We start from the raw sequence: 113,547 nt of genomic DNA, 5'->3' as shown, positions 1-113,547 counted from the left end.
GGGCGATATGTTTGTTAAACTTAAAAGAAAATAGAATAAATAGCTTGCCTTGCCTTTTGAAAGAACAGCTGTTAGGTGTAAATATACTTCAGACAAGTTTTCTCTATGTGCAACTATCGTTGTTCTAAATGGCTAAAGAAATACTTTTATTACATAAGCTTGACAAAAAGATAAAATAACTTTAAGATTCTAAAAAAGGTCATTATAATACAGCTTCAATAACTGTAACTAACTACATTTCAAGTAGGGTATAATAAGAACCACATTTGCTTAGCATTATTACATATCGGCATTATAATCGTGAACATTGTAACTTCCCTTTTGAAAAAGCCAACACTAACATTTTAAGTAATTTAATAAATTAAATAAATAAGTAACATTTTATATTTTAACTCATGCTGAGATATTCAAGGTAACAAAAAAACAAAATATTTTAAACAATTACTAAGAAATTATAAGGACATGAAGCAATACTTCTATTTTATTTAATGTAGTACATTATTTTTTTAATGTCTACATCAGCATAATTTAGTATTATATGTTGATAGTAAATACATATTTGTAATAAGTAATTGAGTGTTTTGCATTGTAATTACATACTGTGCACGGCGTATTAAACAAAAAATCAACATTGAATAAGTAAAGCAAGGCCTTCGGTAATAACAAATAGCATTCCGCTTCGCCATGACTGGACGCCATTCTTGTACAACTATCTCACATAATTATCATAAAGTTAACCCACTTTGTACACCGACAACTATAATTTTGTGGTTTATTAATGCTACCGTCTGACACTCGATAGGATAAGACGTCATAATATATACCTACGTACTCATTTAGGTATTCTTATAATATGTAATCAACTAATCATTGTCGAGTACGCATTACTTTTAGGAAGGCACACCCACAATCGTCTCGACACAAATCCCTCATAACAGATGTTTATGTCGCAGTTGGCATCGGTTCTGGGAACTAATTCAATGGCTTTTTGACGTTATCGACGACTAATGAAGTATTATATGGTTATTACCTAATAATGATAATGGATGTTGCCATTATTATCATCGCTACGTAACAGTCTGCAAACTCTCGCCGCAAACTTGGCGTGTTATTGGTTCAATGCCAACAATTACAAAATCAAGTAACTACGCGAGGCCTCCGTAGACCACACGTACAGTCGTACAGACATACACACACAATCTTCCTTTGCGTATCGTTTACAAGACGACTTTCAGATATAAACCCGAGATATAGTAAATTAGATTCTAATAATAGACTTAGAATTTCGCTGAAATGGCATTGTGGAATTATTCGTCCACAAATCATTGAGTTGTGACAACGTGAATTGTAAAGTTTAAGCTCTGGACTCGTAGTGCGGGGGTAGGCCAGTTTATGTTTAGCTTATACCGACTTACTATCTGTGTATCGTGGATCGCCTTGATCTAGTAATGCTGGTTGCCAACAAACGACAGCGTTCATGCCCATAAAAATGTCAAGAAATAATACAGTCAGTTTACGCGGAATTCGTATCTTTCAATCGGGAAGCGTGCACACAATATCAATACTTTTGTTATTATTTAAGAATGGTATCACGTTTCTTGTTGAAAGGAGCTATAAACTTGAATTCTATGAAACATGCGCGGCAAAAAATAAGGAAATGTGTAACTACTTTGTGTAACGTAACTATACGCGTTTAATAAAAACAATAACCTGTTTTGTTTGTTTTTATAATGTCTGCCCTGTAATATGTCATGCTATTTATACTGGCTACCTATACAGACTACTTATAAAGGCTACTTACATAGGCTACTTACATAGGCTACATATGTAGCCTACGTATAAAGGCTACCAAAAGAATCTGTATCTCCGTAAAAGATCTCACGTATGCGAAGTAGTTTGCAGCGAATGTGACAAAGTTAGATGTTTAGTCGACATTAGTCCTAAAAAGTCTCTTTGTCTTAATTGCTATTGCCTATACCAGAACTATAATAACTACCCAAGATCTAATCTATAAAACTATATCTATAATCATTGCCTATTGTAGTCTCTGGGCTTTATTCATGAGCCAGGTGTTGCCGAGTGTTGGTCTATTTAAAGAACAAGTGAGATGTCGTGACGTCGGCAACCACGTCACGTCCTTACACGACTCTTTGTGTTAGGTGCTTCCTTTTAGGAAGTTTCACAACCGTCCGCTTGCGACACCGCCGCGTAATAAATACAGTAAATATTTTGCTAACTTACTTTGTGTATTTCGAAAACGAAGAACCAAAATTGCAAGTTTTTTTCGAGAATTGCTTATCGAGTGCAAGACCGAAGGATCTTAAAGATATTTTTTAACGATTTCAAGTACAGATCAAAATATTTACTACGTATTGTTTAATAGCCACAAAGAGGAACAAAAAGAGCTTTAAACAAAAGCACATCCAAATATATGTTTTGACTACTCGAAATATGGTGACCATTTAATTTTATTAACATCAAAAAATCTTATCTTATGCATTCGTATCAATACATTTTATACATCAGTGAGATGTTTACCATAAACGGTAGAGTGCTTTATGATACAGTTCGGTGTAACAGCAGGAAGGCTTTATGCAAACACGAACAGTATAATGTATTGTTCGAATGAAAATGGCAACTCGTAGACAGGCTTATCAGATCGCTCCAGTTTACCACAAAGGTACATTGTGCACGCCTCTGCGACACCGTCATAAGCTTCTATTCACTCGACATTAGCTAGAACAATAAGATTTAATGTTATACGATAACACTTATTTTAGTAACACCAATGTTACAGGGGGTATTTTTTAAATTGAGAAATTTAAGTTTATTCGCCGTGAGGAAACGCCCTAGAAAAACATAACAAAGGTCATATCGGTGATTTCTTGCCAAAAGGTCAGGTGCGTAGTACTCGTAACCGGCGGTCGTGTATGACAAGATGGATTTCAATGAGACTAGGGAAGTTTGTTAAGATCGTTCCATATTGCATTCTTTGGTCCCTGCCTATCCCTAAAAAAAAATTCATATTACGTATGTATGTATTTAAGTTTAATCGGGCACGACGACAATCATTGCAAGACAAGTTTACGTGATGCGTATCATTTACAAACGATCTGTTTGTATGCATACGTAGGAAGAAAAAAGAAATACGATATTCCATAAAAACACTAATATAATAACTACATCGTCGAGTAAGACAAATGGAAAGGTCATACAGTTCCTTTATTGCTCAGTTATAATATACTTGCAACTGTTTCCTACAATATTGTTGAATACAATATCAACATTCCGACGACTATCTACGAATAATAAGTATGTCTATTTTAAGCCTAAACCGGCATTCCACAGAAAGATCAGCATCCTGCTGGTACAAAAACCTTTCATCTTAATGCCGGCAGAATGAAAATTCATGGAACATATTTTTCTATGACATAATCAAGAGATCTATTTATAGAAGTATATGATTAACCCTAACGTAATAAAGGAGACGTATGTACCTACTTAAATCTCGTGTGTGTGGCAATCATGCATAACAGAAAGAAATTGGAGACCGTTATTATGTTATTACCTATATTTACTATATTATATTACGTATGTGAAGGTACTAATGTAAAGGCGCTATCTATACTTCTATACTAATATTATAAAGCTGAAGAGTTAGTTTGTTTGATTGATTGATTGTTTGTTCGTTTGAACGCGCTAATCTCAGGAATTACTGGTCTGATTTGGAAGATTCTTTCAGTGTTAGATAGTCTATTTATTGAGGAAGGCTATTTAACATCATGCAACGGCCATAAGGAGCGGAGTAGCAACGAAAAATGTTACAAAAACGGGGAAAATTATAACATTCTCTCGGCGATGCAAGCGAAGTTGCGCGCGTCAGCTAGTGTATAAATAAAGGCATTTAGATTTCTTATATTTAAATTATTATCTCCTAATAAAGTAGTATACTTATGAGCAACACAAAGTGATTTGTAAGCAAAGCATATTTTTCTACATTACTATAAAAAAAGTTGCACTTTCAAAATTACATTAAAAAACTAAGTACATAATAATACGCAAGGCAGCCTTTAATATGCAGACAATGATTAATGTGGTTTAAAGTAGGTATTTTGGATGCCAACCGTCGGTCGGTCCGGCCTGCAACAACGGCTGACATTCAGAGCAAGAACTTCGCTGATATTATTATCATTTGTCGTCATTATCATACCGACATACACATATAAGGCACAATCTATACTTATTTGTATTGTTTGTTTGTTTGTTTGTTTGAACGCGCTAATCTCAGGAACTACTGGTCCGATTTGAAAAATTCTTTCAGTATTAGATAGCCCATTTATCGAGGAAGGCTATAGGTTATATATCATCACGCTACGACGAATAGGAGCAGAGTACGAGTGAAAAATGTTACAAAAACGGGGGAAAACTCTCTTATGTGACGCAAGCGAAGTTGCGCGGGTCAGCTAGTATATATTATATATATTATTATAAAGCTGAAGAGTTTGTTTGTTTATTTGTTTGAACGCGCTTATCTCAGGAACTGCTGGTCCGATTTGAAAAATTCTTTCACTGTTAGATAGCCCATTTATCGAGGAAAGCTATAGGCTATATATCATCACGCTACGACCAACAGGAGCAGAGTACCAGTAAAAAATGATACGAAAACGGGGAAAATTTTAACCACTCTTTCTTATGTGACGCAAGCGAAGTTGCGCGGGTCAGCTAGTATAATATATTTCACAACACGTCGGTTGAAGTTTTCAAGTTTTTGTTCTGTTGGCATTTATTAAGACACTGTTTTTTACAGATGGCTATTTTCAATTCGTTATTTATCGGCATATTTACACCAACAACTTTTCCATTCACATATACCTAAAATCGTTTTATGCCCGGTTTCTGTGTACATTTAGCGGTAGTTTATTTATTCCATAGCGTTTTTTTATGTGAGGTTAAACGCTATTGAATAGATAAACTGCCGCTATCGTATCCCCATAAAGATCTATGTGTACTGCATCATGGATATCATACATATTCAAATATTTTCAGGTTCAACAGCCTCTGTTTTCCTGTTAGTTATGACGACTGAATAATTTCTATTCTGAGAGATCCTTTACCGTAGGCGTTTGATGTATTATTTAGAGACATCTTTAGCTCTAAGAGAGGCTTGCATTGTAGGGACACATTGCTACAATGGAATCACGCAAACTAAGTATACTTAGGACAGAAATAGCTATTTGTATGAATAAAAGTACGATGTTTTCTTATTCAAACCACACAAGAATACAAAACACTTTATCATGTCTAGTCTAAAGATAGATTTTTGTAGAATGTAAGCATTTTTTTCCACAAACAGCATCACAACAAAGTTCCTTAAGCAAATACGTGAAGCAATCTAATTTAATTACTACAACTTTTAAACTTATCTGAGACGCAAAAGTAATTAAACGCACAGCTGATAAGCGATCGATTCAATTTAAGTTCCATTTGTTGCTTAAAGTCAAATGACGAAATATATTTCTAACTTGCATCAGGAGAATAACTGACACTGTAAGAAGTACCTATAACAATCTATATTTATTACTTTGCGGCTTGACACATACCATAAATGGCTCTACCCTCTACCTTAGCAATATTGCCAATGAAACTTATTTGTAAGTAGAAATATTGCAACGCGCTTGAGCGTTGGGGTAGATATAGATTCGTCTATGCGTATTTTGTGTGTGTCCTTATAATATTAATGTAAACCAACTGTACCACAATTCTCTACAGTCTGTCCTGTCGAGAATCGAGAGTTTGACATGTAAAATGTACTGCAAAAGTAGTTCCTACAGAGCCCACTAGAGGCGCTGATCTGATTTTCAAGCAAAATTTCTCGATAGCTAGCTGGTTGTCGGTTGTCGACAATGGTAGAGAATCGAGCTACTGTAGCACAACTCTCTAAAGTTCTTTGCTGTCGAGTATCGAGAGTTCGCCATTTAAAATGTACTGCCAAAATAGTAAACAGATTTTCGTGTAAAACTTCTTTTGATATTTCAAGCTGTAAATAAAACTTGGTAATTTAAGAACGTAGCAATTTTTGAAAACGCATTGACAACATGAATATGGGAAAAATGTAAGCATTTGAACGTCACAGTTATGTACCTGTATGAATTCAAGTGAGGTATATTTTATATTATGAAGTAACACAATAAGATCACGTAGGTTCCATTAACGACGTTTACGAGGGAGATAACAGTTGAACTTTTATAAAAAGGCCATATAAGGTACGTGCTATTACGATCACGTTTGTCTTGAGTCACGGCGAATATATCCTAATCCGTACTGTCCTTTCTCTGTCGTATACGCGATTTATAAGTCCTGTTTATGTCGTGCTATGATTTATCGTAGCCACGGCAATCTTCCGATCTGTATACCAGTAAAGCTTAAACCACTTAAAGTGAGCTATGTTTTAACCGTGGCTGTGCTTTCATGAAGATTAAAGGTATCTGTTCGAAAAATAGTAAGCAATTTAATTTCCCAAATATTAACTATAATATGATATTAGCCAAGGTTAATATTCATCAGGAGTAAGAAACTGTTACCTATAAAAATACTGCAACTTTTAAAGACTAACTTTTGTTCGCAACTTTTTTTCCCATCCACGAAATATGAACCATAATGCTGATTTTCATTTCTCCATAAAATAGATAGACAGACAAACCGGCCGAGTATTTTTGCATTAATAATTTTAATACAGATAGCATTTTTATGATAATGTAATAATAGTTTATAGAAAAAATAAATCAGTTTTATAAGACATCAAGTTCGAACGGTAATTAACTTGTCAGTTGAATATCAAGGCGCCATTTTTATGCAACAGTATGCATTATGTATGTTTGTTTTGTGCATACAGTATAATTAGGATATGAAATGCTATTAAAGTCTACATATGTTGGTGCTGCAAGACTTGACCATCAAAATTATGATAGGTTACGAAATGACTTAATCTTGGAGCGAATAATATCATTACATACGTGTGTATGTGTACTTTAAAGATACGGCCAGGAAGGAAAACTATCGCTGGGTCATTCACCCCTGGATAAATTTTGTTCAAATATATTTTCACAAAGCTGTCATGAAATAGTGTAGTACTGTATTTGTTCTCTCATTTCAAAAGTAGTACATAAGTGCTCGAGTTAATTAGTTATTATCCTTCGTATTGAGAACAGCGCCACCTATAACATCCAGCTTGAATTACTAGCCAAACAGTCAGGCGACAAACTAGACTTTGATAAATAAAGCCTACTTTACCGTACCTAGGTACTAACTTACTGCGGCCATTCTAAAAATAAATACGTATTCTTGCTGCATTTTAACTTTGAAATAGTGCCAATACTTTACTCCTTCATCAAAATTTTACTCACTAGTGCCTACATACGAAACAACTGACACAGATAGGTATTTTAAAGTAGATTGCACGTGTAGAGCATTGATAAAATAGTCACCTTGCTTTCTGCGTGTGCCGGGTACGAATCCCAGACGAGACAACACTTTTGATTTTCGACTCTTATTGAAATGCATGCCTGACATTTTTTATGTTTATGGAGTCTCTGGCAACTAGTGTTATACAAATTATACATGGTGCAAGCGAGAGTTTGTCGTCTTGATTGTAGAGATATAAGTCATCACGTGTATCGAAGGCCTCCTATTGTTTCAGAAACAGGAAAACTAAATTTCAGGCACAAACTAGAAACCTCTCAAGTGCATCAGATGCTCCATGTTATAACATGATTACTCAAAAACAATGCAATTATCTCCCCGGATAAAGATAAGAGAGGAAAAAAGTAAATAAATCGTTAATAACTAAACAAAACCGGACAAAATAATTACCTATATCACTCTAAAAATCAAAAGTGGTTTATTAATACGAGTGCAACCGGTATAAAGTGCAAACTACAATAATTTAATGTATTCAGAGCGGAACTGGCAACTTATTTAAAGCTTGTCAACGTTTATTTATGGATTCGATTCGTTTGTAGCTTAATGCCCTTTCGAAATATGAATTATCAGTTTAGAGCTGTTGCCTTTATAACAATCTTTTAACAGGGTTCGACCGCATCAAAATCAAGCATATATAAAAGTTTCCTATGTCTGGCTATCACGTATCTCAGTTGACAACTATTTGGAGGTCACTGTGCTGTACATTGTTTTCTCCCTTAGATTAAAGTGACTAACACGTTACGTCAAAGCAGCATTGTACCGAATAGTCGTCATCCATTTGACGTACACTAGTTGTTAGTTGAAATACGTGATAAGCTCGCAGGGGTATCTAAAATCAATCGGTATATAGCTGAAATTTTAACTCAGGGACAGGAACTCAGTACATAGCAGCATAAAGGTGTTATTTTATTTCCAAAATATCCCACTGCTCGGCAAGGTCTCCTCTGTAACGGGGAAGGCGGCAAGGTCCACGGAATGGCAGCATTTTGATATCTCATAAAAAATTCTAACTCCTAAACTAAAAAAATGTCGACGATATAAAAAGTTACATTTCTTTGTGGCCTTCACATTGATACTTACGTGTCATTGTATGCAATGACTAAAATCAACCCTCATTTTTAACTAGCCTGCAAAAAACTGCATTCAGAAATCAATTACCTTCTAACAAAGGCGTTCGCGATTCTACTAGAAACTAAAGAAATGTATTTTTAACTTGTTCCAACTGATTTATAAATAGTTGTGTTTTTAGACATTCGCAAAAACAAGGCTCTAAATAAAAAAGATTTGCTTAAGCCTAAAGATTGATGTTTTGAGTGAACTATTTGTGGGTTCATGGTTAACATTTTTTATGAAGCTTGGCTAAATTTATTTCGCTATATTTATTTCAACATGCAATACTAAAATTTAGATGAAATTTCTAAACTGACTTATTCAAAGTTTAACTCTCATATGGAAATGTATTATCAGACACGGAACGACACCATTTAAGATAAGATATTATAAAGAGTTTTGACAAAGAATACAACATATAAATGTTGTGTTCAATATTTGATAAATTTATAAACCGATTATGTTGTCCCTTCCCTTTCATCAAGAATTTAATATGAAAACAAACCTTTGCATTCCTTGTAATCACAAAACATTTTGGATGATAAGAAAACTTCATCTTCGAGGAAACTTTTATGGAAGCTATTATCACGGCGCGGTTTTCGAGAAACGACAAACAATATTAACGCTTACTCGTAACTGTCGATTATACGTAAATTCCCGGTTCACTCGAATTTCCTTATTATCCGTTACTGTTAAAGGGAAATGTCAAAGCATAGATCGCACCCTATTTCTGAAAAATTGTAATTTAATCGTTTAATAATTGAAACCACTCCGATAAACAAGGTACTATTTGCTCTATGAGTCACGGATTTGATCTCGACAATGATAAAAGAATGTAATCACAACTGAGATCTGAATTAGCATTAACATTTACGATTTAGCGTTCGTAATATACGACTACTGATTACGGGATCTATGATTTATACTTCTGGGTCTACTTATGCAGCTATCTAAATGTGTTTCTTTTAGTAAAGTCAAATTAAATTAATTAATTAATTTAGGTCAAATGTTGACGCATACGACTGTCGTTACAATTACTGAATCTACCACCAGCTCAAAAAGAGATGGAGCCTTATGAAAAGACCAAGTAATTCACGGCCGCAAGTCACTGCTATTTCAAACATGACACATTATACTACAACTAAAATCTAATTATAGAATATCTCCTTCTAAGTTAGCTTAGGTTTTAACCGTTTATTCTATAAGATACAATTAAATTCTCTTCATCTAAATATGACTAAATAAGGGCATTGAATACGACCTACAATATTAATCGGAATCATTTTAACGGAAGGAGTGGGTCCGTTGTAATGTCAATGACCCGAAGGTACGGCGCGATCGCAATAATGGCCCAAGCCTCGGTGTTAAGTTAGATTACTTAGAGTGCTTAGTTTGATCCATTTAATTCTGTACCGGGCATTCATTCATAGGACTATGAAATTACTTTCGAAATAATATTGGACATTTAAAGTAACGGACTAGTTCGTTATTTAGTTAAGATTATGACTATAAAGTAAGACATCAAAAGGATAACTATTATCATTAAGTAATTTATAACTAAGTTCAATTTTCATACAAAAGCGAGAACTACATATATGTGAAGCTGTCAATTTGATAAGAGCAAAAATGTTGCTTTGTTTAAACAGCCGACAGTAAGACTATAGCACTTTCACTACTTAATAAAGTAGCTACATATTAATTATATTTCGTAAATAGACTATACAAGACAGTTGCGAAGACATGATCACCGTATTTACGATCACGAGTGATCTACGGCTATCTATCAAAACATTGTTATGTAAACAATAAAGCAACGCAACTTCGACGTCCTTGCTTTACATCACTCAGCTGATACAATCAACATCACGAGATTGTTTCATATTTCATTGAATTTATAAAACAGTGAGCCTTTGCCCACGACCCCGTCCGACGAAATCTGTCCCAGCTTACTTATTACTACTTATTTCTTACTAGAACAAATATTATGTAAATCAATTTAAACGTTTAGTATTAAAAATGTCACAGACGGACAGTTTTATTTTTGATCTCATCATATCAATGGAAGGATAACAGACATATAACATCTTTCATTTACGTTTCCACATTGCAAAGTACCTATAGTAGATGAAATCTTTATCGTGAAGTAATTTCGACAGTGCTTGGCCAGAAAAAAGTGATCATCACTCATAATCTGTTATTGAAGTAAAAAATATTGATTATTAAAAAACTATGCGTAGGCGCGCTAAGTTAAAATCAATTTTCAATACAATCGTACGATTCACGGTCCGCCTCAAGGCTTACTTTGTTCTAATGGTAATAATGTGTATATTATTTTTATATTTTATTAAATCGCCTTAATACAATGGACTGCTAATAATCATAGTGTACGGGTGCAAAAACAGGTCTGTATGCTATATTTTTTTTAACAGACCCTTATTTAACCGAAGTAACGTATTTTAATGGGAAGGATTAGCCTTTGCTTTAGTCAAAATAAAGATACATAAAATACTTCTCACTAATTTATTATACATTCGTAAGAACAATCAAATTATGTCATATTATAAGCATTTAAAGGCATTTTACAGCAAAATAGTGAAAATAACTGTTTACATAATCAACCATTAAAATAAATAATATAATAATCATACATAGCAATTCTATATACTCGTAGTATGTCCATAAGCCACGTTACTTCCGTAAGTGTTTCAATAATAAGCTAATAAAAAATACTGACGCAATGTGATTTAGAATTAATAATTAGAATAGGTTCATATCCTTTATCGAATGTATGAAGTAAGTAACAGAAGGTGCAATACTCGTACTACCGATTAAAGTGCGGTCTTTTGATACAAGACTTTTTGGCGCTATGGTAGAAATATCCGACCTTTTTGAGGTAGTTTTAGGTTCGATTTCCTGGCGGAACCAGTATTTGTAATTAAAACTGTAAATTGCTATACTTTGTGGATACGTTATATGTTTCGTAGTACAGGCAATGAGTTCAATGGCGATATATTTTGCAAGGACTTGAGAGGAGCAAACCTCGATAATATCTTATCTATCTATTTAATTACTAGTACTGTTTGTGAGTAATTAATTAATATTTGTGTAAGGGTCAACAAACATTACTGAAAGTATAAAACTGAAAAAAATCCGGTAATTAATGGAGAAAGTCTATAACTATAACATAATATATTTAAAATCCTCTTTTAGACGTTGTTAACAGCAATATCGTCGTTTGCGGTTTAGAGAAGATTTTATCGCAATACAAGAATTGAAAGGAGTCTCAATTATTGATCGAACATATCATAAAGCCAACAACACGGAACTAAAATGTATTAGTAATCGAGTAATTCCTCGTGTTCTTGGACACCACTCCGCTTGACTGGGCGCGAATGCCTTTCATTGTCCGCCGGCTGAACCGCGTGCGCGCCGACTAAGCTTCGACACACTGCCAGCCTATTATCATCTCAGACTCAATAACAATACGGACTATTTTATCGCTAAATAACTGCACATTGTTATTACATTTTTCAATAATGCATCGATTGAAACAGCTTTTGTAATCATAGTACCAGCATATAACTTTGAAATCTTTTAGGTCAACCAAAAGCTAAGTATTAATAGATTAGTACATACTTAATTATACTCAAGGCACTTTTCTATTGCTGCAACACAAAAAGCGTCATTGGATGATTGAGTAATTCACAATTTTTATATTAATTAAAATATAATAGAGAGCTATATGCGTTCCTTACATGTGTATGTAGAGCATCGTATATTTCGCTGTCATCGTTGCGCACTACATACTCTGGCCACGAAATTCTTTCGCTATGTTATGTTATGACCGTCATATACGCACCGAGGTCATATTATTGACAACTGACATTGTTCTATCTAGCAACGAATAGTATTACGTCTAAAAATTACCTTACCTTTTAATTATGTCCGGTCAGTATAAATATGATTGAATGCGAGTCGAATTTATCAGTCGACCGTCTACGGTTTGAAGTGATCTAGTTCGTCAGAAATAAACACAGACCACGTTCAACATGAAACCGATGGTGGTGTTCTTCGCTCTGTGCGCCGTGGCGTGCGCCTCCTACGTGCCGGCTCAGCCCGCGCACCACCCCGCGCTGGTGCTGGACCCGCACGGCCGCCCCCTCGACACCGCCGAGGTGATCAACGCGCGCGCCCTGCACCTGCAGGCTAAGGCTCTGGATGGACACTACGGACACGCTGCTGTCGTCGCTCCCCTCGCCCACTCCGTCGTCGCCCCCGTCGCCCACTCCGTGCACTCCGTGGCCGTCGCTCCCGCCGTGGTTGCCGCTCCCGCCGCCGTGTCCCACCAGTCCCGTGTGGATGTGCGTCACAGCCCCGCTGTCGTGAGCCACGCCATCGCCGCTCCCGTCTACGCCCATGCTGCTCCCGTGATCGCCCACTCCGCTCCCCTGATCGCTCACTCCGGTCTCGGCTACGCCGCCCACGGTCACTACCTGCACAAGCGCTCCCTGGGTCACTACGCCTACGCCGCTCCCGCCGTGCACGTTGCTGCACCCTCCGCCGTGTCCCACCAGTCCCGTGTGGATGTCATCTCCAGCCCCGCCGTAGTATCTCACGCCGTGGCCGCACCCGTGCTCGCTCACGCCGCTCCCGTGGTCGCCGTGGCGCCCGCCGCCGTGTCCCACCAGTCCCGCGTTGATGTGCACTCCAGCCCCGCTGTGGTCGCTCACTCCGTGGTGGCGCCCATCGCCCACGCCGCCGTAGTGCCCGTCGCGCACCACGCTCCCCTCGCCCACCACGCTCCCCTCGCTCACATCAACCACGCCGCCGTTGCTCCCATCGGCCACGCCGCTCCTCTGTACTCTGCTCACCACGGATACGCCCACGCCTGGTGAACAGCGAAGCTGACGAACAACCTAAGACTATCAACCTAAGATGATGTAAAAATGTAAAAAAAAAATATTTATGAAATACAAAACACGATAAATACAAATATCTTATTTTATTTTCATTGATATAGTTCTAGGTTTTTGCAAAGCCTTGTTTGAAATTACTGCAACACATATTTGGTTCCACTTGCGTAATGTTTTGCTGATTATAGCAAGTAGAAGAAAACAATGTAATTATCAGCTTTTAGGCCAAGAGTCATTAAATCGCCTGGAGCCTGGATCAGGAATGCAACGATAATTTTAGGATGTCTCAAACATCATTCTGATAAATAGCGAATTATAACAAAAGATCTTTCTAGTTGCATTAATTTAAATGAGCACAAATTGAACCATACCTCTATATTAGTAATTAAGAACACAGATAATAGGTTAAGGAATAGGCAGTGCTTTACTGTGTAAGCTTTTTAAATGCAATAACTAATATCATCAGCCTTTCTTCCAAAAGCCTTTCAAATATGTTGGAGTTGACTCACCTGCCAGCCTCACCGGTTGCCGCTGAATTAAAACAATGATTTGACAGGATACCCGATATTCGATATGACTGGTTGTAGTGGTTGTCGACTTTCGAGCTTCTGATTGGTGACAAAGATCTTTAAAAATAATAGCCGAGACCTGCAATTTGTGTGCGCCTTCCGAAACATGGAGGAACTCGGTATGTGTAATAGAGTCACCCACCCACAGAGCAACCTCGGCAAGCGTAGCTTGACCTGAAAGATCGATACGAGCTGTTGTTACTAAGCCCCGTAGTAGGCTAATATAAATGTATTAAGTAACTCCAAAACATTAGGCTACACCTAGTGTTTATGTCAAACATTTTTACAAAACAAATAAGAGGACAATTTGAATTTGATAAAATTTTACATGTATGATGATGATAGTTTGAAAACATTTATTCTCTCAATCGTAAGAGAAAGAAGTATTGGGTATATTGACACAAAAAAGAAAGATTTTTTTTAGAGGAGTTAAACGACAGTTCCTTATATACACTTAAACAGTATGAATAGTAATTTCTAGTACTTTGACTTTTGCGCACACATAGCCTAGTCTCAGCTAAAACTGTTGGCGTCTCTTACACATGTTTTAGGAACCGTAAAATTATCACAAATTTATGTTATATCGTTTCCCACCCACGTGGAATCTTCACAGAGCAATCATTGCTAATATATTTCTCGGTAATATGATGAAATGATCTTCTCTATTTAAGTATTTTGTAACTTCCGTAACTTAATGATATTTCAGCTGAAAAATAATGATTTTGATTCTAATATTAGGAATGCAAAATTTTGAGTGTTTGATGCTAAATCACACCAAAACTACTAATCGAATTTTGGTTGATAAAAACACAATATGTAGTTCATAATCTGGATTTAACAAAACACACTTTTTAAGTCCGTATTTTATTTTCACTCGGCTGGAGTCGCAAACAGACGGACACTTTCCATCTGGGGGCACGGCATTCTGTAACATTCCTGTACCATCCTTCTTGGAACCATCCGCGTTTTAGGCCCCTATTTGAGAAAGTCTGGATGGGACTGGTACACACTAACGTGTAAAAAATTAACCCTTTTTTAAGCAAAATATCGGATTTTCCACAGTTCAGATATTGTAAGGCTTGCGGAATGTAGAAACAGCAACGAGTATTTTAATTATAAAATTATTGGTAACGATGATCGAAGGCTCTAAAAGGTGTATTGTGATAACTGAAATGATGATTCTTTAGATTTCCTTTGAGAAAGATTAGAACACAACTAAATAGCTACCTAAACGCCCATTTACGATACTACCTCAGCGTCGTTGTTTAGCTAAGCCGTTCCCGCGGCGAATTCATTATCGCACTCATCAAAGACAGTTCAATGTTGCAACAAACTTTACTGTCGTCGTAATGTATAGACAGTGAGCTTTGAATACAGCCGAATGGATCTATTAATAGTAAATATAACTGCACAAAAACTGGTTAGGTATATCATCTACGAGTGTCGGTTCGTGTTTTATTATTATAAATCTACAATTTCACGGCATTTGGCGTACCGCGTAGTAACTAATTGTATCTTAACCTCATACTGACCAGTGACCAGTAAAAATAGATATTTATGTACATGAATAAAAATTCTTCTCAAAATAGGTACGTTACACTCAAACTTTAAAAAAAGCCTAAATAGTATTTTTATCCCAATGTCCTTGAATAAGTGTTTTGTTTAAGAAGCTCCTTGCATAAGTTTTTATATGGACTCGACCGCACTTGTGCGGATGTTTTCTGAAGGACAAAAACCATGTAATTCGCCATAACACAAAAAACCTAAAATGAAATGAAATGTTATTACTATATAGGAACTCAATAGAGAAACATTATGAATGTCCTACGATCTATATAGTATATGCGTATGAAAAACTAACTATAAAGTACTTACATGAATAATAACTGATAAAATCAGATTAACTTATTCCGGCATATAGTCAATGGTCGATGAGGGATATTAAACCAATCGTAAAAGTAGTTCGAAAAAGTCATTGACACTACAGCATACACACTACATCATTGTTCTATCTAGTAACGCCTAAAATTGCCTTACCTTGTAATAATTATATCCGGTCAGTATAAATACAACAGCGTGCGCCTCTAATTTATCAGTCGACCGTCTACGGTTTGAAGTGAATTAGTTCGTCAGAAATAAACACAGACCACGTTCAACATGAAACCGATGGTGGTGTTCTTCGCTCTGTGCGCCGTGGCGTGCGCCTCCTACGTGCCGGCTCAGCCCGCGCACCACCCCGCGCTGGTGCTGGACCCGCACGGCCGCCCCCTCGACACCGCCGAGGTGATCAACGCGCGCGCCCTGCACCTGCAGGCTAAGGCTCTGGATGGACACTACGGACACGCTGCTGTCGTCGCTCCCCTCGCCCACTCCGTCGTCGCCCCCGTCGCCCACTCCGTGCACTCCGTGGCCGTCGCTCCCGCCGTGGTTGCCGCTCCCGCCGCCGTGTCCCACCAGTCCCGTGTGGATGTGCGTCACAGCCCCGCTGTCGTGAGCCACGCCATCGCCGCTCCCGTCTACGCCCATGCTGCTCCCGTGCTCGCCCACTCCGCTCCCCTGATCGCTCACGCCGGTCTCGGCTACGCCGGACACGGTCACTACCTGCACAAGCGTTCCCTGGGCTACCACGCGTACGCCGCTCCCGCCGTGATCGCTCACGCCGCCCCCGTGGTCGCCGTGGCGCCCGCCGCCGTGTCTCACCAGTCCCGCGTTGATGTGCACTCCAGCCCCGCTGTGGTCGCTCACTCCGTGGTGGCGCCCATCGCCCACCACGCTCCCCTCGCCTACCACGCTCCCCTCGCTCACATCAACCACGCCGCCGTTGCTCCCATCGGCCACGCCGCTCCTCTGTACTCTGCTCACCACGGATACGCCCACGCCTGGTGAACAGCGAAGCTGACGAACAACCTAAGACTATCAACCTAAGATGATGTAAAAATGTAAAAAAAAATATTTATGAAATACAAAAAACAAAAATCATACTTATTCTTTCACTTTTGATTTTGACCATCCCTACTTAGATTTTACCTCTCATTCTTAAAGATTCGGGATGTTATTAATTCTGGATCTTTCCTGCTGTATATCTTAACTAACTAACTAATCGTTCACAAGTATGTTAAGCATGTAAAATTCTAACTACATATGATTATATTCTTGTTAGTTTAACCAAAGAGCCTGCAAGAAGCTTCGCTGAAAACACAATAGAAACCGGATTAGTACCACAGGATCTATTGACCTATCTCAGAAACTAAAGCTCTCCTGACTTATTCTTCCTTAACAAATTAGTAAATAAATAAACATGAAATCATTAAGACAATTTATGGAGCCGCCAAGACACGGTTACTATATTTTAGGTGAATTATTAGTATGAAAGTTGAATGCTGCAAAATCTAAAGTTAATAAGCTTTCGTTGTGAATGCCTTTACTAATAGAAGTGCTTTTTTTTATTAACTTCAAACTATGAGGCATTATTCCAATCACAAATATTTGTGTTTATACCATTATGCCGCGTCCGCACGCTTGCCAAACCTCAACAAGCGCACACAAATTCAAACGTGTGGAGAGAGTGCTTGCCATGGTTTGTGAAGGTTTGCAAGCATTTGTAGCCGTTCCGATCGAGTGTCGGTTTTTTGACACAAATCAAAGGAAATTTGCCGCAAGCGCTTGCGACGCATCCACATGTTGGCGCGCGCTCAGTTTGGTTTGTGTACTGGAGGCCAGCAGACTTAATTCTCTTTCTATATTGAGCCAATCTTCCGACGCCGAGGGCTTTTGAAATGATCGCATATTATAGAATATTGATCGTTAGTAGTTTATTTTCATTTCTTTTTAATAAAATTAACTTAAATCAAATGTTATGGCTGATATAACCTCAATATCCATCACGTCCGTTATGCTTGCCACTTCAGAACATACTAACTCACTCGCAAGCGTGTGGATAGCGATGTTTGATTCCCTAAATCAAGCCAAACGTTTGTAGAGGTTTGGAGTTTGCAGCAAGTGCCAAACGTGCGGACGCGGCATAAGAATCAATATTAACAATAATATAAAAACCTAATGATTAAAGAATACTTTCATAACGATGTATAGTTAAGGTATTTTATAGAAAATACATATAAAAACGTACGAAGGTTGTGTTGAAAAAAACTGAACTGTCTTTTATGCATTTAGTTGAATCTTTTTCTTATCTTTATCTTCTCGTTTTAATCTTAGCAATTAACAAATAGATGTCTAATCAGAACATTCGATTTCGGATCTTATTTGATTGTGAGATTCGATATTTGGCACATTCTATTAGATTCGATTAGGTTTGGTTCCACATTATAAAAGACAAACGCAATACCATATGAGACACCTTATTTAACTTGAAGCTTCAGCCGGACTGCTATCTGGGATCCAAAGCGAACCGGAAAAACCTAATAGCTCTACTACGTTCAACGAAAACGAATATTCGAAGAAATTTTGTTCGTTTTGTATGACGATTCTATACGCTATAGATATCGGTGGAACTATGGTACATCTATTTAAGGCATGCTTATACGATACCACCTATTCCGTCTCAAAATAAAGAAAGTCATAACGCGCATTTTCAATATTTGACGAATTTTTTTTTCGAGTATACGTCAGTTACCTACACTTGAACCAATTATAAAGGCCTATCCAGGATCTCTACTCGCGGCAACATGGACCGCATGGACCACAGAGATAGTCTTTAGTCTACATATAATCATATGTTATAGATATATTGGTGTCTGAGTAGTTTCAATTGCTCTTTTAAGGATACAATTAATTATAATAACCCGACGAATGCTTTTAAGTGGCCATGGTCGCGGGGAAAGGTGTGACGTACTTGCGACTTGAAATGTGTGCTATTACGAAGTAATTGTTTCTTCATTGAATAGGTTCCTGTCTATTCGAAACGTACTCCGTATAGTATGATTAAATGAAATAAATAATATCTATCTTTATAATAATAAGAATGTGAAAGAAATTAAATATATTTGTTTCTCTTCATCGCTAAATCACCAAACCGATTTGCCTAAAATTCTGTACAAAAATAGTTTGAGATACGAAAAAAGACATAAGCTCTCATAATTATAATTAGGAACTTTATAGGTACTACCCATAGTCAGAGTCAGAAAATATAATAAAGAACTTATAAAAAAATAATCGTATCTGGACAACTCACAAACAGTCATATGATTCCAAACTAAGCACAGTTGAAGTATGGGATCCTTTCCACTGAAAAGATCAGCAAATCTGCGCAGATTAGCAACTTCACAAAGTTGCTACTCTGCTGCTTTTCACAGTAGGTTACTTGACCGTATATGATATAGAGATGACCTTAAAACAATATCAGGCTACTAAGCGAGTTACTGTAAACATAGTTTTTTGAAAATTTACCAACAGCAACAGCAGCAGCTACGAAATTGCATATCAAATGCACGCTGTCTTAACTGTTTAAGGAGAGATAATAAACTATGGGAAATAATCAAATCTCTATGAAATAACATCTACCCAGGCTTAGACTTATCACAGAATATCAAGTAACGCCTTTTACGTACCATCAATTTAATCGTTTAGTATGAAACCATTATTAATTGTCAGGCGGTTGCATACTAAACTGTAACCGCGCGGTTAGCCGGTCCCGCGGTTAACCGCTAGTGCGTAAGGGGGTTTAAAGGTAGTGTATTAGTTCCAACATCATTTTCCCTTATGGTGTCGAGCATTACTTTAAGCTTCATTTCGTAAAGGTAGATTATTTTACTGTTAGAAAAAAACGAAGGTTAAAAAGCTTAACTTAACTTTCGTCTTATCTTGGATATTTGGTTATCATATTTGCGTCATTATAAGATCTACTGGAGAATTAATTACGAATCATGTCAATTAAAATTATCACAATTTAATATTAACCAGCACAGATTTTTCATACATTTTACAAAACAACAACTACAACTGACTACAACTACTGACATATTAAGAACTTTCTTAAGAGCGAATTTTTTTAACAAATCAGAACTTGGTTAAAACGTTTGTTTGGATACTGTGTTTGTTTATTGTTTTTAAATGTATGTTTTAGAAAATACTGAACCCTCATTGCACAATTGCATTCACAAGCTTGTATCAACCTCTATGGAATGCCCATTTGATAAATCAATCAGGAATGCACTTTGAAGCCGTTTGCGCTCCGGTCATATGTTATGACCGTCATAAGCATCGAGGTCACATTATTGATATCTAACATTGTTCTATCTAGTAACGCCTAAAATTGCCTTACCTTGTAATTATATCCGGTCAGTATAAATACAACAGCGTGCGCCTCTAATTTATCAGTCGACCGTCTACGGTTTGAAGTGAATTAGTTCGTCAGAAATAAACACAGACCACGTTCAACATGAAACCGATGGTGGTGTTCTTCGCTCTGTGCGCCGTGGCGTGCGCCTCCTACGTGCCGGCTCAGCCCGCGCACCACCCCGCGCTGGTGCTGGACCCGCACGGCCGCCCCCTCGACACCGCCGAGGTGATCAACGCGCGCGCCCTGCACCTGCAGGCTAAGGCTCTGGATGGACACTACGGACACGCTGCTGTCGTCGCTCCCCTCGCCCACTCCGTCGTCGCCCCCGTCGCCCACTCCGTGCACTCCGTGGCCGTCGCTCCCGCCGTGGTTGCCGCTCCCGCCGCCGTGTCCCACCAGTCCCGTGTGGATGTGCGTCACAGCCCCGCTGTCGTGAGCCACGCCATCGCCGCTCCCGTCTACGCCCATGCTGCTCCCGTGCTCGCCCACTCTGCTCCGCTGATCGCTCACGCCGGTCTCGGCTACGCTGGACACGGTCACTACCTGCACAAGCGTTCCCTGGGCTACCACGCGTACGCCGCTCCCGCCGTGATCGCTCACGCCGCCCCCGTGGTCGCCGTGGCGCCCTCCGCCGTGTCCCACCAGTCCCGCGTTGATGTGCACTCCAGCCCCGCTGTGGTCGCTCACTCCGTGGTGGCGCCCATCGCCCACGCCGCCGTAGTGCCCGTCGCCCACCACGCTCCCCTCGCCCACCACGCTCCCCTCGCTCACATCAACCACGCCGCCGTTGCTCCCATCGGCCACGCCGCTCCTCTGTACTCTGCTCACCACGGATACGCCCACGCCTGGTGAACAGCGAAGCTGACGAACAACCTAAGACTATCAACCTAAGATGATGTAAAAATGTAAAAAAAATATATTTATAAATACAAGAAAAACATAAATTTCATTTTTATTATTTAACACTTCTGTGCAAAGTATTGTCGGTAAGGTTCTACTAATATAGACACAAATGTTACTCCTTTATTCTGGAGTAGAAAAAAAATTGCAGCATGCCAACGTTCAGTTAAATTAAATTTAATGAACTCGTTGCAAAAATACATTATCATTACAAAGCAACGCCTTTAACTAAATAATAAATCGAATGAATCAGCAGTTGTACTCGTAACTGTGATTGTAATATGCGAAATGGTCTACATATAAGATAATAGTCATTTGTTTAACTGGCAACCTTGTAAAATAGGCAATTAAAGTAGTGCGCCGTCCTTGCATACATTTGTCATTTTAATAACCGCATAAAATGGAACTTAATTATTTGCTAAAATAGCTCAAGAGCGAACTCAAGTGACGAAAGGTAACATACTTAAGTCCTAATTCGTGGGATTTTATTGTTACGAAGGTCCACGTAATCGCAAGCAATATAAGCTTACAGAAGCCATGGTTCTTGCTTCATAAGAGGATTAGCTAATTTCATAAATTACACACCAAGTGCGCTATTTAATTTAAAAAAAAAAACGTTTTAATTTAAGAGGTTATGTTTCCTTAAACCTGTTACTTTTGTATAAAGACAATATTTTCAACACAAACACTGGCACCTAAAGAACTTATACCAACTATATGTACCTACCGTAAACGGAAAGTGAAAACAACTATAGTATGAGTAGATGTTTGTAAATAAACCGTTTTAAACTGGTTCTTCTTAGTTGGGCAATGGGCCAACAGCCTGTCATTATTTTATTTAACTATTTCCTTGCCTATCCAAACACCTTGGCTAACATAATAGTTCATTTGAGTGTAATTTTACCATCGAAATTACTCTAAGTGCTAAACAATTTGTTGAGTATGTTTGGATTTACTAACATTATTCAGTAAAAGTTCGTACTTAGTATTGATATATAATGTAATTGTTCACGGTCCAAACTACATTAGGAATAGACTAACATCTTCACCAGGGTTTGGTTCGTTTACACATAAAGCCAATGTCCATCTGCCACAAAGCGCTTTTAAAATAGTTAAGGATCTTTCAATGTTTTGGAGATTAGTACTACTTACTAATTGTGCATTTACACAAACTAGTAAGTAGTACTAATGATTGAATTTAGCGTGTGATATAGATAAGTATGTCTATTTGTTTATAAAAATAAAGTTTTTTCCTAAAGAAGTGGTTTTACTTGTTCATGACTCCTACAAACATCGAATATAAATATATCATACAGTGATGTTAAATCCTTGTATTTACATGACCTATTAGAGATTGTTTTATCTTGGGGAAAAAAGCAATAGCGGACTCAAGCCCGTTACTAATAAATGTAATTCAAAGCTGAGACAAATATTAAGACATAGACTAAACAAACATTTCTAGTCATGCTATAAATCTTATCAGAACGATTGTCATGACATAGAATGTCAGTCCTCAAATAATCCCTCTTGTAAGCGTCGTGACTGCCTTCACAGTGTTGGTCCATCGTGGTAGAACAGGTCTCTAAATGTTGTCCCTTCAGTTGACCTTGCGCTACTTTGTAAGTTTCTATCTGTAAGAAGTCCCATACCAAACAGACGAATATTTTCTGATGTTATTAGAAAAACTAGATTATTGATTAAAATTCTCATTTTCATAGGCATGAAAAATGAGATGACCCTCATTTTTAATTAGTAATTACTGTTTACAATAAATATTGACTAAAATGTTTGCATACTCTATTATGTGACTCTACGACTTACGGTCTAGATTATCCAGGGAGCAACGTTATCTAAACAACGCTGTTTGTGTTAATAATATAAAACTACAACCTTGTATATAAATATTATTTTATTGCTTGTCTATTCATTTCAATACTAAAATATTAAAACGAAAACTACGTATAAACTCGTCGAATCTCATTTTCGCTTCACCAGTGGGCAGCCTTGAGGTGGAAAGGAGAGGTCCAGATGGCAGAGTGAGCGATGGGGGCGATGTGGGACACGGCAGGGGCGGCGTACAGAGCAGGCGCGGAGTACACAGCGGGGGCGATGTGCGTAGCCACCACGGCGGGCTTGGAGATCACATCAACGCGGGACTGGTGGGACACAGCGGCGGGCACAGTGTGGACGACGGGAGCCACGAAGTGAGCCAGGGATCGCTTCTTCAACAGATGAGAGTAAGCACCGTGAGCGTACGCATGAGCACCATACACGGGAGCTACCAACGCAGAGTGGGCGGAGTAGGCAGCGGGCACAACAGCGGCGTGGGCGATGGGAGCCACCACGGAGTGAGCGACCACAGCGGGGCTGGTGCGCACATCAACGCGGGACTGGTGGGACACGGCGGCGGGCGCCACGGCGACCACGGGAGCGGCGTGAGCGATGACGGGCGCGGCCACGGCGTGGGATACTACGGCGGGGCTGGAGATGACGTCTACACGGGACTGGTGAGACACGGCGGCGGGCGCAGCGATCACAGCGGGTGCGGCGTAGGTGTAGTGACCCAGAGAGCGCTTGTGCAGGTAGTGACCGTGGGCAGCATATCCAAGACTGGAGAACACGGGAGCAGAGTGGGCGAGCACTGGAGCAGCGATGGCATGGCTCACAACAGCTGGGCTGCTAATCACATCCACACGGGACTGGTGGGACACAGCGGCGGGAGCGGCAACCACGGCGGGAGCAACGGCCACGGAGTGGGCGACGGGGGCGACGACGGAGTGGGCGAGGGGAGCGACGACAGCAGCGTGTCCGTAGTGTCCATCCAGAGCCTTAGCCTGCAGGTGCAGGGCGCGCGCGTTGATCACCTCGGCGGTGTCGAGGGGGCGGCCGTGCGGGTCCAGCACCAGCGCGGGGTAGTGCGCGGGCTGCGCCAGCGGCACCAGAGAGCCGCACGCCACGGAGGCAAGAGCGAAGAACACCACCAACGTATTCATTATAAACGTGGTCTGTGTTGAGAGATTCGACGAAACACAAGATCACTTCAAACCGTGTAACGGCTGACTGATACTTTTCACTCGCAATTGAACTCTTTTATACTCTCCGCGGTCAAAATATAAGCCGCGTACACACACAGTTCATAATTTCACAGATTTTAAATTATAATATTAGGTGGCGAACAGCAATGTCAAGTGTCATTATGAAAGTAATCAGCCTTGCACTAAAGCAGCTTTTGCGTAGTAGTTAATCATGCTTCCGACACGGCATACGCGTATCTCAGTTATCTCAAGATGAGAAAGGTTATACCTAATCATAATCTTCTGCGATATTTTTTTATTATGGACTAGCTGACCCGCGCAACTTCGCTTGCGTCACTTAAGAGAATCATAATTTTCCCCGTTTTTGTAACATTTGTCACTGGTACTCTGCTCCTATTGGTCGTAGCGTGATGATATATAGCCTATAGCCTTCCTCGATAAATGGGCTATCTAACACTGAAATAATTTTTCAAATCGGACCAGTAGTTCCCGAGATTAGCGCGTTCAAACAAACAAACAAACAAACTCTTCAGCTTTATAATATTAGTATAGATTTAAATAATTACTTCTAATATGTAAATAAAATTTGTTAGGATACACAAAATACATAATCCATCACTTTCCCCAATTATTATACTGTATACAATTATTTATATCAGATAGCAAATCGTAGTACAAATTAAACAACATTGCCGTTTGATAAGTATAAAACACAGCTCTACGTGAAAGGCCTAAAGAAAAAAATGGTCATAAAATACACGACATCATAAACTAAGTGATGTCTGCTTCCGATAGGAGAAAACGTGATCCTAGTAAATGCTATTCCCTATTTTAAAAAACATTGTACTATATCGCTATTTTAAAAGGAAGGAAAGACTTATAATAAATACTTTTAAATGGGGTTTAACCCAATTTTTTATTACTTTCATTATCCTTTACATACACGGATATTCGCTTTACAAGGTAAGTTCATAAACTATACGCAAACAATGCTGGCTATTTAGTTTATTAATTAAAGGCCTACCACGATATTCCCTATTTGTAATACCAACATTATTAAAATTCTAATGACTAAGTTAATATCAAAGGTGGCGCTAACGAAAATTACGTAAACAAAATTGGCTCGAGGCAAACCCTATTGTGACTTCCGTAAATGTACAAAGAAGCATGGTATAGGTACCTAAATAATAATATTTGAGTGCATATAACTTATCATCAAGCTTGTTGTATCGAATTGCAGCTATTCATTATATTCTGACATTGACAGTCGCATATTTAGGAAATAAGGGAATGTTCAAATTCGAAGATTGTTAGTTATGATTTTCATTCCTATACCACATGTTTTTCAAAAAGCAGGATCTGAGCATAGCTAAGTAGGAAGGATAAATAATCGTTTAACCTTCAACAGATACCATAGGGCTTTTACAATCTGCAAATAAAGTAACTGCAATAAGTCATGTTCACTTTCAATATTGTTAACTACCTATGGTTTATCCAAGTTACCCCCGGTTTCTGTATACATTTAGCGGTAGTTTATCTTTTCAATTGCGTTTTTATAAGAGTTTAAACACTATTGAATAGATAGACTACCGCTAAATGACCCTTAGAAACCGGGGGTTAGAATGGTGTACAGAAAATGCTCCTTATAAAAGTTAGGATATTCTCAACCAAAAGATCAGAATTCTGTTAATGTAATCGGAAGTTTGCGAAATAGCTTCCTAGTACCGTACATAGGCGTATAACTAAGTTATGAATGACAAATTACGCCCCAGGGCGACTAGTTGTAATAGAATAAAAACAATATCGTATTGATTATTACCAAAATACTCGCTTGTGTAATAACAAGTTCTCATGCACGCATTTCAAGTTCATGTGAGATCACGAACGCTGTACGATTTGATGAGCTTTTCGATATGCCTTGAATTAAGTCGAGGTTCATTCATTCACATGTTTCTTAGCACGTGAGCAAATATGTACAACTGTACTAACTTGAATCTATAGTCTTACAATTTAGTAGAAAGCCTTAGTATTTTCGATTTATCTAGATTGTCACTAATTAGTCGAGGGTTTTCTGGAATAAAGTAGCTGCATCAAACATGCTATCGTCAGATCCATAACATTACGGTTCATGTAGTTCTTAATTCTACCTTTTGTGTACCTCCGCCAGCCGCGAACCTTGCGTGCATCGCTCTCTACTACGTTATCGGACTATAGTTTACGAATATAAATAGATGAAGGGATCCTAAAAATTTCGATTTTCATTTTATATGGTTTTGAATATTATCAAAAACTCATATAATTCTAACTATCAAAACTCTTGTAATGCATATCGAACTCTTGAAATTATTTTGTAGTTACAAACGTTATATGAGCTGGTCAGTTAATATATAAATAATATATTCAAGATATTATTTACCCTTATGAGTATCTACGCCGATCAACACAGATACACGATCACGCTGAGACGCAACACAGAGACGCTGATAAATGCGTATGCGAATTCATTAGAATTCGCATACGCATTTATGGAAGGTCTTTATTCTTTCTTGAACTGGGATAATTCCCAGTTCAAGAAAGAATAAACATTGGGTTAAGTTAAAAAAAATCTCCCAGTGGCTTGAATATATTTGATCTTAATGTCAAAAGGTGCAAAACTATCATCCTTACAAAGTCGGTAACAATAAAATAACGAATTCTTTACATAGTAGGTAAAGTGTTCTCACAAGATTTATTCATGAAATTATTCTTATAGTGAAATTGAGCAAAATCTACTTAAGACAATTCTTATTACGGGAATATAAAAATACTCCAGTGTTTTAAAACAAGTAGAGCATATTCTCATTATATGGAAAGGAGTAGCCGACTAGCTATGCATAATTTAAGGGAGATTTTCGTAACAGTTCGTGACGTGCGTGTGGCGTAATGTCTCTGCCAGTGCACCGAATGTCGTAGGTTCGTTTTCCACACAGAAGAATTATCTGTAAGATCTACTTATTGACAGTTTGAGTCCGTTTTTTTGTGACTGTGATCTATGTATATGTTTGTCTCTCTACAGCACAAGTTTGTTTTTTTTATATTCGGTCGGGGTTTTCCCCGTCTTGTCTTTTCGCATTATAGTATGTATGGACTTGTAATAAAATATTTTCTCTACACATAAAAGCTCGATACTTGGGTACCTCACGAGGTCACTGAAAGAAACCTAATGAACCGTGTACTCATTTGTGATTCTTGAAACCAAAGAGATTTTATTACAAGTTCATGCATACTACAATGCGAAAAGACTTTTTCCCCGACCTAATCGAATAAGGTACTCATGCAAAAAAGATTTACGAATCTATTAACTACACGTTCGGCGCAGTGTCTACTGTGGTCACCTCGCCGCAATAGCAGCGCCGCGTGTAGTGGGTTCGAATCCTACCCTGGATAAATTTTTGTGTGATGAGCACGAGTATTTTTTCTGAGCTTCGACGTAACATATATAAGTATGTATTTACAACTATATAAGTAGGTATGTTTTTCAGTGGTTTGGTTTCTATAGAACAAGCTCTGCTTAGTTTCGAATCACATATCCGTGTGTGAGCTGTCTAAATACATTAATTTAAAACTTAAATTACGAAAAGTAACTAATTGCATTTAATATCAATGACGCCCGTTACTTTGTAATCAATATGGTTCCTAAACTTAAAGTTTGAAAGTAAAATTGAGTAATAAAATTCGAGACGGAAGTGTAATATACTACCACAAACGGTTGATATTATATGACGTATAATACCTATTCATTTTATTTTTATTGATCGGCTGTACCTGGCTAAAAGTAATTTCAGATAGGAAAGGGAAATAATTCAGGTGGTAGTTTAAATACATGCACGTTTACTAAGTATTGATCGTAAACCTCGGACCAATAAAATGGTTTTGTAAAATTAATGAGGAATTACTATTTTATAGAACGAGATATTTATGATTTCACGAAATAACTACCGAAACAAGTACAAGCTCGACTTTTGTAACTCAATTAAGGATCTAACCCGAACTCCGGAATGTAGAACTTCCACTAATGAACCATTTGTATTTATTTATACTAGTTGTTCCACGTAGTCTCGCTTCTGTGTATAAAAAGTTGCTTACGTTGCGTCTCAAACTATCTCCATGTTACATTTCATCAAAATCGGTTCTGCGATGTATTCAGTAAATTGCGGGCGGACAAACTTTCGCATTTATAATTTTAGTATACATTAAATCTTAAAAATGTAATTCTAAATTTAACGATTAGGCTTAACGCCAGTTTTCGGTCTAGACTTGATTTCATACATTTATGTATGACATGGTTCCTTGGTGCGTACGAATTATAAATAACATACTTATAAGTTTAAAAATCGGATCACGGATTACACAAACCTAACGATCGTGTACGTAGCACAAATTCACAGTTCTCATCAGAATATAGGCAAATATACTTGAAAATATGAAAATATGGTATAACTGGTCCCGTCGCCTGACGGATTTCCTTGGCGGTTACCGTCAGGACGATCTGTCAAATATTAGAGATAGATTGCTATTTTATATTATTACGTTAATATGACCTTTCATTACTGATTTCGGTAGGGCTTGTCTAGCTATAAATGGGTAATAGAAATTAGATAAACAGTAGATAGATAAAATGATTCAGTGAAATCAACAAATTTCAGGTACGTTTTCTGATTTTTCGTCAATATATCTCATATACAAGATACAATATCTGCAGATGTTTTTAATTACCAAGGAACCACAAATACTATTATTCGCTGTAGAAAATGAATAAATGAATAAATTGTAGTCAAATCAGGAACTAACTCACATGCAGTACTGTAGCGTGTGGGTGCAAACAATAAGTTTTACATAGCGTGTGTTGAATTTGAAATGCTTATAACGTCCGGGTAGAAACATACTAGTACCAATAAAAGTAACAAATGGAAAAATAAAAACGTTTAATCGAAAAAATATATAAATACATCCATGTACATATAACTGTGACTTATAATCTAACATATATTCATCGTATCCTAATCACTCTTATCGTTTACCAGACGGTGTAGGTTGGCGCCAGAACCTGATGGGAGACCACGGCAGGTGAGGAGTGCACGTCGACGCGAGATTGGTGAGACACTGAAGCACCACCGTGGTAGGCGGTAGCAACAGGAGCGGCGTACAGGGAGCGAGCCTCAACTACAGCGGGGGCGGCGACTACATGCTCGGCCACCACGGGTACGCTGGCGACCACGGCGGGTGAACTGTGCACATCCACACGGGACTGGTGAGACACGGCGGACGCTCCAGTGTATACGGCAGGGGCGACGACAGTGCGCGCGGCGACAACGGGCTCAGCGACGACGGTGGCTACTGGTGCAGCTACCACCGCGGGAGACGAGTGTACGTCCACACGAGACTGATGGGACACGGCGGAGCCACCGCTGTAGACGGCAGGTCCGACCACGGCGCGAGCAGCTACCACAGGTTCGGCAACCACTGAGGCGACAGGAACTGTAGATACTACTGCAGGAGACGAGTGCACATCAACACGGGATTGATGAGACACCGCTGCGGGCACTGAGTAAGCGACCAGGTGAGGAGCGGCTGCGGCCGCGGCGACAAGAGCGAACAACACCACCAACGATTTCATTTTGAACGAGGTCTGTGTCGGGATTCGAATGAGGACGATCACTTCGTACCGTGCTCGGTAGACTGATGACCGACTTAGAATCGTCCCGCTATTTATACGTATGATAATAATCTATGTATGAGTGTATCTCACTGTGTTATTTGGGCGTTAAGGAATACTAAAGTGGCCGTCCTTGTCGTTGTCGCCGAAATCAGCTGCTGTTCATAAAAGGTCGCACTTGCTGCTACAGTTACGCCTAATGTAGGCCTGCGACGGGAGATTGTGGACAATGGATGTTTGACATTTAGGGATGGTGATATGGCGGCGACAACGCGCGACCATATTGCAAAAAAAATACATTACAAACTAGTTGCGATCTAGAAATACTTATTACGTCAAGGGCAAATGATATCCGTTTTATATCCGCAATTAAGAGGTATTGGTAGGTGGACATGTGTCAAGTAGTTTAATCCTAAGATATGTTTATTGGAATTATTGCGGAGTCAAATAAATCATGAATCGATGTTGTGTGGAACATCTTTTATGAACTATAAATTAGTTAAAGGTATTATTTTAAAATGTTGACAGCATAAAAATCACGTTGGGACGATAGAATTATTTACATTTTTTTTTATTAAACGGAAAATAAAAAGTTCACTTCGTTTAACTGAATGCAAAGCTAAAATAATTATATTTCTAATTACAGAATATAATTATTTTATGATTCGTTTGCGCGTTTGTGGTGACGTACTATGACATAAAGAGAATTTCAATCACTCAAATAACCGAAAATTGTCGTTAATGAAATCAAGAGGAGAGTTCGAGGGTGAAAGCTTTGTTTCACGATTCACCAATGTCAGCCCAATCACAGCAACCCAGCCTTTGTTCCAACTATGCTGGAGTTGGCTCCAAGTCTCACCCCATGATTTTCGTATTTTGATTTTTTTCATAAATATTATCCATCAAAGACGTCAAATAATCCCTTAAAAGTAAGTCCGCTAAACAACAAACGTCACCATCACGCTACACAAAGAAACCATTGCATAAATTACAAACGGCGTAAAACGTTGTCGTATCAATGACGTCACTATAACATTTCGATGGTATTTGACGTATTTATTTGTGCTATGTGTACTAGAGGCCGCCCGCAACTTCGCCCGCGTGGAAACCCCTCATAACCATTCTCGTTATTTCCGTGTAAATGTGGATCCCTCAGCAACTCCGGGATAAAAGGCCTATGTATTATTCTGGCTCTTGCTGCTACCTAAATACCTAATTGCATCGTAAACGGTTCAGAAGTATTTGCGTAAAAGAGTAACAAACATCCATACATACTCACAAACTTTCGCATCTATACTAATATTATAAAGCTGAAGAGTTTGTTTGTTTGAACGCGCTAATCTCAGGAACTACTGGTCCGATTTGAAAAATTCTTTCAGTGTTAGATAGCCCATTTATCAAGGAAGGCTATAGGCTATATAACATCACGCTACGGTCATTAGGAGCGGAGTAGCAACGAAAAATGTTGCAAAAACGGGGAAATTTTTGACCTATTCTCTTAGGTGACGCAAGCGAAGTTGCGCGGGTCAGCTAGTTTATAATATTAGTGGTATAATCCGGTCACAATAAGTAGCCATCATAAATATAGCTAGTTGCGTCGTTTATTTATTACCAGTTTACTAACAAAGTAGACGCGGAACTAACAAAACTTAATAAAAAAATAGATAACCACGTTAAAACAAGATAAAATTTAATTAATTAATTAATTTGTATATGCATAAATGTTGAAGAAACCTGCTGTGTAATGGCGTCCGTATGTTATTTGGTCCAGTTTATGGCTGATTTATTTTTGTGTTGTACAAACAAATAAATGCCTCAAATGTTAAATACGCAAAGCTATTTTGTTAAAAACTTTATTTAAAGAGCTTCTCATATTTAAAGCGTGTAACAGATTAAGAAGGAAAATCGCTAAAACTATTATCGTCACTACATAACATAAAATAAAGTTCTGTCTTTCTCTATGCCTTTTCACAAACTGAAAATCTGCTAAACGCATTTTCATACGGTTTTACCCAACAGATAGAGCAATTCTCTTGGATCGTTTTAGGAATTTTGGGCTAGTAAATTATAAAAAGTCAAGATTAATTTTGAATTTATTTGTATCTATCATCATTACAGTTTATCTTGTATCACTCATATGACAAACACGACGCTACGCGGAACAATCTATCCTAATATGTTTAAAAGTACTTATTCATTTGATATCATTTCTGCTTACCAAATACTTTATAGTCTGGACGTTGACAAACAGAGCGTAAAAATTGTAAAACAAAAATATTAATTACCTTATTTATGGATACTACGATACAAAATAAAAATTACGAATATTTCTGTTCTAGTTTAGTTGGCTGCCCTTGTGGTCTAGGCGGTACAATGCAAGTGCTGATTCCTGGGTCAGGCAGGGCTATAAGTCTTTTCTAGTTAATATTAGAATATTTTCGATAGTAGTCCAAAGTTTGGTAATGAGCCCGATAGATGGCAATAAGTTTGCCCCTATCCCCTACAAGGGAATAACCTTGTTGTTATGGCTGAATGCATGTATTTTTCGTACACCTCTGCCTACATCTTTGGGTGTAACAAGCGTGATCTATGTATGCATAGATGTTATAAAAGTTATTTTCTAGTAATGTTCTATTAACACCCGAAGCCTAATAAGTTGAACAGATAGGAAAGCAACTTCAAACACATAAGGTCGGACGTTGTGACTTTATCCTACAAGTCCTAAGACAAGTTCTTGGTCCACGTGTGTTCATGATTTCAACGGCAATGTGTCATAGCTTAATAAATGCAACGAACTTGACATTCAGTCTTAACATACCGGAGAGAAAGGCTGACCGATACAAAAAAGGAAGTAGTAAGCACACACGTGATCAACTTACATGAATATTTTTTTATAAATATATATAATAAAAATATGTATAATAATAACTTTTAAAGTAGTCACTTTTACAGTTATTGAAGTTTATGGGACAGGTGCTTGTTGGGTCATGTAACAGTAGATACGGAAGAATAACAACAATAGTATGATATATGTATATTATATGTATCCTTACTTTTGGTGATTTAAGAGACAAAAAAGAAATAGAAGTTCTAATAACATATAATATGACATATCTGTGAAACAAAAATACTGAATGTATGAGAATCGAACCCACAACCTCAAGGTGCAACAGTAGCGTTATTGTTTCAATCGCCTATAGATAAAGCACAGTGCCAAGGACTCGGGTAATCTTAACGCTATTTTAATATCAAGTACAACGTAATTACATATACAACTACAACTTTTTCGAAGATTGTATGTCGGTAAAAAGTTAAATACATTAAGTGATTACCAATTGTGAATAACGCCATCTATTCATTACAGTTGGAAACAAAGCGAATTCAAATACCCAAGCCTCAATACGTTCGCCTTGAAACAAAGCTAAGGCCCAGCGCAGACAGACCGGAATAATCCTCGCGCGGTCTCGAGCATTTTCTTTACGGCTCGCGGATGCTCGAGCATGCTCGCGACTGCTCGAGCCTGCGCGAGGAAATCTTTTTAGGTTACCATTCTTCATTAAACAGGCCAGTTTTCGTGAAAATTCGTCAACGATGGTAGACTGGGCCATGATTATAATTGCTATTTTGACTGAAGAAGAATAAAAATGACGATCTCTCTCTTTAAACTCAGTAACAACATTGAAATTTTTCGTACGATGCTCGCGCGTCCTCGAGTATGCGCGGGGATACCCGCGCATCCTCGAGGACGCGCGAGCATTTTTTGTCAGGTTCAAGCAATTATGCACTTTATTTCAATTAATTTAAAGTTGATTTTCAAGTGCGTTAAAAAAATCCTCTCCCCTGCGCTCCTCTTGGTCTGCGCTGACCCTAAAAGGCTTGATTGCTCAAGCTGCGTGGATTGCAGAACTTTTGGAAGTTCGTACTGTGCACAACAGATGTCGCTGTTACAAATAAAACGTTAAAAAGGTAGAGGGAGTGCTTTTTTTCGTGCAAAAAGTGTATTAAAAGAACACCGACTTATTTTTTTACATTTCCTGAATGTAATTCGATTTGTGTGTCGAATATATTGAATATTTTAAGATTACAACATCTGTGTTACTAGTACAGATTGTGTGGGAAAACAAACGGCTTTCTTTTGCGTTTATTCCCAGATGTTCATGGGAAAAGCAGATAAAGAAACGGTATGCTATTCTAATCAGTTCAACATAGTACATATTTTAACATGATGGTAAAAGTTATTGTGTTCAACTTTCTCTTGTTAGTGATGTCTGTTGTACTATAATTCCCATATCGTTATGGAAACATAGGCTCCTAGGCGAATGCTAATAAGACTGTTTATGTTTAATATGATATTCTAAATTCAAGTTTGGTTAGTAACCATAGATGATATGCAAAACTTGTATTTTGAAAATGGTATCTTATTTTCATGATCTCAACTCACAGGACCTCATTAGCTAGTATAAGAAACATAGTAATAATCGGATAATTGTAGAATTACCCCTTGGCATGAAAGGGAGTAACATAGCTACCGTAGATAAATAAAAAAATATATTTCATATATTGAAGATCAGTATGAAGTATGACAATACGAAACTGCAACAATTATGAGCTATTGAAATGATAATATTATTTTCCAGTGTAGCGTGAACACAAATAAATAAATAAATTAATTACTATTAAGAAAAACAATAATAATACGAGTATTTTCATTCATACACATCACTCACGTACACACAGACCAAAACAATACGTGGCTTTTACTCATTGCCAAGACGCCGTCTATATTCGTGCCTGCACATCAAAAGTATCTAATGATTATCCTCAATTAAACGTTAAAAAAACCCGATTGTATCGTCCAGTTTTGAAGGGAGTCCTTGAAGGGAACCTTAGGGAAGCCCAGAATTACGTGGCGATGCAATCTGGGTCGTTGATTTAATAAGCACAGAGAAACGACATGACTCACTCACTACTACATATCGCACCTCCGCTCAAATAGCGTCATAAGTCCAAAAAACAAATTGTCGAGTAAAATGGGTTTAAAGTTGCTCCTGCCTATTTTTTTTGCTTTTCGGGCCATAACTTAAAAAATATTTTTTTTTGAGTTGCAACACTATTTGAGCGGAGGTGCGATATTTTATTCAACGTTCTCTATTTTATTATTCACAAAATTGTAATCTAGTTTCGAGGATCGTTTGCAATTTGTTTTTTATTTTTGTTTGTAGTTTCGATGTGTCGTAATATTTAAGAGGAAATTTTATTGATTTTAGGTTAGTAGTGTTTTAATATAAACTTTTAAGATAAAGAAAGACCGCTTTTACGAAAACTTAGGCATGACTTTGCAATTAAGGGTTAATCTCTTAATAAGTCAGTAGTAGACCGATAGCTACCAATTAAGTACCCGAAGACGATGATGTACATTCTTAGAATCGGGTCGCTTTTTATAGCAGCTTATTCTAAGAGATAGTACCATAGTAAGTCTTTTGCAAAATAAATCTGCTTATGATGTACGAATGGAACTTGTTCTAATATTTACATAACCAATATGATTTATAGTCATCATTTATTATAGGTAATCAGCGCGTTCATTGAATAACCAGATGAATACGTATGACTTAGGGTGCTCAACTACATTTAATCATGTGTTGCTCTCGTAATGAAACATGTTTTATTTGTCCTAGATTCAAAACCAAACTTTTTAGCTCTAACTAGGTCATTGCTAATGAAGATATTTTATATAACAGTTTGCATAAGATTATACGTAGTAAACAAATGAGAATTTACAAACAAATACTTATAACGACTCTATACATTCTTTGTTCTATACAAAAAGGCTAGGCTGACCTCGTGCGTTGCATTATCGAAGCGTAATTCGGAAAACCCGTGTCTTGCAATATCGGTTCCCAGTAATTCACGAAAACATTCAAGTTTTATTACTAGTTTTTCGTGATTGGAGTAATTGGTCGGAAAACCCGGGAAATTTTAACGCAAATGCGTCTAGTTACAAGTTAAACTAGGTCAAATGATATAATTATAGACTATAAAGGAAGTTTTTATGAATAACTTGATAAAGTCCTGTATTTAGTTGTCAAAGTTGATTAATGAAATGTCAAAGATGATAAATATGCAAGAAAATAGGATTATTTTCGATATGGCGAGCTCTACGTAACACTTAAGTTTAGGTAAGATCATTTATTATAGATTTTATGCCGTCTTGTCGTTTATTTGTTTAAAGATATTGTAAATTGCTACTAGCAGTTCAAATATGTTTGTCAGTTCCAAATAACATGAGATATCGACGCGGTATTAAGTTTGCATAAAATTAGCATACAAGTATACGGTATAATGTACACTGAAGTATACATTATACGACAAATTTGAAAAATCTTTTCTTTAGGTCTAAGTAAATACCCTGCAATTAGGGCAAAATATCGTCTGCAGTAGTTCTCTGCCCATATTTTGAAATAGCCGTATCATAAAAAAGAAAATACTATGAACTTTGAAGTCATTGATCTTAAATTGCAGTTGCGCAACTAAACCAATTTCAAGTGGAGATGCAATAAAAAATGTAAACAGCTTGTGCTCGGGACTCTGTTATGTCAGTGAGTGAACTTCGTACTGCGTCGTACTGCGAGTGGTGTGACGTCACAGTACACGAGTTCAATGCCCTCTTGGCTAAGCAGTACAACAGACTGTTAGACAACTTTGTTTATAAATTTATCATGTTCAAGAGATCGTAAAGATTAGGGAACTACCTGATTTTTAAATGCTCCTTGATTGCTGAGCGAAAGAAGTTATTTGTTTTGATGGTTATCTATTCGCTTATAAAGAATCATTTGCAAATGTATTTCTTTTCTCTACGTCTTTGTAAGAATAGAACTGTTGAATTAATATGTTATTTAATGTTTTGTGAGTTTATTGTTTACCCATTTCTTAGGGCGTGCACATGTCCTCAACCCGCACTTACCCATCGTGGTGGACTCATCACTAAAGGCTTAACTCATTAAATTAATTAATTCATTGTATATTTAACCATGGTAAAAATTAATTATAATAAAAGCGACGCTGCGACAGAGAAAACAGCGTGAATTTCTATAACGTAAGAAACGTGGTACACAAAAACACCGTCTAATGATTAATACTTTAGGTAAGTGAATCAATGAGAACATTTTACTACATTTTCTCACGGAAGATGGCGGATATGTCAATCCCGATCACGACGTAGCATAGAAAATAATACAAAGTGACAAATCTTTACGATACCCACGCTACTATGGCATGTAGCTTAAAAATGCACTCAAATTACTCACATGCTATCAAGTAGAAAATATAAGCCTTTATTTTGAAATGTCAAAAAGGGTTACATAAAAGTTAAATGTCAATGCAGTTAGATCCACTCAACAATATGGACATGCTGAATTGCAATTATAGATAACTGTGTCAGTTATGTATTCATTAACACAATGCTTCTTACATGATAACTTGCATCGATCACACACACACAAACACGATTCGATTAACTTATTACACACTGAAAGTTCGCACACAAATACATACACACAGACAACTTATAAAATTACTCATCTCTATTCATATTGAATGTACATAAATCGGATGTTTTTATATTGGTTATTTCATCTTACCAATAGGAACGGATTTTGAAAATCCGTAGTTTATAATCTGGAATAACTACTACATTTTACCCTGGGAAATATTTATCGATGAAATAGTTGCGGATAGAAGCAAGTGCATAGCATTGCATTGTGATAAGAATAATTCACGCACACATGCATATTACTACTTTTACAAGCATATTCTTAGTAAGATACAACATACACACATACTTAACTTTCCTCAACATATTTACAAATAAACACCCACACATAGGCATACATCTAACGTTCAATTTACATACAACTAGTAAGTGCGTCATTACTAAGTACAAGTAATAATGAGACGCACACAAGCATGATTTTGTAGTACGTTCACGTATTCTAAAGCATATTTATAAATGGAAATAGTAAAATTACTGTTTATTGCCAACAAAGGATTTTTTCATTAGTTGGCAATGATGTCTGAAATCAGATAACACCAGTCTCTCACAAAGGATCGATTGTTTTACTTATACTGTACTTCATTCTGTAAACTTGTGCCTTTGTGAAAGATAAATATTATTGATATGATAAAATAATATTTCTATACAAAAAAGTACCATTGAAAAAGTGTCAGCGTATACATATTTTGGTCTCTGACTATACTTAATAAGTATAACTTATAGGCAAACACACACATGCATACATCTGCGGTTTGTTTACATAATAAGTTGATGTATCTGACGACTGACTCAGAGACTGTTTCAAAACACAATTTGAACTTGGAGTTGACGAGTTATGACTAACCCTTCTTTCCTCAAGGAGGCCAAGGACAATATACAAGATCCTTCTTCGAAATACAAATTATAAATACAAAAGACAATTAGCATGAACATTTTTCAGTACCAACCTTCGGTATTCGCAAACTGAAGCAATATTTCAGTTCTGTGTATTTAGTTTGAAACAATTAGGCGCATCGATAGAGCATAACGTATATTCAAATATTTCATAAACCTTTCGTAATGTTTTACTTTGACATATTCCAAGTTTTTGAACACAAAGAACTAGATTTATGACTAGTTTTAAGGGTTACTTTACTTGTATTGAGGTGATAAATCAGCCTTGCTTACGAAACCCAGAATACATATGTATAAAAAGGTACATTGGAATAGAAGTAGGGATCATAATAGGTTTTTCAAAGTCTCTACTCAAGTCATATAACATGGTCTCCTTACTGTCACCCCTAGAAGTTTAATTACCATAAGTAGTTGGTAACTACATATATTTTTTAGTCGAAGGCACGCTGTTTGTTTATTTTGTTTAGGAATAATTACGAAATATTAAGTTATAAATCTCAACAACAACCTAACCTTACAAATATTATAGTTATTTAGCAACAAACAACACGCGAGTTCATTCAAACAAGGCGTAAAGCAATAGAAATGGTTCAGCGAACTGTTGCGCAAGTGTACAGCGTCAGCGCAGGCGTGCAATGCGCCCGCGCAGGTCCGGCTCGACTGCGCTGGAAAACCCCTCTTGTGCAAGTATCAGCGCAATGTGTAACTGAAGGCTATGATTTAATAGAAAAATACATTTTTTTACGAAAACTGCATCCGCTTTGCGTCCTACTAATTGTATAGATGCCAAGGGTTTCAGTTTCGACAATATTCTGTTTGTCAATAATGATTTGCAATGTTCTAGGTGTTCAATACAAGAATGCCTTTAATTATTTTGTAAAGTGCATATTATACATGCTGCATGTTTGACTCATTCATCATATTATTATCATTGCGTGAATACCAATATTGGAACACGGTAAACGGCAAATATTAACTTTATTCTGGTAACATAATATATCATTAATACTCTACAAAAACCGTCCAAAACAGAAACATGTTTTTCTTTTTCTGAGTAATTTGACACACCCAAGCTGAACACACGAAGGGAGTGAGTACCTACATATAGATCAGTGTAACAAAGAAACCACATCACATTGACAATAGGACAAAGTCTTTACATAACGAATTAAGTACAATGAGCTGCAAATGTCACGAGAACCGACTTATGTAACGTAAACACAAATGTGTCGCGCGTTGAACTCTTTTGTATGGACACAATTTGCAGTAGCGATTAGCGTTATTTAAAACATTAATATTTTATTCTTAATTAGTTTTTAGGTGTTACATAACATGTTTGTTACAAACTCTTTACAAATATAAAATACATTCATAAAATCACGCCTTTTTCCATAGGGGATGCAGAGACTAAAGTATAATACTATGCAAAATCTATATTTTTATCATGAAGTTACAAGGCGTAATCCAGAACAAATGCGACATTTTAGGGCTGTGATACACGTCTAGTCTCAAATATTTTATAGCTCCTTTTGTTTACTATCCGGTATTGTAAAATATTAATTAAACTTTCGTTTTAAATAATTATGAAAGAAATCTCTTTTGTTTTAAAGGTAGATACCAACTCTGGGCCAAAAGACATAGGATAACCATTAACACTTTTCTCGACTTAGGACGATCTGGAAACCTCGTGTTAGACAGTCACTAAAGCTGCAAAGTTACTACTGCTGACCACAAAAACAGTTCTAAAATTATATCATATTCAAAAACAACATTTACATCATAACAAAAAAGTTATTGAGTAGGTCATCTCACCTTATTAGAAACTATGGTCCTGGGAAAGCGAGTCATTATCTCGATATGGAAGGGTGAGCTCCAACGACGTCGCGTATCAACCAACCACGTAGGTGGCGCTTATTACTTATTAGATAACAATGTATGTCATCATAACGACATTTGATAGCATTGTGTTTCATATAATAGAGGAAATGGTACAGATATCTTCATTAGTATTGTTTTGTTTTGACATTGAAAAGGTATTAATGAATAGTATCCTTGAAATGAAGGTGTATCTGTTATTCTAGATATGTCTGTATCACTACATTTTTAAAGTCAAATGCATAGTTTTGGTCAAGGAACTATAAGTTAGCCTAAATTGGAAACTTCTATTTCTTTTTCACTGTGTATAGTTTCCTAACTATCTAAGTAATAGCAAACAGAAACTTATAAAATTCTAATTACAGTAAAGTTGTAGTCCCGGACCAAAACTCGTCTTTTGGCTTTTGTATGAAAGGGAAACAAATTCACTCCCTGCTGGAAAATAAAATGAAAATGTAATCATTTTACTTATACATATCAAAATGACTCACGAGTCGATTTAAACTTTTTTGGGTAACACATTTACCTAAGTATAGGTGCTTCGAAAGTATGATGTACATATCTATGGAAATGTTTTACAGGAACTTTCATCAGCCCTTTTCATAATGGCAAATAACTATTGAATACCTCATACATTTTTACGAAATAAGTGTTATTGTGGTATTTATAATACTTTTTTAATGAAAGCCTGTTCTCGTTAAGTTTATTTAATTCTGCAAAAATAAACCAAGTCGTTGCAAACTAGTGCATGTCTGTTCATCTTGTCGTGGTTTCTTTAACATTTAATACGTTATGCTGTTTAATATTAGGTACTTGTACTGCATACAATGACATCGCTAGTAAAACTAAGAACCATGCCTTTTCGACATTGTCATATTTTGAATACTAAAGCTTAGCGTTGCATTCTGATAAGGAACTCTTAACATATGAAACTCACGATTGATTGTATCGAGTTGGTATTGCATAAATCGAATGCATGACATCAGTATCAGAATATCGTATTCGCCTTACGGTCACAATACAGATCCGCTAAGACGACCTCAAAAAAAACCATATTGCCAAACATCTACTTGGAACATGAATGAAACCAAGGGTTGATCAATGTTATCGACCGACGTCATTGCCTGTACCACGATATTCATTCGACAGGCAGCTAGCGATAGATAAAGGCTAAATTTAGCGGTTAAGTGTTAACTCAAAGGTAAAGTGGTAGGAGGCTGCGTTGATCGTCTTACAAAATCGGCGCGCATGCATCTTTACGTTGGTCGAAGTATAAAGCGTCGTGGTGGTAGAAGTGGCAGTCATTCGGACGCAGACAGTGCGCCGGTAAACTTGTGACAATTTGAACAATTAGTTAAGTGACATACAAGGAGTGAAGATATATCAAACGTAAGTTTTCAAAGTGATATCGTTAGTACCGGGTTCGTTTGGGACGCATCACAGGATTTGCGGTGACGAAAGACATTGTATACTAACAGGCATCATTTTCTCTTTTCAAAATATCTACGGGAGAAATGTGAATAGCGGAGATGTTATAACATGATTGTGCAGAATGTTTGAGATTAACATCTGTCGGTTATTAAAGTGTATTTAGTTATAAATATGCACTACATGAGTAGCATATTAACTATTTCCTATTACAGTGATGTTGCTTTCGTCAACTTCTTTTCGTCGCATCTTGTATTCATATTTCGATCTGAAAAGCTTAATTTGCATAAAATAAATAATCAATTACTAATTCAAATTTCCGAATTGTATCTAAATTTTAATAATTTAACACATCGGTGCTAAATATTGCTCTAGTTTATAATAATATTATTAGTAAACAGATAGGTAGTTTCCCAAGTAAATGATCCTCGCGTAAACTTTCACTTTCCGGTCGCTTCGAGCCAGTCTCGACCACAACACAACATCACAGGGATATGTAAAACATTGCATAACAACAAAACCATGCCAAATTACTCACGGCACATAAAACATCCGCATCTATTAAATTCCCTTAATATGCATTATTACTTTAACAATGAAAAAATACATTCTACAAGTATGTTTTTGAATAAATTTCTGTCCATTTTTATCCTCTCGTAGATGGTTTTTTAATGTTTAGTCAGCAATCGAAGTTGAAATTAAATTAAACGTGCTGTATAATGTTATAATTTTATATACTAAAATAGAATCCGCTAAACAAATGCCTCACATTAAGAGTTGTTACGCGACCTGCACAGGACCACATAACCGTGCGGTTGTTTGCTTTCTTACGACGCATCTAATTGCGAGCCTTTCAAAACTTTTCTTTATAAGACGAGTGTCACTTGCGCTCTACTTACCGCGTGTTGATTAAACAAGTTGACGGAAATTCAAAAAAATGAATAATTTACAAGTAGTGCCGTAACAAAGTTGCATAAAACAAACATGACAGACTAATATCGGAAGTTACGTAATTATCGACGGTTACCGAATTGGTGACGAATCGAGACGCGCGCGGCCTGCCAACACGCCGATGTGCCAGTTTGGGTACAACACCACGACACTGACACCAATACTTAACTTTCTTTCATAACACCAAAACAAAAGCTGACCTCAATAACGTATTCAAAGTTAGGACACCTATGTGCTAGACTTACGCATTATCTGAGACTATCCTTGAAAAGGATAGACGTGAATACCAATTGGCCGCAATACAATGAAGCATTATTTTTTGTATATTCATGAGTGCATACAAATGCAATGCATATAATATTATGTATATTATTACCGGTTTGTCGTTATATTCGAACTCGGGCAGTGAAGCATGATACGCAAAGCTATTCTTATCCAATGTTGTATGTACCGCGTGAGAGTGCTTTCGCGAGCCCACTCCTACCAATGCCCGCGGAGCCACAACTCTGCGCTGACGTTATGGAGACTTATGTAACCGCAGTCTGCGAAAGTAAAAGTGATTCTTCGCCTGCAGTTTCGAAACAATGACATGCTTTACTAAATAAGGATCAAATGACATCAGCAATTTAATAATTTGCTTTATTATTGCAGATCATGCGGTGGTCAACGATAACCTTTTTACTGCTATCAATATTATACTCTACAAAAGCGGAATGGTCTTGGGGAGGTGATGCGGGTGCCAAGCCTGCAGCAGAAGCTGAGCCGAAGCCCACGACCCTGTTGCAGGGTGAACAATTACCTGACGCTGAGGAGAGACAATCAGACACAAACGGCTCAGTGCTCGACGACATTGTTGATGAACTTGTGAGCAGTAAACAAGGTAGAAGTTTGGGAGGATTCGACGACGTTTACAGCGATCCCACGATCAAGGATGCCTTGGACGCAGGCGATGACGCTGAAGCAAGAAACTTAATTAAAGGAAGATTGTGCACTTTGGGACTCATACAAGTAAGTAGTTTGTAAAGATTAAATAAATTAGTTATCTTAACCATGACATATTAGCAAAAATCTAATATATTATGTTTCATTATTTCAGTGTGAAGAAGAAGAAACTCAAGAAAAGCGTTACTTATCTCCTGATGATGTCATTTACGCACAACCGGTAGATATTAAACCAATTGGAAAACCAGTGGCATCCATACCAGTTCGCGGACCTCCCAGGGCTTACGGACCACCACAACCTATGCCATATCCTGGACGTCCTGGACACAAGAACCCGCCTAAAAGAGTCGGGTACGGCGGCAATGTTCGACCTGGCTTCTCAGATAAATATGGCGTAGCTGGTGGAAACTACCAATTTTCTCAAAATAGCGCCTTATATAACGCCCATGAAAGTAACTACGTCACCAAGCCTCCTGGTTATGCGAGCCAAAGTCCTTACGCCTATGAGAATACTAAACCTTTGTACACAAAAGTTTCACCTTCGCAATCAGGAACCAAAACCGATTCAGTTGTGCAACAACACATCCATCATCACTACGTTCATGGAGACGCTGAAAAAGACCCCAAAGTAATTATAAAGCCCGTAGCCATTCCAGTAGGATCCGTCGGTCAGTTATCTCAATCGCAATTACAGTCCACTGATGTTATTACGGCGGGAGGAGTCGACTTTGGCAGCTTCAACTCTGGTGGTTTTAAGCCTATATCAGGAAGCTACTCCTTTGACAACAATAAGCCCACATACGAAGGCGAAACCATCTATGGATCGCAATTTGGCCACAGTGCCAACAAAGTTAGTGCTAACATCTTAAGTCAAGGATTACCGAACCAATTTTCTAACAGTCCATTTGAAGACCAGAAATTTGGCAACAGTCTAGGAAGCTACGGTCAACAGAACAACGAATTTTATAAAAAGGAACTTCATGTCGGTTCTGCTAACAACGTATACAACCAAGGACCGGCAACTTTCGGACAAGGTGGCAATCTTTATACAGAAAATTACCATGAGGCCAAGGCTCAAGGATTTGAATGCGTCTGTGTAAACTATGATCAATGCCCAAGCCAAGAAGTAATTGGACGCAGAGATGACTTGTATTTACCTATTGATCCTCGCAACAAAGGTTCTGAAATTGCCGCTTTAACTGAAGAACAATTGGACAAACTAAACAGTACCGAAAGTTCTCAAAACTCTACCGCCACGGAAACCAAAAAGATAAGCAAACGTGATACAAAGGAACAAGAAGAAACTGATTCCGAAGCAGCGAAGGAAATTCAACCGGTAAGTCACACATTTACTTATAAGCTAGTGGTGAATTTGCTGAAACCTTATCCAGAAGATTATTTTCCTAAATCATTTTAACGTTTACCGATCCATCCTACAACCAACACTCATAATAATACGTGCGTACTGTTAAACGACTGATCCCCTTACGTAATTATATTTTTATTAAATCTGAGGTAACGCTGTTACAGTTGAACTAAATTACTTAAAAATCAAATGTAACGGTTGGAAACATGATTACTAAACAATGGGCACTGACATATTTAACATAATTATATCATATCATTCAATTACATAATACAGTAAAATATGTCACTACAGCGCCACCTGAAGCCATTCAGGGGCCTTAGCAGCCTTGCCGACAACATAGACTACAGATATTTCCAGCCCTCGTTTGGTATCTCTTTAGGCTTGCCCTCTTCAATAACCGGTAGCTTACCTTATAACCCTCATACCAGTCCATTCAGTAGTGCTATTGGTTCAGGGGGTTTCAATTTAGGCCTAGTTTCTGCGAACCCTCTAGTATCACTTCAAATCGCTAAGGATGAAAACGGAGAGAAAGTTTACAGACCTTTGTTTCATGTCCATATTCAACCGAATAAAGAAACAGTCGATACCATAGGACAATTGTTCGATCAAAAGAAACATTACTTACTGCAAAAACATCATTACTACCGATTTCCCCCACATGGACGCCCATTGCCCGGAAGTCCACCATTTCCCCCCGCACACCCTATCGCCTTCCCTCCTCCTCCTTTCTATCAGCATCCACATCACATTGTGCCACTACATCATGCACATCCTCACCATCCTCATTATCCCGCACCCGTCCGCGATTCAAAACCTCTTGGAACTTCACCCTATCCTCATTACCAGGAACCTCTCAGTGACATTGAGTCCTCCCATCGTCCGCCACAATACGGGCCACCAACTTATTCTCCATATTATCCACATTACGAATCTGATAATTATAACCAACAAAGCCAAAGTGACAATGAAGCCCCTTTAGACCACGGGGATTATGAAAGTAATTACGACAATTATAATGGTGTTAATTACCGCAAGCCTCACCAACTTAGTTACGATATTGAAAACAGTTCAGAAAATGTAGATTACGAAGACGATAATGGTACTTATGCTAAACAGTACGGATATTCCGAATCCCCTTCCCCTAACCTTCCTCTAAAACCTCTTGGGGCAAACCGGGGAGACCAAACAATCAGATTTCCAGACAAGAGAAAGAAGCGGGAAATCTTAATAGAAAACTCTTCTAAATATATACAAGAGGTAATCCATCTATATTTCTTTCATTCCTCTTATCTTGTTAAACAGTCGTTTTTGTATAGTATTCCTCAAAGATCCGATAGGTACCTGCCATAACTATACAGACATTATAACAACTTTGTAATCTGTATTGAATACGAGCCCTATGCTATTTTATGAAGCATTATCATGTTTTCGTTCGTCTTTGCAGCGTCAAGCTTATTACGGTCGTCCGCCTGTACAACAATGCAGACAAAACCAAGTGTGCTGTCGCCGTCCACTACAACCCCAAGCAGCTAACAAGGGCCAATGTGGCATTCGACACTCCCAAGGAATTAACGGCAGAGTAAAAACTCCATCTTACGTCGATGGTGAGAGCGAATTTGGAGAATACCCGTGGCAAACTGCTATCTTGAAGAAGGATCCCAAAGAATCGGTTTATGTATGTGGAGGAACACTCATCGACGGTCTACACATCATGACAGCTGCTCACTGCGTGAAATCGTAAGTTAATAACAAAATAGTGTGTTCAATTCGATTCAATTCAATTTTAATTGTGGAAGCAACTTAATTTCTGCCGACATAATGATATGTAGCATAACGTTATATTTTTCCATTTCAGATACAAGGGCTTTGAGCTAAGAGTACGTCTTGGCGAATGGGATGTCAACCGTGACGTCGAATTCTACCCATACATAGAGAGAGACATTGTTTCTGTTCATGTGCACCCACTGTACTACGCTGGCACTTTGGACAACGACCTCGCCATCCTAAAAATGGACCATCCAGTTGAATGGACCAAGTACCCCCACATCAGCCCTGCTTGTTTACCCGACAAATACGCAGACTACTCCGGTCAAAGATGCTGGACTACCGGATGGGGCAAGGATGCCTTCGGTGACTACGGAAAGTACCAAAACATCCTTAAGGAAGTCGACGTGCCTATTCTTTCTCACGGTCAATGTCAACAACAACTGAAGCAGACTCGCTTGGGTTACAACTATGAGTTGAACCCTGGATTCTTGTGCGCTGGAGGTGAAGAAGGCAAAGATGCATGCAAGGGTGACGGTGGTGGTCCCTTGGTGTGCGAGCGTGGTGGAACCTGGCAGATTGTGGGTGTAGTGTCGTGGGGTATCGGGTGCGGTCAACCTGGCGTACCCGGAGTCTACGTCAAGGTCGCTCAATATCTTGACTGGATCTCACAGATCACTGGGAAATTCTCTCAATATTAAAACTATCATGTTCCAATATATTACAACATGCAACTGAACTGAGTGGAGCATGATAATATAATTTATTCTTAGCTTAGACACTAGAAGTATTTATTATTTATTACTTTTAAGCTTTGGATGGTAATATCCAGAGAATCCGAGTAATTGCGTATGCAGATTTTGTATATTAAAGTAAAAATAAATGTTTGAATAAGATGTAACCGCCTACTTATTGTACCCTTCCACTTAAAACACACTATTATGTTCATACCAATATATAATAACAGTTACAGGAGTTTACTACATTACAGACCTACTATAAAGCAAGCATAAAAATATCATTTCTTAGATATTTACTACACAATCTAAAAACCAGGCCATATTGAGTTAGGCAGAGACCAACAAACGCCTTCTTTTCGACCGAAGATTTACAAACCTCTTTACTTCACTCACATTCTACAGTAAAAGTAATAAAATCGACAATAACTGACATGTTAAAATCAAATTTGCGCTAACGTCAATGCCTAATGTCAACAATCTCCACTGTAAAACGATTTAATAGAATAAAATATAATACATATTACCTGTAATCAATAAATAATGGCCGGCAAAGGTACTGATCGTAAAGCTAAATCTAAAGATTCAAAAGGTGGAACTGCTAGCAGTGACGCAGCCGAAGCGGCATTATCCGCTTTCGTATTACCCAATAGTTTACCCTGTTCAGAAGTAGAATTCCCAGTTATTTTAAAGAAATCTGCTAGAGCAAATTGGAAAGAGATTGTTGAAGAGAGCACTCAATGGCAACAAACAGTTGAAGACTACGCAGAAAGTAAGAAGGAGCCCACTGTAAAACCTCCGTTCCTTAGTAAGTTTACAAGTTTCATACTTATTTACATTTGATTGGGAGGTATTTGCTTAATTTCGGGAGAAGAGGTATAGAAGGTGTAGCGGCTCGCTACATACAGCGACATCTACTGGGACCAGCGCGCAACCAACCACCACGCGCAGTGTGACTGACGTCACAAGTCCTAGATCGCGCTATCGAAGTTTGCATTGCAACTGACTATATATACAAGTTCCCGACTACAACAGTCGGGCAGGCTAGGCCCACCAGGCATGATCACCTCGCCTGGTCGGAGGATCCTCACTTTGTGTTCCTTGTGGGGTGTTGGCTAAGATATTCCGTGAAGAATAGGATTAGACCATAACCGGCAGTAAGTTATTTACGGTCATTAGTTATGCCTACATATTTACAGAGACTGAATGTGACTATATTCAAAACGAAGTCTTAGTGCATCTTATACCGGCTCTAGTTGAAACACTTAACAAAGCTAAGACTTGGGAGGCTCTTGAACGGCAGAAATGTTTCTTCAATGGAATCGATCACATAGTACAGGTATTTTACACTGCATTGCATATTTTAGCGTAACGTCAAGAGTATTACCGTACCAGAATCAAAAGTAATTTTTTTATTGTTTTGCTTAACTCTTAATGTTGCCATTCCAGACACAATAGTAAATATTACTAATTTATGTAACTTTGCACAGATTTAAAACAAGATAGGCACAATTAATAACGTATTTTATATTTTGTAGGTATTGTGGAATAACAATCCCCGTTATCCAGGACGCAAGGAGAGCAACTTGCATCTATTCAACATGCCATGGGTCAGAGACTACCTTCGTGATAAGTATGGGCTTTATTTTTGAACAATCATACATTTTCTCTTTTACCAAGAGAAATGACTGTAAATTGATAGTCAGATTCATAAATTGAATTGAACAAAGACTAAGGCAGCCTTCAAATCCTTAGGCTGAGCATTTTCTTGCTTCATCATAGTGTAATTAATTCGTTCTCTATTTTTTTTTTTTTTTTTTTTTTTTTCTTTTTCTTTTTTTTTTTTTTTTTTTGTATTATTGACCGTTGAAGCATAAAGACGTGCTCTTATGCATTATTTAATATAGTTTATAATATATTGACCTCCTTTAGAATTTAATTGTGTAGTGCGTTGACAATGCAAGCTTGCAAATTCCATCGTTAGTAATGAGTTTATAAGTTACGGGTACGTGTATAATAGATAGAAATACTAAAATGGAGAACAGCCCCTGCACCCTGAGTAGGTCGCCTCAACACTCCACTTCCGTGTCTCTTGAAGTGGTGTCTACAGCAGAGTTGCAGAGATGGATGACGACCATTGAGACATATTTGAATGAAGTGTGCTCCATATCCACCGAGGGTAAACTAAACTCGGATCAAAAGCTAAAAATCTCAAACTTATGTCGCAAAGTTGGGAAAGGAACGTCTGAAATGGCGGTTCTGTATCAGTCGCTGAAGCAGCAAGCCCTGGACTTATCAAGTAAGAATGAAGCTCTGAAAGAAAAGTGCGACCTGACAGAACATATTATTGCACTCAAGCAGACGGTCCAGGAGTCATCGACCGTTGGAAATGTTTCGTTTGCCGATATGGTCAAAAAGAGAGCTAATAGTTTTGTTCGACCCGCTAACCTCAGCTCTGTCGCCGTATACCCGAAGGATAAACAGAAATCTAGCGACGAGACGAAAAACCTTGTACAAAAAATAATTTGTCCGGAACAAATGAAGTTGAAGGTGCGCGGACTGCAGAAAACGAAAAACGGAGGCGTTATAATTAGCACGGAGACAAAAAATGATGCCGAAAAGTTGAAACAAGCGGTGCAACAATCTACGTTTGGACTCACAGCCGATGAACCCCAAAAGCGCAAACCTCGGATTGTGATCGTTGGGGTTCCCTCCGCAATGCCCGAAAAAGAGGTTTTTGCCTGCATATTCGAACAAAACATAGCCGAGAAAATTCCATCTTTGACACTAGAAACCTTTTTGACCACATGCAAGTTAAGCCACAAATCCGGCAGGAAAGATGCCCCGAACTGTAATTATATAATTGAAGTCCCTGCTAATATTCGCAAGGCTCTCATCACTCAGACCCGTATATTCATAAACTGGACCTCTTGTCCTGTTAGGGACTTCACACTTGTAACTAGATGCTACAAGTGCCAGCAGTACGGGCATGCGGCAAAATCTTGCCGTGAAAGTCACACCATTTGTGGACACTGTGCGGCTACGGGACATAAAATAGACGCTTGTATAATGAAGCATACCATGGAGCCTAAATGCGCTACTTGCACACGTTACAATAAGCCCAATAAACACCAAACAGGAATAGCAGAGTGTCCCGCTAGAAAAGCTGCTGAAAAGAGATACATCAACTCTGTTGATTATGAGGGTGCATAGGCGTTTAATTAAGTTATTTTTCGTAATAATTATGTGTGTGAACTTTGTACTTCATTATTATATTACTTCATTTTTCACCAATGTAAACATTCCATCAAACACTACTGACCCACTTACACTCGATTCCTTAGTTAGCAAATTTCTGAACTGCGTCATTAAATGCTTGACCTAGATTTTTATTTTTGTTTCAATATACATGTTTCGTTACTTAAGTTACATATTGGCATATTTTGTCATTTTTATATAATGATAGTGTATAGGTCCATTATAATCTTTATATTAACATAGTACTGCAATAATTGTGTTAGCAAAGACTCTGACGGCCTTGTTCTCTGTCTCACCGTAACACAGGTACAAACCTAGCACGGGAGCTGGGGAATAATGTCTTGTTGGTCTGGAGTATGATACAGTTTTGTAGTGCTATCTAAACTTTACTTTGCCAGAAATTTTAACTATTATTATTTAATATCTAAATAATGTATAAGTAATTTTTTGTTTTTTATCAATAACGCTCGCCGTATCTAAGAGCCTGTGATACAGGATTTATTTATCCTAATACAGGCTCCCAATGTTTTTATTATGTACCTACCTAATATTCTAACTATAAGACTTATATTAAACTTTATGTATTAATTTATTTGAATAAATTGAATTGAATTGAATTGAAATTGAGAAACACATCAAGTTTCTTCAGGGATTATTACATTTGACACTAAAAGTGTAGTAGTATGTTTCAAACATTTCCCTACCTTAGACAGAGGTGTTATACATAGAGACCAACATTAGATAATTAATAAGTTAGAATTTGACAATTTACATAAATTTAAATAAAAAAATACGTATTACGCTTTTCAGTCCTCGTCCATACTATCCAAAATCTTGGCTTTGGCCAGAAGAATACGCTGCCACTCTAATACAAAAGACTGTGCGACAATATTTCGTTCAGAAACAAGAGGAAGTGCAAGAAATGCGTGAATTCTGGAGGGTGAATATTCTGTTTGTTATCCACACAATTATTTTAAAAACCGGCCAAATGCGGACTCGCGTATGACAGTTTCCGTTCATTATATTATAAAAAGGGTAAAAATCGGGCTTTGCTATAGGGGCCCCTCAATAATATTAATTTTAACCCATTTTTCGTTGTCAAAGCAGCAACAGAAATACATCATCTGTGAAAATGTACCTGGTGACAGACAGACTGCAAAGTCTTAGTTTTAGGGTTTTACCCCTTTGAGTAAGAAGCCTCTAAACACACAAACTAACTTTTCATTTTGACAGAAACTGGCATTGGAACGCAACATTCCTGAGATGGAGATGAACCCATTTTTGGCAAAGAAGTTTGCTTCTTCAATGCATGTGTCCAATCACAATTTTTAAAGTGATAATGTAAGTATTTACTTAACAATTTTAGATTCCAACAGCAATTTTATTTTACTTACAAACTTAATTTATGGAATGGTTAATATTTATATAATGTCTTGCAACAAAAAATAGATTTTACAAGTTTAACATTTATCATCTATTTATTTCTAAAACTTTCTATAATTAAACATATAATAATAATAATTGCTTGTTTTATTTAACTTAATACTCCTTCATACAGGCCTGGGCTGGCTGGAGTACCAAGACCCATAGAAAACTGGGCAGTAGGTTTTTCATCTCCTTTTGCAATCCTCTTGACACGGTTTGGGCTGTGATTGTAACTGATCGGCATTGTAAAATCAGTTACAATCTGAAATAAGAAACATCATTTTATTACTACATGTATAATAATAATAATATATGATATAGGTTATGGAAAAGTTTCTGGTGTATATAATAAAGAACCAAAAAATCCACCTAATTGAGAAGGATCTGTTTATAATGGGTAGGTGTTTGCACGTCTTGCAGGTAGGTACACATCCTTATTCCATGGATTCTATCATTGCTAAATGCAGAAAAGACCTAAATAAGAATTGCTCTTGTGTCTCAGGGACTTTTACAAACATACAAATAATGGACACAAAGCAAAACCCAGACCTGAAACGACATGGATCTCACAAATATTTGTTCCATGTGGGAATCAAACCCATTACCTCCTGACGCACTAGTAGTGGCTGGTGATAAATTTAATCAAGGTGTATTAGAAACATATAGGCCACTAGCTGACCCGCGCAACTTCGCTTGCGCCCAATAAGAGAGAATGGGTGAAATTTTTCCCTGTTTTTGTAACATTAATTACTGGTACTCTGCTCCTTTTGGTCGTAGCGTGATGATATATAGCCTATGTCCTTTCTCGGGTATCAAAATATCTCCATGCCAAATTTCATGCAAATTGGTTCAGTAGTTTAGGTGTGATTGAGTAGCAGACAGACAGACAGACAGACAGAGTTACTTTCGAATTTATAATATTAGAATGGATTTTTACTAGACAATTAACAGTGTCAAATTATAACTATTATAATATGCTAGCGGCTCTAAAAAATGTTTAAGACAGCTTTTATTACTTACTTCAAGTCCCTTATTCTCATGATCTTTAATAATAAATTTCTTCATAAGTGGTGGCATTTCAACGCTGTTTGGTAGGATCACCTCAGGGTGGTTGTGAACATTATTTACTGAAGCAAGTAATTTCGCCTCTTCATTCTTTGGTATTAGTTTATAGTCAGTTTTATAAGATGTGCGATAAATTTCGGTCAGTTTCGGCAATGGCTTCCCTCTGAAAGTCTTCTCCACCCATACTCGTACTCTACGCCTTTCCTAAAAATGTATACCGTTGAGTTACACAGATACATACACATAAATATAATAATATTCTGCTGCGTTGTTGACACGGATTTGTTTGTTTACAAATTAATTAGCTAATTCCTATCTCACCTCATCAGGACAAGTTTCCACTTTAACTATTTTCATGAAACTAGGCTCCGGATACCTTTCGAAAACAGATCTGACGACAATTCTTCCGACTCCTAAATTCTTCAAACTTCCAATTATCTCCCATAATGACTTGCCTTTAAAATCAGTGGTTCTTCCAACATATTTAATCACTGGAGATGTCATTTTTTTTCGAAAAAAAGGGGAAAATAAGGCGACCAACGAGACGAGTAACTTTTTAGGTTACCTGTCTATTTCATTCCCTGTCATGTGTCAGGTCTGTCAGTAATTGTCAGTGTCACTCGCTTGTCAATAGTGTTGTATCAATGTACGAAGTGTACGAACCTCCAAAGTGTCTTTTGCTTTAGTCTAACGTAGCCAATTTATTAGGCATCTTATTAGTTTGACATATATTACTTTTATCTCCTTTTATTAAATACGATGAAATAAAAGTAATGAATACATAATTACTCTATAAATATTATACGTACCTATCCTTTTGTTATTTACTTTAAATACAGTCCACTGTTTCGGAAATTGGAGAATATAAAAAAGTGCCATCTCTTATCGAATAGTACGTAACAACAGTTACAGCTTATCGTTAGAAACACGAGATGGCATTACGCGGAGATTTTTGTCAACCTTTCAAAACCAATAATTATTGTCTTGCCCATATCTTGATTAAAATCTGATTAGGAACGATCTTCACTCATCTCTAAAATATGCTTGGGAAGACCAAAAAATCAAAGCGTTTTTAAATTAATTTCATGTAAAATTAGGTACCTATTTGCTTTTTTATAATAATATAAAGAGTTACTTCTATCAACTATTTAGATCACGCGAAAATAATTTAATTTGCGATTATGCGTATACCTGTGATAACAAATAAATGAATTTGTTTTGATTTGATTTTAAGTGTAAAATATGGTTAAAATACTGAAATGTTCCTATGTCATGTACCTTTAAACTGCTTGTATTTTTTTATTATTTTAATTTGTCAGCTTGCATTTGACTCGGACTTAAATTCTATATTATTAATATGATAATCTCATTACATTAAGTTCTTAAGCTCTCGGAAATCTTTCGATTAGCTTAAGAGATTTAGCTAGCTTTATTATTTGCTTACTTTACTCCTCAAGTGGATATTACCATCCAATTTTATTTAGGGAATAAAACTGGTGCATAAGTGCACGGATAACAAACATACTTTAAGTACACACCATCCAATTAACTCAGGAATACCTTCTCAGAAACAGACCTGGGTACTGGAAACATCGGTTAAACACTAGGTAGATTATAGGGGAGCAAATGATACGAAAACATAAAAAATCAACTTCAATTTATTTTCAATTTCTTATTTTGTTACTTTATGGAATTTATGCAATACAAATGTTGTAAAATATAATTACAATAGTTAACAGTTGTTAAATTTTAAATGCAGGTTTTAATTTTAATTATTTATAACAATGTCATGGAAAAGTCCAATTATGTTGACCAATCAATTAGTGTATGTATCATTGCCCATAATACACTATGAAAATGAATAAAACAGTCCTTCGCACTACTGAGTGAAACCTTATTCTGCTACATTTTTCTAAATGAGGGTTTCATATTATTGAACTATGGATTTTTAATCCCATTAAGCCCTAATGTTAAATATTACAGGCAAGTTTAGGCATTTCAACATACCTGCTATTACAAATGATTAAATAATAACCATTAATTAATTAATTTTATACAATTTCAATTAGAACTCAAAAAGCCATGACATTGAATATTCTCTATGGCCATATAATCACTGTTCATAACAACACAACACATTAAAAAACAAATTTGCACTAGTCACTATCCATTAAGCAATCCCAATGTCTTATTCGACTGCAATTAACAAAAAATAATATACTTTAGACAATTCATTACCAAGCAATGAAATAGCAGTAAGTGTCACCTTTGGTGGCATTATCCGTATACCTTTGCTATGTTAAAATTATACAGCACAAGTAACTTGTACAATAAAAAGCATTGGAGCATCTCAGTGACGCGTCTTCGTCCACTGCAGAGCATTATTATACTCGAACCGAGTTGAGAAAGTACAGCGATCAATGACATTGTTCAATTGACTTCGCCACATATCTCGATTCATTAGCGAAGAAGCTACCCTTCTTACTTTTAGTTGTTTCCATTTCTACAAGAACCGTTCATATGACAATTGGTAATTCCGGTTGTACTATACAACTATCTACCAATCATTAAGTTGACGTAGAATATAGAAACATACCAATCATAATTTTCTACGGTTATAACTGTACAGCAGTCACATTCCGTTGGCAAATAATTAAACATAAAATAAATATTAAATTTAGCTATAAATTGCCTAGTTACCAACCGGAATGGGCTTCGTGAACACGCAGGTGGTGAATAACAAGTCCATTCTTACAAGAGGCCCGTATACAATAGTTACATCGCCCCACAATTAACTATACTAAGCAATCGCAATAATAATTTAAGACATATTTACACATCATTGTCGGTATTCCACAATTAAATAAGGAACTTAAATTAGAATAATTTAAGATAATAGGGATATTATTATTAATAGGAATCAGTCATTCAGTATCCACAGTGATCGAGCGAGAGTCGATCGGTCGTCGTCTCGTAACCGTCCGTGTGCGGAGCGCAGGGCGCGCGGCGCGGGCGTCTGTTCGGGCGCGTGGGGAACATATGTGGCGCCGCCCGCACCGCACCGCGCCGCACCGCTCCGCCTGCGGGACCCGGACTCGCACGAGCTCGGTCAGCGACGCGAAAGCTTTCGGCTTGGAATTTGCCATGCTCTAAATCAAGGCTAGAAGTAACCTAGAAGTGTGAACTCGCCGTGTGAGGTACGAGGACGCGGGCGCGGGGCCCTGAGGCCGCGGCGGCGGCGCGGGCGCGACTCGGAGCAGCGGCCCCGCCGGCGCTTAAGTCGTGTCCCGCACGTATGTGGCGATGCGCACCTCGTCGATCACGCGGGCCCACTCCAGGGCGTACGAGTCAGGGTCTTCCAAGTAGTATGTACGATTAGGCTGTAAAAAAAACAACCACGATTAAACTCTATGTAAAATTGTATGTTGCAGTAGGCACCTTCTAAAATAACTTGATTAACAATCATTGTTTAGTATTTCTAATATATTTAAGTATCTTACCGTGTGAACTAAAAATATTCTGAAATTCTTGGCCTCTACTCGTAGATCAGGAGACCAAGGAATCTCTCCCTTCAACACCATATTGGCTGGATCGACGTAAAACAGGCGTGGTCCGGTAGTAAGCAGTAACATGCGCCGTCGAGGAAATAGGCCCTTTCTCTTGTCCACCAAGCCTTGTTTTAAAATCAGCTCTCCGTCGACGAACTGATGCCACTTGCTTTCCCGAGACTGAACTTCGAGACGACGACGTTTCTCTTCAGGACTGATGTTTAAGATTCCTAAAGACAGACAAAAGTTCAAATTAGTGATCAAAGCCAAAAGTTGAGTTGTCTTATTTAAACCCTATGACAATATTTTGTGTTCCTACCATTGTTCCTACACAAAGCTTCTGATAAACTTTAAAAACAAATGCATGTACACAGCTGATTATAAGGTCAACGTTAATAAAACACGTAGGGCGTAACGAGCGAGTCATTCATGTCATGGCATAAGCGGTTGAGAATGTGGCACTTCGGGACGACGTGCCGGAAGGCTGACGTCATACCAACTATAAAACCGTAAACCATACACTGAGGACGTCCGTTCTGAATGTGTGTAGCAGTGAATGCGATGACGTAGTCTTACTCGTGCAACGAATGCATAGATCAAATTACGAAGCGACTTTAATATAATATTATATGTACGTAAGCCCGGATAACTAAAACTAAGTGCCACATGGAAAGAGATAAATAACTTATTTGGAAAAATAATCATAAAGTAAAACGATATTGGACTTCGGTTTAGTTATGAAACGAGAAGCGTATAAATTTGCCAAGAATTCAGGTCACGGACGCACCAGTTGCCTCTTACTAGTCGCTTCACTGCACTCGCCCGACACTTTGTAATTGTCCACATCGGCTACATACTCAACCTACTAACATCCATTGAGACTTCTAACAGCGTTAAAAGTAACAACTATGTTGAAACATTTGTTATTATTTTATTCGTTTAATATTTTGCAATTTACGCCCGACGTGCATCTTAAATATGTCTGTTTGTAAAGAAGTAATCGACTTTTTTTAAATATAATTTGATCATTACCTTTAGAGGTAGATAGGTCGAATTCCCAAAGTCTTAGAAGCTGGTTGTTGCCCAATCCGGGTTCAAGGTGATCCGGCACATTGTAGTCCTCTTCGAATGAGCCTCCAGGTAAGTAGGGGCTAATTGTCGGCGGCGTCTGCTCCCAAATATTCTCCCAGTCAATTCCAGCAAAAAACGGATGGTTGCGAATACTATCATAAATCTCTCCCTTGTCATTGGCGCCAAGTCTTTTAGTATGATCCAATACCAAAAGTTTTTCTACGAGGTCTTTTGCGTCAGCTGGAAAGCCTTCAGGAAACTCGAAATCCATTTTAAATATTTTTTGGAAGGTTAGGAATTCTGTAGAAGCGCGGAATGGTGGCAGACCCGAAATCATTTGGTATATAATGCATCCTAATGCCCACAAATCAGAGGCACGTGTGTCTACGCAGTCGTGTAATAATTCTGGACTTACGTACTGCGGAGTTCCAACAAAACTAATTTTTCTAGAGCGTTCATTTTGTGCCTCATTATCTGTATTATTTGGGTCGGATCGGATTTCTTCAGGATCCAGAATTTTTGCTGTTCCAAAGTCAGCAATTTGTAAGTGCATATTTTCATCTAATAATATATTTTCTGGTTTTAGATCACGGTGAATTATGCCTTTGGCATGCATTTTTTCTAAAGCCAACAATAGTTCAGCGGCGTAAAATTTAGCTACATTTAGCTCGAAAGAGCCAACTTTATTTATGTATGACAATAGTTCGCCGTTTTTGGCAAAGGACAAAACAAAATACAGTCTTTCTTCATCTTGAAATGTGCAATAGAGTTTAACAAAACCATTGGGCACATTAAACAACATGTTCAAAGCGTCTTTTTCGCGCTTTATGTATTCTCTTTTCTTTTTCCGGATGATATGTAATTTTTCACACACTTTAACTGTAACAAATAAGTTTAGAATTAATAAAATACTTGTTTTTGTTCGTTCATGCTATCTGGACATCTAAATAAATATCACTGACCACTATAGATATACAAATATTGTTATAATCATATTTATACATGGGCCCTGTATTCTGATATAAACAAGTATATTATTATGGGTACGTACTTGCATATTCCTTGCCGCTGTGTATGTCCTTTGCCAGAAACACGGTGCTATAACAGCCATCACCGATCAGTTTGCCAAAGATGTAGTCTTTAGCTGTCCTCTTAGTAGGTTTTTGAGCTTGACTTGGCGCCGGCGATGGAGCAGGTGCCGGTGCAGGTGCTGGTGCAGGGACGGCTGGCGCCGCGGGCGCGGCTGCTGGAGCAGGCGCAGAAGCAGCTTGCATCTTTACCGGCGTCTCAACAATGGTTTCGGCCGCAGCAATTGGGGCCCGAACCTCGCTAGACGCGCGACCGTTAATCTGAAATAAACGAAAACGACTGGTGAGTATATTATCATTTAGACATATTCACAGAACGGTACGTGATCACAGACTAGGTATTGTAGATCGTCGTGAGAGAAAAGCGACGTCGTCGCGCTTCGAAAGCGTGCACTTGTTTATCGGCTGGCAGCAGCGGCGGCGGCGGCGGTGATGGTGAATACACGTCATGCGCGGTGGGGGCCAGGGGGCAACGCGCCGTCTGCAGTGCCGACTTCTTTTAAATTTAGGTGACCGCTAAATACGTAAACAATGCTTAAAACTAGGTGAAATGTAATTTTGGCTAATATTATTATCAATTAACAACTCATGTTTGATGTTTATGACGTATTGTCAAAAAATATTGTATTGTTTGGTTTGACATATTTTTGTTAGTTTCGAATTAAAAAGATGTTTTTCTTGTCAGTCTAGAGGGCAGGTGCAATTAATAAAAAAATATATCTCACAGTATGTACGCAAGCACACAAACAAAAACCCAAAGAAACGTCAAAATGTAGAGACATTTAAATAATATGAAAATAATATAGAAAAATTGGGTGGCGATATTTAAATAATCAAAATGTTCCGGCTGCCACGTTCACTGGCCTCGCCTACAGTTCGATGATCCAATTTTTCGAGTTCGTGGCTCGAGTTTTTGTTCATTTTTTACGTAGCCGTCGACGAACAAAAAATGACGCTTCCATTCAACAACGTGAGTAAAGAGTGAAGACAGACAAGGATAGCTGCAATTCGCAATTCTGTCCTTCTCTAACCACGCTGCAGATACCACAACTCGCGTATAACGGTACATTGGCCAAAAACAAACTTAATGAAAAGCAAATGAAAGTAACTACAATTTTGCCGTTACTTTACGGGAATATCTCTAGTGAAATTTTTATTGGTTACCTACTTACTGAAGCAATTTTTGTTTAAAATAATTTAAGTTTAAGAACAATTAGTTGACTTTCACTGAAAGTTCTAGCAAATCCTGAATAAAAATATGTAGGAGCCGACACTAGTGGAAAAAACCAATACTAGGGTGTCGTGGTAGGCGATGAGTTACAAACTATAATTACCACTAGGTCGCAGCTAATTACGTATGTCAGTTAAGAGATAAACAGCCAGTATTCGAAATTTGATATACCTAATTATGACACCGGATAAAGTTTACGTAGGCAGATTATTCTTATTTTTCCTATCAAAGGGTAACTAGTAACTTATGAGGCCAGGTTTCTCAACAATTTATCTTTACCAAGGCTAAGACTAAGCAAATCAGCCTGCATTCTCATACTGGTAATGGAATGCGAAACTCTTCTAAAGATTCTAAACCATTACATGGTCCATTGAAATTTCGAGTGAGTCACTAACAATTAAAGTTGCTTGTAAGCGCCGCAAATGGGTCTCGCATTCCGCGGCTGGAGCGCTGTGTAGACCACCGTCGCAACGGTACTTACACTCGCATTCCCACACCGACGATGGATTCCACCGTCCACTAACACCGACTACGTAGTCGACCCAGATCCCCACCACCGACACTCTGCACTTTGCATTGCCGCCTGCATACAACCAAACGATTTATGTAATGTTATTGGACTCATGTTCCTTTGGACTAGTTTGACCAAACAAATCATTGGCTGGTTATTGTTAAATGTCAATAGTAAGCAATTTGCGACACAATTTTAGAACATAGGTACATATGTAAGAACGCGGATATGTGTTTATGTAAGTAAAAATTTACATCCGTTTTAAAATTTTATGACGTATACGAGTCGACATACAAAAAGGTTTAACGCGGTAACGGTGACGTGGGAAAACTAAGAATCAAAATAATGGAAAAACATTACAAAATTGTAAATAGGAACTGTATCTAAGAAAAAGTGAAAGTTGAATGAGAATTGTGAATGCATGATCATGAATCACGGAGTGTAAACAACACCTTTGTCCGAGAACACGAACAACGACGACAGAGACATCCCCGTTAACATTTAACTTACAGTTAAAACAGGTCATTCAGTCAATGCGTAACAAACTAACAACATAAAGTTGTTTACATCTTTCTTTATAAATGACCTAAATTAAATTCAAATCAGTCTACAATTAAAATTTGGTCACGTTAATTAATGTACCTATTGTACGTTAAATATGTTAGTTTGTTTATTTTCCAGTGAAATCAGTGTTTTTCCATAAACCCTGCATTTTATCGGGAAAGATAAAGAATGTGGGTGTACATAACCTCCTCCGCAAGGTATTACGCCACAACATCAGTGATGACGTACAAGCAAACATTCTCGTAGTGTGTCAATTTTATCTTTTATCAGTTGGTAAAGGGCGAAGTGTGGCAAAATATTTGCTTTTTTTTAGTGTTTGTTTTAACTTGTCATTCTAGAACGTAAATTTACAGTTTGATAAATATTATGCTGCTGGTACTGTTTTTAATGAACAGTGGAAAACTAAAAAAATACAGCACTAGTATTATATAGTAGTAGGTAGTAACTTTCAAAATAATTATAAATGAGAACTCATATGAATATTATTAGCCTGATAAAAGCTGTGCGTACACAATTTGTAGATATCATTAGAGGTCGTACAAATCATATTGCATATTGCGCGGTATCGTGGCGACAATAATCTGCGTGGAATGATACATTATTTTTACGCCAGTTATGATTATAGTGGTATTGGAGCACTGAATGCGGAGATCGTGAGGAGTTCTCAGTAGTAAACAAGGTGGTCACGCCGGCGACGCGTGAACAAACAAGTGCGGTGCCGCGGCCGCCCGCGCCGCCCTCCTCGTCGTTTGTTTGTATTTATTATACGAGCGAGACGCACTCGCCGTTGTGAACGACGCCGCATGCCGCGCGCCTCGTACCGGACCCATCCGACAATATACAGAAAAACAGGGCGAAAGTGCGCAATCACCGCTTTACACAGCGAAAGTTTACAAACAGTAGTCGAGTAGTAAGACATTGCCATTTGCCACGTCTGCCTTACTGTCACATCGTGCAATATAATGTTATACGACTTTATTACAGAAATACACTAATGTTCAATTTTTTTTTAATCTGTATATCAAACAATTTTTCCTAAACATTATGGAAATACCTAGTAAAAAACTGTTGTTTTACGTATAAATGTATCCTTCATTAATATTTTTTAAATGATTATAGAAAATAAAACAACGTCAAAAACATTATTTACAAATCCACGATATTCCGTTACTTCTAACTAATCAAGTTACAAAAAGACTGCGCGTTTGCCCAACAGTCACGAGGGGGTACATTATAAACACGAGACACAGACAGTCATTGACCTTACCTTGGTTTTGGGCGAGGGCTGTTTCCCGCGCTTCGTAGAGCTCACGCCAAGTAAACGCAGAATCCTGTTTGCTGCTTCGAGTAGAGTTGCACTACCCCTCGATCCTCTTTTAACTCTGTTAGCCAAACCGCTCATTTCGACTTGTCTCTCACTTTGTTTTCTACCGTTTTGTTATTGTTTGAAACGGTAAAAAAAACGATCACAGTTCATTGAAGGTTGATTTTTGTTCTTTAACACGTATTAAAACACAATTGGAACTAAAATATTTATATAAACACAAACGAAGTCCAAAGGTATGCAATGTAAATTCAAAATAAATAAATAAACAACGACAATTTTCAGTTCTATGGTAGCGCGCGTACGTCTGATCGACAAAACGGCGCGTTGCGGACTGACAACTACTGCTGGAATGCAACGAAGCGCCCCGACGCGAACGGAGCATTGACTACGTCTCTCTCTCGCTAGACAGAATAATCGCACCGGGTCGGTCGGTATGTACGAGTGGGGGGAGGCGCGGAGCGGAGCGCGGCGGGCGGCGCGCGCGGCTTGGTGTAGTTGTGAGACCCCATTCTCCTTTCGCAACCCAATCTACCCTCCAAGTTTCAATCTATGTATGTATGTAAGGACGAAGCGTGGCATGTCACCCTCATTCGCCTCCCACACTCTATTACCACGCCACTTATTGCCTTTTAAGTAAGTACTCGATATTATTGTTTTTATTCACAACATTCTAGGTAGGTAAACGGTGTAAGAAGTAGACAAGTTAATAATATAATTAAATCAGGATGAAATCATCGTAAATCCCCTATTTACTAAAATAATTAAAAATATACCTGTGTACTTGTTTTTACGTTAGTTTCTTGATGCATTCACTGTACTTTTTTTCACGAATAATTTTCTAACAATCTAGGTATAAAGGCTGTGTCTACATTTGAAAACGTATATTACTATGATTATGAAATAATATTCGTTTTAATCCCACGTGACTATGTTTGGGTAAAGTTCCGGGAGGGGTGAAGTACAGGGTGTTTCTAACCAAGACGGTCGCTCGGCTCGTCTCGAAAAGTTACGGGCGTGCTTTAGAAGCGGAAGTGGGAACAAATCAATAAAATCACAAAATGCATTCATCATGTTCAGCTAGTTATCGACACAACCAGTTTTAATCATAAAAATATACTTACCTGGGTATTATTTCATTTGTGTAATATTTTAATAAACAAGTATCCATAGCAATACATAAGAAATTAAATGAACGTTCATAATATAAATAAAATACCTACTTATATCAAATTGTAATGGCAAAATGTGTTAAAAATATTGGTAGTCTATTAGTAGACAATAGTAAAAGACCCATACATCCCTGAGATAATTCAATTCAATTCAATATGCAAGGATATACAATTGATTGTGTACGTAATTAAATAAATTCTGTATTTTTTTTTTTCACTTCAAAGCTCTTAAAGGTGCTTAGCTGTACGCTAATCAATATCTAAGGAACTAAGGAGTATCTATTGATACTCCTTAGTTCTTCACAATTAAAGCTCGTACAGAGTAACAAAGTCGATCTCAATACAAAAACATAAAAGAGGAATTTTCGAATGTTTTTTGATGAAAGGTATTTTTTTATAAAATACCCAAGTATGTAATGTAGGTTGCACCGACGACAGCTGTGGCGGCACGTGCATTGTGGCTCGTGCTAACGCTTCACACTTCACACACATGTACAGTTTGATTACCCACCCCGCATTCAAGTTGAATCTGTTTTAACGTATACCTACTTTAAATAATGAGCATGATATTGTATAAGAGGTTTGATTTAAATGCCTTGTCACAACAGTTATGAAGCAAGGGCAAAGATACCCAGCAATAAAATAATAAAATTTATTTAAAAACAGTATTACAATTAGCTAGTACATAAGCTTCTTAATATCTAGTACGAATCTATAAATTGTAATTTTCACAATTTTTTATTTCTGACACCCAACCTAAGATCTAACTTGTAGCGTGGGTGTCAGGTCTCTCTTAGAATACACAATTATGTAGGATATTTCGGAGCCTATGACACAAATTGAGGACTTTATTAGTACCTAAATACCTAATAACACTATAACTTATCGTAACTTATGGTTTTATATCATTAAACTAGAAATACTAATAGGATGTAAGTACAGAATAGGTCGGTATAAGGCAATAAGTTAATTTAAGATTCTGCACCATTTAAATTTCATAATATACTTATCTATTAATCACCTTTTTCTTTGCCTTGCAGTTTTAGTTCCCAATCAACTTTACAGCGTCCCTAAACACTGAATGGATAAGTTTTCAGCGACATTTTTACTGATATTTTAGACCAAAAGGACAACTAGATTGTAATTAAGCAAGTACGCTATGTGAACTCATGTGTAACAAAAATATTTATGTACTTACATAGCACATTCAATAAAACGTAAATAAACAGGCCACGTGATATAAAACCAGCAGGTGTTATCTACCTATTAAAAACAACACAAAAAAAGTTTCTGTAATTTTCAAACTTATGCATTTTACTTCGATCGTATTGTAAATTGGTCAAGTTCGTGTTAGTCTGCTCAAAACATGAGGTTCCGTAGTCCTAGTTGGTAATTATGTTCTGTTGAATTTATACGGAAATTAACTACCTACCTAGGTACCTGCCTTATTCTACGAAACGAAAAACTTCGAGCATAATTATAATATTGTTCTAATCAAGAAGTTTCAAGACATTTTGTATTTATTATCATTGACAACAATCATAGCACATGTCTCTTCAGTTTTTAATAGTTATGTTTATGTAGAACAATAATAAAATGTTATTAATTTAGGATGAAAATAACAACACGATTTCTTATATGTTTCACAAACATATTCACAATTCAAAGACTGATCATATAACAGACTGAATGACGAATGATTAGATTATAAGCTTCACTATAGCCTTATGCCTTTTGTTAGCCATTAAGAGTTGAAAGTATGAAGTGAGCCTTAGTGTTGATACACTAAGGCTCGACAAGCTTTCGTCCTTTCTTATGTAATTAAGGAACTCTAAAACCATCGCCAGGTGGACGATAACATTTTTTTGTACGTACCATAAGTCGTTGTCTGTCGCAGTTGCAACCCCTGGCTGAGCCTCGAGCTCCGTTTCAAAACAAAATAAAAGCAGTGTCGAGCATTGAACCCACCACCTGGCACTGTTTTTATGAGATACGGTATCCATATGGGGGCACAAAAAATATATACATACGACTAGTACCTATTTGTTATCGTTTTCGATTAGGGCACATTCATAAATCGATTTTCTGAAATCATATCGCTCTAAAAATATTTTTGTATATCTTGAATAAATTATAATTGGTGTTATTTATAAATTATAATGATGTAATTAGCAATAAGTAATCATTTATTATTGTCCGTGATGTTGTAGCCGCTTTTCATTAATTATTTATTAGGAATAGCATTTATGCAAAATAACTTGATAAGGCACATACAATCAAGTGCGATAAAGCAGGCCCCACATAACGATCAACTCACTTCACTTCCACACCTCTGACAATTTCGGCGTAGGAGTATCGATAACACGTTGATAACAATCGATAACGTTTGCGAAATCTTGTTTGTATAAAGTTATATTGCCAAATATAAATAAATACAAAAACAAAGTCTTTGCATCATACTTGTGGGCGCTCTTAATAATGTCATGTTGTATTTTAACGATAATTGTCGATTAGAAACATTGTATCTGCGTTCGTAAAATGCCACGTGACAATTGCATGCAATCTACTAAGTATTCTAATAATTCGTCATTTATATGTAAGTAATGTATGCAAATACACCTTGCTCGTAGTGTCGTTGTACTCTAGCAACATTGAATCTAACACATGGAGGCATATGAGCATTGTAGTTCTAGTGCTCAAGTGGATAACTTTAAAGTTATGTGTACAACAATATCCTGCAACCTTCAATACTTCCGCGTGCATAATCCGGGACAAACCCACATACCTACTTGTGTAGCGGTTACTATTTATAAGTTCGTGGGTAAATCATATCCGAGCTATTGTGTGTGGCACATGATATAAAACACAAAGTATTGGCAATGTAAAGGCGCCTAGCGAAGGTTATCGACGTTCCGAAATGTCGTGGCCGCGGCCTTGAGTGGTCCTTTGACCCTCCATTGGAAGTAATATCCGCCGCTCTCGAATCACCTGCTTGAGTGCCCCTCGCATATTCAATATTTAAATCTTCAACGGTTTTATAGTATAAATAAAACACACCTATGCAAACAAACCAACATTGTTTTAAATAAATCCTTCGATATCTACATAAGGGAAGTAAAGCAAAGATAAATCGTATTCTGTGTAAGAGATAAAGCTATGCAGAATTCAGTCTCGACCCTCGACATCATTGCTTCACATCCCTTCAAAAATAACATGGACGTTCACATGATAATTCCTTTAGGTCCCTACCTACATAAAAATAATTAAATTGCATTGTATTTAAAATTCTTAATCTTTTTTGTAACAAATTTCGCACGGATCTCTAAATAAACATGTGCACAGTCATCATAATAAAAATATGTGCACATTCGACATTATTTCTCTTATTATTTTTGTCATAAACATAATGCGATAATTTTGCTTTCGCTTCAAAAGTGACGAAAGTGAAACCAAACAAATATACCTACAAGCAACAAGCTGGCGAGTGGTACACGTGTCAGACCTTTACAGAACAAACGCAAACACTAAATAAAATCAAATTAAACGTTTAGCTCTGTCTCACAGCATTTTAATCAACTTTTTTCGCGACACATTATGTGATAGGTTCGTCGACCGATGAATTTATTCAAGGGCCTTAACCGTAGCTTTTATTTTCCTGATAACCTTCAAATTGTGGCCCCGCGGTTAAGGTGAGCTCGCAATATACTCTTTATTTTTACCGTCTCACTGACTAATAGGAACGGATCACTAAACATTATAACCTTTTCAAATATGTAACAGACCTTTATGTCTTTATTATGAAACTAAGTAGGTAGGTATACAAGGCAACATTGTGGTTATCTCCTCAAGATTTCTAGGAAGTTTAAACAACTGTATCCTTTTTCTTTGAAACAAAGGAAAAATTCAGTGGAGTACTTCCGTTTCACGAATAAAAATAAGTGAGGCACACAATGAAGGCGATATAGTTTTTTTTTATACACACCGTAAGTATACATTTTTTTAAGGGAGTTCATAAACATAAAAATGTTTTTATCACAATGTTTGTCTTTTTGGAACACGTTGTGTAACCTGACGCTCGCCCTATAGGTAGGTGCTATGTGAAGCTTCCTTTACTATGAAAAGGCTTCTTTCCTGTTAACGCCTCATTAAAATTTTTAATTAAGTCATGTTACGTCCCCAACAATATTCCAGATATTCTAAGGGATGAAAACCTGCAAGTAGTTAACTACACTATAAAAATTGTGTTACATCATAGTTGTGGCAGTAAAGTGTTATATAACATAAATAAATTAATATATAAAAACAACACGTTGATCGTACTGACTAATGAATGAGTCGTTCATAGAATAGTCATGCATGTGTATTGTGTATGGCATGCACTGAGTCCCCACCAGCGAACAATATCGATAAAATAATGTACAGAGCATGTGTTGTCTCATCGGAAAACAATTACCGCTTAACAAACAATTTTGTAGCGGTCACAGATAATAGAACGGGTCAAAGTACAAGAATTTGTGCCGAGATAACATTATGTTTATCATTATGCACTCCCAAAACAATATGAACATAGCTGATTATATGCAATGTATGTAAAAAATAATCTAGCAGTTTCATCTGTATCAATTCAACGTTTTTTAGGTTATTATTGTGGATTAGGTTTCGTAATTTTAATTATAGTAATTAATTATGGAGTAACAGCTCTAGTCTGTGTTGTTGTTTAAGATAATTAGTACAACTATAACAAGTAGTTAGCATACTGTGATACATTCGTTCTATTTTAGACTAAAGAATTGCAGTTCCCCAAAAAAAAGTGTCTCAATCCTTATCATTGTTAATATCATAGTGTTTTTATGTTATAGATTATCTCTACTCTTTATAATAATTTAAATATCGTCCTTTGTTAACCAAGGTAAGTATTTTAATATTTCACTTGCAAAGCTACTCACAGTCATATGCAGTGATCATGCTAAACTTGTTTTATTGCGGAAAATAGTTTATAAATATAGAGGGAGTGCTGGTATTTTAGTTCGTCTGAGCTAAAAATAAGTAAGTCTTATAAACTGGTAAGACTGCGTAAAGTGTAGAGCAAAAAGCGACTTAAAAGTTGCCCGTGTCCAGGCACATATCAATGTTCAGGGTTGCTAACCTATTGCTTAACAATTTCACATAATAATGATACATCCATTAGATGCTCATTTTGTGCTCAATGGTTTCTGGCCACTTGTATCTTCATTTATAAATCACACGATAATAATAATTCACAGTGGCATTATTTTAATCAAAACTACTCATAAAATGATTTCCTCTCTCTCGGCAGCCCTATTCTGGCGGAATGCCTTCCACTCACAATTCCACATACTTTAATCACTTCCCGCGCGTCTAGACATCGACCTCTAGTTCCAACTCCTCAGCACTGCCACTTTAACTCTTAGGGCTACCTCTTAAGATCCCTATTACGTCGTGAGTCGCCCAACGTTAACGATTAATAAAAACGGGCACGCTGTCCTCGGAAAGTGCATTGATCTCGAGGCGCGTCCTTCTGTGGCACAAAAATTGCTGCACGTGAAGTGGGCGTCTCTTTTGCGTGTAAATACAAGAAATAAGTGCGAGCAGGACGCAATAAACGTAGTAGGCAGGATGCGCGTGGTGAGCAGCGGCCAATACACCCAAGCGAGCGCAATGAACGGTGGCCATTAATGTGGAAGTACCACGCTGTATTTTGGCGCCAATAACTCCGTCTTAGGGAAGTAGGTTGTACGGCGAAAATGACTAATGTGCCACGTGCATTTGCTAATGCAAAGATACCTAATAACTTATTCCTTTTCCTCATCTAATTTTACATTTAATAAAATTGGGGTGGTTCATTACTTTTCTTATTTATTTTACACAGAATAGATTGTTCTTCATTTTTTAATTTGGGAATTATTTTCGCAAAATATGATTAGGAATACGAGTCTTAGTACAACAGTTGTAAACAACCAGTATAGTTGAACGGCGTGAGTTAGGAAATAAATCATAGCTTTCGCGCCAAAAGCTCGTAACCAAGATGGCGGCGACCACGTGCTCAGTAAACACAAACACGAACCGAAAGCGTACTATGGGAATTTTCACGTTACAAAAACATCCCATTTTTACCTACTTTGTGTAAACATGTGCATAGATATTTAGTATACGTATTTTTCTACATTATTAGATCGTGATATCATATGAATGAAATTAAATTGTAATCATTAATCAAAAACTAAGCAGAATTAATATATACCTACTCATTTTACATTATTTTATGTTTACTTGCGTTACTGCAAGAGTCAATTAAATACTGAAAAATGTAGATGACTGAAATAAATGAATAATAATATTCTATGTATTTCTAAACCAGTGACAGTATTATTGATAGATCTAAAACCATAATATAAAATTGCAATACACATTAAAATCTGAAATTTCGCAATGCATGTCCTCCATATAATATTATCGATTGTTTCGAAAAAAAAGCTGCACAAACGAATTCCATTTTTTTGCTGGAGCCTTCTTGGAAAAGTATGGCGACTTGAAAAAACAACAAGCAAAGGCGGCGAAGCAAGGGCGGCTTCGTTATATGCTGTTCTGCGTTAGAATGTGTGGGTGCAAATTCCACGAAGGATGAGATGCCTGCCGATACATTCAACTTTACTCAACCGGCTAGTCCGCCGGTGACCGTTGCGTTCAAATTGCAAGCAAAGAATCTTTACAATGGCTCTACATCACACGTTTAACTTGTCCGCCATTTTGATAACAGTAATAAGGAAAACTGCTATGAACAATTAAAGTAAGTAAATATAAGAATGTATACTTTAAAATTGGCGAATACAATGATGAGCACTCAAGCGAAAAAATCAACGATCCGAACTGTCTGGCCGTTGAACTCAGAAGCAAATGGCAAAAAGCTGATACACATTGCAGGAAATTTATATAACTTATAAAGAGTTGTTGCCGGAAATATTTCATAAAATATAAGGATTTATATTAGTGCTGAAACTTAAATAAACTTGACAAATTTAAATCTGCGTTATAGGAATAGGAAACAACAAATTGGTACCGAATCTATTACTTTCTTATCAAACAATGCATAAGGCTGTAGAAATCCAATTTTAGGATTTCAGATCGGATCATTAATAGAAGGAATCCTTGGAAAACATTCCGCTGGTTAAACGACAGATTTTCAAAATTCGTGATCTTTCAATACAAGCAACTTTCATAGGGACTTGCTTAGAACTAAATTTTCAGCTACTAAACGCGACGGTCAAGAGAAAAAATTTGCATATTGATTGTTAATTGCCAATGATTATAATGATTATTAGTATATATTATCTTGTACTTAATCCCATATTCTTATAGAGAACGTTGAGGAAGTTTCAAATAAACTGGTACAGCCTTGAAACAAAGAAAAACCTCTGTTTACTGCGCATAATTTTTGGAGGTCCATGACCCACTGAGTTCAAAGCATGAACAACAATTTGCTACGCATTCGATATTGTTACACAACTATTTCATTAATTCCGCAGTTACTAAATACATAGATCATATATTATGGATAGTGATCATTACATTGTAGAGATATATCTACAACTGATATAATAATGTAACTTCATGATGACTAACGATACTGTAACAATAGTGCAGATTTTTAGATACAACCAAGTAGGTACCTATTAATTTAACAAATTAATGTTTTGCTTAAAACGGTAAACGCTTGTTTATAAATAAGTTGCTCTAGTCTAGATATTGAGTAAAATTATGTTAATCCTGCCAATTAAATGACTCCCATACGATACAAGATTACAAGTTCTTTAAAGTAAGTTTGGTACTACACAGAAACCGCAACTAAATTTATAGTGTTATGATGATTCTATATGAATCAACTGCAAAGAATGCAAACGGCAAACAAGTATGTGTGGTCGTCGGTGGTCGCGAATACTTGCGAATCCCGAAGCGCTTATGGGGCGGGCGGCGCAGTAAGAGCAAAGCCGAACGTTGCGCTCAGCGGCCATGGTCGTTCGCCGAAGTTGCACACCGTTGCACCGGACTGCACCGCTCCGTTGGCGAATGGCGAGACGAGGCTGCATTCCACACATACCGATTCTCGCCCACCATTACACTACTTCACCTAAATTAACCGGTCAAAGCAATCCTAAATGTTTTTCAGCTTGCTACAAGTTTAGGCGGCTTGTTAGATATCTATTTACTCTCATTAATGACAGCGTTGGACATCAACAAGAGTCAACGGTCTAGATAAAAACCTAACAGCAAAGTTACGGCTAGACATTTTAAAAGAACAGAACGTGACTCATGTTTCCTGGTTCTATAAATAGATTCTTTGTTTATTTATCTTTTTAACTAATGGTAATAAGTTAAGTGCTTACTCGGAAGAGAAGGTTACGCAGAAATGTATTGATCTCATTAGTTAAGCATGAAAAAGGTACGTATAAATATTGAAAACAAACAAACTCGATGACTGTTTACCATATAAAGCCACAAATGTAACAACGGAGTTGTAGGCTATTGTTTCGTCATAATAGTGAGAAGCGAGAAGCCTACTTAGTGAGTAGGGAAGTAGTGTTGGTGTCGCAAGGCGTGGGTGGTCTGCGTGTGAGTCAAAGTCGCTTGGCGGCTGGCGACGGCGGGCAGCGTGGAGCTTGCGCGCAGCGCATGCTCGCGGCTCTCATTGTCCGACTCCGCACCCATTCACGAACTAACACCGCGGCCCTGGCGCCTTCCTACTGCATGCACATATTGAGCAACGACCACCAATGCGAACCAGCTAACATGCCTCTAAACCGTTCCAACGCAGATATCTGTCATGAATAGTTATAAAACATAAAGCACTAAGACAACTTTATATGTATTAGTTATTATTATACACGGATTCATAGTTTTGTTACAGATACAACGCACCTGGAATTGCATAATTAAAGTAAATATCAAGAAACTACTCGTATGTGGCTGGAATAATTCGTATAATAAAATTACACTAAAAGAGCCAACTCTATCTAGACGATGCGCATTCGCAACTAAACTTCTTTTAGCCGACATATATGAAATTAGGCAGAAAAGCTTTCTAAGCGAACGTCAACATTAACAAAACCTTAGTAAACATAGATCAACATCAAGCTTTAAATATTAATCAACACGATAATGTACAATACTAGCGAAATACTATCTTATCTTTAGTTTTTCCTTGTTTTGTTCGGTTTTTCCAAGAGAAAAACAGCTCTACCTTAGAACACATCTAACAGCAACTTAAATGATATACTAACAACATAAAAAGCTAGCGTACAGATATAAGCGAGCAGTACAACATTTGCACGTTTAATTTTATACGTGGCAAGTGTAGGGTGTGTGAGCATAACGTGGCGTTGTACGGAGCGTACGTTCACCCAGCTCGTCTCGGTCGTAGGCGCCGACGGGCGCGCCGCCCTTACCCGGCCAACCCTCGGGCGCGCACATACCTAAATACTTTAATTTCGTCCTTTCCCCTGCCGCTACGACCCAGACGAGACGAGAGAACGACCGCTCGTTACACGTACACACATAAGACACGCTCATGTGCGTGTAGAGGCACTTGAACTATAGGAATTTAAAGTATTTACAAGTAAAGGGGTCTTGTTCAACTCAACTTTAAGATAAAAGTCTATTTTAAATATCTAACTTAGGTCAATCATGTTTAGTACGATATTAAAATTTGTACAGGTAACTTTGATGTATGACCCGCGATGCCACGCCAGGACAACTTTGTTGATGATTCGACACCGCCACTGAACTCTGTTGTGTTTGACATTGCTTCATATAAATAAGGACAAGCCGACATTCCGAATTGAATCTAGGATGTTTTATTTTTTGCTGAAGTCCGATTTCAAGTTCAGTGGTGTTCATTAACGTTTGAGTTTTTGTTATTGTTTTGTGGATATTGCAATAAAGTTATATACCATGTGTTTATATCAAAGTATTGCACACAAAGGCGATTATTGGGCAGCTGGGGCCTCATGGCTTCTTTAAATGCAAATGTGAGTTAATAATGAAATAAATCAAATCAAAATGCTTGTACATAATAATATGAAGATATCGGAACTGGAGTGCTCCATAGTTAATATTTAACAAGGCTTTGCTATTTGTATTGTTGAGACAGACGACAGCAATAAAGGATGTCCTATCCATAGCTATATACAGCAACTAGGTAATGTATAACGATCGCATTTTGAAGTTGCTTTGTTTCTTACTTGAATGTCACAAATACATTCACATCTGGCCAGAAACGGCATGAATATAATTTATGTTCCAAAACAACGTATCAGACTTACAAAAATCATTCAACAACTTTAAAAATAAAAATATTAAGTTGAATGAAGAACACGTGTTGATTCCAAAATTAGTTACTAATCCTAATGACTCAATGATTCTATTCGCAGAATGGGTACACTACACTCACTTGGCTATAATACAAAAGTTTATTGTAAATTATATTTAATTTTCTCTTACCAAAAAGTAGTGTTAAATAATAGTTACTTCTTATGACCTTTGTGTTTCGTCGTGGTTTGACTGCTATGCCCACGTGATATTTATTTATCTACAAAACAATATTTAGCACTTTTCCTCCTTTCTCCATTCAAAATGCACGTTATTTCCTTCCTGTTATACTATGCTGAATGGCGTGTGTTTTTGAGTAAGAACTAACGATTTTACACAATAATCTTGAAACGACGATTTTTAAATGATTAGTAGTTAAATTAACAATAGGTGTTCAATAAGTAAACAGGTCGTATACGCGATTGATATTAAAATTTAAAGGTTTAAGATTGAATGAAATAAGTAAGTACTCTAATACACGGAACCGTTAAACGCTTTGGGTTTGAATGGTACACTGAAGATACGCATTTGATATGGCCCACCTTTACGAAAAGCCTGTTTTATATCTATTGTGTTAGCCAGACAGTATTGAATTTCCATAGTGACAATCAAAGACATGATTTAATTTAGAAACCAGTAAGTCGAGCGTAGAGGTCGTCGAGCGTCTCGCCGCCTCGCCGTCTGCTCACCTTGGGTGAACCCAGCTCGAGAGTACATCCGGCCGTATCTTAAGTGATTTATATTTAAATATGAATTTGTACGCGCGTCCCCTCTAAGTTAGTAACGAAGCACTTTCACTCAATACGGCAATAAATAATAAAATTTATCTGTAAATACATAAAAGTTTGGTGCTGACAACGTGGTACTTTTTCTCGTCTATAATATTGGGGTGTCTTTTAGCGGTTAGTGTATCAACGTATCAACTTATTGTGTTTTACTCCCACGCTTTGCCCTGCCGATGGCCTAGAGATGATGCGGGCACGAATAGGATTAATGATATAACAATAATATCAATAAACGACCCCAACTACAAAATAAAACATGTAGGTACAATCCGTTTATTATGAGTATCGGTTGTGAAGGAAACGACTAGTAAGTATACGTCAATTTTCACAATAGAGCAAGTAGTATTGTAGCATAGTAAACTTGCAGCACGTGTAGGACGATAAGGAGTGCAAGATATTTGCACGTATATGCCGTCGTGTATACTTTATCGATTATTCACAGTTTTGTAAAGGCCATAAACCTAATCTTTTGTTACATAACGCCTCCGTGTGCCTAAGCTATTGTACATGTAGATAAATAAAGCGATATAAAATGGTGCGTGCGACGCGCTTACACGTGGTTTATACTATACGCTATTCTGAACTTACTACATTAACCGCTTATCAGTTACAAGAAAAAGTAATGGTGAGCACGGAAAAGGAATGAAATTTTCCATTATCGCTATATAAAATGAAACCAAGCGCATTGACGAGGTGCAACACTTACACGTGGAAGTGAAGGGACATTCAATCAACTCTGCTGCACGCTTTGTTTATACCTACCTATTAAATCTACGATGGAAAGTTCCAAGTGTTGAACTTTCAGCTCTTCAAGCCGTACTACGATTACAATCATACTACATTATGCGTGTTTTGTTAATAGATGTTATATCATATCGATGACACGATTCAGGGATGACACATACATATAAAATCCGTGTGTCAGATTAGAATGCAAGATATGTATCAAAATAATAGTCATTTATTAGATAAAGCAATCTTAATCCACTCAAAATGGACGCCTTTTAGTTCGCCGGTAATAAACATTCTCATTATAACAATCCCGGCTATGAAAAGTAACATAATTTTTTGTTGTTTATTGAAATGTGGGTTTTTGAAAACACTTTTAAGCATGACTCGACCTTTCAGGGCTGTGGGCGTGATAGATGACAATTAATTATTATTTTTATTTCTTGTAGAGTTGTGAATATAAGGCAATAGGGTAGGTATTTAACTTAAAATATGACAAACAATACAATGTGTAATGTTACGCGTTTCAACCACGTAATTTATATGATATTAAGTCAATAACCTCACAAGGTCATTTGATAATTAACACAGCACATAAATATTATCCAAAATATTCTAATCTACAGTAAATACCCAAGAGCTTATTATCATTATTATTTTCCGTAATTCATAAAGCAAATTCAGGCAGGATACCTACTTCTTGGAACAAATATAAGGTAAAACTATAATATTCAAATAATCAAATCATAGATTCTAAAATAATTGTGTTATCTTTTTAAAGTTTTGCAGATATTAAAGCACAGACATTAGATAAACACAAGTAAGTAGTAGGCAGGTAGGTGTTTTTCCCAATAACTGCCGATTTGCTGCATCTTTTGAGCTTTAAGCTTAGTTAAGTAGTCGTACAATAAAAACTAGGCCGCGAAACTGGGATAAGATAACTAAAAATGTGTGTATGCCCTGGTATTTATTACAAAAATTGTTATTTTCGCCACATTATTAACTTTTGTGAATAACTCATTTTTATTAAACTTGGTTTGATGTACTTAACAACATAAATGGCCACGTTTTTCGGGTTCGATAAATTTATGGTCCACGTGAACATTTATCAAAATATTTTAATTAAGTAGGTAATACTGACTTTAAACAATAGAAGCATGTTTCTTTTCAATATTTCAGGTAATTTTCCTTCAGAGTGTGCATGGTCTCGTATAGTTATGATATTATTTTGGAGTTTAAACATAAGTATGTAACATACATTTATGTCTAACTAGCTGACACGCGCAACTTCGCTTGCGTCACATAAGAGAGAATGGGTAAAATTTTTCCCCGTTTTTGTAACATTTTTTACTGGTACTCTGCTCCTATTGGTCGTAGCGTGATGATATATAGCCTATAACCTTCCTCGATAAATGGGCTATCTAACACTGAAAGAATTTTTCAAATCGGACCCGTAGTTCCTGAGATTAGCGCGTTCAAACAACAAACAAACAAACAAACAAACAAACAAACAAACAAACAAACTCTTCAGCTTTATAATATTAGTATAGATTATATATTATTTTCAGATTTCAGCAATAAATATACAAGCAGCTTAAAGCAAAAAATATAAATAACTGGCCCACTCATATATGGTTGTCTGATTCCAAAATAAGCAGAGCTTGTCCTATGGTAACCAGATATACTTCTAAATATAATGTAATTATATAGATTATTTTACATCTAGGCCGTTCTAGACCCAGAACAAATACATGTGCTCAAAAAAAAGATCAAGCCTAGACAGAAAAACATAGGTAAAGCGTACGTGAATAGTATTTTATTATTTATATACTTTGTTTGGTAAATCCGATACCGTCAAAGAATCAGAACCAGATCAACAGGGCGCTCCGTCTGCGTGTGTTATTAATATTTTTCATTGACTCGGCCGTCTCCCGCCATTATTAGGACGCATATAATATGCAACGTTCACTTCGAAATACTTCTTTAACTTCCAGAAATATAAGAATATTTTTCAGAGCTATTTTTTATTATTTAGCGCTGAGACAAAACTATGTGATGAAAAATATTGCGTATCAAATATCAAATTCTAAGTTTGATAAATTACCGTGTTGGCAAAGTGCCTGAAAAAATGTTTCTATGTCAGCATGAAAGATATCAAAGAGCTCGCCTCCGTGTATCAATCGGAGTAGAATGTTAAAAAATACATAACAGAGAAAGTGGTCCTATTGTTGGTGCGATGCAACGACATGGCGGCGGCGGCGCGGCGGTCTGCACGCTCGCGGCTCATGTTGCGGCTAAAAGCGGACTCGACACCGAAGCGTACGCAGAAATAAACGCAAACAAGCAACACCCAAGACCACGCAGATATAAACGTATGTAGCTAACACTACGTTATCTGTAGAATGCACCAACTGCCTACAACATGCCCCTGCGAGTGTTGCTTTACAGAATCCGCAGCTCTCGAGCTGCGTTCTACTGTTGAGATATTTACAGGAAAATTGCCAAAATGACTAAAGTAAACACTGTAAAACAGTTCGTATGGCATTTCCTGTAACACATCCCAGTTCGCGGTAGTAAACAACTGACTTTTGATTCGCAACACCAGCTGAAATGCAATATTCAAAATCCGGTCTATTCTTGATTCTTTATTCATGCTAGTAGAGTATTTCAATGATACAATTTATGATAAAGTGTCAGTTAATAATAAATCTCTTGGCCCTATTGTATAATTAAAAAGGAGAGTTATGATTACAACATCGATTGTTCAGATTGACGCGCGCATGAGTAATCCTCTCGCTGCAGGTTTATTAATGACAATGCCGTCGCTATACAAATTGACATTACACATACCGACATGCGTAATAGCACGATTATTTAATGCAAAGTTATTAAATAATGTATTCATAAATAGAACTAAGTAGTAGGTATGTGAACTATTTATGAATGCATCATACATACATCACATCAGCAATGAACATGCTACTCTGTGAAGGAACAAAAAGTCTGTATACTTTATAAATAGAGTTTAGGATAGGTTTGTTATGATTGTTTAATATTTTGGAAAATATAATTAGTTACTAGAGTATGTAATTTAGCTATGTACATTGTACAATGGTGAGGTGAACAAGTGACGCGACGGACGCGACATTCACAGTCATTAGTGACGTTGCGTGTTTCTAAATTTTCTACAAGGCCAAAATGCACGCATGCGGATTGACGCGCAGCTTATATGGTATTGAAATACAGTACAAAAAGTATATTGATTTCCTTTTCGTTTTATGTAGTTGCTATATACCTCAATAAGTGTAAGCAATTCAAGCTATATGGGTTCCTTCTTTTAACTTTGATTTATCAATCAATTATATTAAGGTATATCGTGTTATATTTGTCTACCTACAAATATTAGATGAACATCATCATTATTAGAAAATCATGAATCATTATAAATATTTCCTATCCGAACTTCTTAAAACAATATATAGGGTCATTTCGCCTGTTCGCGTCCATTTAGTGCAGTTAGCAAGTTTGAAGAAGAAAATAAAAATGTTGCAGCACTATTTTCAATGAAAAAATGTATGTAATGTGGTGACTATATAGTCTAATTTAATATTAGCTTTCAGTTTCGTTTGTAATATCATGAGTTTTTTTTAAGAAAAGGCAAACCACAGAATTAGGCTTTTCACCTACTTTGCGTCCACAAAATCCAAATTGCGTCCACCCTGAGACTATTTCGCGTCCACCAGCTTAGAAAAGGTATGAGGGGGTGATATTATTAAGGAAATATAAAGAAACACTAGATCTTTTTAATTTATTTATTTAAGAATAATATAATTGTTAAAAAAATCTCTTGGACCTAAAACTTTTCCTGTTTTTGGACAGAAAGCCAAACCGCTTTCGTCTCCATTGAAAATTATTTTTGGATCACTTAAAATATCTTTCTGATTCATACTTTCAATATTATTCAAGTTCTCTAAATCACAATCTGATTGATTCTTCTGTTCCTAGGGCTCTAGCTTTATTAATGCCCTCTGCATTCTTAAGAGATATTTCTTTATTTCTGGCCAAAAAAAATTCAATCCACTTTAACCTGGGCGGTCATCTTTGAATTTATTTTTAATCTCCCCGTCTCAAATGATTTTCTGAATAGTAATTCCTGTTTTTTCACTGGGAATCCACATTTGTATATGTTGAGAAGCCATTCAACTACCTTTTTTTCACCATGTACATTCACCATCTACACTTAGCGTTGGTTCTGGTCCCGGTTTCTTTACTCCATCTGGTCAGCGCCCTCTGATTTTATCCAATATTGTGGTCCTGGGAATTCCATAATCTTTACATATTTGTCTTACAGATTTCTTTTTCTCTCGAATGTCGCTTAGCGCTTTCTTCAAATCTTCTTCTGTATAAGTTTTCTTTTCCTTCTTCTTGTTTGACTCTAAAGAACTCATCTTAAACAGAAAAAAGAATCACAGAAAACATTTTATTGGACCTACTAGATTGAAAATACTGAATAAAATAAAATATTTATATTCATCCTATTGCCAGTATTTTACAAAAAATAGAGCGATTATTTAATAAAAACGGACGCGATTTGTTACAAGACTATATAGCCTATAGGAATAGTTTGCGTCCACGTGTTCGATCTATCATTACTTTTTCTACAATCTTAATTATGTGGACGCAAATTGGGTATTACAATTGTGTAATTTTGATTACAAAATGAACGAAAACCCAATTTATTTTAATATTTTAATCACTTAAAAATAAACAACTAACTAAAACGTAAATGGACGAGTTTGCGTCCATTGTGGACGCAAAGTGGTAGTTTAATAAATTCAGTGTCGCACTTCGCGTCCACCCTGTTTTAACTATTTAATAGATAAAAAAAAGCAAATTAGTAGTTAATATAATTAGTTTTTGCTATGATTCATGTCCCGAAACATCTATGTATCCTCAATTTCACATAAAACATAAAGAGACTTACCGTCAAATGCGCCGCTGCACACTATTTTTTTACTAAAATCCCACACGTCTGCACTCCGTTGTTGAACAACCAAACTTAATCTTTTTTTTTTACACAGATTAAATAGGCACTCGAAACTTTTGTCTATGTGTGCGTGCTTCGTACACATTGAGGTATTGACAGTTATAACATTCACGTTCATCAGTGTGATATTATATTTATTTTCAAGTATTTTTATAGGCCGGTTCGAAAAATGGACGCGATTTAGGTGATGGACGCGATAGGGCAAACTTATCCTATTACTAAAAGCGTTGAGTACCTACCTACCTATTTAAAAATATACGAATATTAGGTTTCAGTGCCATATAAACATTAGTGATTAGGATAGCTTTACTGAAATTGGTTAGATTGAACCGGCCTACTATAGCTCTCAACTGGTATATTTTGAGGCCAATTGTAAGCACAGTTTTTGCGGGCGTTCATTCAATTTGTAAAGATGGCATGTCACCGTTACGCAGCTGATCACGCTAAGTCGCTAACATTCTTCGCTTATAGCTAGGTAGATTCGCACTGCACTAGTGTAGTGTAATTAGGGTAATGTTTACCGTTACGCGGCCAAACGAATGAATCACGAGTTGCGTAGGCGCATGTGCCTGCGCGACCAAATCAGTCGCCTTGTGACACTCACACGCTCTGTTTTTAACCTGACCCTATTATAAATAATATCTTTATTGTTCTGTCTGTTCTGACGAAAAACTGTGACGCCAGATACCTAAAAAAATATGCTAACGTAACGTTGTTTACTCGACAATTTATAGATCACTACCCAGTTAGTCAGGCATTGTATGCGTGTACACGAGACTTATACAATATACATACGAGCACAATCGTTTTATATAGGTATCCTTTGTTTGTATATCGGTATATGTAAGAAACAAATGAGAACGGTTAGTAAATAGCCATTGTCATATCTCTACGTGGGTATAATAAGATAATAGTTGTATTTATTTATTTTTACCGCTGTTGTATAAATATGTTAGTGCCCCATTTGTTAAAAATAGATTCAGAAAACATTAAGATAGCTTGGCGACCTAGAGCAACAAAAACATAGCTAGGTAGTTAGGTCATCATCATCTGTTTTGTAATAAAAATAACGTTCATTCAGTATCACACGATCAACGCAAAATTACATCACTGGTGCGCGATACATGTATACTCGTACGTCACTCCATGATAAGGTATGTGTAACATAAGTGTAGTACATATATAACAATGTGTTCATGGATGTACGTATAGTGTGTGGAATCCTCGTGATCTTCGGCGACAGGGGCGTAGGGGCCGGGACGCGTCGCCGGCGCCGAGCCAAAGCGTTGCAACGACGACGCCGGCGTCGACGGCGAGGCCACGTCATCCATCCATCACATAGCTCATCATCCACTATTAATAGAACACGCGCCTAGTGTATACTAGTGTTTCATTCTTCGAATTCCGTTCATGGTAAACAATATCATTCTTCTCGCAAAAGCGATCTTGTGATATTATGATCCTTTTCCGAAACACTCATTCAGTCGGTTAATGAAACAGAAATTCAACGTGAACGTTGATAACCTATTTTATCGGAAGGTCGTGTTTGTAAACATAGCAAACGATTTTACTCACGCTCAAACTGCTCTATATCTAGAGGTCATAAATTTTTAAGATAGAATGATACTGAGATGTTCATTATGAAACAACAGTTAAAATATATGTTACAAGTTACAACAAATAGCAAAGATTTATTGCCAACACTAATTACATGAAACATATCAATGAATAACAAAGAATGTGATGAAATCATTAGGCGGATACAATATCATCGTGTTATTTACATCTGTCGCCACGGAGTAAATAGTGTCTATATATTATACTTAAATACGGCATGTGCGTGTGCAGTGTACAATGATTGTAAACAGTAAACACGGGGCATCGCTCGCGGCAAACAGCTCCGAGAATATTCCGCTGGACTCCGCTCTGACTCTTGACACAAACACATCACACAACACCGGAAATACCCCAGCGGTTGCACCACATACGAACGTGCACCGATACGATACCATTACATTATTTTGGACAAAACATTTACACACACGTACACACACATGTAAACGATTGATCTTGTTTGATGCGTTTTAACTGGAAACATTACGATACATCCTGATTTAGAATTCACATCTCAGTCATACGCAGAATTTAACAAATGAGATGATGATGCGATTTGTGTACGGGTTCTGCGAAAACATGTAAACCATACGAGCCAAGCGTTTGACGAAGTCACATGAATACTAGCGAACTGTTTTACTATGTGGTAGGCAATGGTATGGTGTCATATGACATGCAAAAACGAGTGCAAACATAAAAACTTTTCCGTTTTGCGTAGGATATTTGGCGCATAGCAGACAAACAAATTATAAATTTTAGCTTCCAAAGTTCAGTCCGCATTTTCGCAGTAGTTTAACTGTGATTTGAACATAGTAGGTAACTACTATGAATGTTTGCTTTTATTAAAAGCGATAACAACGATTTAACTTTTAACTTAAACTAGCTCTACAATACAAACAGATGAAGAAATAATTCAGTTTCTCGTTTGAATTTTAACACTACTGAAAAACACGTAAACAAAGTATAATTAGGTATGCTGTGCAAAATCAACAACCTCCATGCATTGTCGAGCATTGTTATTAATTTACAATGTAGCGAAGTGTTGTTCAAGTTGTAAAATTATGGGAAGCAAGACTTTACTTTTTGTACTGCTCACATGAGCAGCTTAATAACAATCTGAGTAATTTGGCGTGTAGTTTTTGCCATGGATGTCAGTAACCGGCGAGGCGACGGTCACTCACCGGTATGGTAAGTTGATCCAAGGTCTGCGTAAATATGCGTTTTATGTGTTCCAGTGAGAACGTGTTCTGATTAACCATCGTGTAACTCACTCAAATAGGCCGTTGTCTATCAAATGAGTCTGAAAACTTCACAAGAGTGGGGAGAAGTACGTCGTGGCATAGCGCAATCAGCTCAAGAAGACTCTATCTACATGTCTTTTATCTCTTTGCTTATTATATTTTTATACAATAAATAGCTACATAACAATTATATGAATGGAATATCGCTTGAAGTGAGCGGAAAATAAAAAATAACGTTTATGAGATAGGGATGTTACTCGGTAATTTACCGATAAAATTTAAGAAATGAGTGGTTAATAAGAATATCATAACAAAATATTAAATACGAATAGTCCACTATTAATAAGCATAGATAAGGCCAATCATTGTGTAGACAATTTCGAAATGGATGTAGTTAAAACTTTAAAGGGAAAGATCGTGTGAAAACCCACGTGATTACATTAAAATACGAGCATAACGTAGTTAGAATCACGCCTCGGGGACGGCAATATGTTGCGACACATCTCATTGTGGGCCGTGGGCATAGCGGTGGGTATGAACTAGTGGGATCAATGTGGGCACCCGGCATGGCGGCACCCACATACAAACTGACAAAATTCACCATGAGTACCAATATTTGTGATGATCTCACGCTTGAGTATCAACGAGTTCTCACCATAATAACACTCGAATGACAGGAAAATTCGCAACAAAAATATTTTAAAAATCAACGTCAAAATATTATAATTTATTGTGGTTTTGATTCGTTCATGTGAAAGGTATATAGAAGTATCGGTCATCGACCAACAAAGCTAATATAAGTGTCAGCATTAATCAAAATATTGAATGAATTATAAATCCTCGAGTATAGTTTGTAGGAGCTATGGTACTATGATTCATTAATAAAAATAGAATGGAGTAATGTTTTGTCCCTTTTGCGCGAAACGGAAATATTAATTTCAATAAATCATGATAATGTTGGTATCACTAAGTTAACGACGTCGTAACTTGTATTTTTATTGCTTTGTAATTTTGAACCAGTTCACTTAACTATTTTGCAAAATATAAGTAAAGAATTAAATAAGTAGGTAGTAATAAGTACTTGGATAGGAAAATATACACGTTTGTACAAACTGGAGGAGATCGCGAAAAAGGTTTTATAGATGTTACAAGACAAGACGTTGTCATTATTATAAGTGATGTTTCAGGTGGTGCACATGCAAAGAATATACGAAATACCAGAGAGCAGTAAAAACGAAACGTTTCTAAGATAAAACTAAGACGAACTTATCACCTCTATCGACCACAAGAACGAGAGAGTAGATAAAAGAGTCAATAGATTAAATAACACAGCGGGGGCGTTGTATGTACAACATTGACAAATTGAGGCAGTGGCGGTGTAATATCAATAAATGATAATCTTGATTGACGGTAAACATGAGTGCGGCGAGTGTCGGTGAGGCCGTAACTGCGAACATTGAGGCCCGGTGTACAACTAACAACACGAGAGAAAGACGTCAGCGATATTACAAATATTGATAGTTCGCACTTTTGTACCACTAGTTTCACACCTATCACAATACAGAAATTTATACGCTTAATTAAGGCGCCAGACGAAATAAAACACACATTATTATACCAAATGTATTCAGAGACGATATACTTAATGAATATTCCTAAATCATTTGTTTTCATTTTTCAAAGTCATGGTTTGATTCTGTGTTCTACAAGAGACCTAATCAGATTTGAGACTTAGAGATTTTATAGAAAACAAACCGAACGGTAGTATTTGTTAGTACATACCTATTTACGTGATAAGTAAGCAAATTATAAAAATAATTATATAGGTACAGACTTGTACTGCAATGCAGCTATACTTATAGGTACTTTGTTTTGAGGTTAGCATCCGTATCTATAGTCCTTTTTAAAAAGTTTATAAATATTATCCATTTTACGGAATATTGATAAAGTGAACATACAGAAGATATCTGGAAAACGTAAGAGTATAATAATGATGAAATTCAACTAGTTGTCAAGTAATATTTAGTATAATCTAGTTATCGCAGGGCGTTGCGTGAATGTTAGTTTATTTCCTGATTCGTGGCGCGGGGTGGCGCGGTGGCGTTGTGGCGCGACGGCCGGCGCCTCTTGCTGAAAGACGTAAATAGGTTCAACGACCCCGACCTTGGCGGCGCCGACGCAAACCGTATTGTCTTCACTACTCATATATTAAAAACAATAATTACGTAACGTAACACACGATAATATTATAAATTTAGCGTGCAGCCTGCTTAGGAGTGATAGATAACATACATACTTTTTGCGTATTTAGGTAACAATCTAATCTTATCTAGTATATTATATTCTTTTTATAAACAACACAACGTGATCAATCAAAGAATAGGTGTACATTATACAAATTTTCAACAATATTCTTTCAAATTCCATGTGAGTTGCAATCCGTGCATTATAATATCACGTTTACCTCACATAACATCTAGTCTGAATATTTTTTTTATTAATTCGTGATTATAAAAGTAACATCTATGGAACATGCAACACAGAACTGAAAATTATGTAATTAGGTATGTGTTTATTTATCGAGCAAAACATTATCTTGTTGAGCACAGGCCAGAAGTTAACTTAATCAAAGTTATATTACAATGTTAACGTTATCGTGTGATTATGTTTATAAATAGTATCTTTTTATCCCCTATGATTTGTCTCGCATCGTACTGTAAGTCTAAATATCTGGATATAAACGTAAATAACTATTATAAGCGACTAGTAAAACGACGTCTAGACACCCCTCCTATATCTCTCCCTCTCTACTTGTCTCTACATACTGGTCTACACTTTACTTGCACTATAATTACAACACAAACAAAACTTGGCTTTATATATCTAGTTCTTCTCATGCAATTTATACTCCATTTTAACGATTCCGACTCATCTCTAATACAAAATTTGAGTAATCGATTTAGTTGTATGGTAATAAAAAGCTTAAAAATAGTATTAAGATGATCAATTAATGCGACTATTTATAAAAGATCCTTTTGTGGTTATTGTATGAAAAGTTAAACCCATCGGTCGCAACTCGCAGATAATTGAATAATACGGAGTTACTTCATCGCTATTTGCATTTCCGTTAGAGCTTGTAGCATCAGCCTCGTCGTAATATTCATGCATGCTTTTAATACTTCACCTGTCTGCAGGTTTTTAGGTCGGCTATGATGTGTCAAAGGTTGGACCGTGAGCCGATCAGAGACAATAGGACGTGGGAACTCTGTGATGCCTACGCGGTTCCCACGCGTGATATAGCGCTCAGCCGCGCGTCGCGCGTCGCCCGCCTCGACGCAACCACGGGCCCGGAAGCGGCCGCTCACCATTATGTATACCACACCACTTTCATAGTTTGATGACTTTTATTTTGTGTATTGTCTTTTTATATAAATCATATGAACTTGGTCACATCACAGATCTAATCATCGAGCGGATGTGTGTTGTTTTACAAAACATGTTTAAATACCCATTATCGTTCATTTACAATTCTACGTTTGAACTTTGAACTTTCTTTCAAACATAATTCGTGGATGTTTGAAAAAAGAGGAACGATTTTCTACGTAATAGGAAAACATTATTCGTTTGATATATACGGATTTTTCCCTGTTTCAGTGATTGTTTACGTTAAACGTACAATAACATCCATTTGTAAAAAAAATAATGACGACCATTAACAATATAATCGACAAGGGCGAACGAATTTAAAAACATTTAGTAACTTACATTACAGATAGGGATTTTACAAAATTGTTGTCATTATGAATCAACATCGACTCATTAAAACCTTTTGGGTTAAGGACAGGCAGAAAACATAATATTATTATGTTGATTGTTATTGTTTCTTGTATATTTCGAGTACGTATGAGCAAGATAGAACATGCTCCTGTACGTTTATTAGGTGCGCATTAATGAAGACGCACACGGTAAAGTCACAATAAAAATGTTTGTTTAATTATTTTTTTTAAACATTGCATCCAATAGGCTAATAACAATTTGATATACATATTATTACGAGTCAACTACACATACCTGTATAATACTGTATATCGCATAACATAAAGCAAGAGTAAAGGCACATTATCAACAACATCTCGATAATATGAATTATGAAAGATCAATGTCCTGTACAAATACGTTCAAATGTTCTACCAATGTTGTTTTTATCTCACACTTATTTGAATCTGTAAACAAACAAGGTTGTTCATCATTCTTATTGCAGAAATAAGGCTCACAAAAGCAAACGTTTTGTCTCGTCCATGAGTGTCCTTGGCTAGAGCCAAAACATCGCGTGATACAACCATGACAATGTGACTGCCTAATGACACGAGTGCTACACAGTACACTTATAACAACTGTTTACTCAAATATAACAAGACAGATAACGCGAAATGAACAACAATTGCACAATAACATGTTATTCTGAGACAGAAATTTGAAATCATTACAACTGATCACACTATGATAATGTTTAATTAAGGACAGATACAAGGATAGAAACGTGTTTATCAAACTTGTTGACGCAAGTAACAAACAAAGTATTGAAAACTTTAAAAGGTTAGTTTAAATACAAATGTTTGTTCTCGATCAATTTTAGTTACATACCTAAATGATAAGCTTTAATCTAAATGCCTAGGTAGGTATGCGAAAACAATGTGGATAGGACTTCGGTATTGTTTAAAACAGCAAAAATAATATAATACAAATTCCTATCGCATTTCCTATTCAACATTTGAGTACCTAACCATTACCTAACATAACAATGTGTTTAGGTTCTAACCAAAAATGGTGTTTTCCTTTTACCTGGCCGTACATAATAGTTTCCATTCGACAAATTCATGTTAGTCAATTAACTTAATTAACTTGGAATTCGACTACAGATTAATAACTATGACGTTAATAAACAATATCGTTATCAGATCACGTTACGAATAAGGTAACAGTTGCAACTTGCAGCTATTAATATTCTACAATCGGGTAAATGTAAATGGCTAATTGGAGATCGTTCAGTGACATTTAACTTTAAACATTCGCCTTCACACGTGCCATGCAATGCCTAGTGCTTACGTACGTATGCGTACAGAATTGTTTATTTCCTACGATTATACATAATACATACTACTAACTTATCAAGAATATTTTGTAGTTGAAAGTAATAAACAAAGTCACTTGCATATTAAATGCAAAGTTGTACTAACTAGTAAATATGAACTCACTTAACATAGGTACCGAGCACGAAATTCGTCTACTTTTAGCGTTCAAGTACCTTAATGTTAAAAGGGTCATGGCCTGTCTAGACTACACTATAGACGTATAATCTAAAGAGGTCTAGACGTCTGTATAATTTTAAATTTGGGACTGGGATCAATGAAACATACAACATGTGGCACTTTGACAAACATTGTTTACGTTGTAGTCTCATGACTAAATCAAAGTCGCCCATGGTTATTGAACTTTCTTCCCTTTTTTCACTCGACACAAACACGACTTCTCTAATTTTTTCTATCATTCAACAGCGGCCAAAGCGCATAGTAGCGTCCATAGAAGCAATCTAATGCATAACAAATCGTTAAGCTCAAAGGAAACTAACCACAAGGAAAATAACATTTATCATCAGGCCTTTGTTTATTTTGCATTCCCCGCGGAATTCCCATCTACGTATTTCTACATACATTTATTAATAAACACGGTAAATGAAATCTCAATATCGTTAAAAATAATAAATGTATTTATTTATACACATCTCATACACCGTACTATTTATGACTAGTGTTTTCCCTAACAAAAATGTTCGTTGACAGTTGACACAATACGAAGATGCAATCTTTATTATATTTAACTAACATAATGAAATCATGTTGAATAATGCATCATCCTCGTTTTGTGTTTCAAAACAAACAAACAAACAAATGATATTTCAGCTGCTTATGCTATTTAAATGAATGAGGAGAGCATAATAATCCAATTAACTTTACAGCTGCAAAACGACATCAATTTGAGGAAATAACAAACACACCTAAACTGGGTTCCCCAGACTATAGATATGTATAAATAAATATATCATTACAACATTTTCATTATGTTGCCCTATTGATATTGATAAGATAAAAAATATATTATATCGATCTCTGAAACATAATTCTTACAAAAAAACGACATCATAGTATTATATCGATGTATTCAAGATTTTAAGGATATAACTATACCTACTTCTCGTCAGACTAGAATAAAATTTTAACGGGACCACATGGAAAGCACTTTCAAACAAAAAAAATATCTTTAAAATCAGTCCACACAGTAAAAGTTATGAGGTAACGAACACCAAAAAAGCTACAGACGACTAGAGAACCTCCTCATTTTTTTTAAATCGGTTAAAAAAGAAAACTTATGATTTGCAGTCTATAGAAAACAAGTACTAAATAGAACTCCTTTTATGTGTAGCCGATATGAAAATACATATATAAACGAATGTCGGCGCCACTTCTATAGACTATAATTTCCTTCTTCTAAGAACGGCCGGATAAGTTAACAAAAAGCATGCAGGTAAGCCTTTTGCGGTAGGTATCATAAAAAAAGAACAAAACAACATTGTGTCTATGTATCTTTTTAAATCTTACAGTTCATAGGCTGGTATATCAGCTAATAATTGTATCAAAACTTTACTTTTCTGGCCTATAAAATATTTTTCTTATTTTAATAAATGCAGTGGTGACAGTGAAACTCATTGGGAATATAAATAACAAAACGAAAAATATATCCAAAGGTCTACATTTTTAAGTGTACCTAAGGGCAATTATTATGTAACGGTAATGAGTACGAAATCGTAAATCTTTAGTACGGTTTCCTTGTGAATAGAAATCGCTCTAAAACACACGCTATCTTGTACAATACGTAGTACTACAAACGTGTTGGCATGCGAAGGCGCTATTGTTTATAACAGATAACCGAATACGATTGTCGATAGAGATTACAGTCGGCAAAACATCCTGTTTTACAATCTAGAAAACATAACAATAGTAAGTGACAACGGCTCATTAATAATAACGTGAAAACTAAACATCTCATGACGTCATATTAAGTAGGTTATTTGTACAGTTTCTTGTTTACTAAGTTTTAGTTTTTGGAGATATGACCTAGTTTTCTAATTTTGGAATAACCTCATTATTACTCACGCTCGTTCATGTGCCTATATTGATTATACGCTAAGCCTTTGATGCCAGAAATAAAGGTGAAAGGGTAACAAAAAACACATATTATAATATGTAGGCATATCAAGCCAACAATAGACCGCTACATTCTGAGCAAATCGTGGGATTTTTGTAAAGGACATTTTTACTACAATTTAAATCCACTAGAACTTTGTGGAATTTTCCTCTTCTATTGGAATTGTATATGGGAACGAAACTTTAAATTCCTGGAGCATCATCTTCATAAGAAAGATACACGTTTTTGCGATTATCATTTCATAGTTTTAAAGTAAAACTTTATTGAAACGATTTTTAGCATATTATTAATAAATCACATTTGCATGATCATAATGAGATTGCTGGTTTTATAAAAAATCCATTGCTGATTGAAGATAAAACATACCTTTTTAATATAATGAGATACATAAGATTACTGTTTTTCCTCTAAAATAGTTAAACAAATTACTTACCCAGCGATTCTGGAAGCTGTCTGGCAGGCACAAATACGATTTTATAGACATTGTCCTTTTAATTTACGTTCTATTCACTGGCATTAATGAGTTTATGAAAACAACTGGTAAACTTTTATTTTTTATTCAACACAAAATGTGTTTTGACGAGCTAAACGTGCGGAACCAAGGCAATGTTTGTTTACAAACTGAAACGGGGACATGGCACCTTTCTTGCGAAATACTTTATAAACCAATGACTAAGTGAAGTTAGCAAAACAACTTGCGTCACTCTAAGCTCAACACGCGCCCTCTGTACTCTTTTGTACAATTCGTACTGTGTATGCACACTGAATTTTCAATAATCTTCCTTATACGCTTACAGTACTTGTTTGTTCACTATTTCAAATGAATTGTCATGAAATATATTGCAATCCACACGATTTACGTCAGTAAAATGTGCCATGTATTCTGTTATTCTGTATATTTTACCCACAGTGAGTAGTGACTGGAAAGCAAACACAACATTATCTTCAGTATAAAAGAATGACAGAGTAAAAAAAAGAAAATCTGTTCGTCATTCAGATAAAATATGAACCACAAAGCTACCTACTATTTTTGCTTTATCATTTTAATCAACAATTACTAAGATAGAAAATAGATAAAGTAGAACAATATATTTCGTAATTCTTAAATTTCGGACACCAAGCTTCAGGTTCTCATGAACTATCAACTTCGTTCGTATTCAGCTCATGTATGAACAACATTTTCAAGTATCAGTACAGCTTATACGGTGACTAATAAAAATGTTTGGAATCGGATGAGGCAATCGCCAACAGATCGCTTTATTCTTCAGAATTCGGTCTATGACTAATGCTATCGAAGAATCTCATCGTGAGTCTTGTTCTTACGTTGATATATTATTAAAGAGGCTGGATTTCCCTCGTCACTCGCACACCAAAATACGATTGAAATTTTGCTGAAATATAATTAAAATATTTCCATAAATAATCTGTCCACGAAAACATTAGCGCTGAATCAATTTATAGGTTAATACTGACAGATAACAACATTTTGCGAAGACGTGAAATAGACAATCGTCTATCTATCGGAGAACTAGATAGATCACTGATTATTGATTTCTAACGGTGTTCTAAATGAATACACTTATCGCAATATTATGGTAATGTTACACAAAACCATTTTAATTGGTATTCTGCCAAAGCCATACAATACACATTATTATAATGTAGAGTTTCATCGCTTTACCTTCAACAGTTTTAAAAAGGTTACAAACATTCGCATAATTACCTATGTATTAGTAATATAGGTTTAGTAGGAATAAGGGTGTAAAATATACATGTAACGACGTAATTGTATTTGAGCATTGTCAGACAAGTAGGGAATATGATTGATTGTTTACATACAAACAAATATAGTAAACATAAACCGCAACATAATAATAATGATCTAACCACCATTACGTCAGTAACATTTTATTTAACCTATGTCTCATAATGTCCTATTATAAAAAAAGTCGAAGACTAGTTATTTACTAGATACTATAGATGTCGCCAAACAACTAAAACATCAGTATGTGTTTTTAAAAGCAAACTGAACGTAGACCCAGTTCAGAGGACTCTCAGTTGACTGTTCTAATAATCGGGTGATTAAAGCGCAATAGACCTCGCCGTCGTGCCCTGCAAATCTTTCCAGGCCGGCTTAAAAAAAAAAAAATTATAATGTAGCGAAATTATTAAAGTTGTTTAGCAGCGCCTAAACATACTTAGTTAATTTTGGAATTATACTTAGGGTTACCTTTTTTGATCATTAAGAGGAAAATTTGTAATTATGTAAAAGGGGACACATAAATATGGTAAAATGACGTACGTACAAATACATTTGGATAATGTTTTGTTTGTCGTATGGTTAGTGGTCAACCTAGTGTCAAAGTTGTTCAAGCCGCCCGAGAGGCCTTTGACGTGGCTTAACGACTGTTATCTTGGTAGACAACAACCGGGACCGACTTTTAACGTGCCCTCCGAAGCACGGAGACGCCCAGTTCAAATACCACTATGCGGTCACCCATCTATGGAATGACCGCGCCAATGGTTGCTTAACCCACAGATCGTTTACCGACCGGTGAGCGCAACTAGCTATGGACGCCTCATTATTGGATAATAATACCTATTCATTCAGTTTAACAAAAGCTGCACACATTTGCATTTATATCTGAATACGGCTCAAGCAGAAACCCAGTAATAGAAGGTAAAGTTATTAAATAAAGTAGGTTTAAAAACCTCTATAGTAAAGAATATAATCGTGGCATATTTATCGCTACATTTGTGAGTGAGGTGACGCACAGCCGGGGAAATCCTACTAACTGCTTTGTTTGTTAATAAAGCACGTTTCTAGATAATCGTATTAGGCCATTGTTTTTAGGGTTCAGATAAAAATTGGATTAAAATAGTTATTAAATTAGCACGCGAGTAAAAATTTGAGAAAAATGGACGTACGCATAGCGCACGCAGTCATAAAATATAAGCTGCTTACTATATTGTTGTCATTGTGCATATTTAGAAAGACAAAAGCCAAATACATATGTAGTGAAAGTAGTTGTTTTTTACTGAATGCCTAGCATTGCCTGGGCACTTGGCCGCGAAATATATATACATGATGAGTTAAGGGTTTTACCGAATTGTAGTAACGATAGTTTCAAAGATAACCCTCTACCGACCCGCATAGTAGTATTATCTCTAAAAAATAACCTAAAACATACTGTAGGTATCATTAAAATATTTCATTTTGTATTGGGGAAAAACCTTCAGCCTCGAAACAAAAAACATATAATTAAACAGAACCCAAAAACAGTCTAAGTTTATCAATCTAGAAATAACATCAAAGGGTTTTCATCTGCTTAGTACCTGTGTATTGTAAATTAAGGTAAAATGCACGCTAGTCTAATTAATCTATGAAGTATAGTCGGATAGTGCTACAAATTATTAGCTATTTTAGTTTTATTCTGGATTCAGCGCGAAGAAAAATGAACATTTCGGAACGGGAAGTTTGTTATGAAGACATATTTACACATATTTAATTTCAATATTACTGGAAGGAAAGTCCAGCTTTTAAGAAAAATGTTTTAAAGATTTCAGGATACGGCTCTATAAATAATCATTGCGTATAATTGTTTACAACGTTGCTTAATGGTTTTACTATGAATTGTCGAGTCGTTCAAATAACACTACCACATGACTGTGTGGATGTCGTAAAAGCAGCGTGTAGGAGTTCCAGGCAAATCTATCTTCATACCCGTGAATGTTTACAGATAATTCTGGAATGCTGCGCTAGATAATAATTTAACGCGTTAATTAACTTCGATATTAGATTTTATTTATTTATTAAACTACTAGCTGACCCGTGCAACTTCGCTTGCGTCACATAAGAGAGCCATGATTTTTCCCGTTTTTTGTAACATTTTTCACTGGTGCTCTGCTCCTATTGGTCGTAGCGTGATGATATATAGCCTATAGCCTTCTATCTTACACTGAAATATTTTTTCAAATCGGACCAGTAGTTACTGAGATTAGCGCGTTCAAACAAACAAACAAATAAACAATCAAACAAACATACTCTTCGGCTTTAAAATATTAGTATAGATAGGATTGCGAGTAAAGTTCCCGATACAGACACGAATTTGAGATAAAAATAATTTAAAGTGACTCTTCTGGATGTTTGTCTTGCTTTTTGACGCGTAATTTTTGCCTGATGAGCAATACAATAGATTTCTGACTGCATTAATATACCCGAAGAGAAGGGTCTTTATATTCTACACGTTCCAAGTTTAATGTGATTTTCAGAATCTAAGTCCTGTATTTTTTCCGTTGAAGAAGACTATATTCTGTCATACAATACTAAGAAACATAATAATTAGTTAACAAATCTTGTAGGGGTGGAAAAGACAACGGGAAATGTTGACAGTCGTGTTTGAACGGGATCGACAGCTCAGTAGATAAAATATCGTGAACTTGTTTCAATGGTTTATCTCAACGAACATAATTAGTTTTACTTTCATTGCAATCTAAAAATAACTCGTAGATAGTAGAGAAGGTTGTAGTATTACCTAGAAAATATAGTCGTAAATACGGCGCGGTGTTCGCGTCGTGACCCAGACAGGCGACCTTATGCGCAGCAACCTTCGGTATTAACGGAACTCGGTATGTACAGCTGTGGACTTATGTAACGTTGGCGTGTACGGTGCCCCCGCGGCCCGCCTCCAGGTCGCCTAGCTAGGCGCCTACCTGCGTCGCCCGCGCCCCAACCCTCGCCTGAACACACCCAGCACCCACACTCCCACCCAGCTGCACTGCACCACGACCTTCTGGCCTTTCTGCTGCAGCATTTAACGCGACCCACATACAACTACTCTATACAATCTTATATAAACCCTGTGCTGTATTGTATTCATTGACGTCATTTAGTTTAAAGTTAAGCGACTATCTACGTCGAGCTTTTAAAATTGGCAAATACTATATTCCAAGGAACCTTCATAGTTTCATTTGATATAATTGTACGTATAACTTCAGTGAACGTATTAATTGCCGCATAAGTTCTCATATAATAGCCAATACGTAGGCTTATTTTATACCTAATACAAGACAAAATTAGACGTCTCTCAGCCTGCTCACTCAACTTCATAGAAGAGTTTAAGGCTTTTGTAAATCATCTACATCTATGTTTTTCAGAAATTATGTATAAATAAATAGATAGTAATACGTGTGCGTCAGCAACGTTGCACAAGCTGTTTTCGTAGTCATTATTTGTAACGGTTTATTGTAAACACACGTCGCTTCTATATCCTTGGAATCCGTACTACGGGACAATTTAACGTATAATTATTTACGTCATCATTGGAATAGCCTTAGAAGCAATCACAAAGGTTATACAAGCGAACAAACTGCGCAATTTCCAGTGGCACGTCACGCGCCCCGCGTCGTGAACCGTGAGCGCTGTCAAGTGGGCGGATATACCGTTTCAGTTTCAGGCTTTAAATGAAAACATTGTGCAACCCTCCAATAACGTAACATTTCAATGGTTTTGCGATTAAATTTCACTTGTTGGCGAAATCATTTGAAATGTCATGATGATAACTTCTATTGCACCTTGTATCGCCTTCCCCTTCACTGCACAATGTTTGTTTAACTCTTATCAAAGCTTTATCAAAATGCACATAATATTATTTATTTGTTTAACAGTGTGTCCGAGTAGTATAATATAGGTATCTACCTGCCGCCGTATGAATATTAAAAGTAAGTAACCTACAACATAACGACCTGTTACAAATAGGATGGAAAGTTTAAGGCTGGCCGGGATATTAGGGGTCTCAAATGTCATAAGTTTTAATCCTAGATTTTCACGTTATGAAAAGTTATATTTGAGTTTAATTCTATCTAATATATAAGCAATGTTTAAAAATAATAAGTTATGTGCGCAGAAATTACAATTAAACTACTGTAACAAGATATCTATACTAATATTATAAAGCTGAAGAGTTTGTTTGTTTGTTTGTTTGAACGCGCTAATCTCAGAAACTACTGGTCCGATTTGAAAAATTCTTTCAGTGTTAGATAGCCTATTTATGGAGGAAGGTTATATGCTATATATCATCACGCTACGACCAGTAGGAGCAGAGTACCAGTAAAAAATGTTACGAAAACGGGGAAAAAATTGACCCATTCTCTCTTATGTGACGCAAGCGAAGTTGCGCGGGTCAGCTAGTGCTTAATAATTACGAGAGGTAGAATAAAAAATGCTTTAAAAGAATAGTTTGTTTTTCCTAAGAGGTATAGAAACAATAAAGTTTTGACTCATAATTCAATCTCTAGCTGCATGTATATGAATGGAGAACAACGGAATAGAAATCCACTAATAGTTAAATCCACTAATAAAAGTCTTAATAGATTACAAATATGTATATCTTGAAGGTGCGTGAAGTCTGCCAATTGTTAATCAGTTCTTGGCGTCGAGGTAGACTTCGGCCTTAAGCCTCCCATTCTAAATAATGTGGCGATTATTTAGCTGTCACATGGACAAGGCACTGACCATGGACATGATACCAATCCTGATTTGTGCAACTAACCAATTATTTACATGACGGACTGTTCAAATAGATTCTTGAGTAGTTAAAGCAACTGAAATGAACCCGTATTTTCCGTTAACTCAACAACTTCGATTAGTGATCATTTTCACTATATAAGTACCTGGTATACGCGTAAGTATCTATCTAACAAGTTAAAGTCAATTATGTCACAGAACATTTTAAACTAGCTGAACCAATTTGTGAATCCTAGATGTCACTATCAACATTTACCTAATTTTTCTTATTTTATAATGGGCAACAATAAGTGCTAGAAAAGCGATTCTCCATTAAGTATGTTTTCAAGGTAATCATCGTATTTACAGCATTGTGCAAAGCAAAGATAAACTATTTGATAATAGAACAAAGTGTCCACGCAAGAGGATTATAACGATTTCCGTGCAGCTCTATAAGTGCAGTGTTACATAAACAATGTTAAATGCATTCTGTTGTAAAGTGAAGGGCGTTATGTAGGGCGCGCCTAAGCCGACAGTTACGTATAAGTACTCAGATACACACTACATATCGCACACCCCGTGATAATATTATGAGTGTCAACAATAGTAACGACAAAAGGCCCTATGTTTTGAATAATAAGCGTTCTTACAATGTTAAACTTTAACCAGAACAGCATGTATAGAAACAGATTATATTCTGCAGTTTAATTTCCGACATTAGTGAAGGCAAGTGCAAGTGTACGCATACGCCCCCCACCGGCGCGAGGCGCCGTAGTAATGGAAACCACGTGCTAAATTAGTTTTGCACGTGAAATCAAGTCATCCGATATTGCGATGTTCGTCTAGCAAACGCGTGCTAACAAATCGAAGTAATATTATACCCGGTACCTACTGGGTTCGAGTGTTTACTTTAAAAATTAAAACAGCATTAGAGCATGGAAAATTGGAAACGAACTTTCCAAAAAATATGAAAACAGTACAAGTAAACATTTTTTCCGCCAAATCAATTTTTATCGCTATGTTAACAAATAGGATTACAGTCAGTACGATGGGGAAATCCTATGAGCAATATGAACATAACGTAGAGGTTGGTCAGTAATGATTGTCTACGTACATTTTTGTTATTAGATTAGAAATACGATTTGTAATCATAAATCTGTGATTTTACCATTGAGCTAGAGATACCAATCAGGTTTTTAATATCTAAATTGAACACCAAAAACATGACGAAAACTGAAAATATATTACTAATCCAGGTAAGAAAAAATCATGTGCACTTTAATAATTTTTTTGTTTTTGCTATTATCAACATAACATTGCAACATTGTGTTGATAAATGATAACGTTAAGTGTCATATATGTGGAAAACAAGTGAAATAAATAACTCGTTAAGACATAAAGTACTTACCTGTGTACTGTACCTACGTACACAAGTTCTATGAAACATAAAAGTGTTGACGTCATTCGATTGTGTAAACTAAAAATAACTAGAAATCACACTTCTATCAGTTGGTATTTTATCAGTTCTAGTAACTAAAGCAATAACATCCGTTATCCAATTGATTTTTTATTGTCGGTTTCACCCAACACGTCATCGATATGTAACTTGACAAATAAGTGACACCAAAATTAAATAATCGTTGGTTTTAAATTATGATTTATTAAATTTAACAACAGCGCTGAGACATCTGAGGATGTCAGTATATTCATTAAATACGCATCAAGTTCAAAACATTACTGCGGTCATTCTTACTATCAAAATAGATGCATAACATTATAATTGCAGTATGCAGTAGAAGTGGGGTGAGGTGACACGGGGTGGGTGGCGGCTGTGGGTCGAAGGGTGGCGAGGTACGCCGGCGGGGGCTGTGGGGCGAGTGGGCAGACAGAGGCCGGGGGTGTACTATCGGACGCGACGGGCGCTACGTCACTTACGGCGCCACGTGCACGATCAATAGTGACGTCGTAGTGGCGGCGCGCGGGGAGGGCGGGGAGGGCGGGCGGCCAGGCTGCGCGCGCACTACCAGTCAGCGACCTACTTACGATTACGTTTCACGTACCGTCTACGTAACGCGATCGAACTCCAGAATGGGGGTGGCGCGACAAGACAGCCACGCTGGCGCAAGCGCGCTCTACAAAACTTGCTAGACGATATCATCTGCAAATTACTAACATAAATTCTACAAGGATTCGACCATGAAACTTATTCTACCCAGTTACACACATCAGACATCAAAACAACGTCTGGCTCCATTTCGACAGAAACAAACAAACAAACAACTATTCAGTAAAAATATAAGCGCTAAATGCAAAATAAAATGCAATTACGCTCTTTTGAACAAGAGCTATACAAGTAAAATGACAGTAATTTACGAGCTCTATATCATAAAATATTAAGGAGAAGTACAAGGCTACTACGGATCAATACATTGGTTGGTGGCCACGTGGTTGCAATCCACGTGGGCACCAACGAGGAGCAGCGTGCTTATATAAAATAGAACCTTTAGATATAAAGAGAATGCAAATATACGGATGTTAGGACTACTATTTAAAATTAAAGGCATATAAGTAAGCTAAATGATCAGGAGTTACAACCAATCGAGACACACTTGCTTTAAAACATCATCTTAAATGACCGATATTTTGCAATGCTTACAGGTGCTGGAGCCTCTAATCTATACTACTACAGCAAAACACAGCACGTTTAAAGTCAAAATTCAAAATCCAATTAGTAAACTGGCTTTTTCTTAGAAAAATTTTGTTAAGTACTTATGACGGAAATATTAAGATACAGGCGATGTTATTAAGTTTTGTAGATACAAAACAAACGATTTAAATAAAAACTACGTTTCTCGGTATTGATAAGAGCACATATTTTAGCAATTAAAAGTGTAAGTATGCATGTGGGTATACTGGGTATTGCCAATTAGTAGTTCGGTTTTGTTATTCATAGAGTATTTTGCTATCGTGCGGAATTATGAGTGCAATCACGAGTAGCGACGTAACAACTGGCAGCCGTGGCCTACTTGTGTTGGGGACAGGTCAGCTCACTGTCAGCTTACGATCATTTACATACATATCATAGAGAACACCACGTGGGAACCACGGCTGACAATGGCACCGTTGGCTTTTGTGCACGTAGAATGCAACATACTTAAATAACTTTAACTATGTGCAATAAGGTATGTACATAAAAGATATGATAAGTTTTAAATTTTTCAATATTTCCCAAAAGAAATAGCAAAACCAGATGAGTAAAAGAGAAGAGAACTTTTGCTGAATTTGTTTCCGATCGAGGACATAGCTACAATTGGAGCTTAACGGCTGCAAAAGTTTGCTGAATTGAATGTCAATTCTACCGTTGTTTGCTGTGACCGCTAATAACATCGAAAAAACCCCACGTCGTTTCTGAAGACGCTCAAAGATTACTTTTGAGTCGAGATTTTCCTTGTGTTAAGTACAGGAAAAACATCAATACTGCACCGAGTGCAAAGTTTTATTACTGTTATTAATACTGAGGATTATTTGCAACTCGACAAAAACTTAAGGAATTAATGAACAACCGATACCTAGCTGTTTACGTATACTAGCATTTTTGTATTATTTGACAGGTGGAAAATGTTACTCTACAGATAAACTATGCAGTGGTTTACGTAAGTGGAACATAAAGTGGTGCACCGGAAGTAGTCGGTTCCATGTACAATTGCACAACATTGTGGTGTTCTGCGTGCGCATACCTTTGGATCCCGTTGACGGGGCTGATCAATAAAGGGGACCCAAACAAACGGGCGCTGCGGCGGCGTGGGCGACTGACCTATTTACCGCGACCAGGCCGCCGTGCCGGATGCACCAATATTACATCCAACTTGCAGCTTGCATAACAGCCGCTCTTTATTTACTACATCACCAACCAAAATAAGGAAAACACAAGCATCTGTCAAGTTTGTACTGATTTTACAAATCATTCTTGGAAGATGTTGCCTGCCGCCTTGGCAGGTAGATCTGATATAAATTATTACATTTGTAATTTATTTTTTCTTTTCGATATGCACTTTCCGATTAGTTTTCGTACCTAGTTAGTGTTTAAATATAAATTTAGCTTGAAAGTCCTACTTTAAGGGAGGAAATTTTACGAAAACTTTGAATAAACGATATGTAGTAAAACGCGTCTCCAATAGGAATTAACATAAAAAATTATGCAACAAGCAGCTCGGAAAATGTTTCAGTAAGGGCCAAATTCACTACTTATGGATAAGTGTTCGGTAATCTATTTGACAGATAAAGTAAAAGTACGAAAACGGTTTCCACCTATAAGCTAACTGATACTCTTACTGATGATCCAGAAATGGTACAACTGGTCCCGACACATAATATAACATTTAAACACAGTGGGCGCGAGTCTCGTCGAGATGCGACTGCATAGCTGATAATAAATTGCCGCTGATAAAAATAGAGTGATGTAAAGATCGTGACGTGCGAGACGCGGTAAGCAAAGGTTGTCGTATTATTAACACATTCTAATTTGGGGGACCCAAACAAACCATCGCGAGCAGGTGACCCACATTCCGGCTGCGTCTGCTAGCCGGGCGCAAGGTACGGCATGATTCATACAGGAGGCGCGCCGCGGCGCGTCGTCCGTCCTGCCTCGTTACACCCGGTTAATCCCGCTCGATACAAGTATTCAGTCTACTCTTTCAAAGCGCACGCCGACGCAATCCCTGCTAATTACTTTCTTTGCTCAGTCTCCAGTTATATTAAGTAAGCAACCGAAATCAATAACATCTGACATCGTAGTATCTGATCAGGCATTCTCTCGCTGCGATGTAAACCTCTAGAGTTTTACTGTATACTTGCAATATGGCAATGTTAGTTTAAAGAGCGCTTTAAAATAGAATGAGCACATTGCATTGTATGGCGCCAGGAAGACAGACATATAAGCCCGTATCAAACGTGGGCTTGTTTAATCGGTTGACCCAGTTTCGCAGCGCAGTCGCAATTCAGCGCAGCCGCACCGTGCGCTTTCAGTTCATACCCTTTTAGAATTCGCTTGATTTTGTTTTCCTTAGCTTTGGACACATATTTTTGTCATTTCACCTGATTTTATATTTAATGCTGGTTAATACCGCATTGAAAGTAAAAACATCGAATAGATCGTGAGTATGTAAATTGTGGATCTAACGTAATCTTGTTTTTGAAAGCAGACCTAAACATATTGTTTTGTGCTGCATATTTTTAATTATATGGGTTATAGAGTTAATTACATAATATAGGTTAATACAAAACAAAACGATAAAATCAGCGCTTTAGCTACACCCGACTTTCCTACATACATTAACGCTTGTCCGGCTTGGCTAATCTCTTCCTTAATGAACTGACATTTACATACCAATTGCATAACGTTTGCATGATAGTACAGGTATACCACATACAAAGATGGATGCTTAAATTTTGACTCAAAAAGGTGTTTCGAAACTAACATCAATTACATAATTATGCCTCGCAACTCTCTAAACAGGCTTTTAATGTGGAGAACTCGTTCTATGCGTATGAATGGATTCGGAATGTAACAATACAAACCGGAGTACTCGTGTACAGGTAACATGAAAAATGCACAGGCGCGACCTTAGCCCACTTGTGAGCGACAGTGAGGCGGCGCGGCGGCGGCGGCGTGCGGTGCGCCGTAGTGGAGCACCGAGCACTCGTCGGCTGCGTGAAGCCCCACAACCAACTGTGACACGATTTCGAAACAGCCCGGTAGGTTGACTTGATTGATGCAAGTTGTGGTGGTTTTGAGTTATGTTGCCACTGTGGATCGCGTGTAAATGACACCAAAACCTTTCTTTCTTAGCTTCAAAGCCTGCCGACTTCCAGTTCTTTTCGAACCAATGTCTTCGTAAAATAACGCAATCAAATTTAAACATCCAACAAATTATGTAATCATTTTTGAAAAATAAGAAGGCCGCTGTCGTCCACTCTTTCTGTCGACCAAGGACTATTCCGGATTCTACTGCAAATGCTATTCAGTTAAACATGCAGTTGTTATGAATTTACATACAAAAACCTTGATTGAACAGATACCAACACTTATTTTAAGTAAATATATTTTACCCTCAATCATGGAGATAAGAAAGCTTAGGGAAGTATGTAATGTTTTCAACAGCTGTGTTCATTTAATATTAGGTGGAATACGTTGTTAGAAGTAGAACGGCACAAAGCCACACCACGTGAGTGACAGTATGGAGGTGACGGCGACCTTGCCGTGCTCGCTCGACTCAAATAGGTATGCGCTTCAGCAAAACAACACCCACTGTATTATAAACAATATTTTTTTTATACAAACAGTGCTAGTCACATAAGATTCAATAATTCTGAAGAGTTCATTTTAAGATTTTCCGCAATACGACTTTTATCTTACGAGTAAACAATCGATGGCATAATAAATTTTTGTTTTCCGCTTATCAGTAATGATAACACAACGATTAAGAGAGCTTAACAAAGTCAGGGAAAGTAACATAAAAAACATAGATTTACTTGTCCTTGGCTTTAATTATTTCATTAAAAAACAAGAAAATACCAGGGGACTAAGTATAAGAAATTCTATTACTGTTTCAGAACATCATTGATCAAAACCGTTAAGTGTATCCACCCGTACCCAGCTGTAGCAGCATGTATCCAGTTCCAAACATTGTATCAAAACAATCCTCGTTTCCTTATAAGTGATGACTCAAGTTCTGACTTTAGTCAGATAAGATGACATCAACCAGGAAAGTCAATTAACTTAATTCATGATGACTATGACTAGATGCAAATCAAACAAGAGGGGGCTCTAAACAAGTTACTGTATAGATGTTTACGATAGGATATTGAGCCGTTAGTGTCGAGACGTGACAAAGCAGTTTCCATAACTTGTACTATGTATTTTAAGAGCGAAGGCTTCATATACCGAAGTACTCATACTTACAATATATTTCAACACTTTGCATCCTAATGAATATGTATGTGAATGCTATAATAAAGTGTAATTAACCGCCTTGCGAACTCAATGTCAAAGTTTTGATTATAAACATACAAATATTTGTTTACGTGGAGGTAAACTTAACATATTAAATGTTTGTGTTTCAACAACAGGTTTCTGAAGATGTTGATTTCAGAATGTTATCTTTAAAGTTCCTCAAATCATTTTGATAGATCCATCGTAATTGATCAAATTGGTATATCATTACCTCGACCTACTGGCATAATCTTTAACAATAAATACATAAGGCTATAACATATGAGACAAAAGGTTAATTCCCTATACGTTTGCAAGAGATATTGCATGTTCTGTGCAAGTTTTCAATTATAGGAATGTTTACCAACTTTTTAACGTGCAAGATACATCAATCAAAATATTAAATGAATTAGTAAAATAAAAATGCTTGGAAAGACGTGGGTGTTATTTTCTGGCAATTTTGATAATTTTATAATAAACGTAAAACAGTTTTATGAACTGTTGTTGTTGTTGTCACAGAGCGATGATTAAGATGTGTTTTTCAACGTCTTACACAAAGGCGTTACTCAGCAGTTTTACTCACATATTTACTGTGTTTAAATCGCTGTTATTTTGAGGTCATTTCCAAGAACCTCGTATAGTCGTATACACGTGTTTTCTTTGCAGCGTGTTTTTGTAACATTATAATTCAATTTTAATGTATCATCATTATTTAAAACTGCCTAAAAACCATACAATACCGACTTTTATTTCAGTGCTTATGTTGATTGTTATTGCGCAGATATGTATGTGTTTTCTGATATAGGCTTTAGAATTGACTGTGGGGTGTGAAGGAACCAGTCCACAGAGTGTAATGAAAGAAGTAGCATAACATAATGCACTGTACGTATGTGTAGATCAAAGCGGAGAGGTCGACATTACGAATGTAAATATCTTGGTTAAAATTAACTGAGTGTGTATTTTAATAGCTTAATATCTAATTGGCTGCAGTGAACGCCTATCCACAGCAAGAGCAACAGATAACATTTAGCACTCAAAGCATTGTGAAATACTTAATAAATCGATTTACATAATAATACAACTTGCTTTAAATCCTGTTTAAATAGCAAGCAGTTACTCTCGCAATACGTCGAGAAAGAGAGAGTCAATCGTAGCCTCGTTGTTGCAATAGTTTTGCAAAAACACCGCCTCTAGCAAGGCTGTCGACACGATGCCGACCGCGCACCCGGATCCGTACAGATGGTTACGTACCGTTCAACAGGCACATAACTTTTGCGCACATATCTACTTAATGTACAATCTACTGTATTTATTCACAGTTATAACAACACAGTTACAGATACATCCATATTTAAAAGCATTCAACGAAATGAACACGTTAATGAATAATAGATAATAGTAAAATATCTTGTGTGCATTACATACACGTCTGAGGAAGTCCAATGTTCATGGCAATTTTCATTAGTCTCCACCACAATCAAACAACAGGTAAATTATATTTTATAACATTTGACATTTTCATTTTAACCGACGAAATCAATTTGAACGTACGTATTTTACAAAATTGTTAAGATAATTATTCTTTACAACCACTAAGTATACAGACAAATTAAGTTGTAATTAGCAAATCTAGGAATTGATGATTATTTACAAAGAGCGGTGGTAAGAATAATAATGTAATTACAGGTAATATAAATAAATACATATTTTGACGATTGGCCGGATCTGTCTGAGGCTAAAGCGCCTTCAGTACAGAATAATCCATAAAATTCCCTTTTGATACTGCATTTATATGCAAGAAGACAGTATAGCACGAGATGGCATAAAAACTTCATTTCATGTAATGTAAACAATCTCATTAAATTCAATGTCAATTATTTTATTCTACAAACATTATTTACTGACTGTTCGCCGATCCCGACGCTTTATTTTCTTAGCTGGTATTGAATGTCGGTCGCGTCGTATAATACATTATTTACGAGTGAATGAAGACCAAAAGAGACTGTACAAAGGCCCGTCATGGCTCGACACTCGACTGGAAAGCGAGCAATGTCTGTAATCTGTATGAAGCAATGAAGGTTTCGCTGCCGTCAAAACAAGTTGCGCAATGCGCTCGCATTCCGCTTCTGTTGCGGATGTCACACTACCGCTATCAGCTACACCGCTGCTGAGATTTTGTTTGTGTATCTTTAAAATAAAAGATTTAACGGGCACTATTTACTATTATTATTATATAATTATGTAGATTACATAGGTGTACTATCTAGTAACCAAAAGGTTTACAGTAGGATAGCTACGGTGAGAAAATACCATCAATATTTTCCGAGGAACAAGAAAATAACACTTTTCGAGAACAGAGAATGACGGGATTTAACTGTTTTACAGATTCTATTGTTGATAACGAAAATTTCTCATCACAGTATGTTTATTATTTTGCCACTTGGAGTTGGAAGTGATGCCGTTATTACATGATTCACTGGGAGTAACAAACAAAACACTCAAGTTTATACTAACTGTGTAGGTAATAATCTACTACAGTCATGTTTACGAATAACAACTACTAATAGAAAGTATGTTTATCGCATCAACTGTTTTTCCTTATCCTTAGCCCCCATAGAACAACACACGTTTTTGAATAAGGAAAATGTTACAAAATAAATTTCTAAAGGCTTTGAAAAAGTTCGTTTTGTTGGTCAAGTTGCAAGAGTTTTGTTGGTTTAATTTGTGGAAATGGTCGTGGAACACTAGATGCTGTAAGATTGTTTTTGTACGCGTTGTTTGTAAACAGGATCTGTTACCGTTACGACATAGTTCTGTTTCAAAACAAACGCAAAATATTACCGTTATGTAACATAGAAAGTTCGTGTAAATAATCATCGCTAAGTATATAAAATAAGGCAGAGTAATAGCGGTAATACATACGTATTGTTATTATTACATACTGGCTTACTTATGTTTTACAGTTATTCAGGTGTTTTATCTTTATAAAATCCAAGTTATAAGCTTACGATTAATAGGGTCTAATTGACGATTTTACGTAAGTAACAAGTAAGTCTGTAAGTTTAAAGTTTTACTACTTTTTATATTTAAATTATACATAACATACGATAGTATAGTCTAGTATAAAAAATTCTGTCTGCATGATAGAATAGAGAGTCTAGCTGATTCTGTGAACGGAAGCCATTGGAAAGAGTTATAATTTAAATGTAGGCTGCAGGGCGCATCCCCACCCCACAGAGATAAGATAAGATAATAATAATATTATGTAAAGATACGAAATAAAGTTCAGTGGGTATCTAGTCAGTGAAAAAAATGCCAGACTGCGACCGATTGTTAAATATAATAGACTGGACAATCAGCATAGATTTTCATGGATAAATCACAATAATAAGTATATTTATTTTATGGTATGTTGGTTTCGCAACGGTTGCATATGACAGGGACGGGACGTGGCATTCACGCAGCCGCGGTCACGTTGCGTTTGTTTGTAAACATGCATTACATATCTACTGACTGGTGAAGGTTACTTGTAACAAACATGTACCAGGTGGTTTCACTTTACCGTAGATCCAAGTCATAATATATTATTTGTTTTGACTATCTAAGCTATAAACGCATTCATCAGCAATAAACCCAAATAAATGAGAATTTTGCTATTTGGAATAGGCAACGATGGTAATCGCTGTTTTCCTAAGTATCTTGCCCTAAACTACGTCAATTAGGAGAAAGTGACACTTCAAAACGTTGTTTTCGTTGACTATGCTGTTGTACAACATTTTCACATTCAGACTCTATTAAATTAAATGTAATTTATAAATAAACCACGGTAGATAACGATGTTCAACGTTCAACACAAGTGACGCATTACGTAGAATTTCACCTGCATACCTAAACTGAATGAATCAGTGTTTACTACACATTCTTTAAAAGACAAGCGAGTTGCGATACCATAAAAGGCTCAGTTTCTTACTTACCTCGTTCCGCAATAACGGCCTGGTTATGTGCGTATGACGCCTTAACCTAGATGCTGGCGCCCTTGGTAGCCATCTGTCCATGTACTAACTGTTCCTGGATAGAAAACATAATAATTAGAACATAAATATACTGTATTGCTGTTAATTATTGTTAAAATACAATGTGTGGTAAATTTAAACCGTGATGCCTATAGACAAGTTACCTACAATATGGTCGTGCATGCTCGTAGTTCATACTCATGTAATCTCTCGTCCAAAGGCAGATTTCAAATAAAAGTTAGCAAGATTCAACATTTTTCATCAGTGTTAATAATACTTTAGTCTGTTAAAGTACTAAAAACACTTTTTATTTATACACGGTTGCTGATAGTCAGCTTAAAACAATTTAAGCAGTTATTTATGATATTTATTCCTAAGTACAAGCCTTTTCAGGGACAGCAGTTAATACACAAATAGCCAGATTCACCAATTCTGAATGAGTATCGGATAGTTTATCAGAATGAATTTTGTCAGTTTTTGACACATGAGCAGTACTACTGTACTTAATCGGATAGGCTATTCGACACTTATCCATTAGCTGTAAAACTGGCTTTTAGTAGGTACCTATTCGATATTAGTATACGTTGAGTTACTCAATAGTGGGTAGAGTAGGACTAGATAAAATGATAATGTGAGATGAGAGTTTCTGGGGACCAAACAGGGAACGTAAGGAACTTTGCAAAATACTTAGTTCTTGCACCAATGCCAGACTGTTTTGGTGAAAGTATCTAAAATACACAAGCAGACGAACGTTATTTAACTTCGTAGCTATACGGTTCTGGTAAACAAATTTAAACATCTACCTCTATGGCTCTATTATCTGAATAGGGATAGAGTTCTTCAACTTTTAAAAACTAGGTACGTCATTATATTTATAGTCTTTACAGTGGTGTGCCATGTTTATACATCACAAAAACTTGATAAAATTGTTCTGTAAAAAAGGCAATTAAGTCCGTTCGGTCTAAAAAAAAGCTCAATTTCAAGATGACTTCGCATTGAAAAAGTGCATCGTACAAAATTTTAAAGAAAAACTACGGAGCTAAAGCTATTTATTGGTATAATTTTGGTGTATTATCTGTTAAAAGGGTATAATAAATGAAAAATCAGGCATTAGTGCTTTTGACTGAAACATTTTTTCATTTTAATAGGTTACTGGCGACTAAGCGGAGCGGAGCAGGAAAAGTCTGCCCACGATTAAGTTTACTAAGAGATTAAGCATGAGACTTAAATTCGATATTAAATATAAAATTGAATTTACCAACCATGAAAAATCGGAGACGTCATGCCAACTGCTATTGAATGTTCCTAATTAAAGGTGACCAATACAATTTTCGGACTTCTCAAGAGTTGGTAAATATTTGCTTTTGCTATACGTTTTAAGATATAATAGACGTTCGGGACTTAATAGTACAAAATAAATACATGAAGAACCAAAAACGAAAAGTTTGGTTATATTAAGCAGATCGAAAAAGATACATGCTATAAATATTGATTTACTTATCAAAATAAAGAAGTTTAGGGTAAACCACCCAGTAGTCAGCCTTTTAGTGAAAATGTCAATTTGATTTAGCCATATTTTTAACATTTACTACTAGATGTAAAATCATTAGGCATTGTATGAAAGGTAATTTATTAAACTTTAAGAAAAAAATAAAAAAATATCATATTTATAAGATTATTATGGAAAAAATCCACATTAAACAAAATATGGCACTTTTTACCAGTAGTCAGCCCCATTTCGCCAGTAGTCAGCCATGTCTTACCCAGTAGTCAGCCTCTTACTTACTCAATACAAATGTTCTATTTTAAATATATTTTTATTGAAATCTCCAGGAAATAAAGCACATTTGCAATAATACCATGCAGTACAATTTATGCATCCATTAATTTTTAACCCCCGACGCAAAAAGAGGGGTGTTATAAGGTTCGACGTGTCTGTCTGTGTGTCTGTCTGTCTATGGCATCATAACTCCCGAAAGGATGCAGTGATTTCAATTTAGTTTTTTTTTAATTAAAGGTGACATATGTGCGAGTGTTTTTAGACATGTTTGATGAAAATCGGTGGAGCCGTTTAAAAGTTGTAGTGGGTTAAAGTGGGGAGATTAACCGAATGTCTGCAAATTTACTCGGACGGGGTCTCAAATGGCTTCGCATGCTGAGAAAGCTGGTGGTGGGAAAGTCAGAATGGCTTAACCTAACCACCAACCTATAAAAAGTATGAAATAAAAAAATATATTGTGAAATCGGGGGTTTTCAAGATTTTAATTTATAGTTATTAGCACTTAGGTAATTGATTTCTAAATGTTTTCTAGTCAATCTTTCTTCACACGGTTCACAGCGATAAAAGTTTATTTTCTGTTCCTTTATTCCTTTTGTTTTTCAACTCTCCCCAATCTACAAAAGATGCTCTCTTCTATAAAACTATTTTAGCTTTCTTTATGTGTTGAAACATAAGTCAATGGTAGGCTAGGAAATAGAAGGTAGATGATAGAAGTGACTGGTATCATTCCTTTCTTTTCTCATTTCCCAAAATTCCTTCGTGTTTCGGAAGGCATGGTAAATTGTAGGTCCCGGCGGGCATTCAAGGATCTCTGGCAATCGTTACCATTAGTCAGAAGCTTGAAAATCTGATAACCAGTCTTATGGTAATCGTGGTATAGCCCAGGTAACTGGGTTGTGGAAGTCATATAGGCAGTTGCTCCATGTAAAACACTGCTATTCAGCTGCATCCGGTGAAACTGGAAGCTGATTCCAGCATATCGTGACCAGTTTCTTAAGGCAGTCATTTGTTTTTGGGAGTGCACTTAGTCTAGCTTACAAAGCCCCGTATGGTACGGGGCATTTGTGCGACTATTAAACGATTTCGGACTTGTAGTGTCATAATAATGTGTGAAATGCCAAGTACTCGTTTCCATGATTTTCATAACATTTCTGATCGCCACCATAGCACATGACAATTATTCCTCTTTATACAGATCTTTTGGTCTTTTTGATATGATACTATTCGAAAACAAGTAACTAAGTTTTGTGCCAACATAGCCGTCCACAAATTTGAACCTTAATGAAAGGATTTAAGACCCAATTTCATTTAGCAAAACTGACGGCCGACTATGGGATATGTAGGTCCAATGGCCTCATGAAATTCACTGACTTTATATGCGGCCGACTACTGGTAAAATACTATTTTTGTCTTAGAAGAGTTTAGCTCAACGCAATAGTTATGTTGAGAAGTATTCGCCCTGTTAATTTCAACCACATATATGAGAATTGCAAAAAAACCAGTAGTCAGCCACTCATGGCCGAGTACTGGATCAACCTCATATTTTGCAAACCCAATAGTCGGCCACGTTAATTTATAATACAAAAGACAAATAAAACGCCTGCAATGCATGATTTTATCGAAGATAAACTATTAAATACTAGCATAAAATATCAATTCGTTCCATATTGCATCAAATTCATTTAAAAACATGCCAAAAACTAAAACACGAATCCTTAACAAAAAAATAGCAATGGCGACGTTTTTGCCCATGTCTTTCATGGCAGTTCATAAGAATGAGTGTAACACGTCAACCTGCCATGCTATCGAATCGTAATTGTGCATATTAGTCAATAAGATTATACAGATTCGATTAATGATTATTTTATTGGTCTTTACTATTTTCTACACTAATTATATGGATATAAAGCCTGTAAAGGCTGACTACTGGTTGAGGGCTGACTACTGGGTGCTTTACCCTACTTTATTAACCGTTTTTGATAAAGGAGGAGGTTCTCAAGTCCATTGTGTACTTTCTTTATTAATTTTTATGGCAACCTCATATTTTTTTACTGGGTGGACTGTTTCTGTTGACGAGTATTTATTGTTTGAAATCAAGTGTTTCTTAATGTGGAACCATTTAAATTAAATCTGACTAGTAGGTACCTTTGTATTCTCCTTTACAATGTGTAGGTACCTACATTAGTATATTATCTACTTCGACGATGGTTATTATGTATGACGTTTGCTGTTTTCGTTGAAGTCGAATTTTATTTTTTAAATCAGAGGCATTATTGAATAGGTATTACGTACAAGTAGGTACCTACCAACTAATTAAAAATTAAATTATTTCAGTTTATACCTATCTACCTTAGTAGAAATAAATGCGAGTAGGTAGGTACCTACTCCGTTAGTTTGACGACGTTATCTATCTACCACTTTTCTATTTACATTTTCCTGCCTAGGTATATAATAATCTAAATAATATTATGTATGAACGCGGTACATATTAAAAATATAACTTAGAAAAATCATAAATAAAAAATGGTAATTTATTTCAGAAAGTAGGTAATGCGGTGGAAAAGGAGGACGTGCTTATTTATATGCTTTAGTATGTTAAACTTAAAAAATATAAGTAGGTTCATAGGTATATAGCTAAGTATAGTTATGGCAATAAATACATAGGTACTTACCTAGATTTATTAAAAGACGTGAATTAAAATTAGTGTAGAGTATTAAGTAAGAATATGAGACAAACTCTTCAAATTGCAAACGAAATTATTGATAAACAAACGACATTGACTTGACAAGATTAGATTCAAGGTCGTCGTGTCTAGCTATGTAGGTATGAATAAAAGTTGGGTTATGTGGCAATAGAAAATTAAAAGAAGCGTTGAGATACGTCACAATAAGCTAAATACATGGTTAATTTACACAACACGCAAAAAAGACAATATTATACTAGTAACATGCCATACCTACCATTACAATTTCAGCCATTGCAAAATTATGACCTCGATTATTAAATTTGTTACAATTCTCACCACAAACACCGAAATTTATCGACGTGTAAGGATCTGTTGTTCTCTTTTTTGTCTATAATATGAATTATGAATACACAAACGAACACAGCAATACACTAGTATGTTTGATTGCAAATTCTCTAAAAAAACAATCACTTAAAAATTATTACTATCAGCCATTCAACCCAAAATCCAGCATGACTGACTACTCGTGGTTGGACATTACGCCATCTCGTGACCACTAGTAAGATTGAAGTAGGTAGGAGGATACGCGCACCCAAGCGTTATCAATAGCATGCTTGTATCAATGCATGTAAAACTGGCTTTTAGTAGGTACCTATTCGATATTAGTATACGTTGAGTTACTCAATAGTGGGTAGAGTAGGACTAGATAAAATGATAATGTGAGATGAGAGTTTCTGGGGACCA

At 36.7% G+C, this 113,547-nt stretch overlaps 8 protein-coding genes across 10 annotated transcripts; 4 read left to right on the top strand and 4 right to left on the bottom strand.

The window, feature by feature from the left end:
* The first annotated feature begins 12,559 nt into the window (after nt 1-12,559).
* Nucleotides 12,560-13,582, top strand: LOC142978200 (uncharacterized). Its single transcript, XM_076122530.1, has one exon. The coding sequence runs from the start codon at nt 12,639-12,641 to the stop codon at nt 13,482-13,484; it is 846 nt and encodes a 281-aa protein (XP_075978645.1). The 5' UTR covers nt 12,560-12,638; the 3' UTR covers nt 13,485-13,582.
* A 2,586-nt stretch (nt 13,583-16,168) lies between these two features.
* On the top strand, nt 16,169-21,304 carry LOC142978597 (uncharacterized). The gene is made up of 2 exons (XM_076123100.1): nt 16,169-16,954; nt 20,448-21,304. Exons 1-2 carry the CDS (start codon nt 16,229-16,231, stop codon nt 21,216-21,218), a joined length of 1,497 nt encoding a protein of 498 aa, XP_075979215.1. The 5' UTR covers nt 16,169-16,228; the 3' UTR covers nt 21,219-21,304.
* A 1,853-nt stretch (nt 21,305-23,157) lies between these two features.
* On the bottom strand, nt 23,158-24,349 carry LOC142978485 (uncharacterized). Its single transcript, XM_076122957.1, has one exon. It carries the CDS (start codon nt 24,257-24,259, stop codon nt 23,255-23,257), a length of 1,005 nt encoding a protein of 334 aa, XP_075979072.1. The 5' UTR covers nt 24,260-24,349; the 3' UTR covers nt 23,158-23,254.
* A 4,899-nt stretch (nt 24,350-29,248) lies between these two features.
* Nucleotides 29,249-30,042, bottom strand: LOC142978517 (uncharacterized). Its single transcript, XM_076122998.1, has one exon. The coding sequence runs from the start codon at nt 29,955-29,957 to the stop codon at nt 29,358-29,360; it is 600 nt and encodes a 199-aa protein (XP_075979113.1). The 5' UTR covers nt 29,958-30,042; the 3' UTR covers nt 29,249-29,357.
* Nucleotides 30,043-41,581: 11,539 nt separating this feature from the next.
* Nucleotides 41,582-47,667, top strand: LOC142978155 (uncharacterized). Its single transcript, XM_076122477.1, has 5 exons — nt 41,582-41,706; nt 43,348-43,704; nt 43,793-44,974; nt 46,452-46,744; nt 46,863-47,667. Exons 2-5 carry the CDS (start codon nt 43,351-43,353, stop codon nt 47,470-47,472), a joined length of 2,439 nt encoding a protein of 812 aa, XP_075978592.1. The 5' UTR covers nt 41,582-41,706; nt 43,348-43,350; the 3' UTR covers nt 47,473-47,667.
* Nucleotides 47,668-47,724: 57 nt separating this feature from the next.
* On the top strand, nt 47,725-52,130 carry LOC142978156 (IQ domain-containing protein K-like). The gene is made up of 5 exons (XM_076122478.1): nt 47,725-48,316; nt 48,708-48,847; nt 49,047-49,141; nt 51,577-51,706; nt 52,000-52,130. The coding sequence occupies exons 1-5, from the start codon at nt 48,052-48,054 to the stop codon at nt 52,096-52,098; spliced, it is 729 nt and encodes a 242-aa protein (XP_075978593.1). The 5' UTR covers nt 47,725-48,051; the 3' UTR covers nt 52,099-52,130.
* Nucleotides 52,131-52,216: 86 nt separating this feature from the next.
* On the bottom strand, nt 52,217-53,860 carry mRpS34 (mitochondrial ribosomal protein S34). Its single transcript, XM_076122479.1, has 3 exons — nt 53,578-53,860; nt 53,212-53,460; nt 52,217-52,453 (listed from the first exon to the last, which is right to left on the bottom strand). The coding sequence occupies exons 1-3, from the start codon at nt 53,758-53,760 to the stop codon at nt 52,301-52,303; spliced, it is 585 nt and encodes a 194-aa protein (XP_075978594.1). The 5' UTR covers nt 53,761-53,860; the 3' UTR covers nt 52,217-52,300.
* A 1,036-nt stretch (nt 53,861-54,896) lies between these two features.
* On the bottom strand, nt 54,897-113,333 carry LOC142978579 (3-phosphoinositide-dependent protein kinase 1-like). Of its 3 annotated transcripts, XM_076123075.1 has the most exons (6): nt 113,078-113,333; nt 108,298-108,391; nt 58,927-59,224; nt 57,837-58,754; nt 56,757-57,034; nt 54,897-56,636 (listed from the first exon to the last, which is right to left on the bottom strand). In XM_076123075.1, the coding sequence occupies exons 2-6, from the start codon at nt 108,376-108,378 to the stop codon at nt 56,532-56,534; spliced, it is 1,680 nt and encodes a 559-aa protein (XP_075979190.1). In that variant the 5' UTR covers nt 108,379-108,391; nt 113,078-113,333; the 3' UTR covers nt 54,897-56,531. The 3 variants fall into 3 exon arrangements, with proteins under 3 accessions (XP_075979190.1, XP_075979189.1, XP_075979191.1); XM_076123074.1 differs by lacking the exons at nt 108,298-108,391; nt 113,078-113,333 and adding an exon at nt 62,537-62,992; XM_076123076.1 differs by lacking the exons at nt 108,298-108,391; nt 113,078-113,333 and adding an exon at nt 59,299-59,581.
* Between the last annotated feature and the right edge of the window lie 214 nt (nt 113,334-113,547).

This window comes from Anticarsia gemmatalis, chromosome 14 (genome assembly GCF_050436995.1).
Source record: "Anticarsia gemmatalis isolate Benzon Research Colony breed Stoneville strain chromosome 14, ilAntGemm2 primary, whole genome shotgun sequence".
Taxonomy (NCBI): Eukaryota; Metazoa; Arthropoda; class Insecta; order Lepidoptera; family Erebidae; genus Anticarsia; species Anticarsia gemmatalis.
This window is presented reverse-complemented; position numbering and strand designations above follow the sequence as displayed.

Coding starts and splice junctions, on each gene's coding strand:
- LOC142978200 (XM_076122530.1), top strand. CDS start 12,639: ATGAAACCGATGGTGGTGTTCTTCGCTCTGTGCGCCGTGGCGTGCGCC.
- LOC142978597 (XM_076123100.1), top strand. CDS start 16,229: ATGAAACCGATGGTGGTGTTCTTCGCTCTGTGCGCCGTGGCGTGCGCC. Junction 16,955..20,447: donor ACGGATACGCCCACGCCTGG/TGAACAGCGAAG, acceptor CGTCAGAAATAA/ACACAGACCACGTTCAACAT.
- LOC142978485 (XM_076122957.1), bottom strand. CDS start 24,259: ATGAATACGTTGGTGGTGTTCTTCGCTCTTGCCTCCGTGGCGTGCGGC.
- LOC142978517 (XM_076122998.1), bottom strand. CDS start 29,957: ATGAAATCGTTGGTGGTGTTGTTCGCTCTTGTCGCCGCGGCCGCAGCC.
- LOC142978155 (XM_076122477.1), top strand. CDS start 43,351: ATGCGGTGGTCAACGATAACCTTTTTACTGCTATCAATATTATACTCT. Junction 44,975..46,451: donor CAGCGAAGGAAATTCAACCG/GTAAGTCACACA, acceptor TCGTCTTTGCAG/CGTCAAGCTTATTACGGTCG. Junction 46,745..46,862: donor GCTGCTCACTGCGTGAAATC/GTAAGTTAATAA, acceptor TTTCCATTTCAG/ATACAAGGGCTTTGAGCTAA.
- LOC142978156 (XM_076122478.1), top strand. CDS start 48,052: ATGGCCGGCAAAGGTACTGATCGTAAAGCTAAATCTAAAGATTCAAAA. Junction 49,142..51,576: donor AGAGACTACCTTCGTGATAA/GTATGGGCTTTA, acceptor TACGCTTTTCAG/TCCTCGTCCATACTATCCAA. Junction 51,707..51,999: donor AAATGCGTGAATTCTGGAGG/GTGAATATTCTG, acceptor TCATTTTGACAG/AAACTGGCATTGGAACGCAA.
- mRpS34 (XM_076122479.1), bottom strand. CDS start 53,760: ATGACATCTCCAGTGATTAAATATGTTGGAAGAACCACTGATTTTAAA. Junction 53,461..53,577: donor TGGAAACTTGTCCTGATGAG/GTGAGATAGGAA, acceptor ATACATTTTTAG/GAAAGGCGTAGAGTACGAGT. Junction 52,454..53,211: donor ATGAGAATAAGGGACTTGAA/GTAAGTAATAAA, acceptor TTCTTATTTCAG/ATTGTAACTGATTTTACAAT.
- LOC142978579 (XM_076123074.1), bottom strand. CDS start 62,671: ATGAGCGGTTTGGCTAACAGAGTTAAAAGAGGATCGAGGGGTAGTGCA. Junction 58,755..58,926: donor CAGCGGCAAGGAATATGCAA/GTACGTACCCAT, acceptor TATTTGTTACAG/TTAAAGTGTGTGAAAAATTA. Junction 56,637..56,756: donor GAATATTTTTAGTTCACACG/GTAAGATACTTA, acceptor TTTTTTTTACAG/CCTAATCGTACATACTACTT.